The 136,338-nt window shown below is 41.0% G+C and overlaps 1 protein-coding gene across 1 annotated transcript; it reads left to right on the top strand.

The window, feature by feature from the left end:
- The first annotated feature begins 15,424 nt into the window (after positions 1-15,424).
- LOC111152691 (cholinergic receptor nicotinic alpha 7 subunit) lies at positions 15,425-126,177 on the top strand. Its single transcript, XM_022511263.1, is given in 12 exon segments — positions 15,425-15,490; positions 15,493-15,538; positions 15,541-15,561; positions 15,739-15,878; positions 58,265-58,309; positions 77,605-77,714; positions 110,492-110,571; positions 115,421-115,588; positions 116,847-117,041; positions 118,045-118,131; positions 120,793-120,902; positions 124,970-126,177. Coding segments are annotated over 12 exon segments (1,593 nt in total). The 3' UTR covers positions 125,495-126,177.
- The last annotated feature ends 10,161 nt before the right edge of the window (positions 126,178-136,338 follow it).

Below are 136,338 nucleotides of genomic sequence, written 5' to 3'. Positions count from 1 at the left end.
TATATATATATCTCCAAACTCTTTTTCTCTATCAATAGTTTTATCCTAGTATTTTTTTCCTGTTTGGGAGCCCATCCAGAATACCAAATTGCATTTAGTTACTATGTTTCCTTAGCCTCTTCTGGTGTGTGGCAGTTTCTCAGACTTTCCATGTTTGTACATATAAAAATGATATAAAATATGTATGTGTGTGTATATGTATATGGGGAGATATATATATAGATAGATATATGGATATATATATAGATATATGGATATATATCCATATATGTATCTATATATATATCTCCAAACTCTTTTTCTCTATCAATAGTTTTATCCTAGTATTCTTTTCCTGTTTGGGAGCCCATCCAGAATACCAAATTGCATTTAGTTACTATGTTTCCTTAGCCTCTTCTGGTGTGTGGCAGTTTCTCAGACTTTCCATGTTTTTGATGAGTGAAAGTTTTTAGAATGTTGCCCAGTTACTATTTCTTGTGTGTTGGATGTTGCATTTGCAAAATTGTTACTTAAAATATTTTGAGGCTTACAATAATAACTCCCACCACAGAAGATTCACATTTACCTCAGCCAAGTAACTGGGAGTTCAATTTGGGCTCACTTCAGAGTAATTCCCACACTGATACGGTTCAAAGCTGAGCTGTATCCCCTGAATGGTCTTGTCTACTTCTGATTCACACTTATGTATATGATATAGTCAATGCAGGTATTAAGACCAGGTAAAAGAGTTTTACTGGCTCTATTTTCCTTTTTGGCCCTCCATCAGTTCTTGTCTTTCTAGCCTCCAGGAGGCTGTCAGTTCATCCTCTTTTAGCTTCCTCTTCTGCAAGTGGCAAATGGCACCTCAGAAAAAGTTTCTCCAAATGCACCTTGGAAAAAGTTTCTCCAAAAACCTAACTGTGTCTTTGCCTTTCTCAAGACCCTTGTCTTTTTTTTTTTTTTAAGATTTTATTTATTTGACAGAGATCACAAGTAGGCAGAGAAGCAGGCAGAGCGAGAGAGAGGAGGAAGCAGGCTCCCTGCTGAGCAGAGAGCCCAATGTGGGGCTTGGTCCCAGGACCCTAGGATCATGACCTGAGCTGAAGGCAGAGGCTTTAACCCACTGAGCCACCCAGGGAACCCAAGACCCTTGTCTTTAGTGGAGACTATCTGTTCACTGTCTTGTTAGCCCACTGATATTTTCAAATAGATTAAAAAAAAAACAACTTAAGAAATAACACGGAGGACATGGGGAGATAGAGAGGAGAAGGGAGTTGAGGGAAATTGGAGGGGGAGATGAACCATGAGAGACTGGACTCTGAAAACCAATCTGAGGGTTTTGAAGGGGTAGGGGGTAGGAGGTTGGGTGAGCCTGGTGGTGGGTATTATGGAGGGCATGTATTGCATGGAGCACTGGGTGTGGTGCATAAACAATGAATTCTGTTACACTGAAAAGAAATTTTTAAAAAATTTGAAAAAAAAGAAAACCCCATAAACTGAATTTCTTAATGATATCATAAATGTTCTCATCAACGAAGATGCAGAAACCCACACCAAGTTTATGTAATGAAGTCTTCATTGCTGGGGGGAAAAAAAAACAACTTTATTGAGGGATAATTTACATACAGTAAGATGCTATGTAGTTTGATTAGCTATAACAAATGTATATACTTGTGTAGCAACCATCATAATCAAGGTATGAAACATTTTCATCATAATAAAAACTTCCCACATGTTCTACACTCAACAATCTTCATCTCTGGCCCCAAGTAATACTAATCTGTTTCCTCACTATAGATTGCTTTAATCTTTTCTTGAGTTTCATAAAATGGAATCATATGGTGTACATACTTTACTGTCTGGCTTCTTTCTTTAAGCATAATGCCAAACAGAATTTTAAAGTATATTTTGACTAATATTCTCATTGTTCTCAATGAGTCTTTCAGAATTATCAATTCTGCCATTACAGAAATTGGAAATTTCTTGTTAATTTACTCTTGGAATATGAACTTTAGGATTGGCTGGTAAATCTTCACAAAATAATATTTCAGGAGTTTGAATGATGACATTAAATTTACAGTCCAATTTGGAGACCACTGACATCTTTTAGTAGGGTGAATTTCCCTAGCTATAAATCCATCATCTTTCCACTTATTAAACTAAGTTGAAACTAAACAATGTCTTAAAATATTCTCAAAATAAAAGTTAGGCAAGCTTGATTGATTGAGTTCTAGGTAGTAGGTTGCTGGTATTATGAATAAACTACTGTAAAGAATTTTTTTACAAGGTTGTTGAGCTGTATAGAGACACTTAAAGTAATATCAAATAGAAAATACAGTAGCGAGTAGCTTTATACTGTTCCTGATTTTAAGGATACCTTAAATGTAACCAGAGAGGGAAACAAAACATAAAAGACTCTTAATCTCAGGAAAGAAACTGAGAGCTGTTGGAGTGGAGGGGGGTGGGATGGATGGGGTGACTGGGTGATGGACATTGGGGAGGGTATGTGCTATGGTGAGCACTGTGAATTGGCAACACTGATGAATCACAGACTGGTACCCCTGAAACAAATAAGACATTATATGTTAACTTAAAAAGTTCTAAAAAAGAATACCTTCAATGTTTGAAGATTAAACAAAAAATTAAATTTTAAAGATATATGATATCATTAGAAGCAGTAAAAGTGTTTGATGAAATTAGATACAAATTCATAGTACAGCTTTAAAAACAAAAACACAACAAAAATTAGGAGTGAAAGAGAATGGCTTTATTCTACTCAAGTGAATATTGGAAAACAACCTACAACAATATTTTTTTTTAAAGATTTTATTTATTTACTTGACAGATAGAGATCACAAGTAGGCAGAGAGGCAGGCAGAGAGAGAGAGGAGAAAGCAGGCTCCCCGCGGAGCAGAGAGCCCGATGTGGGGCTCGATCCCAGGACCCTGGGATCATGACCTGAGCCAAAGGCAGAGGCTTTAACCCACTGAGCCACCCAGGTGCCCCCTTACAACAATATTTGATGGTAAAAACTAAACCCTTTCCTTCTAAGATTGGGAAGAAGGCAAGAATGTCCTCTCTCATCACTCCTATTCATTATCATCTTGGAAGACAAGAAAAAGAAATAAATTGTATATATATTGGAATGGGTAAAATAAAAGTACCTTTATTCTCAGACAATATGATTGTTTATGTGAAAAACACCAAAGAATCTACCCTCTTACCACCCCCCCTCCCTGGCCTGGGGAGCAGGGGGAACAATAACAAAACCTTGTGGAACTAATTTAATGAGTACAGCAAGCACACAGGATATAAAGTCAATATACCAAAGTAAACTGCTTTTCTGTATACCAAGAAATTGGAATTTGAAATTCAAAGAGTGGTACCATTTACAATAGCACTAAAAAAATGAGGTGCTTTGGAATACATCTTACAAAATATGTACAAGATATATTATGCAGAAAACTGCAATATATAAATGAGAGAAATCAAAAAAGGTATAAATAAATTTAAAAAATTCCATGTTCATGAATTAGAAGAATTACTATTTTTAAAATATCAGTTCTTTCCAATTTGATCTATAGATTCAACAAAATTCAAATTAAAAATCTATAGGGGGCAACTATAAAACTATGAAACTTTAGAAAAAAAATCCACATGACCTTGGGTTTGTTGAGAAGTCTTTACAGACAACTAAAAGCATAATACATGAGAGAAAAAGATGATAACTTGCATTTGTTAAGATTAAAAACTGTCCTGCAAAAATATTAAGAGAATTGAGAAGACAATTCATCAATAAGGAGAAAAACATTTACTAATCACATACCTGATAAAGGACATCTATTTAAAATATACAAAGACTACTTAAAGACTGAACAATAAGAAAACAAATGACAAGAATTTAAAAATGGGAAAAAGACCAAAACAGACAGCTCATCAAAGAACATATATAGATGGCAAATAATTATGTGAAAAGAGGCTCATCATCATTTGTCATTAGAGAAAGACAAAACAATGAGTTACCACTATACACCTATTAGAATGGCAAAATTACAAAAGGAAAAAAACAAAACAAAACCCAAAACAAAACAAACTCAAAAAAACCATAATACAAATTTCTGGCAAGAATACAATGCAACCAAGACTTTTCTAATTTTTGATGGGAATGCAAAGTGGTATGGCAACTGGGAAGATAATTTGGGAATTTACTTTAAAAAACTAAATGTTATGAATTGAATTGTCCTCCCCACTACCCCTCAATATCTTGAAATCCTAAATCCCAGTATTTCAGAATATGATGTTTAGAAATAGAGACACTACAGATATAATAAGCATACTGGAGTAGGGTAAGCCCCTAATCTAATATGACCAATATCTTTATAAAAAGGAGATTTGGAGACATTCACAGCACACAGAAAGCACCATGCAGAGATGAAGGAAAAGATCAGGTCATGCTTCTACATGCCAAGGAATGCCAAAGATAGCCAGAAAACCACCAGAAGATAGGAGAGAATTGTGCGGTATACTCCACTTTACAGCTCTCAGAAGAAACCAACCCATGCAATACCTTAATAATCAGACTTGTAGACACCGTAATTGTGACACAGTAAACGTTTGTTGTCTAAGCCCCTCAGTTTGTAGTTCTTTCTTAAGACAGCCTTAGGAAACTTATACGCTAAACATAGTCTGATTGTAAGATGCTCAATCACATTTCTAAGTATTTATCTAATGATCTGAAACCTTATGTCCATACATACATGAAAATCTGGACTTGAATGATAATTATAGCTTTATTTGTAATTGCCCCAAATTGAAAGCATCCAAGATGTCCTTCAGTAGGTGAATGGGTAAACAAATTATGTTACAGTCATATAATTGAATATTGTTCAACAATAAAAGGAAATAAGCTACCAAACTATGTAAAAACATGGATGAATCTTAAATGTATATTGCCAGATGAGAGAAACCAGTCTTAAAAGGCTACTTATGGTATGATTCCATTTATATGACGTTGTGGAAAAGGCAAAACTATAAGGATGATCAATGGATCCATCTTTGCTAGGGATTCAGGAAGAGCTAAAATATTAATAAGTGAGTCATGGGGGAGTAGCTTATAGTATAGAGAAATTAGAACTTTATGCAAAATGAATGAGCCTCAATAGATGCAAATTAAAAAAAATCATTTAGGGGATCATCAACATCACCAGGGGATCTGATGGTGGAATGTTGACTATGACAAAAATGTCTAATGGTATTAAGAATATTTGAAATATCCTCAGTGAAGAGGTTGGGGGGAAAGTACTGAGTTAAGTAACTTTGGAAATGAGTGAAGAGTTCACAATGAAAGGCAAAAAGGACAATGTAAGCACTGCACTCCCATGGATAACGCACAAATCTGAAACCTTTATACACATGTACTGGCATTCAACCAGCAGGTAAGTAGATGGCAATGGCAGGAGCCATTTCTCACTGTTGGAGTTGGAGGTTACCCACAGACAATGGGGAGGAGGCTAGATTGATCTATGTGGTATTAGCTTAGAGCTGCAGATGTTAGGGTAAACTTATGTGTGGCTTGCAACAGCTATAGATAGGCATGCGTGTGTACATGGGTTAGATAACTATAAATCTCCTTCCTCCGACAGCTTCAGGAGATCTAGAAGCAACCTCACCCAGTAGCAACAAGCATACCCCGTGCTCAGATCTTCATTTCTAATACCATTTTCAATCAAAAGGATCTAGGGATCCTTGGAGAAATGGCTGATTCTAGGACTGGGGCCAGAAATATTATGAGTCTAGAGTCTCTTGTAGTGCTAGAAAAGATGGGAGTACTCAGAAAAAAACCCACAAGGGAGTGTATGAAAAAGACACAGGAATCAAATGAAAGAACTCTGAATGATCAAAGCTGAAGTGGTTTGAGCAAAAAAAATGAAGTCATGCTGGATTATACCCAAGGTATAAAGTAAATATCATTGAGTACACTGATATAAATAAATGATTGAATAAATAAATACATGAGAGAGGAGAGATAACTCTCTCATGCAGAAGGATTTCAAGTAATTTATGTAAATACTTTAAGGAGTATTTAAAATTTATGAGAATACTTTAAGGAGGTTGATCATAACTCCCCACTTCTTACACGTGGGCTGTGAATACTGATATCCTTCCAAACAGCACAGTATAGGCAAGGAGGCAAAAAAGAGTAACTTCACAGTAGAAAAATCTGCATTGTATCAACCCAGGTGATCAAGGTCAACATCAAAAGTGATACGTCGGGCGCCTGGGTGGCTCAGTGGGTTAAGCCTTTGCTTTCGGCTCAGGTCATGGTCTCAGGGTCCTGGGATCGAGTCCTGCATCGGGCTCTCTGCTCAGCAGGGAGCTTGCTTCCCTCTCTCTCTCTCTGACTGCCTCTCTGTCTACTTGTGATCTCTCTGTCAAATAAATAAATAAATAAATAAATAAATAAATAATCTTAAAAAAAAAGTGATGTCATTCTGATAGTGTGTATCCTTGATATGATCTGATGAGAATGGCACTCTTTCTTTGTAGACTTCCTCTCCACACCCACCTTGGTCTAATCACAATAAAATATCAGCAAACCCTAATTGAGGGACATTCTGCAAAATATTTGACCAATACGCCTCAAAACTATCAAGCTCAGCAAAAACCACACATTATTGGAAAATTATCATGGCCAAAAGGATCCCAAGGAGATATGATATCTAAATGTGATATGATGTCTCACATGAGAACCCAGAAGAGAAAGACAGTAGGTAAAAACTAAGAAAATTTGAATCTTTAAATTATGGTCCATAGTAATAATGTGTCAATATTCTTTTATTAGTTGGAAAAACATACCATACTAATGTTACGTGTTAACAGTAGGTCATACTCTCCTTGAGTGTGAGAAAGAAGAAAAGCTTTTCTAAACTTTTCTAAATATGAAAGTTTATTCAAACACAAAAACAAAGACATGATATTTGCTGTAAGCTTTTAGAAGATGCACTTAATTAGATTAAGATAATTTCCTTCAGTCCTAGGTTGGTGATATTTTAATCCTGAATATGTGTTAAATTTTATTCAATATATGCTGACGTGATGATATTTTTTGTTGGCCTGTAAATGTGCTAATGATTAAAGGAATATCTCATTTTATTGTATGTACTTTGCTGATATTCCTTTTTTCGGCCATAGAGGGGGTATACATTGAAGGTTTGTAGCAATGCTACATTATGCAAGTCTATTAGCACTATTTTTCCTACAGCATTTCTTCACTTTATGCTTCTGTGTCACATTTTGGTAATTCTCACAGTATTTTAAACTTTTTATTGTTATTATATTTGAATTGCTACAATCTCATGATAAAACTTTAATCGACGAGGAGTTGTTGTTTATGGATGAGCAAAGAAAGCGGGTTTCTTGAGATGGAATGTACTCCTAGTGAAGATGCTGTGAAGATTATCTAAATAACAACAAAGGATTTAGAATATCACATAAAGTTAATTAATAAAGTAGCAGCAGGGTTTGAGAGGATTGACTCCAAATTTGAAAGTTCTACTGGGGGTAAAAATGCTATCAAACAGCACTGCATGCTACAGAGAAATTGTTCATGAAAGGAAGAGTCAATCAATGTGGCAAACTCAATTGTGATTTTAAGAAATTGCCACAGCCACCACGACTTCAACAACCATCACCCTGATGAGTCAGCAGCCACGAACATCAAGGCAAAACCCTCCACCAGCTAAAGCCTACAACTTGTGGAAAGGTCAGAGGATGGTCAGCAATTTTTAGCAACAGTTTTTTAAAATTAAGGTGTTCATTGATTTTTTTTCAACAATGTTACTGCATGCTTAATATACTACAGTACAGCGTAAACATAACTTTTACAAACACTGAGAAACCAAAAGATTAATTTGGCTTGTTTTACTATATTTGCTTAATCGGGGGGTGCCTGTTTCTCAGTCCATTGAGAAACCAACTTTTCGTTGGGACTCAGGGCATGATCTCAGGGTCTTCAGGTGAGGCTCCATGCTCAGCAGGGAATCTACGTCCCCTCTCCCATGCTCCTTCCCCCCATTTAGGGGCACACATTCTCTCTCTCAAATAAATAAGTAAATAAATAAATCTTTATAACATTTGCTTTTATTTTAAAACATCTTATTTATTTATTTGACAGAGAGAGAGAGAGAGAACACAAGCAGGAGAAACAGCAGGCAGAAGGACAGAGAGAAGCAGGCTCCCTCCTGAGCTAGAAGCCCGATGGAGGGTACAGAGCCTCCCAGCACCCTGAGATTATGACCCAAGCTGAAGGCAGACACGTAACAGACTAAGCCATCCAAGCTTAGCCCATTAGCCATCCCTATTACATTTGCTTTATTGGAATATTCATCTTACTGGAATCTACTGCAGCGCCCAGTCCCGCTCCCGGCCGCGTGGAGCAGCTCGGGGTTGGCCAGCGGCTGGAGCCCGGGGAGGAGAGCCCCGCGCACGTCCCTACCGCATCTCTGTCCCAGGGTCTCAGCAGCTACAGAACTCTCTCTCCTGTCCTTCCTTCTCCTGCCTCCTCTGCTTCTGAAATAAGAACCATTTGTGTGACACCAATACGAAAGACATGCATTATGTGGTTGTAGTCAAACCCGATGCTTTCAAATCGTCGGATCTGGTGGTCTGGAATCAATTCCAAAATATATTTTAGGCACACCCATATGAGGTCGTAAAGGTGTGGCTCTAAACTGATAGGACTGATGACCTTGCAGGAAGAGGAGGAAACATCACACCCGTTTCACTCTGTCTCCCTGTTGTATGCCAAGAGGGAAGGCTGTGTGATAACACAGGGAAGAGGTGGCCACTGCAAACCAGGTCTAGCCAGAAACCCACCCTAACAACTCCTTGACCATGGACTTCCAACCTCTAGAATGACGAGAAAATACATTTCTGTCGGTTATGCCACCGAGACTGGCACATTTTGTTATGGTAGCTGACTAATATGCTCCTTTTGATAATTATGAATTGTTAGGCTTTTTTGGATTTGGTATGCTAGTTGTAATGTGTTTTTTGCAACTAATTCTGTAAGTTGTACTGCCCTGTATTTCTTTCTTCTCATAGTACTTAACTAGCCTTAGTAGTTAGGTCTGTTTTTTATTAGACAAGAAAAAAAACTAAACATTATTAACATAGTCATTTAACTTAGAAGTTAAAATATAAATAAACTAGCATAGGAGCGTGGAGGCAGGAAGGAATTTAAAAAGATATGAAATTAATGAAAAAATAATCAAACACCTAATAGGGTTGACCAACAAAATTAAAAAGTTGTTATTTGAAAAATGAAAAAACTAATAAAATAGAATAAGAAAAAATAGAATATACAAAAATGATATTGAGAATGAAAAGGAGGAACCTCATGTAAATATTTCATTTGTTTAAGAAGAATGTTTTTTCACCAATTTTTTTGAAGATTTTATTTATTTATTAGAGAAAGAGGGAGAGAAGGAACACAAGCAGAGGGAGAGGCAGGCTTCCTGCTGAGCTGGAAGTCAGAAGCTGGGCTTGATCCTGGGACCTTGGGATCATGACCTGAGCCGAAGGCAGATGCTTAACAACTGAGCCACCCAGGCATCCCAAGTTTTCACTTACTGTTGGTTGCAAATGCTGTTTTAAGTGTCCACTAGATCAAATTTCTTTTTTTTTTTTTTTAAAGATTTTATTTATTTGAGAGACAGAGATCACAAGTAGGCAGAGAGGCAGGCAGAGAGAGAGGAGGAAGCAGGCCCCCCGCTGGGCAGAGAGCTTGATGCAGGGCTCCATCCCAGGACCCTGAGATCATGACCTGAGCTGAAGGCAGAGGCTTTAACCCACTGAGCCACCCAGGTGCCCCCAGATCAAATTGTAAATTTTTTAATCTCCATTATACTCTGTAATTTTGGCTAAATGGGTTTATTTTTGAAGCAGATTTTGCTGTTACTTGAATTTGCTATCTTGCAAGGACCAGAAATGTCCTCTTCAATTATACCTTTTCCCTTCCAAATTATTCTTATTATTTAGCAATCATTGATTATTTACATTTGCATGTAGGTTGCTACTCTTTGTCTTCCTTAAAAATCTGTGCTGTATTTTTCCTCTTTAGTAGTTTTACCAGTTTCATTATCTAGTGATGAATCTTTTTTTTTTTTTTTTAGATTTTATTTGTTTATTTGATGAGAGAGAGAGAGAGAGAAGGAACAAAAGCAAGGGAAATGGAGAGGGAGAAGCAGGCCTCCTGCTGGGCAGGGAGCCCAGTGCAGGCTGGATCCCAGGATCCTGGGATCATGACCTGTGCCCAAGGCAACGCTTAAGGACTGAGCCACGCAGGCACCCCTAGGGATGAATCTTTTATTTAGCATGATCCTTGCTTCTTGTACTTCTGCAATTTGAGATCTACATTTTTTTCAGTGGGAAAATTCTTAGTCATTTTCTCTTTAAATAATTTCTCACCTATTCTTATCAATATTTTCTAGGACTCCTATTAGGTGACCTCTTATTCTATCCTTCTCATCCCTTAACCGTTCTTATCTGGGTGATTTCTTGGGTACTTTTTTTCAGCTCTTGCTCCCAGAGTACCAATGCTCTCTTCATCATTAGCCAGTCTCCTCTTTAACATAGATTTTCAATTTTAATAGTTATGGGTTTTTTTTTCTAGGTGTTCATATTTTATTTTCTGTTTATTTCTATTCCTTTGTGCTTTGTTCTCTCCCTATACCAATAATTCTTAATTTATTCCTTGTATATTATGTTCCTAACACTGCTTACCTTTTTCTCTTCTCAGGCCCAGGTAAGAAGACTGTTTTCTAGTTTCCCTTGCCTGAGGTTGTGATCAGTGACTCCAGCCAAAGGAATGTAGACAGAAATACTACAAGCAACTTCTAGACCTGGCCCTGGTACACTCCTACTTGTTTGCAAGCTGTGTAAATGTTGAGGCTCCAGCAGAAACTTCAGTTAGCACACTCCTCTGGTCCTCAAAACACAGTCAATCCAGTTGCTGAAAGGATCTTGTATCTCTGAAAGATCTGAGGAGCTTAGACACCTAGGAAAGTCACTGGAACTTTTTGATTATGATATGAGGGAGCAATTAACTTTATAGTGTTATGCTAATAGGATTTGTGGTTTATTACTGTAGCTGATATTACTCACCAGGATCAAAAACTTTGGCATTTTAAACATACTTATTTTATAGGTTTCTTTTCCCCCAGATCATCCTATTATTTCAATTTGCGGAGTACTATTTTTTTTTTTTTCTATTCTTTCTGCCTGTGTATTTTCCCTTACTATTGACTATTGCCTCATAGGGCATGTAGTTTATTTCTCTGTAGATTTTATACATTTTTTTAGTTTGAGTTCATTTTCATGAAAGTCATAATTTTTTTGAGACCCATGTATGTGAAGTTATAGAAGTTTTACTCCAGAGGAATTCTTGAATTCTAAGCCATGTATTAAACATTTGGACACATATTTAAGCACTGCGTATTTTTGGGTTTTAGTTACCTTTTCCCTCCTATCCAGAGTCAGAGCAGAAAACATGCTTCCTCCCATTATCCTTGGTCATGGTTGGGGTTCCTACTAATCTCTTTTACATGGAAGGGGAGATTTTTCCAGACTCCAGATTTATGTGGATATCTTCATTTTAATCCCCCACCTCTCACAGACTCAAGGCCAGCTTGCTTCACTGGGGTATGTTAAAATTTCAGACTCTCATCTTTGGAGCTCATGTCCAGATGTGCCCTGCCCCTGGACTATCACAACAGCACCAGCTTGTGAGTAACTACTCTGGATTTATTTCCGGTCCCTGCTTTTCTAAGCTCAAGTATGTATTAATCTACTCTTAAGTTTTATTTCCCATTCATGTTGGGAATAGGAGTGAGATGGGGACCTGTGGCTCTGTCAGCTCAACTTCCAGAATGTCCTACTACTTTCTTTATTTTACAAATGAAAAAACATAGTCCCATACAGGGAGGGAGCGTAGCCAAACTCACAGACCTACTTAATGGCATAGCACATACTGGAATTTATTTTTCCAAACTCAGGTCAGCTCTAAACTGTAAACTGAGTGAGTGGATTGTGCTAGCAGTTCCTCCAGACACCTAGCAGACAGAGCACAGGGCATAAAGAAAACTTATTGACTGGCTTTCCCACTGGAAAATAGTTTATTTCTAGGTTTCTGATATTATGGGCACAAGGGATGTAAGGAAGTAGTTAAGCTTTTAGGAAAGTGATCCCAGTGATCAAACTCAAGGCACATGAATTCCCTTGGCCCCTCTAGAATGGAAGGCAGGGCTTTTAGACACTTTGAGGAAATGTGTTTGAGAGCCAGTGCTGCATTCACAGGACCAGTGGAGATGGGGTGCCAGTGAGAATCTTCCCGTTGATACCTCTTATGACCCTTCTATTCTGTTGTTTTATTTTCCTTCTCTTATTCCTTTTTGCCAGTGGCTGTAAACCTTCATTTTATTTTATTTATTTTTTCAGTATTCCAAAATTCATTGTTTATGCACCACACCCAGTGCTCCATGCAATAGGTGCCCTCCTTAATACCCACCACCAGGCTTACTCACCACACCCCACCCCCTCCAAAACCCTCCTTTTTTTTCTGAGTCCACAGTCTCTCATGGTTCCTCTCCCCTTCCGATTTCCCCCAACTCACTTTAGTTCATTTCTTCACTGGTGCCAGGTCTATGGGTATCCAGAGGGCCGCAAATTTCATAACTGATTGAAGCTAAGAGCACACTTGCTTGCTTACCAGGAAGCTCTGTCCTGGTGTTCCCATCTTCTGGCTGAATACCTCCTCTGTGGCAAGCCCAGGTTCCTTGTCATTTCCACCAACACTTCTCCAGAAAGAATGAATCTTTTCTTCCGCGAGGACCCTATTGCAGTTAATCAAAGCCTCACTGATTATTTGTTTATACATATGTCAGTTAACAGGTGTGAATTTGCTATCAGACACTTCTTGCAAGGCTGTCACATTTCTTTCTTTTTCCAAATCAAATAACTGGCTTGGTCGCCCATTCCTGCTGCTGGATATATTCTAGGGTAGTTACGTTTTGGTGAGCCTTTCTCTGGTTTTTAATGTCATCCAAGAATCCCGTGTCTTATGCAGCTCAGAAATGTGGGCATTGCCTAGGCTGGTCCACAGTGCCTGAGCTCTGGATTTGGTTCAAAAGCTCTGGGGCTTGTGATGATGAACATTTTTTCATGTGTCTGATAGCCATTTGTATGTCTTCATTGGAGAAGTGTCTGTTCATATCTTCTGCCCATTTTTTGATATGATTGTCTGTTTTGTGTATGTTGAGTTTGAGAAGTTCTTTATAGATCCTGGATATCAACCTTTTGTCTGTACTGTCATTTGCAAATATCTCCTCCCATTCCATGGATTGCCTCTTTGTTTTGTTGACTGTTTCCTTTGCTGTGCAGAAGCTTTTGATTTTGATGAAGTCCCAAAAGTTTATTTTTGCTTTTGTTTCCTTTGCCTTTGGAGACATACCTTGAAAGAAGTATTCAAATTAAAACCACATTGAGATATCACCTTACACCAGTTAGAATGGCCAAAATTAGCAAGACAGGAAACAACGTGTGTTGGAGGGGATGTGGAGAAAGGGGAACCCTCTTACACTGTTGGTGGGAATGCAAGTTGGTGCAGCCTCTTTGGAGAACATTGTGGAGATTCCTCAAGAAATTAAAAATAGAGCTTCCCTATGACCCTGCCATTGCACTACTGGGTATTTACCCCAAAGATACAGATGTAGTGAAAAGAAGGGCCATCCGTACCCCAATGTTTATAGCAGCAATGGCCACGGTCGCCAAACTGTGGAAAGAACCAAGGTGCCCTTCAACAGACGAATGGATAAGGAAGATGTGGTCCATATACACTATGGAGTATTATGCCTCCATCAGAAAGGATGAATACCCAATTTTTGTAGCAACATGGACTGGACGGGACTGGAAGAGATTATGCTGAGTGAAATAAGTCAAGCAGAGAGAGTCAATTATCATATGGTTTCACTTATTTGTGGAGCATAACAAATAGCATGGAGGACAAGGGGAGATGGAGGGGAGAAGGGAGTTGAGGGAAATTGGAAGGGGAGGTGAACCATGAGAGACTATGGACTCTGAAAAACAACCTGAGGGTTTTGAAGGGGCAGGGGGTGGGAGGTTGGGGGAACCAGGTGGTGGGTATTGTAGAGGGCACGGATTGCATGGAGCACTGGGTGTGGTGCAAAAACAATGAATATTGTTATGCTGAAAAAAAAAAGGGCAAAAAAAAAGGGCAAAAAAAAAAAAAAAAAAAAAGCTCTGGGGCTTGAACCAAGGCAAGGGGCAACGCCCCCTACCTGAGCGCAGGGAACCTGCTGCACTCAGTTCTCTGCGACCTGCCTGCTGAGAGCAAATGGGGCAGGGCTCTCTGCCTCTGTAGAAACCCCTCTTCAATACCTTCACTCCCTTGCTCATCCAAAACCATACCGCCTCTTTAACATCGAGGACTCGGCTTAGTCCTTGGCGTTTTGTGTCCCCCCCACCCAGCCTCCCCTTGCCAATTAACTATCTCCCAGGTTTAAAAAAAAAAAAAAAGTCTAGATTACACCACCAAGTTTTGGCTAGCTTTCCAGAAAGGGGTTGGGGGAGGAACTTCAATCTTTTAAATCTCCTTTGAAAGAGAATGAGACATAAAGAAGATGCCCACTGGGAATCCCATCACACACTTTTGCAGCTTTTCTCCTCCCCTTTAGAATGTCTCCCAGGCAGAGATTTCCCCTCTCCTTTCAGCACTTCCAGAACCTAAATGAGAATCTGGCTGGTGATGCCCAGCAAATGGTTCCTGACAGAATACCAGGGCCGGGTTAGGAGGGGACTTCCTTCCAGGTCTGTTTTGTCAGGTTGGAGAGACTTCCCAACCTGTGGAAGCCAGGTTCCCAGTCGCTGACACCTAACCACTGGCGTAAGGGAGGGAGGACCCTGGAGGACTGCACCCCAGAATTGTCCCGCTCTCTCCCAAGGACCCCGTGTAGCTTCTGTCTGAGCGCAGGAGGGAGCGGAGTAGGGACCAAGGACAGAAGGAGAGACAGCGCTGACCCTGGATAGCCCCCGGCTTGGCTGGAGGCGTGATGCGGAGGCGACAGAGGCTGAGCGGGGTGCCCACACTGTAACCAGCGCCGGGATGCACTTCCCACTTGCACCCGCGGGCTGCAGTTCCCCGGGCAGCCACCGAACCTCCCAGGCCCCCGCGGACTGGCTGGGGTGGGGGCGGGGGCGGGGCTCATCACGTGGAGAAGCGCGCGGAGGCGGGCGGGGCGGGGGCGCGCGCTCGGCTCTTTAAAGGCGCGCGAGCGGAGCCGGGAGAGGCGGCTCCGCGGCCGCAGGCGCAGGCCCGGGCGGACAAGCGAGACGCGGGGCGCGCCGGCCCGTGGCAGCTCCGAGTCGCAACATGCGCCGGTCGGTCTGGCTGGCGCTGGCCGCGTCGCTCTTGCACGGTAAAGCCGCCAGGGCTCCCAGCCCTCTACTTCTCCTCCGCGGGATCCCGGGCGCATTCCGGCGGCTCCGAGCGCCCCGCGCCGGGGCCAGGTTTGGGGTCTCGCGCGAGGAGGGACGGTGGGTGGCGCTACCGGGGGTGCCCGGGAAGGGCGAGCCCGGTTCGTTTGGGCTGCTTGCTTTAGGCGGCGGGGGTCACAGTCAGGGGGCGTGGGGCGCACCCCCGCTGGCCTTCCCTGAACAGCGCGCCGGGCTCTCCTTTCCCTTAAGTGTCCCTGCAAGGCGAGTTCCAGAGGAAGCTCTACAAGGAGCTGGTCAAGAACTACAACCCTTTGGAGAGGCCCGTGGCCAACGACTCGCAGCCACTCACCGTCTACTTCTCCCTGAGTCTCCTGCAGATCATGGACGTGGTGAGTCCGGCCCGGCCGCAAGGCTGTCCTCTCCCCGCCGTGGGTTCTGAGGGGTCGCGGAAGCATCAGGCGGCCAGGAGGTGTAGTTTGTTTGGGACACGCCAGCTGGCTCAAGGCCAGGAGGGCCAGAAATCTGCCCCTGACCTGAGCCTGCCCGCTGCTCGTGCCTCAGTTTCCCCTCCCACCGAAGGAACCCGGTATAGCATGTTCCACTGCTCCGGCCACCTGTGCGTGGGTACTCCAGCCCTACCCTTCCCTCAGCCTGAAACTCAGGATGAACGTATCCCCATCCTGAGCCAGAATCAGCAAGAATAGGGTCCAAATGGTCACATTGCCGTATCCGTTATGGTGTAAGTGTTAGCATGCTGTCCGTGTCAATTTGGCAATCTTTAGACTTTACTGCTGCCTGTAGTTGTAGCCTCTTTGGGTAGGGGCTTGGCCTTGGGCTTTGCAGCTGGTTAATCTGTCCAGCCAGATGGCCAGCTGTGAGCATTTACATGCCCCCTTTGCCCCAATTCCAATAATGGGCTTTTTTTTTTTTTCCCCCCCCTTCCTGGTGATAGTAGTGCTGGCAGTCCCGCTCTGATGGTGAGCAAGGCTCCGCACTCGAGATACAGTTGTCGGTCAGGCAGCTGCTCCCAGCCCCATGGGGTTCTTTCTTTGTGGACTTATTAGTGCTCACTTTAGTTGACAAATCTAAATAATGTGTGTAAGTTTTTTTTTTTGCCTTTTCTTTTGCTCAAAGACAGTTTTGAATGTTCAGAGTTCATAACATATCCTTCATACAATACAAAATATTTTACAAAAGTGTTTGATTCATTATAAATGGGTTTCTGTGTCTAATTTGTACAAAGTATTAGACTCTGTTCTGGGGTACAGGGACGATGGTGTTCAGGGGGAGAGAAGACTGTGGTGGGAAAGAGGTGTTCAGATAGCCTCAGTTACACATAGAAAGTGCTACGATCCACCAGAGGGGTGCAGATAAGTGGTGTAAGAAGACAGGTGATATTTCATATTCATACAAATAAAGAGGACCCACGTTACCACACTGATGCACGTTACATCACTTAACGTAGCTAGAATTGCCGTGATGAATGGCTTCGTGTTCCATAATATACCTGTGTTAAATGTGCACTTCCTCCAACAGACAGAACTATCCTTAAAATATTCAGTGATTATGTGACGACATAGATGACTTATCAGGAGGGATGTAGACAAGTGCCGTCTGGAGGTTACCAAAGAACAAAAATCACTGTTTACGGAGCTTGGATTTCAGGAGAGGGGAAAGGATGTAGATTTGGAGTTAGGGGAAGAGAGGCTGAAAAAGAAGCTCTAGGATTGAATGAAGCCAGGTCAGAGAAATGCCAGTGTGGAGGCTTTGGGAGCTCCACAAGGCTCTGCCTGTTTGGGGGGAGGGAGTAGTTTATTTAAGAGCAGCTTCTCTGTTACTTCAAGAGGTACTTGGGGGCCTCTGTGGGTTCTGGCTCTCACAGTTTCTGAATGGTTGCTCTTTGGTAAGTTTTGTAAGTGTCCTGAATCTGTATTTTCCTGTTAGTGAAAGAGACAGGATAACATTTCATTGGTCACTGTGATGAGCTAAAGATGTGAAGGCAACTTTGAGAGATCGCAAAGCTAGCACACGACTATGGTCTTTTTCATCAAAACACACCAAACCAAACAACACTCTCCACCCCACCCTCTGCACCTGGCAGAGGACCTGTCAGCTAAGCTAACACACTTCACAAGTGGTGCATGGTAGGCTGAGAAGGTGAAAGGTGCCCTCCCCCACCCCACTTGCTCAGGATTGGCTCCAGCTAGCCAGATGGCCTCACCATGGCTATGTGCCACAGCTGCTTCTCTGGAGTGGTCCTCGTGCTGGCTGGATGGCATGTGAGGGTACAAGGCTTGCTTAGCCAAGGAGCAGGAACAGTGAGCACGCAGAGCAGTCCTCCTAAGGCTGTGGCAGTCTCTTTGGGAGAGAAAATCACTCCCTGTGCAGCTGCAAGCTTCTTTCTGGGTGCTTTTATCTCTTTAGGAGATCCTTAAGGAATCAACTTAAATGAAGGATTCGAAGGTCTTATGAGAAATTTAAATGTCAGCTAGGGTTACATGATGTGACAAAGAAATAATAAAACACAAGCTTGTGTCAAGTTAGGAAATTTTAAAAACTATCAAAAAACTGAGGACTGGGACGCCTAGGTGGCTCAGTGGGTTAAGCTTCTGCCTTCGGCTCGGGTCATGATCTCAGAGTCCTGGGATCCAGCCCCGCATCAGGCTCTCTGCTCAGCGGGGAGCCTGCTTCCTCCTCTCTCTCTGCCTGCCTCTCTGCCTACTTGTGATCTCCGTCTGTCAAATAAATAAAACAAAAACAAAAACAAAAAAACCAACCAACCAAACAAAAAGAACTTGAGGACTGAGTATCATCATCATTCCAGTGTTGGAGAAACCTGAAGATAGCCATGAGCAGCCTGAGGTCATGGGAAGGTGGGAGGAAAAAAGCCTTGGTCTCTCCCTGGCCATCCAGCTATGAACCCATTGAGTTTCCCCAGGCAGGCAGTGCTGCAAGCTCATGGTGTGGCCTTGAACAAATTACTTTACCTCTCTAAGCCCTGTTTCTTCATGTGTAAAATAGGATAGTAATACCCACTTCAAGGGTTTCAAGAGGATTAAGTAAGAAAAAATGGTTGACATTCACTGGTAATTCACTGAAGGTTTGCTTGATCTTAATTACGTAGCTACTCAACTCAGAGGTTGGGAAGTTGATGCCTAGAAAGGTATGGTCACTTGCCCAAAGTTGCTCATTGGTTAGCGGCAGGGTTGCAAGGAAAACCCACATCTGACTTTAAAGTGCTTTGCCCCTTACCTCCTTTGGAGTGGGTAACTTTCTTTTACAGAGGAGTTACCTTAATTTATTTGCATGGGCTGAACTGAAGCTGATTGAGTGCAACTACTCTGAGATCCTAGGTGGAAAGGAAGTCTCTATATCAGAAATAATGAAATATGCAAACATTTGTAATCCATTCGGACTTGGCTCTGCCTGGTTTTGAAGCAGAGCCAGGGCGCTCCAGCTGGAATCTTAACACCCTGGGCAGAGATACAGTGGCTCTCATAAGGGATTCATGTGATAGTCTTGACCAGCGTGAGATTCTCTTTATAAATTTTGTAATAGGGGTCATTTACTTACTCTGACTGGGCTGTTCTAGACATCATTACCCCACCCTCCAAGTGTTCTTATTGTTCCCCTTTTTGCCAGCAGAGATTTCCTGGCTCGAGTGACAGGGAAATGGCATATGATGTTGCATATTTTATTTTCATGAAAGATCATTTCTATTTCACCAATTTATTCCACACATATTTACTGAGCTTGTTTTGTGAACTTTGCTAGTTCTGGGGATTCATAAATGAATAAAGAATGGTTTCTACTTTTAAAACTCACAGTCAGGCTAAGGAGACTGACGTGTGGATCCAAGATTACCACATGTGTAATTTAACATACATGCCTGTACAAAGTGCTACAAATACACATAGAAAACATTTATTTCCAGCGAGGGTGGCTGGAAATAAATAATAAATAAATAAATAAAGCGGAGGTAGTCAGATTTCTAAAATTGAGTAGGAATTTGCCAGTTGGAGAAAGTAGGAATGACTCTCCAGGTGATGAGGGCAGGATGAGAAGAGTTTGCTGGAGGACAGGACAACTTCAGCAAGGTAGGTTCTAAGAAACACTGGCTCTCAGTTATTCGTGGCTACAGGTTTTACCGCAAGACTTCTTAGAATATTGAGTGTTCTTGTGTTTATTGAGAATTTCTAAAAGAGGGGTATAGTATTGACCAAAGTAATTTTTCTTTACAGACTTTTCTGGTAAGAATTAGTTTCTAGAAATGCACTTTACAAAATGCAGGATAGGATTATTTTTTGGGAGGATATGTGCATTGAGTTCAGAGACAGGAGGGGAACAGAGCGTGAGGTGTCTTGAGTGTTTCTGCAGAGTTGTGGTTTTGCCCTGGCCTGGGTATCTCTGAGAGCATGAGGAGGCAGTGTGCCAGGGGATTTGTGAGGCTGAAAGATCAGCTTGCCATAGCAAATTTTCCTAGAAATGGGAACAATCCAAACCGTGATACTGGTATTAAATCCAGCAAGTATACATTATAGGTTAGAATGAAAAAAAAAAAAAAGATGCATACATTTTAAGGAGAAAGCATATATTTTCAAAGGGATTGTTTTACCTGCTGTGGTCTGTTCTAGCTATCTAACAGGACGCTTGGTGAACTGTTAGGTGGAGAGTGGGAAGGTGTGGTGTATTTTTAAGCAGTGGGGGGATGTAACTAGATCTGTGTTTATTTAGATAGAGGATGCTGAGGGCAGTATGTGTGTGGGATAGATTGGAGAGGAGGAGAAGTGTAGACAAGGGATGAAGAGGTCGAAACTTCCCACATGGTGGGAAAGTGAGAAGTGGACAGAATCCAGAGACACTTTGGATATCCAACCTATGATATGTAACTGTTTATATAAACTTCATGTAGCTACATAGATGAATTTGTTATGTAAAAGTGTCTAACTTATTCCTAAATGCATACTCTGACTCATGGCATTTATTAATTTAGTTTGTGGGCTTGTAACTGGGCTGGGAATGAGATGATACACAAGAAATCATTTTGAAGTGATACAAATGCAGGGTTCTAAACTGCCAGCAGTTTCCATAATATTTCTCCTTTATTCCTGCCATGTAGTCATTCACCTGTACGCATACATCTTAAGGCCATTCTAGATGTTGATTTGCATACAATAAATGTGCACAGTTATGAAACCATGTCCAGAAGGCAAGGCATTTAAAATGAGTAATGTGAATCAACACATAATTATATGCAATGTAAAACACATAATTATGGACGAATGATTTTTTTGGTATTATATGGATTCTACTTTTAGATTCATCCTTTTAGAAGCTTTAATCACAAGACAATAGAGCTAAGTGGTCCCGCATTTGGGGTTTGCTACAAATGACGGCAGGTATGTTTGTGGAGCCCAGTGTTATAAGGGCTTGTGTGTTATCTGACATCCCCATGGCAATGCTTTGCTTTTGTCAGACCTATGATTTTGCATCTACTGGCCACTGTTTAAAATGCTACAACTCTCACTTAATAGTATCCAATATTAGCTGTAAAAATTGTTCATGTTGAACACCTTCTGTGCAGAAAGCCCAAGGTACAGGTAAGTATCCTAATGATGTTTTTATACGTGGTATTTCTTAAAACTATAAATGTAATATATATATATATATATATTTGTGTGTGTGTGTGCAAGAAATGAAATTTTTAAAAAATAGGAGAAATCATCACCCAAATCACCATCACTCAAGATATTCTGGTGTATTTCATGCTCTCTTTTCTCTGTGTTTATAGACTATATACAGAAGTATTTAAAAATTAAAATTGTATAACCCCATTACCACACTTTAAACAATATTAGCAGGCATTAATTTTAAAGTGATACAAATATGCCAAGTAGTAAACAAATACAGATTTTAAATTAAAATTGAATTATTTTTCCACTATCATGTATTTCTCACCATCAGTGCATGTTCAGTCTCTGTCCCTCTTTTTATTTTAGAAATCATTTAAAAAGCATGTATTGAAATGATTCACGATGTTACTTTTAAGTTACATGAAATGATTCACGATGTTGTTTCTAAGCCTGGTTACCTTTTCATTTTGTGCCAGTGCATGTAGAAAATTGCAGAGATAATTTGAAGGTCTTAAGGATACTATCTTCTTCCAATTTTTGTTTGTTTCTGACCAACAATATCCAGGTCATGACATCAGCAAGCACAGATTGCTTCAATCCAGTTAGTCGTTGAGAAGATGGGGAGCTGGTCTTCCATTCCTGTAAAGGCTGATCCTCTTTTGATTTTTGATTATACATACTATGATGTAAATATAGAGAATTTACTAGAGTCTTCCCTGAGCTCCTGTTTTTTCCCCCTAGCTCTCACATTCATCAAGATCTGCTTAATTTTTTGGCCCCTTAGACATTGTTTTAGGAATCATCAAGGGGTTGTTGAAAAGTGGTCCCAAAACCTGTTATCTTCTCAGGTCTTTCCTCCCCTCCTGGATCTTGGCTCCGCAATTCTTCATTGCCCTGTTAAGTTCTCTGGTGTTTTTATACACATGATTGCTGCATTTTCTATCCTCTTTAATTGTTCTCACTGGAGGGTTTGTGAGAACCACTTAGTTCATCATTGCTGGGAGCAGAACTGAAATTCTAAATTAAAACTTGTTTACAATGCACCTTTGTAATTGATCCAGATTTACTATGCTAGAAATTTTATCCCTCTCAAACCTCTTTATGGCTTTGGGACATAAACAAATATACAAAATGCTTTAGCTTTATAGACTGAGGATTAAGGGTGCTTTTACTGAAGGTATCTTTCTTGTAAATGTTGCTTTTCTGGTCTACCACTGAAGGTATTCCCCAAAGGGTTCAGTTTTCTCAGAGCCCCTGATTCATCCCTGACATGCTGTTAAAGGAAGAGAAATAGTCTTGTTATGGAGGGATGCCAACGAAAATCTCTGTCCTTTTATTGATTTATTAGGATTAGGTAGTGTTTTACTCCTCAGAGGAGAAGAGAGTCATTTAGAACCTTCTAATAGCAGTTCCCATGGTATTTATTTTAGTGATTTACTTATTGACAGTCAACATCAGCTATAAAACATTTTAGCAAAAAACAAAAAATACAACCCCCCAACCAAACTATTGTAAAAGTGTGTCTATGTAGATATTTATGTGTCTATAAATACACACACACACACACACACACACACACACACGTCTTATCTCTCCTTGTTGGATATTTTCTTGTTGAATATTTATTTTGATATCTCAAAATAAGATATCACATAATATGCTTAAGTTTCCATGGAGAAAAGCTGGAAGTTACAGCAAAAGCTGAGGAATCACAGCCCTCAGAATGCCAAAATAATTGGCTGAAACTAACAAGATTAAATAAGGAATTGTATAAAATCCTGTACTATGGGTTAAAAGCCACTGAGGGAGAATGGGTTGTGGGAAGGTCTTCGATGTGGGCCTGACTCCAGTCTCCAACTCAGGTAGTAGATAAAGGAGCTGACCTCTGTGACAGGTGGAAGCTGACAGGGAGGGAATTGTAACTGTCATGGTTAACAAATGCCACCTGTAAGATGATTCTCAAAGTGGGGAATTTACTCTTGGATCACTGTCTGTAAAGATTTTTGTCTTGGGCAAAAAGAGGTAGTGTCTTTATTGGAGGGAAAAGGCATATTACTAAAGCAAGAAAAATCTGTTTGGGGCGCCTGGGTGTCTCAGTGGGTTGCAGCTTCTGCCTTCAGCTCTGGTCATGATCCCGGGGTCCTGGGATTGAGCCCCGCATCGGGCTCTCTGCTTGGTGGGAGCCTGCCTTCTCCTCTCTCTCTGCCTGCCTCTCTGCCTACTTGTGCTGTCTGTCCAATTAATAAATTAAAAAAATTTTTAAAAATCTGTTTAATTTCCACTGGAAAACCATTAGCATGATGTTGAGCACCAGGGTTTAATTTTGCCCTTCTCTGGGGATGTATACAGGTGGGATAACACAAGCACACAGTGTGTACTCTTTTGGGTCTGGTTACTTTTGCTTACTTTTATTTTTGAGGGTGACATTCAAGTTGTTGCCTATCGTTGTAGTGTATTCATCTTTATTGTATGAATGTAACATTTATTATTCTATTGATGGGTAATTAGGTGCCAGCTTTTGTCTATTATGAAGACCTCTGTCATAAATATTCTTATTTTACATGTCTTTTGAGGCACGTGTGAATGCATTTCTGTCTGTCACATATGTATATATATATGGGTGTGTGCTCTAAGTCATAAGGTGGCAATACCTTTAAGTTTTCTAAGTGAAGCCAAATGAAATGATTTCAGAATGATTCTAAACCAATTAACATTCTCACCAGGAGTATATGAAAACTCATTATTGTTCTACATACTCACCAACCCTTGGTATTTTCAGTGCTTTTAATTCACCATTCTGGTGGGTAGGGAGTGATACTTCTTTATGATTTCAATTAGCAGATCCACTGATTACCAGAGGAGTCAAGGGCTATTTCATTTCTTAATTTTCAAGTTGATTCTTTTCTTTCTTTCTTTTCTTTTTTTAAAAGATTTTATTTATTTATTTGTCAGAGAGAGAGAGGGAGAGAGAGAGAGAGAGAGAGAGAGAACAGGCAGGCAGAGGCAGAGAGAGAAGCAGTCTCCCTGCCGAGAAAGGAGCCTGATGTGGGACTCGATTCCAGGACACCGGGATCATGACCTGAGCCAAAAGCAGCTGTTTAACCGACTGAGCCACCCAGGCATCCCTATTTTCTTTCTTTTTTTTTTTTTTAGTTTTGTTTTATTTTTTCAGTTTCTGAGATTCATTGCTTATGCACCACACCCAGTGCTCCATGCAATACTTGCCCTCCTTAATACCCACCACCAGGCTCACCCAACTCCCCATCCCCCTCCCCTCCAAAACCCCTCAGTTTGTTTCTCAGAGTCCACAGTCTCTCATGGCTCGTCTCCCTCTCCGATTTCCCCCAACTCACTTCTCCTCTCCATCTCCCCATGTCCTCTGTGTTATTCCTTATGCTCCACAAGTAAGTGAAATCATATGATAACTGATTCTCTCTGCTTGACTTATTTCACTCAGCATAGTCTCTTCCAGTCCCATCCATGTTGATACAAAAGTTGGGGTATTCATCCTTTTTGATGGAGGCATAATACTCCATTGTATATATGGACCACATCATCTTTATCCATTTGTCTGCTGAAGGGCATCTTGGCTCTTTCCACAGTTTGGCAGATTTTTTTTTAAGATTTTATTTATTCATTTGACAGAGATCACAAGTAGGCAGAAAGGCAGGCAGAGAGAGAGGGGGAAGCAGGCTCCCTGCTAAGCAGAGAGCGCGATGCAGGACTTGATCCCTGAGACCATGACCCGAGCCAAAGGCAGAGGCTTAACCTACTGAGCCACCCAGGTGCCCCAGGCAATTACTTTCTTTTGAGAAGTGTCTGTTCATGTCTCTTGCCTATTTTTTCTTGGCTTATTTGTTTAGTTTTTCCTTAATGATTTATATGAATTTTTCTATATCATGGACATGAGCCCTTAGGCACTTGCAAAAAATGTTTTTGCAAATATTCTCTCAGATTCTTTGGCTTGTCTTTTTGCTTTTTTGAGCTTTGCTTTTTCTGTCTTTTGTAAATCTTTAATTGAAGTATAATATGCTTCTAGAAAGATGGTGTCTTTCGATGCACAGCAATTCTTCATTTTAATGTGACCCACCTCATAAAACCTTTTTTTCTATGTTTAATGCTTACTGTGTCTTATTTAAAAACTCCTTCCCTTTCTCAACCTCATGAAGATATTTTCCTTTAGAGGCTTTCTGTTGTTGTTTTACCTTTCATATTTTATGTACCATCCACCTCAAGTTGATTTTTAGTTTAGTATAATTTAAAGGTGATCACTTTTAAGTGGCTTTATGGAAATCTTGACTGATGATTAATGTAAAGGGGTGTTAGTGTAATTGCTATGTGATCGTTGAACTATATCACACTTGGACATTTTATTGTGTTGGCCTACTGTGTTGGCCCCCGGATAGATATTTCAGTTATTTAATGTGTGTATACTATGCAGAAAATGTATAGGCTATGACATTTTTTAATACTTAAGAATGTCAGTGTGACACACAACATTTACAGAGCCAACAATAAGGATTTATGAGAAGCCCTAGTCATATCCCATTTTTCACATTGCCATCCATTCCCCTGAGACCTTCAGCAGTTTCTGTTTCTGACTATGATTCCTGATTCAATACTCATTTATTATTCCTTGATTGATCAGCTTTATCCGTTTGCTATTGACTTCTTGTTATGATGAGATATGAACTTGATTCACTCAGAGCTCTCCCTATCTGCTCTCATACTACTGTTGTCACTTCCACTGATCACTTTTATACCTCCAAAAAACAGTCTTAAGACTGTCATTTCTGTTAACCATAATTTGGTTTCCTAGTGTGTAAGCACTAGAGTGCTGTCCCAACTTTTTTGTTGTTGTTTTTTTAAACCACCTCTATCTTCATGTTGGTAGCATTTACATTCTCTTCTTTAGCCACATGTAATTTATCTGTAATTTGATTCTATTGTATCTTGATATTTTTTTTAAAGCTGCCTTCACAATTTTGTGACAATGTAAACTATACTCTCTGCAAAGCCATTTTTTCTGAGCCTATAATTCTTTCTGTTTGAATGTTTCTGTTGTCATCTATCCTGGTGTCAAGTTTAGATGTTCTCCTTTTTTATACTCTTCACAAATCTTATCATTCTTTTCTTTTTCCAAGTCTTTAGTTATGCTGTTTATTCCCTCTGTTCATGATAGAGTTGACTTCCTTTCTCAGAGGAAATTAGTTGAGGGTTATCATTCATTTCTTTATTTTTTAAATTCATTTGTTTCAAACTGAATAATATTATTTCTCCTAAGATAATTTTTCCTTTTTCTTTGAATTTGCTCATTTATTTGTTTTTCTGTTTATTTTTATGATTTGTTTGGCAAGCTTTCCTAAAATGTCTTCTGATTCTTAGATTTCTCTTCGTATTTTAAAATTAAGGGAGAGAAACATTGGTGAAAGTGTTGTATTCGAGGGTAGAATTTAGTGTCAGCAGTGGTTTTAGGGCTTGGGTAAGGACTGTTACCTTTCTTTGAAGACACTAAATGCCAAAGCGCTGGATGCTTTGTCTCAGTGTCGTCTCCTGTCACCTTAGCTTCTTCTGTATAGAAGCGATCAGTGCTACCCACTACAAATACAATGTCAGCTACAGGTGTAATTTTAGGTTTTCTAGTGGCCATACTTAAAAAATAAAAAGATATAGGTATAATTCATTTTAATAAGATATTTTATTTAACAAAATATACCTAGTTATTAAAATTTCAACACATAGCCAATGTAGAAACATTGTTACTGAGATAGTTTACATTTTGGAGGGAGGGGAGAGCTAAGGCTTTAGAAATCCAGAGTGTGCGTTACACTCATAGCCCATCTCAGCACTGGTCACATATCAAGGACTCTGTAACCATATTTTGCTGGTAGCTACCGTATTAGACGACACAGTTCTAATCAATCTTTTTTTTTTTTTTTGCGTTTTGACTCCGTAGAGTAAGGAGAAACCCTGGCTGTGATGGTTATCCTCAGAAGGGAGTTGACACTCTATTCCTACGCTCTCTGTCACTTCACCCGTGTTAGCTCCCCTTCGTCCTCCCTGTGTCCTTCATTTTACTTCTGAACTCAATGAGGTTTCAGGTTCCATGGGGCATACCTGCTCCTCTCACCTGGCAGCCCCCTCATCAGTATTTAGCACAGGGCTTCCTTCACTCTACATTTGCAGATACTAAGCCTCCCTGTATGTGCTCTCTCTGTATGTAATGTATTGAAATATCTTGCCTTTTTGTGATCCCATTCCCATTCTCTTTGTTTTGAGGCGTTTATACGATTTCACTCCTTTATTTTAATTCTAGTGGTCATAGAGGGAAAGGGGAAATAAATAGGTATCTTTAAGTTGACCTCTTCAATTAGAAACATACATGGTGTATGATCATGTCCTTCAGGTGGCCTTTTGTGACCTATTGAATATACGCTTAAAAGGTACTGTCTAAAAAATACAATTAAAAGTTATAATTCCCTGCTCCTTGGCAAGAGCTTTGACTTTAAAAGAATGAGATAATAAGCATTTTCTCACACTTCCTACATATACAATTTATTTAAATGTAAATAAATGTTTTCTTTTAAAATAGTCACTGTAGAAAATGATGCATTTACTCTAAAAACACTACTAACTTATTGAACACTTTTGGACTCCTATTAGGTTTAAAGCACTATTATTTGAAAATTTTCAGCAGGGATATTTTTTATTTTCAGGATGAGGTTATTATGGATGACTGGTAATACCTCAAAGTAGGGTCTTGCGATGAAGGTCGGTGCTCTTAAATGAGATGGGGCTGGATTTTCTGTTTTTATCTTTCTTTTGGATACTTATAATCTGATACTGAAGAAAAATCAAAATAAAGTTCCCCAAAGTGTCCTAAGCAACATAAAACCTTCCTATACTATTTTCAAAGAGAGCCTGTAATGAGGTAATCAACTTTTTAGTATGTAAGCTTGAAAAAGCTTTAGTTTATATTCATAGCTTATATATTAAATGAAGTGTTTTATGGGTTTTAAAAATTAATTGGCCGAGGCTTCTTTTTTTTTTTAAAGTTTTTATTTAAACTCCAGTTAGTTAACATACAGTGTAATATTACTTTCAGAGGTGTACTATATGCTGTATCAACACTTCCATACAACACCCCTTGCTTATCATAAGTGCCCTCTTTAATCCCTACTTCACGCATCCCCCACCCACCTCCCCTCTTGTAACCATCAGTCTGTTGTCTGTAGATAAGAGTCTGTTTCTTAGTTTGCCTCTCCTTTTCCCTTTGCTCATATGTTTTGTTTTTCAAATTCCACGTATGAGTGAAATCATATGGTATATGTCTTTTTCTGACTTATTTTACTTAGCATAATACTCTCTAGCTTCATCCATGTCATTGCAAATGGCAACATTTTATTCTTTTTTATGGCTCAGTATTATTTCATTGTGTGTATATATACACACACATATATAATACAATATGTACATATGAAGTATATATGTGTGTATATATATATATATATATATGCCACTTTTCTTTATTCATTCATCATTTGATGGACACTGGCTGTTTCCATGATATGGTTATTATAGATAATGCTGCTGTAATCATTGGGATGTATTTATCCCTTTGGATTAGTACGTTTGTATTCCTTAGGTAAACACCTAGTAGTGCAATTGCTGGATCATAGGGTATTTCTAGTTTTAACTTTTTGTGGAACCTCTCTTTTTTCCAGAGTGGCTGAACCAGCTTGCATTCCCACCAACAGTGTAAGAATGTTCCCCTTTCTCCACATCCTCGCCAACTTCTGTTGGTTCTTGTATTTGTGAGTTTAGCCATTCGGACAGGTCTAAGTTTGTATCTCGTTGTAGTCTTTGATTTGCATTTCTCTAATGATGAATGATATTGATGATCTTTTCATGTGTCTGTTAGCCATCTGTATGTCTTCTTTGGCAAAATGTCTGTTCATGTCTTCTGCTTATTTCTTAACTGGATTATTTGTTTATTGGGTGTTGAGTGCAATAAGTACTTTATAGATTTTGGATACTAACTGTTTATCAGATATGTCATTTGCAGATATCTTCTCCCATTCCATAGGTTGCCTTTCAGTTTTGTTGATTGTTTCCTTTGCTGTGTAGAGACTTTTTCTTTTGATGAGGTCCTAATAGCAAAAATAATAATTTTTGCTTTTGTTTCCCTTGTCTCAGGAGACATATCTACCTAAGAAGTTGCTATGCCTAATGTCCAAGAGGTTACTGCCTGTGTTCTCCTCTGGGATTTTGATGGTTTCTTGTCTCACATTAAGGTCTCTCATCCATATTTAATCCATTTTTGTGTATGGTGTAAGAAAGTGGTCCAGGTTCATTCATTTGCATGTAGCTGTCCAGTTTTCCCAGCACCATTTGTTGAAGAGACTTTTTTCCATTTGCTGTTCTTTCCTGCTTTTTCTTTTTTTTAAAGATTTATTTATTTATTTGAGAGAGAGAGGAAGAGAGAGCTAAAGGGAGGGGAAGAGGGAAAGGAGGTAGAAACTCTAAGCAGACTCTGCACTGAGCATGGAATATAGCATAGGGCTCGATCTCATGACCATGAGATCACTACCTGAGCCAAAACCATGAGTCAGAGATTTCACTGACCACATCACCTATATGTCCCTATTCTTTCCTGCTTTGTTGAAGATTAATTGACTATGTAATTGTAGGTTCATTTCTGGTTTTCTGTTCTGTTCCATTGATATATGTGTCTATTTTTATGCATTGGCCAAAGCTTCTAAAAATACTTAAAAAAACACACTTAAAAACTTCTTTACAAGGTTTGCTCTTTAAAACCAAAAGTGCTACTTTTAGATTTTTCATTAATATTATAGCTATTCTCAGCAAATTGTTACTGAATCGTTTAGGCCAATATTTTATATTTGCCTAAAATATCTATAGATTGAGGATCAATAAAATTCCAATGGATGAAAACAAAATAATAATAGGAATGTTGATTAAAATTGGGCAGATCACATAAAATCTTGATATTCGCAAACATTCATACATTTCTGGTTAATTTTCTCAGGTACATCCCTGAGACAGCTGGAAGTCAGGAGATGCTCTCTCTCTCTCTCTCTCTCTCTATATATATATATATATATATATATACACACATATATACATACATATAAATAAATAAATATATATATATGTATATATGTATATATACATATATATATATATATATATATAGTTTTTTTAAGTTAGGCGAAGAGTAGGCAGTGTAGGTAATTAAAGCAGGAGACGTTCTCTAAATATGGCTTTGAGGCTTTCCTGTTCTTTATGTTAGTAGTTGTGTATCTTATTGCTCTGGAGTGAGCAAACTGCATCAGAGGCTTTTTCCCCAAAGTCATTAGGCCAGGGAGTGGTGACTTAGGGTCCCGGGAATGAGAGAGACATTTAATGCAGCTCTCTGTAAGCTGGAGTTGAGCTGGAAGATGGTCCACAGCCACAGGGAATTTCTCCTTAGTTTATTTCCCTCAGCAGGAGTCAGGCCAGTTGGATCCCTCATCTTATTCCTGTGTATGGAGCAATTAATGGAATGGTCATGGCCCGAACAATCCTTTGTCAGTAACCTTCGGGTGTGTATTAAAACAGCAGTGTACAGATGGCACCTTCATTGTCTTTGACAGGGAAAATTATGGGCAGTGGATTAAATTAAAAGCTGAAAGGGAATATTCATGACAGGAAATTTGTTTCCTTTCCAGTGGTGGTTTGCATCAGCAGGGAGCAGCTGGTCACTGATGTCTCATCACAAACCATCTTTCCACTGGCTTCCTGCATTTTTCCAAATATCACTTTAAAGGCACACCAAATTAGAGAGAAATTCTTACAAAGTGCTTGAGACTTGATCTCAAAGGAAATGAATAGCAAGATGGGATACATGTTGTAGTTTTGGGTAGATTGGAAAGATTGCACTGATTTCAGAAATTGGCTTTTTGAAGGAAAATGAGTCTCCTTCTGATGTTATCTCTGTATCTGTCAGGAAATCTGGAAAGGACTGTGGGTGTGACCTGAGGTGGGTGGAATTCAGTGCCTGGCTCCCCTACTAATAGGTAGCTTTGATGGTTTAACTCTGGGTGTATATCTCAATGTCTGAATTTGAGAAGAACCTTAAAATGTCATCATCTGTATGTATATAACTTTAAGGTTTTCAAACACTGTCATACACCTTATTTTTGTTTCTTCAGTGGTCACGTGAACAATGTATTCTCTTCTCGTGTAGGCAGAGAAGCTTTGGGACTTGAACCCAGGTTCGTTTGGAGATTTTTTTTTAAAATATACAGTATTCAAGATATTTAAATAGGTGACCAATGAGATTTTATTACCATTTTGAATTATTTTGGGGGTATTTGATATGTCTATTTCATTACAGCTATTGTTTCTGTTGCTCAAATTGTCAGGTTGACGCCTTTGTCTTTTTGGTGCAGTTTCTGTGACCATGGGTATTTTCTGTTTCTAGCACAAAATAAAATGAAATGTTCTAGACTTATCGTATATCTCCCTCTCCAGACCTGAATCCCCGTTTATCAAGAAACTTGTCAGTGGGGAATTGTGTTTGGAAATCACTGATTGACAGACAGGAGGTAGTAGAATGATTTCTGACTGGAGTCTACTCCCTATCTCAGAAAGAGATAACTGAACCAATGGGAAGTAAGAATAATAAAAAATGATTTTTTTAAAAAGCTTCTAGAGTTCAAGGAAGACAGGAGAGCCGATGAAAGAGTCACACTGAATACTTCAATTTCAACACACCAAGTATGAGAAAAGAAAATCTTTAATTCATTCAGAATAGATGAAAATAATTTGCCAGAGGATGAGTGCCAGAATGACATCTGTCACCTTGGATTTGAGAAGACAGTGGACTATAGCGTCAAAGCTCAGATGACACACTGATTATTATCTCCCAGCTCTCTGCAGAGATAAGTAGAAAAGTTTTTAAGTATCAAGGATTCAATGTTTACCACCCACAAACTATCTGAAAGGATTGGTAAGAAGTGCATTCCAGTTATGCAAACACAAAAGCAAAAAACCCGAACCCTAACCAAATCCTTATAAGTGGGGTATAAGGAATGCAAGTAGTCAGAGACCAGAAAAAATTCCCATTAAGCCTCAAGTGTCAGGCAAGAACGATCCCTGAGATGTTCATAGCAATCTGTCACCCAGAGCTCTCCTGTTCTCCCCCACCCCCATATAGATAGATAGATAGATAGATATAGATATAGATATCCATATATATATAGATAGATATAGATATAGATATAGATATAGATATATGAAATAACCTGGGTGGCTCAGTTGGTTAGGCAACTGCCTTCGGCTCAGGTCATGATCCTGGAGTTCCAGGATCCAGTCCCACATGGGACTCCCTTCTTGGCAGGGAGTCTGCTTCTCCAGCTGACCTCTCTCCTCTCATGCTCTCTCTCTCTCATTCTCTCTCTGTCTCAAATAAATAAAATCTTTAAAAAATTTTTAAATAACCTCCTTAAGAAAATTATAAAATTTTCAAACCTTGAAGGGGAAAAATGAAGCAAAGAAATTTGAGTATTCCAGTAATATCCAGAAATGCTTTTAACAAACACAGCAAAATGCTGTAGGGAAAACAGCGACACATTTTGATGAAAGAAACAAGGCCAGTCTTACCCATAATCCCATAATCATTACCGTGAAATGGGTAGATAACCCTATTTAAAAATGGGAACCCCAGATTCATTTTTAAAAGTTTCACCTATATGCTACTTTCAAATTAATTTAAAATTAATCGACTTGTGCTACTTTAAAATTAAAAATACTCAGGTAAAAAGAAACAGATCTAAATAAATATTAGATGGGGAAAAAGCTACACCAGGGGGTTGTTAACAGTAGACTCACTATTGTATCTTCCTCTCTTGCAGGCTCACTGGGATGATTAATTTAATATGTCCGCTAGACCGGACTAAGGGATGCTCAGATAGCTGGTAGAACATTATTTCTCAGGGTGTCTGTGAGGGTGCTTCCGGAAGAGAGTAGCATTTGAATTTATAGATTGAGTAAAGAAGATCACTTCCACCGATGCTGTGGGCATCAGCCAATCACTGAGGGTCCTAATGGAACAAAACAGCAGAGGAAGTGTGAAATTCATTTTCTCTATCTGAACTGAGACCTCCATCGTCTGCCCATGGACATCCGTGCTCCTGGCTTTCTAACTTTACAGTTCTGAAAAGATTTACACCATTGGCTCCCCAGTTCTTGGACTTTTGGACTCAGACTGAATTACGCTGCCAGATTTCCTCGTTCTCTGGCTTGCAGATGGCAGATCATGGGACTTTTTGGCCTTTGTAATTGTGGGAACCAATTCCTGTAATACATTTTCCCTCCCTCCCTCCCTCTCTTTCTTTCTTCCTTTCTTCTTTTCCTTCCTTCTTCTTTCTTTTTAGGGGAACCCTGGCTAATGCATTCATCAAGGAAAACCAGGTGCAACTGGCATGGGTGGGAGGGTGGCTTCACTACGGTGTGAAGGCATTGATGCAGATATCAAAGTCCAGTGGGAGGACAAAGCATGCATGTCAAGGGGTGATGGCAGAGCTGCATATCCTGAGGAGCCCTGTGGGCCTCAAGGGGTCTGGATGCTCACTCTGGATTGCAAGTTCAGAGGGATAACAGCAGTAGCCGATGCCGGTGCCTGGCTCTCCATTTAGTCCTTGCTGTCCCCCTGTCCGATGTACTGCTATTCACCTTATTTTGTTGATTGAATGCCAGAGTTGGTGTGAGTTCAGGGGAGTTGTAAAAGTGGGATCACGAGGCACTGATAACTGCATATGACTTACAGACTTTTGGGAGCTCCTCAGGTGGCTGCATCAGGAGTCATGCTGTGTGGACTGCACTTACTGCATCCTCCACCCAGCCCAGACCAGAAGCTGGGTTGAGGCCAGAGAGAAGGGAGGAGACTCATCCAGGCACTTGCCCTGCTTGCAAAGACAGCCTGAGATGGCTCAAAGCCTAGTTCAAATGACATTTCTGTAGCGATTTCCTGGTCCCCTCTAGTCAGAATCAATCTTTTTCTGTTTGGTGATATCAAGACACTTTGCTTACTTATAAGTTGCTGCTGGGAAGACTCAGAGAGATACACAAGGTTTGAGATCATAAGAAGAGAGTTTAAAACTGAACTCACACCTTCTATAATTGTGTGAGTTCAGGAATGCTGCCACACCTCTTGGATCCTGTCCCTTAAAATAATAATACGTCCTGTGATAATGTCACAGTACTGTTGTAGGTGGTGATACTTTTTTAAAAAAAATTGTATTTTTGTTAATATAATTCTTGCACATAAATTAAACACTGAAATAGATCTGTATGGCTTATTTATATACCTGCCTCCATTTGCATTACCCAGAAGCAACCGCTTTCAATTCTTAGCTGTTTCTTTGAGATGTACATCTAGATCTCTAAATAAGATCCTTGTTATAACCACTACTTTCTGGTTTACAGTTATGTTCAATATTTAAGGACTTCCCAATACTGAAGATGAGGATTTATTCCTGCATTCACTCCCTACTGCCAAACAAGTAATATGCTTCCCCTTTTCTTCCCATTTTCTCTCAATGGCATTATATCACTGTTTTGGTTAAGTTAATGTATATTATGTATATCAAAGTAATTGTGATATTATTCACATTTGAACCATGCAGTAGCCTATGATTATATTCATTTGCTAACACACACACACACACATATATATATATATATATATATTTTTTTTTTTTTAATTTTCCTCAGGGCTAATGCTATTATCTTTTTTCAGTTGTTGATTTTTTCATGTAAAAAATCAGTTTCATCCCCTACTTTTTTAGTAGAAGTCTAAATTATTCTTCCTATGTTCAGACACATGTAGTTTTGGATGTTTCTGGTTCTTAGAGACCTATCTTTTGAAGCATTTTGTCTTCTTCTTTTTTTTTTCTTTTGAAGCATTTTGTCTTCTTATTTGAAACTAAATTGGTTGTTCCTTGGGTCTGCTGCACAGCTGTCAAACTGGTATTTTCTTTTACCATTGGGTTCTGTCAACAAATCTCTGATAGCAACTCCCTACAATTCAATTCAATTCTCACCCCAGCTACCCAGAGTTAGTATCAGATCTGACAAGATAAAAGGCACAGAGCCTGGGGCGCCTGGGTGGCTCAGTGGGTTAAGCCGCTGCCTTCGGCTCAGGTCATGATCTCAGAGTCCTGGGATCGAGCCCCACATGGGGCTCTCTGCTCAGCAGGGAGCCTGCTTCCTCCTCTCTCTGCCTGCCTCTCTGCCTGCTTGTGATCTCTCTGTCAAATAAATAAATAAAATCTTTAAAAAAAAAAAAAAAAAAAAGGCACAGAGCCCAGCAAGACTGCTCTTCCTTTAGATGCCAGCCCAAGTGGGGTTTCCAGGCTATCAGAACTTCCTCCCTGTTGACAGCAAATTTAGGGCTTTCCAAAACCTCCAGGTTTACTCATTCACTAGAACAATACACACAACTCAGGAAAATGTTATGTTATTATAGAAGATACAAATGAATAACCAAATAAAGTGGTATATAGGGCAAGGTCTAGGAGGGTTCGAAGCACAGAAACCAGATCATGCTACCCTCTCGTACACCAACCAGGAAGCTCTCCCATGCTTTGTTGTCCAGAATTTTTTAATGAAATTCCATTTTGTAGACATGCTTGATTAAATGATTTGCCACCTTATTGAACTTAATTTCCAGCACCTCCTCCCCCTCCTTGAAGGTTGAACTGAAAGTTCCAGCCCTTTAATTTCATCTAGATTTTTCTCTGATGACCAGCCCCCATCCTAAAGCTTTTCAGGGAATCCCCTACTTTTGCCTTAAGTACTTCATTGACATAATGAAGTCATTCCTATCATTCAGGAAATTGAAAACTATTTTGAAGTTCTGTGTAATTTCAGGACCATGGAACAGAGAGTGTGTATATGTGGGTTTTGTTTTTTCTATACTATACTACAACTATCAAGTAGAGAAGTCCTGTTGCTGTTCTCTAGTTATATCCTTTTCAGGGACCCATGACATCTTTATAGTTTTCTGTTCTCATTCTGGGGGACGGTGTCCATTAGTAGCTGTCTGGGAAAGGGAGCATAGAAGAACATGTTTTCAAGGTCTTATGTGACTTTATTTATTTATTTATTTTTGTACTTGATAGATAGTTTGGCTGGGAATAAACTAAATTTTTCCTCAGGATTTTGTTGTTTCCTTGTCTTCTATATTCCAGTGTTCCAATTTCCAAGAGCTCTGTTTTGCACTCTGTTCCTTGTTGGTAGTATGTGCCTCCTATTGAAACGTGTTCTTTTTACATTGATGCCATAGCTCCTCTTCCATGTCTAAAGTTATTTTTTTTTTAAGTTTTGTAAGTTTTCATCTCCCCGTATTGTCTGTTTCTTCAGAGGATTTTCTTTGCTTATTTTGTTTTCTGTTTTTTCATGTTAAAGTCTTTCCCATAATGAGAAGCGATCCTTGATAAGAACTGTGTGTGTTTATGTGTTTGTGTCCAGATATATGAGTGATTATGACAGAGTGGGCTTCACTGTAGCATGATCTGGCTGGGAAGATATTTTGGGGATTCTAGTATTTTTAGATCTTTTCTTGGGGATGATCAGTTTGCCTAGAGAATGTAGTGCTATTATGTATGTATTGTCTAGAGAATGTATGCTATTATGCAGATTGGGCAGTATGAGCCTGACCAAGTTTTGAGAGCCAAAAAGGGACTGTGGTTAGAGAGGTCAAGTACTCTTAACCCCATGTCTCTTTTCAGTATGTTGCCTGTGTTATGGCTATGGTTATGGTTATGGTACCTGTGTCTCTGTGTTCAGAGAGTTCTAGTGTTCTGGCAGGCAGGGAGGAGCAATTGCCAGATGTGCATGTGAGTATATTGGGGCATAAATGACTCTTATACTTTGTTCCTGTCCTCCTGTTTTAACACCATCTATACTTTTGTAGTCACAGTGAGCTGCTCATTTTGATTTGTAAGCTGTTCTGGGTTCTGTGTCAGCTTCTTCTTTGTTGACTTAGTTTTGCACTTTGTAGACTCTGACAAGTCAATTTCTTGTTCATTTCTGTTTCAGATTACTAAGTTATTTATGTTATCTCCTTTCCTATTCGCCTTTTATTGTAAATGTGGATTTATGCCTTGACACATTTAACTCTTTTTTTTTAATTTGGGAGGAAAAGGATGTATGCTTATGTCCAGATGGCATCTTAATAGGAATTTTCTGAATGGTGGTACTGACCCAGTACTATGTGCCAGAACCCTATGAAGAACTTTGCCAAATTCAAGTGCCTGAAGGATATAACTGAGAATGTAAAATAAGGAACCCCTAAAGATTCTTACCTCCATAAAAACAAAGAAGGCAAGTGGAACACTTTTTTCCAAAAACAACTTTTTTTTTGAAAACTTTGGAAATTAATCCAAGGCTTATAGATGGCTGGGGGAACATTTATTCAAGAAAATCAACTGAATCTTGGTAATAACAATAAACTTTGTAACTTGCTCTATTTCTATTCCCCTATCTCCAGCCACCCTGTAGCCTTGAAACCTTTAGTCTGCAATCATACCGAAAGATACCAGCCTACCAGCACTGAAGGGAACAGAACAGCATTAAGGTTCCTTTATAGTCTCAGTTCCGGAGGATGGTCATTGTTTGTTTCATCTGGTGATTCTTTAGAAAACCCTACTTACAAATTTATCTTTAGCAGACCTAATCCAGAGCTTTCCCAGTCTGTAAAGCCTTTTCCCTGGCAGGATTTTTTGAAAAAAAAAAAAAAAAAAAAGTTTTCCCTGTGACTCCCATTTCTCTTTTTTTCTTTAGTGTCATCTTAATTGCTTTGTTTTTGTATTTTTTCTTTGTATCTGTTGACTCCTTTCACTTGTTTCTCCCCTCTGCCTCCAACTTCCACCTGTTCTCTGTATCCACAAGCTTGTTTTTTGTTGTTGTTTTAGATTCCACATATAAGAGAGATCATATGGAATTTATTTTTCTGTGTCTGACTTATTTCACTTTGCATAATACCCTCTAGGTCCATCCATGTTCACACAAATCATAAGATTTCATTTTTTATGGCTCAATAATACACCATTGTGTATATGTATAAGCAACTTTTTCATCCATTGATGGACACTATGTTGCTTCCATATCTTGGCTATTGTAGACAACGCTGCCATGATCATGGAAATGCAGATACCTTTTCGAGTTAGTGTTAGTGTTTTTGTTTTTGTTTTTGAATAAATACTCAGATGTTGAGTTGCTAGATCATATGGTAATTCTGTTTTTAATTTTTTGAGGAATCTCCATACTGGTTTCCACAATGACTGCAATAAATTATGCTCCCAACCAACAGTGCATAAGTTTTCCTTTTTTCACATTCTTGCTAACACTTCTTATTTCTTTTTATTTTCTTTAAAAAAAATTTTTTTTTTAGTAAGTCTTCTAACAGGTGTGAGGTGATATCTCATTATAACTTTGATTTACATTTCCCTGATGATTGATCATGTTGAGTGTATTTTAACATACCTGTTGTCCATCTATATATCTTCTTTTGAAAAAAATCTATTTAGATCTTCTGCCCATTATTTAAATTGGATTATTTGTTGTTTTTGTTACTGAATTATATGTTTTCCAGGTTGGAAATTTTAGAAGTAATTGCTTAAGCTTGGAGCTGCCTGAGTCAATGGATGTGGGAAATACACCAAACTAACCAAAGACTGAAAAGAAAGCTGGGGAATTAGATGCCCCTATGGCCCTTGAAAATATCCAAAAAGCACATCTGGATCCATGGACTAGGATCCAGAATCTAGAAATCTACAAATTATCAGTCAATTGCTTTTTGACAAAGGTGCCAAGATAAGTAAGATTTTTTTTTTTAAATAAACAATTCTGGGACAATTGGATATATCTATGTTATAAAATAGAATTGGACCTCTACCTCCTACCATATACCAAATTTAGCTCACAATGTATCAAAGAACTAAATTTAACTGCTAAAACTATATAAATCTTAAAACAATGTGGTATTACGACCTTGGATTAGGCAGTGTTTTCTTAGGACATCTAAAGTACAAGTACTGAAACAAAAAATAAATTGGATTTGTTAAAATTAAAAACTTGGTGCATGAAAGGATAGTATAAGAAAGTGAAAAGATAAGCCCAAGGTTCTGAGGATTTTCTTCTATGTTTTCTTTAAAAGTTTACAGTTTTACATTTTTCATTTAAATCTATGACTCTCTTTGAGTTCCTTTTGTATAAGATATGAAATTTAGATTGATTTTTTAAAAATGATATTTAACTGATGCAGCCCTGTTTGTTAAGAAGATTATCCTTTATTTATTGAATTTTTGCACTTTTGTCAAAATCAGTTGACCACACTTCTGTGAGTCTATTAGTGGGTTCTTTATTTTATTCCATTGATCTGTATGCTAAGCCCTCTACTGAAACCACATGGTCTTGATTACCGAATCTGTTTAATAAGAACTGTAATGTAGGGGGTGCCTGGGTGGCTCAGTGGGTTAAGCCTCTGCCTTCGGCTCGGGTCATGATCCCAGGGTCCTGGGATTGAGCCCCGCATCAGGCTCTCTGCTCAGCGGGGAGCCTGCTTCCTCCTCTCTCTCTGCCTCTCTGCCTACTTGTGATCTCTGCCTGTCAAATAAATAAAATCTTAAAAAAAAAAAAAAAGAACTGTAATGTAGTAGGATTATTTCTCATACATTTTTCAAAATTGTTTTATTCTTTTTTTTTTAATCTTTCCATATGCATTTTAAAATCTTGTGAAATCTACAAATATCTTATAGGGATTTTGTTACAAATTAAAATAATTTCAAATAAATATATGTATCAAATTGGAGAGTATTATTGAGTCTTCTGATTCATGAATATGTTATGGCTATGCATTTATTTAAATCTTTGATTTTTTTATCATCTATATTTTTAGTTTTCAGTGTATAAGTCCAGTAGATAGTATGTAAAATTTCCTCTCTCCCTCCTTCCTTCCTCCTTTCCCTTCCTTTCCTTTATGCCTTCTTTTCTTTTTGTAAGCAATTATAAATAGTAATGTATTTTTAATTTAGTTCATGTTTTGTTCATTTCTAGTATGTAGAAATAGAACTGTGTTTGGTATATTCGTTTTGTATTCTACCACATTGCTAAACTCTTATTACTGGAGCTTTTTCTGTAGATTTCTTGAAATTTTCTATGCAGACAGTTATGTTTTCTGCAAATAGTGACAGTTTATTTTACCCTTCCCCATATATATGCCTTTCATTTTTTTTCTTGAACTTATTGCAATGCTAGGATTTCCAGCACTATATTGAATAGGAATAGATTTCTTGTAGATGTTCCTTAAGAAGTTGAAGGCATTTCCCTCTATTCCCATTATTTATTTTAGAGTTTACTTTTTATTCTATCAATATACAATTGATAATGATTGTGTGAAATTTTTCTTGTTTTGCTTATTAATATTCTGGTGTTTTTATATTGTTTGGTTTTTAAATGTTAAACCAGGCTTAAGTCCGTGGAATAAACTCTATGGGTTTTTTTTGTTTGTTTTTGTCTTTTTTTTTTTTTTTAACACTTGGAAGTCTTATGCCATGTCCTTCTGGCCACTATGATTTCTGATGAATAATACACTATCATTCGAATTGCCTTTGCTCTATAGGTAAGGTATTGTTTTTCTCTAGCTGTTTTTATTATTTATTTATTTATTTATTTATTTTAAAGATTTTATTCACTTATTTGACAGGCAGAGAGGCAGGCAGAGAGAAGGGGTGAAGCAGGCTCCCTGCTGAGCAGAGAGCCTGATGCGGGGCTCCATCCCAGGACCCCTGGGGTCATGACCTGAGCAGAAGGCAGAAGCTTTAACCCACTGAGCCACCCAGGTGCCCCTCTTTAGCTATTTTTAAAGGTTTCTCATTGTCCTTAGTTTTTACTATGATGTGTGTTGGTGTGGATTTCTTTAGATTGTCTTGTTTGGGATTTGCTCACTTTTTGAAATTATAGATTTGTATGTTTTCTCACATTTGGAAAGTGTCAGCCATTATATCTTCATGTGCTTTTTCAGTTCCACATTCTTTTTGACTCAAGACTCCAATAATACAATTGTGAGATCTTTGTTGTAGTCCCGTAGGTTGCTGAGGCTCTGTTCATTTTTTTCTTTTAATTTTTCTCTGTTTTTCAAATTGTGTAATTTCCATTGTTCTATCTGTCTGTTCACCCATTCCTCAATCTTTCTGCTCTTGAGCCTATCCACTTAGTTTTTCTTTAGGTTATTTTATTTTTCACCTCTGAAGTTCTCAGGATTTTTCTTTACATCTTGTGTTTCTTTGCTGAGACTGTCTTTTCATTTATTACTGTTTTGCTCATAATTCTTTGAGTTTATGATGTTTGCTTTAAAATCTTTATCAGACAATTCTAACATCTTTGAATTGTTCATCTTATTGTTGGCATCTGTTGATTGTTTCTTTTAAAAATATTTTATTTATTTGAGAAAGACCATGAGAGAAGAACATGAAAGGGGGGAGGGTCAGAGGGAGTAGCAGACTCCCCACTGAGCAGGAAGCCAGATGTGGGCGGGCTTAATCCCAGATTTAACTGACTGAGGCACCCAGGCACCCCATGTTGATTATCTTTTATTTTACTTTTTTAAAATATTTTATTTATTTATTTGACAGACAGAGACAACAAGTAGGCAGAAAGGCAGGCAGAGAGAGAGGGGGAGGCAGGATCCCTGCTGAGCAGAGAGCCTGATGCGGTACTCGATCCCAGGACCCCGGGATCATGACCTGAGCCTAAAGCAGAGGCGTTAACCCACTAAGCCACCCAGGCACCCCTGATTGTCTTTTAAAATTCACTTTGAGATCTTCTTGCTTCTTTGTATGGTGACTGATTTTCAGTAAGAACCCAGACATTTTGGTTATTATGTTATGAGACTCGGGGTTGTATTTAAACTTTCTATCTATGTATCTTTCTCTGACACCACTCTAGCAGAGGAAGAGGGGGCATTGCCTAATTGCTAGGTGAGGGTGGACGTTGAGATTTCCTACTTGGCTTCTGTTGTTTGACATGAAGGAAGGGGAGAGGGATGGGCCCCTTTTTACTGCTAGGCAGATACAGATTTTTATTCCCCCCTCCATTACTGCCTAGTGGAAATGAAAGTCATGGCTTCCAAATTGTCCTTCTGGGACATAAGAATCAAAAATAAAACCCAGGGAATTCACTGAAGTGTTATTCCTTGGTACTAAGGTCTATAGGCAGTCTGCCTTCTCGTGCACACTTTTTAAAGTCTTTTCCTGTTTGCCTTATATATAACATCTAGAGTTTTTAGTTGCTTTCAGTTGTATTTAGTGGTAAGAATGGGAAAAATCATATCTACTCCATCTTCCTGGAACTTAATCATTTATATGGCTCTTGCAATGACCATTTAAAAATTCTACAGTAAGCCAAAATATGTAGTATCAAAAATGAGATAAGAACTATAACTCCCATAGTTGTGTGCATGTTAAGGTCAGTATCACATCCTCTATATATTTTATTTAGAGAGGTCAAATAACTCTTAGTAAAGCAGGTGGGTTGTGAGAGAAGATTTCAGAGAGCAGTTCAGTATTGAAAGGATCAGATTATATTCATGAGTAAGCAGGGGATGAAAAATAGGAGAATCACAGAATAGAATTTAAACAATGGATAATACTATAAGTATAATTTTATGGGATGTTTTTCTCCCAAAACACATTCTAATGTGTTTCTCAGATGATTATATTTTTTTAAGAAACATTTTAGTAATTACATGGCATTTCCCTTTATGGATATGCTACAATTTATTATTGGGCAGTTAATTTGCTTATAATATTGTGAGCACTGTAAGTAATATAATCAGTACCTTTGGACTTCCTTGTTAGTTCTGATTCCTGACTATTTCTTTAAGGCCATTTCTTAGATGTGGAATTAGCCCCCAAATTTAATAGTATTTTTTAAAATTCTGTTACATAAAGGCAAATTTAAAGGTTGCTTTGAAGAAAGTATGTAGCACTTTACACATTGACTCACAGTATCATCATCAGTTTTGCTATACCATCATCAGTTCTGAGTCTTATCATTTTAAAATACTTACTTAACAGGTGACTTGGTTTATTTTAAGCACATACACCTTTGCATTAATACAGATTTAAGAAAATGGCCCACAGTTGCAGAAGCCAATCATTCTTTCAGTTTCTCAGGATCATTTCCTACTATCTATCCATGAACCCATACCCAAAGGAGGACAAGTTCAGGATGTAGAAATGTAGCAATACTTCAAAGTTTTGTTCATTATTTATAAATTTGATGTTAGAATTAATCCAATAAAATGAGAGAAGTCAAACATATTCAGTGCAATCTGTCACCTTTTTTCCCATTTGTGTGTTTTGAGATGTCTCATTTTCCCCCCTTCCAAATCAGCAGTACATATTCACAATCTTTGTGCTATTATTATTCCTTTCCTTTTCTCTTGTGAGTTAATTGGACAAGATTTTCTTTCTTATTAGTGTGTTTATTCAGTTTTTAAGAGCCAGAAGAGAAGGTGTGTTCTGATCCTCTTAACTGTTATTCTCCTGTGCCACTGATGGAGCTGGCCACTGTCAGAGACTGTGAGGACACATGAGGACAGAGAAGTGCATTTAAACTTCTGCCAAACAAGTTAGATGGCATCTTGGGAAGGTCCTACAGGGGGCAAAAGGAGACGTGAGTGCTTCAGGATGTGGTTGGTCAGGGGAGGTTACAAAGTATCTTTAGGAGCGAAGAAGGTGGTAACAACTCACTGTGGAAGTTGGTGAAAGTTCTTAGGAAATGTCAAGGGGACACTTCCTTCCCTGGGAATCCCTCCTTATTTCATAACCTAATCCTTTATAACAATCTGTTTATGGAATCCAATTTAAGGCAAGTGCATCCCCCTTGTTAAACTGAAGAGAAATTGACTGTTCTAGATTATAATGAATATAAAAATAGGTGCAGGTTAATTTTGATCTACTGGTGAAGGCGTGATTATAGATCGAGAGGGGTTAGGAGAGGGGAAGTTGTGGAAGAGAGATTCAGCTCCAGTTGTTGTAGATTTCAACTCAGGCATCTCCTACACTGAGCATTTTCTTAATAGTGAATTCAGGGTTTATAATGAAAAAAAATTTCCCTGAAATATTAAGTGGCTGACATGTAACAAAAGGTCAGTTATTAAGGAAGGGCATACTTTGGAACTTTATGCAAACTATTTAATCACTGGAATCACAAGAAAGTTCCAGAGTCATCTGTTCCTGATTTTGTGATAGGAACATTTTTCTTGGTAATTGGTATAGTGTGCTTTATGGCATGAATCACTTCATTGTACTTTCCAGAAGAAGAAATGAGGTCTGTGAATAGTCTGCATTTGGTTTATTTAGCTCCTCATTGTTCCATGTAGAATAGGGCATCTGAATATGCTCTGTATTAAATGGGAAATGGACTTCTATCCTGGGGAAAGGAAAGGTGTAGACTTTTCCTTTCTTAGTGTTAGAACTCTGTGATGATTAGTTAAAATGAAGTGCTAAGTTATTTCTGGGTATTGGTCATTTATTCACTTTCTACAAGTCTGTAAGAAAAGGATTAGAGCCTAAAGATCCGTAGAGGACTCATTATTTATAGCTTGTATAGAAGAACAAAAAGGATCCTATAATTCCATTTGGGAACCACAAATTTAGTCAGGTTCTTTGGGACTTCTCAAAATCCTTGTGATAACAGCATGAAGTGGGGTCTGTGAGGGTGCATCCTAATGTTTTTCTTTGTTGATATACATCATTTAGGTTGTACACTTTAGCCCTGGGGTTTCCAAGATGACCCCAGCCTGGTTTCTTTAAAGGGTAGAACCTTGAATGCAGACTTCTCTGCTACTATGTTGCTAGTCAGTGTTGGCACTGGGGGTTGCTTAGGTAGCAGCATGTATGAGAACATCAAAAACTCAGAACAAGCATGTTGGGCCATGTTGGGCCACCTTTAGGACAGCATGGGACCTGTGGAACTTCTGTGGAGGATGCAGTGTTGCCATATAATGTTCCTGGTTCTCCCTCAGGTATCTGTATGGCAGAGAGCAGGTCCTTAATAAAAGTGCATCACCAGGGGTGCGCATTTGGTCCCATAGTTATGTTGAAGAGGAAGACACTTTGAGTCAGCTGCTGTGGGCAGGAAATTTAGACTACTTCAGAGGTGCTCTCTCCCCATGCATATGTTGGGGACCCACTGCATAGACTGTACGCATGCCCAGTCTTAGCTACCGCATGACCTCTGACTCCTCTGAAGGGGCCCGGGGTAATATCGGCTTATCTTTTTACAGAAGTCCCCACCATCTGGCCTCTCCCTTACTAGATCTTTGGTCGCTTTAAATGCCATCTTTTCTTTTTCTATTGAAATATTTTGTTGAAATATTCAAAAGAGGGAAATATTCTCATTTTGCTTCTTATCCGCTTCTTGATTAAGATGTGCTGGGTAACATGCTGTTTGGAAATGGTGACAAGGACTCTCAAGTTCTTTTCCTGAATTGTAGTTGTTAGTGTCCTGGAACCACCACAATGAAATTCCTTTTTTTTCTAGTTCCTAAGTTTAGCAACATACTCTTATAGGTTATTCCCATCAGCCTTCTCCATTTGAATGAGTTTAGGAATATCTGAAAACTTAGAAATTTCTCTGCCTTTCAGATAGCATGTAAAAATTTCAACGTTGATTCTGGAAGAAACCCCCATGTAGGCTCTTTGCGTTTTCGAACACTGGAACAAATGAGGTTGAGATGGGTCATTAGAAGTCTCTGCTACTTCTCATGCCTTCTTTAACTTGTGAAAGAAGGAGTAAAAAATACATTTTGTACCGTAGTCCATCAATTCTAAGATTATTTTTCACATTTTAACATTTTTGTAACATACATGTGTCTTACAGCTGAATGGCATCTGAGATTGGATGTCAGAGTCTTGTTCTGATGCTTGCTTCGTCCCTTCAGATTATTTTTTCTTGTCTTTTACCTGCCTGGTGGATTTTCTGTCATAAGTCAGAAATGACCTGTAATAGGAGTTGAGGCAAATACAACTTAGTATGAAAATTTATGTTAGTTTGGCTATTGGTTAGACGTTACTGTTTGCTGTAGCTTTGGGGGCCAGAGGCTTCACATTCCTATAGTGTCCTTATTTTTGTCTCCTTGCTTGACCTTGGGCTTCCCTTGGCACTCTTGCTCAGGGAGTCCGCAGACTGTTTCAGCCATACCCTGGTGTCCTACACCCATACTGGTATCCTACTGGAGCGTTGTAGTGGTGAAGTGTGGGGGAGAGGAAGCATTCTATAATCTTACGATAAAATCTCAGTATTTTGGTGGGCCTGTGCTCCTGGGTGTTTCCTGGTGATATAGCTCTTCCCGTCCCCAATCTGGTGAGACAGAAAGATGACAGGGTATTGGTGTGGGCAAGGTGCACTCTCCCCAGCAGGAATAAATCTGACAAAGTTAGAGTAGGACTTTTTGGAGAGTAGGACTTTGCTAAGGAGAAGGCTCTGAGTGACCTGTTTCCCTAGAGTTGCTCCCTCCATCCCTGTATCAGAATGAAAAAGTGATCTTTTTTTGTATATTTTCCATGAGAACTTGAGGGGGTTGGTGCTGGAGATAAAAATGCATAGAAGTATAGGGGTGTCCATAGGATTGTGGGCTGTGTCATGTGGACGAATGTGGTCTGGGGGTTTGGTTCAGTCAAAGCTTTGTCCTCAGTCCCACCGAGGCACTGCTCAAGCTCTCTGTGACTATAACTGGCCACCACTGTTCTACACACAGGCCTCTGGCAGCATCAATTCATGCACTCACGATGTTCTTTTTAGTTTTCTCTTGGGTTTTTGTTTCGAGGGATTTCTCGTACCTTTTTTATGAGCTTAGGTTTTCATTTAAAAATTTGTTTGATTTCTTCCACCATTTCTAGGTGTTTTGTGGTACGATGGTGTTCAGGATATGGAGTCTAGTCTTTTGCCAGAACCAGAAGTATGTCTCCTGTGCACTTTTTTCATGGGTCTGCTCTCCGTTTCAGTTCTCTTTCTGTCTTCTTATGTCACCTCCATCTCCGACCTCTTCCTTAATGGACTTAATCTCTTTGTGTTTTTCCTTTGCACAAACTGTGATTATCTCATGCCTCGCTTTCATGCCAGTAACTCAATTTTTAACTGGGCCTGTTTTGTCCCTTTCTGGGTCTAATTTATTAGCTATGTAATCATGTTGTTTTGGTTCTCAGTTTATTTATTTAACTCTGCAGTTTCCCTTTCATTTCATTTGGTTATTTTATAATCTTGTCTTTGAAATCATATTTAATTTGATCCAAGATTTTATTAAGTTATATAGTATTAAAGAACTCATGGGAAACATGCCCGTCTTGTTTGTTTTTTTTTCCAGACTATATTTAACATTTTAGTTGTGCCTATCTGCTTGCCTTCCTTTCTTCCTTGTATTTGCTATTTTTAAAAATGTATCCATCCATTCGTTCATTCATTTATTGCCATATTTTATTTATGCAGCTGTCATTTCATCTTGCCCAGGCCTTATTCTCATAATGTGTCTACTCTTAATTTTTAATTTTCTGGGTTGTAATGGTAGTGAACTATTTTTTTTTTTCCATCATTCTTTCCTTACTTGTGGTCCTGTTTATTTTTCCTTAATTTATTAAACCAATTAATCTATATTACTTGTAGAAATACAAGAAATGCCAAATAACAACGAAGAGAGAAAACATTACTTCTCTTATATCTTGCTTCTACCTTCCCTTCATTCCCTCCTTTTTGGCCTTTTGAACCCACCTTTGCATCAGTTACACATGGGGTGTTCTGTTGGGATCCCTGTATCTCTAACTGATGTCTATAGAAGACCTCGGTTGTAATGAGACACACCACAGTCAGTTCCTACCAGAGTTCATTGGAAAAGCCTGGTGCTGATGCTGCACACATCTCTGTAATTTCTCAGGCATTTGTGGGGGATCTGGTGGTACATGTGATTCTTTTCTCTTAGCCCATTCAAAGATAATGTTTTATGTGCACTGCGTGTGTAGTAGTGAAAGCAATGCTTGGACACTGATTCAGTTAGGATGATGGTTAAGTGTAAAGGGAAATTTATTGTGTCTGTTCAAGCAGAGTTGAGATAAAGTTGATTCCTGGGTCACCCAGGGCCACTGAAGCACTTCTCCCTCTCTGCACTCCATAATCTCCCCCATTCCTGCCACCATGTCCTCCACTTCTCAGCTCTGTAAACTCAAGAAACAGTGTCTGCTCGGTTAGGATCACTCTCATGATCACCTTCCCCAGCTTTGTTCCTCCAAATTTGGGTCTTTGGGGGGAGATAGGGAGGCCCATCCTCTTGCAGAAGTGGAAAGAAAGCCTTTCAGTCTCAGTTAAAAGTGCACTCTTGAAATCACTCCCTCTCCTTGGGGAACCTGGGCAGTGCTAGGGATGGGGTCCACCCAGCAGGAACCATATAACATCAGGGCAGGTTACTTCCCCAGGGAATCCCTCTCATACCTGCACACACAGGTAGCAGAAGTGGCTTGGCAATGAGCCCCAGCCCCTTCGATATTGCACTGGGCAGTGGGTTGTTGTTGTTGTTGTTAAGATTGTATGTATTATTTGACAGAGATCACAAGTAGGCAGAGAGGCAGGCAGAGAGAGAGGAGGAAGCAGGCTCCCTGCTGAGCAGAGAGCCCAATTTGGGGCTCGATCCCAGGACCCTGAGATCATGACCTGAGCTGAAGGCAGAGGCTTTAACCCACTGAGCCACCCAGGCGCCCTGGGCGGTGGGTTTTATAGGGGAAAGAAAATCAGTTCGCGTTGGCTGAATCAAGGACCTAGGCTCAGGAGACAGACTTGCCGTTAGTTCACCTGGCATGCAAACTTTCCAAGGAGACAGCTTGATGGGCCAGTTTTGTACCCTTGGTTATGATCATCTTAACTGGCCTTAAGTCAGTAAGGAATTACACACTGACCTGTTGGAATAATACTCTGGTCTGATTTCACAGATTTCTTCCAGGCTTTCTCTGCGTTGTTCCTGAAAACAGTGTTCTAATGCTATGCAAGATTAACTTTGGTAGTTAAAAATGGGATAAAAGGATTCAAAAATCACTTTGGGGAATTTGAGAGGCAGTTTTCCAAGGACCATAATTTGCATTGATGGAGTTCTTTGGGGCATAAAAGGATTCAAAAATCACTTTGGGGAATTTGAGAGGCAGTTTTCCAAGGACCATAATTTGCATTGATGGAGTTCTTTGGGGCGCTGTCTACAGTATCAGGCTCTTCAGAGTGCCGTGTTTTAAAGGGCCACAGCATAACACATTTCCTTTATTTATAAGTACTTAACAATACTGTTAGAAATAAGTATATATCTCTAAACAGTTCAGTGATGAGTAAAGAGTTCCAGAACCTAAGTAAGAAAATGGTGAGGTTCCAAGGCCAAGCCCGCTGAGAAGCCGGGTGCTGGTGGAAGGACATAAACATCCAGCACTTGAAACTGTGTGGCACACATTTTTTTTTTTTTTTTAATTCACATTTGCACATTCATATATCACAATACCCTTAACCCGTTAGGAAAATTAAATGTTGACATCAAGACATTTACCTTCTAGGCCCAGATTTCTGTGAGAAAACAAATGTAATTATGTGCCACCTGCAAAGGTAGGCATTTGGAAATAGGAGATTTTGCCCCCATGGGACAACCTTCTAAGTCATCCCAGTACCTTTCTGTTGGAGGAACTTGTTTCTGATCACTGAAAGGTAGAAAACTTGGGACACCTGGATGGGTCAGTTAAGCATCTACCTTTGGCTCAGGTCATGATCCCAGGGTCCAGGAATCAAGCCCACCTTCAGGCTCCTTGCGCAGTGGGGAGCCTGCTTCTCCCTCTCCCTCTGCCCTTCCTCCTCACATATGTTCTCTTTTTCTTAAATAAGCAACCTTTTTTTTTTTTTTTTAAGAAAGAAAGCCAGAAAACTTTACTGTGTTTTAGGGACTTCTTGTGTGCTACTCGTTTAATCCTTGCAGTTTGCTGGAGAGATGGCAATCAGTTTCCTATTTTTATGTACAGGAAACCGAGTCTCAGAAAAGTTCAGTGACTGCCCTGAGTCTACATAGCTTGTAAGTAACACAGCCAGGTCTGCCTGTGATGTCTGGACTTTTCAGTTGTACTCCCATGTCACAGACCATGAGCAACCCCAAAAGGAGAACAGAGATGCAGTAGAGCTCTGCACCATGAGAGGGCTGGGTTTTAGGTATGAGATACAGAAATTCTTAATGAATGCAGGCCCTTTATCAGTGGCTCTCAAACTTTAAAGCTCCAGGACCCACTTTACTCTCATAAAAGTTATGGGAATTCCCCCAATTTTTCTTATGTGAGTTATATTTATCAATATTTACTGTATTAGAAATGGAAATTAAGAAAATAGTTTAAGTTCATTCATTAATTTAAAATTATAATAAACCCATGCCATGTTAATGTGACCAGTATTTTTCTAAAAAAGTAAATACATTTATCCAAGCAAAACAATTTTAGTGAGAAGGGTGGCACTATTTTATATTTTGCCAATCTCCTTAATGCCAAGCTTAATAGAAGACAGCTGGATTCTCTTATCAGCTTCTGTTTTCAGTCTGTTGGTGATGTCATATGCCATAGGCTCACTGCCAAGCTCTGCTCAGTGCTCATGAGGAAATGAGGGGGAAACAGCCTAATAACTTCTAAGATTATGAAAAGTTTTTCACTGATCCTCTAAAGCATCTCAGAACCTCAGAGGTTTCCAGATGATATTTCGAGAACTCCTGTACGTAACAAATACCAAAGGGAACCACTTTTCATTAACTTCACCAAGGTGCTCACTGTTCTGACATTGGGAACAGAGCCTCATGGTAGCTCAAACACAGGTGTTGGGATAAAGAGGTAAGGGGGTGGATCTCAGCTCACACTGAGCTGCGGGACATGGGGCCAGGAGCTTCTTTTGTTTCACAGTTGATATTTTTATGCACCCCTTCCCTTTTTTTTTTTTTTTTAAAGATTTTATTTATTTCTTTGACACAGAGACAGATCACAAGTAGGCAGAGAGGCAGGCAGAGAGAGAGGGAGAAGCAGGCTCCCCGCTGAGCAGAGAGCCCGACGTGGGGCTCGATCCCAGGACCCCGAGATCACGACCCGAGCTGAAGGCAGAGGCCTAAACCACTGAGCCACGAAGGATAGAGGCTCACCTGAACATATTTGAGCAGAACGGAGACATATATTAGGTTAAATTTGGGAGCCTTCCCATAATCCCCATTATTAAAGGAGAATAATAATAGTACTGACTTAGCTGGGTTGTTGTCACAGACTGAATGAGTTAAAAAAAAAAAAGCTGTGTGCGTGCCTGTGTGCACGCATGACATTTGGAAGAATGCAAATGTCTACTGAAGATTTAACTACGGTATTTTCAGATGTCATTTACTGATATTCTCTGTGGTGAAAATCATGTGCTTGTTCATCTTTTGCTCATTTTTCTGTTGGATTGTCTGCCTTATTCTTATTGATTTATAAGAGTTTATTTCTTATTTTGGATATGAGGGGTATGTGTCTGTGTGTGCGTGTCAGATCTACTATCTTGCTGACTTAGGGAAAATCGCAGACTCTCAGTTTATTATTCTGTAAAACTAGGACAAAAATATGGTTGGTGTAAAATTAAATTAGATAAAAGAAGTAATCCTTGGTATAAACTAGAGACTACACAAATAGGAATTTATGTTATCCAGCAATTTTTCTCTGCAAACAAGAATTTAGACACAGTGAGATATATTGTTATCTTTTTCTCAGCTTCTATACAAAAGCAAAGAAAAAGTTGGGAGCTTTGCAAAATAATGTTGAATAATGTTGCTGTACAACTTCCAGAAGAATAATTGCTATATGAAATACAAGATAGCACATTACACATTATCAGAACTGGTGTGCCCAAAGCAGATACATGCTTATTCTGGGAGATTGTTTCAAAAAGCATGGCTGCTTAAATCAAAGTGCACTTTTTTAAAAAAAGATTTTATTTATTTATTTGACAGAGTGAGAGAGATCACAAGTAGGCACAGAGGCAGGCAGGGCGGGAGGGAAACAGGCTCCCCACTGAGCAGAGAGCCTGATGTGGGGCTCGATCCTAGGACCCTGGGATCACCACCCAAGCTGAAGGGAGAGGCTTAACCCACTGAGCCACCCAGGCGCCCCAATCAAAGTGTACTTTTATTTATTTATTTATTTATTTATTTATTTTTAAAGATTTTATTTATTTATTTGACAGACAGAGATCACAAGGAAGCAGAGAGGCAGGCAGAGAGAGAGAGGAGGAAGCAGGCTCCCCGCTGAGCAGAGAGTCTGACGTGGGGCTTGATCTCAGAATCCCGGGATCATGACCTGAGCCGAAGGCAGAGGCTTTAATCCACTGAGCCACCCAATGCCCCCAAAGTGTACTTTTTTTTTTTTAAAGATTTTATTATTTATTTATTTGACAGAGAGAGATCACAAGTAGACAGAGAGGCAGGCAGAGAGAGAGGGAGGGAAGCAGGCTCCCTGCTGAGCAGAGAGCCTGATGCGGGACTTGATCCCAGGACCCTGAGATCATGACCTGAGCCAAAGGCAGCAGCTTAACCCACTGAGCCACTCAGGCGCCCCCCAAAGTGTACTTTTAAAAGAAAACAACACTCCCTTTATGAGTGACATACAGAAACTTTATTATATATTTATTTATTATTTATTTCTATGATAACATTTAACACAAGGTCTACCCTTTTAATAGATTTTTAAGTATATAATATAGTATTGTCAAGTATAGGCTCCGTGCCTCACCAGAAATCTCTAGGAGTTGTTTATCTTTCAGAGCTGAACCTTGGTTCCTCTGGCCTAAAACCTCCCATTCCCCTGGCAGCCACCATTCCATTCTGTGCTTCTTTGTGCTCAACTCTTTGTCGATTCCTCATATAGGTGGATTCATATGGTATTTGCTTTTCTGTGTCTGGCTTATTTCACTTAGGATAGTGCCCTCCTTGTTCATCCATGCTCTCACAATTAGCAGAATTTCTTTATTTTACACTGTTGGTAGGAATGTAAGTTGGTGCAGCCACTTTGGAGAACGTGTGGAGATTCCTTAAAAAATTAAAAATAGAGCTTCCCTATGACCCTACAATTGCACTACTGGGTATTTACCCCAAAGATACAGATGTAGTGAAAAGAAGGGCCATCTGTACCCTAATGTTGATAGCAGCAATGTCCACAATCGCCAAACTGTGGAAAGAGTCTAGATGCCCTTTAACGGACGAATGGATAAAGAAGATACAGTCCATATACACTATGGAGTATTATGCCTCCATCAGAAAGGATGAATACCCAACTTTTTTATCAACATGGACGGGACTGGAGGAGATTATGCTGAGTAAAATAAGTCAAGCAGAGAAAGTCAATTATCATATGGTTTCACTTACTTCTGGAGCATAAGGAATAACATGGAGGACATTAGGAGAACGCAAGGAAAAGTAGATTAGGGGACATTGGAGGGGGAGATGAACCATGAGAGACTGTGGGCTCTGAGAAACAAACTGAGGGTTTTGAAGGGGTGGGGAGTGAGGGGTTAGGTGAGCCTGGTGGTAGGTATTAAGGAGGGCAAGTATCGCATGGAGCACTGGGTGTGATGCATGAAGAATGAATCTTGGAACACTGAAAAAATAAAATTAAACTTAAAAAAAGAAATAAAAAAGAATTTCCATATTTTTTAAGGCTGAATAATATTCTGAGGTGCTAGGAATAAAACAAAAAACAAAAAAACAAGGAGGCATTAGACTAGTTGGCTCTGGGGTTGCTTTGCCACAAGGGCCTCCTGTGATTCCATGGCAGGAGAGCTGTGTGGTGAGGGCAGCTGCACAGGGACAGCCACTGGCACTGAGTCACATGTCACAGTTTGCAGGATGCTCTCCTTGCCTCTTCCACTCTAGAAGGTGGTCAGGGCATCTGTTATCTCCTTATTTCCTCGGACAGAAAATTGGAACCCACAGAAACTGAGTGCCTGTAATTGGAGGGCTCAGATTGGAGCCTGGAGGGTCTTCTGCTGTATGGGGTCTACCCCTCCACGCTGTCCTGCAGGGCTGGATCAGAACAGGGATGACCAGGCAGCCGCCTGAGGGTCTGGAATCACTGAAACCCATGTTCAGATTCTGCGCTGCTTGCTGGTTATTTATTCAGAGACCTTGGGGCTAGGGTTTGGGACTTGGGTTTGGAGATATCATTCCCCCTCCCTGCAGGAATCCCAGTGTTTGACCAGTGTGCCACCCAGCTCATGAGGAAAGAGATTATTGAAAGCAGCTTCATCAGCTAATTCAGGATTTAAACAAGCTCAAGGGAGTGCAGAAGGCTGATGGCTTTTCTGTCAGTGGACGATGTTTACTTGAGAGGGAAGGAAGCTTCCCTCCCGGGTTGAATAAGGACAGCTTTTGGACAATGAGAGTGGAGCCCCTGAAAACCCTGCCAGGAACATCCAAATGCCCGAGGCCAGAGAGGCATCTGGGAACCACAGCTCCATCTGCCAACTTTCTAAACCATAGCCTCGGTCTCCGTGCCCAGTTCTCCACATCACCTCAGCATGGACAGCAATGCAAACCCTGAGGCATGATAGTTGAATTCAGGCTAAAGTTCTGCCTTGGGCCCTCTTGCAGAAGGCTCAGGAAGTAGGGCACTGTGGGTATCCTGGGGGTGGCAAGAAGGAAGGGCTAGAGGCTGGCGTGGGCACCAGGGTGTGTAGGAGATCTGGCCACTGTAGACTGCGCAGGCCCTGGGTCACCTAAGCTGCACACTTGGAGGGCCACTGAGAGGTGTCAGTGTCCTTTGCAGGCAGGTGGCTATCCTCTGTGTTTATAACTCCAGGAGCGGGTTGCCAGGTGCTTTCTGAAGTAGGCTGAATTCTTGCAGGCTATAATCTCTCATGTCTCTCCTCAGTGCTCCTCATTCTCCTTTGCAAAGCCGAGGTCCTGAGCTGAGTTGCTGGCTCTGTGCTGGAGCTGCTGTTGAGTCAGGAAGCAGCCTCAGTCCGGGCAGGAGAAAGGAGGAGGGTAGGGAGAGGGCAGGTCCTGGGAGGTGAGGCGGAGTGAGGTCTTGAAGGGCAAATGATACAGGTGATGTCATAAGGGAGCCATGTCTTTTGGTCTTCCAGTATCATAGGGTGTCAAAAGGAAGACTCATCCTTGGGACCCCATCCCTGTCATTCTCTCTGAAGGTACCCTGTTCCTTTTCTGTCACCTTTTGTAATTACATCATTCTTGAGTTGTCTAATCCCATTCCTGACTCACATTCTACATTCTACGAGCTCAAGAATGATGTTCAGTTCCTACTGTATCTGCCCGGATGGCAATGAGACAGGAAGTGCTCTGCAAACATTTGTTGAATGAGTGAATGAATGAATAAATGAATGAACACTTGGCTGGACTGTGGCTTGTAGAAAAGGCTGTGTACTACACTAGGAACCTTAGACTTCATTCTTTCAGCAGTGCAGCTGGATAAGGGCAGAGAGCCCCATCTGGAGCTGAGTAGAAGTCAGTGTGTGGTGGGGTACTGTCTTCATCAGCTTGGGCTCCTATAACAAAAATATCACAGACTGGGTGGCTTAAACAACACACAATTATTTCTTACAGGTGAGGATGCTGGGAAATCCAAGATCAGTGCACTGGTCGATCTGGTGTCTGTGTGAACCTGCTTTGTGGTTCATAGATAGCTGTTTTCTCCCCTGTGCCCTCACAGGGCCAAAGGGGTGAGGGGGCTTTCTGGGGTCTCTATTATAAGGCACTAATCCCATTCACAGAGGCTCTGCTGTCATGACCTAATCTTCCAAAAGTCCCACCTCCAGATGTCATCACGGTGGGGGTTAAGTTTGAACATGGGAATTTCCGGGGGACACAAACATTCAATGTGTGATGGAGAGGGAGCACTACACCCGGGGGTGGGAAAGAGGTAGGACATCTTGTCGCTGTGCAGACTGAGAAAGCTGAGAGACACAGCCAGCGGGTGGCCCTGGGATGGAAGCAGGAGAAAGAGACCCACTCTGGGAATGCACACAGCAGCCTCCTTGCTGATCTGTGGGCTGGTCCCTGGAGTCTCTGTGGAGGGCTCCCCTACCTGGCATCGTTGTGCTCTCCGGCGGTAGCTGGCTGCTGCTCAGTGTTGATTACAGTTTGAAATGCCGGCACTTCAGTCCCATGCTGCTACACACCACAGAAACTCCGTTTCACTCTAATGAGGTTTCAGTTAGAATGTTGGAAAGAAGAAAGCCTTTTAATTAGATTGGTAGTAATTGAGCTCCCAAACCACAGAAGCTTTTTTCTCAGAAGCTGAAGACACAGATGCAATTAAAAGAAGGAAAGCCACCCAAATGGAACACTGGCTAATTTTAAGTCCATTAAAAACAACAACTCCTTAATAAGTTGATGCAATGGATATATGTCCTAAAAGAGTTCACTGATGCTTTCAAATAATATCGGAGATTGACCCGGAACAAGAGTTTTCTTGCGGTGCAAATACACAGCTCTATCGGGGACCATTTGCTCAGTACAGAATACTGAGAGGCGTCAGCTATGTAACTTATTCCACAAAAAGACACTGCCATGTTTTATTTTGAAAAATAGGGTGTATTTTTGCTTTAACCGAACTGACAGCATTTTCTGGACACAGCTGCAACCCGGGACTTTACTAGGATGTTGTTACCTGTCCCTTCCCAAGCAGCTCTGTTCTTTCTTTGGGATTCACATACCTCCTTGCCTGCCAAGTTCACCTCTCAAAGTTGCTCCGGGTGTGAGCTACTGAGCCAGGGGCATTGGTGCATCAAAGAATCTTTGCCAAATTCTTACATATTCAACACACTTTTATTTTAATGGGAAACAGCATTTATTTCTCATTTGCATCCCAGCCCTCTGACCACACCTCAGCAGATGCCATGTTCTTTCTTCTATTGGGTCTGTTTTTGTGTAGGCCATCAGTTAATGGGGCCAGGTGAATCCTGGTGGAGGAACTCACAGTCTTAGCTTCTAGGCACATCTACTTGGGGGGCATTGCTTAATACTTTCTCCTAAAGAGAGTGGCAGTTGCCAATTTACAGAGTCGTTTAGGTGGGAATTGGGTGCTAAGTTCTGCATAACACCATTGCAGTAGAACTATTGCAGGAAACTTGCTCATTAGCCTGTACACATTGGTATTTGCTGGGCCATGTTGGGCTTGGCCAGCTCTGATAAGATGATGCTTGCATCCCGGCTGGAAAGGTTGATATTGCCTAGAATCTTCTTTAGACGTCCTGTGCTGGGGCAAAGCCATGGTTGGTACACTATCCCAAGCTCTGCTTAGAGCACAGACTTGGCACCCTGCTGGATCCCATCCTTAGGTGGTTTGGAAATGTGGGAAAAAGGGGCTTTGAGTCAGAGATCCAAGTTTGATTAGCTCCTTCCGAGAGTCATCTTACCTTTCTGAAACTTGGTTTGCTCATTAGGACAGAATTTACCTTGTAGGTGTGTGTCAGGGGCCAGGCATCCTTCTTGGTAACTAGAAGATGAGAGAAAAGGTAGGCAGATCCACAGGGACCAGGCAGAAATGTGACCCACGCAGCACCATTGGCATACAGTGTGTCTGCTGCCTTAGGGTCATACTCCCTTTCCTGGGGGAGGGAAGCACGAGATATTGATATTTGTTTAAAACTGTATACATTCTGGTAATAAACTTGACTTTAAGGAATTGGAATTTGTACCCAATTTTATTTTCTTAAGCATATTAATTAATATAAAGGTTACAAAGGAGAATAAGCTAAATCATTAGCACATGTTATCTCTGGATAACGGGGCTGTGGGGTTTTAATTTTCTTCTTTATACTTCTTCATATTTTGTAAGTGCTCTATAATGTACATAATTTCAGGATAAAGAGAAAAGCTTAACTCTGGGGAAATGCTGCTTGTGTGTATTTGGAAGCGCTCAATGCCTCCTAATTTCCACACACTCCAGCAGTCTCAGCAATCCGATTCCTGCATGAATAACAGTATCATTCCCTCTTTTGTAAACCATATAAACCATATTTATATGGGTCTTTCTTTTTCTTTGAAGGATGAGAAGAACCAAGTTTTAACCACCAACATTTGGCTGCAGATGGTAAGTCGAGACAATGGCAGTCCTCCCCTGCCAGTCTTCCTGCTCATGCTTCCCAGTAGCCAGTGCTTGAAATTCAGGGGAAGCAGAGGACCCCTGAGAAAAGCCAGGGCAGTCCTTCCTCACTGCACACATGCCAGTGTATGTGAACTAGAATGCCCACTCTGGCGTTTTTCATTGCATCCTGCAGGATCAAGTGCATGCTCGTGTTTCTCTATAGGGTGATTTGAGGGACATTTTAAAACCACTTCATGCAGAACAAATAATAAGATTAAGCTCTGCGTTGTCTGTAAGGTGTCTGTAACCTGTACTAACTGGACTCCAGGGCTCAGGGGCACCTGCCTCCCCCACCTCGCCGTGCCCCCTGGATGCACATATTGGAATCCTAAGGAGTTGCCTAAGCCAGAGGCCTCCACACTTAAGTGCTTCAGTGGCCCCTGCAAATGTTTGGAAATGCTATATTCCATTCATAGATTTTTAACTTGACATCTAAAATTCTCACCTAAATTTAAAGAATTGCAAATGATGTCTCTTCCGTCAAATTGTAAATATTGACATTTGGAAGTAAAACTGTTAGTCTCTATTTTTAAGTGGAATCTAAATGCCATAATAATTTGATATCCATATCATTCACTTAAGAAATATATAAACAGGGTCTTCTTTAACTGCCAGCTATTTCACACAGTCCCTGTCTTCTGTGCACTGGCATTGCAATTCTAATTTTCACACAGAATTTTATCTTAACATAATATAATTTTGTGTTTGCAGGTCTTTTATTAATCACTCTGTCTTGGTTCTCTTAAATACAAATATTTACATAAAAAACTATTCTTTTAGACAATATGTTAATTTTTTTTCTTCTAGATTGATTTAGGTTTACAATGATTATTGGTACTTAATTCATCAAGGTAACATTCATCTCTCTACCAAAGATGGGTTTTTGTTTTAAATTAATTCATGTATTCATGGATGACTATTTTTTATTATCAGAAATGAGACACTGATGCAGATTTCACCATCAGTTCTATGACTTTTTAAAATAGATGTAATAATATGTCACTCATAATGAGAGACATTTTCTTACAGCAATGTTAATCAATTCCTTGAACTTCTTCCAGATGACATGCCAAAGATAATATAGTTTTATCAGGATGTATCAGCTGACAACTTGATTAGTTTCTCTTTCAGTTTTGTTGAAAGCAAGGAATTAAAGGAATTAAAACCCACCAAAGATCATTTGAAAGTTTTTGTCACCCAAGTTTTAATGCATAGATACTGACATTTTGAATTGACTTGTTCCTTATTGGGCCACTGTCCCAAGATAGGAGCTGAGGTAAGGGAAATAGGCCTTTCTTTGTAAGGAGAAATGAGAGAAGTAAACGTGGGGAAAGGGGTACTCCCAGGTGGTTCTTGGGCAGGTGAGTTTTAGTGGGAATGCGTGTGGAAGTCGAGGGAGAGAAAATGGATTCATGCAAAGCCATCTGCCTTGTATCCCACAAATAAGCTTCGCTCTATGTGAGATCCCTCAAAGAACCTTTTAGAGATTGCGCTGCAGGATTTAAAGCAACATTCTTTAGTGAGCACATCCTACTTCAAAGCCTGTGCACACCTGCTCCAGCTTCCCTCCTTTTATCACGGGCACAGGGTCAATGCTCCCCTTAGAGAAGGGCTCTCCCTCCTGAGAAGGGGTTCCCTCTCTTAGTACCTGCTGAGAACCTTGCTTTCATGGTCCTCCCTGTTGCCTCTAACATCATAATAGTGTCTGCAGGTCATTCTCAGCAAACAGGCAGAGCTCAGTTTGTCCCCATTGACCCCTCCAGTGACTCTGGTTTCCTCCTCACCTTTACAGGAATGTTCCTCCAAGTGGTGTCTCCCTGGGCCCAGGCTGTCCCCAGCATCTTCCCATGTGTTCTCAGTTAAACTCACCCTGTCCTGGCTTGGGGTGAACAAACCACTAACCCCAGTTTGCTGAATGTTGTACTATGAATAACAATTTTCCCCAGTTTTTTTGATGAAAATTTTCAAAAATTTCAAGCTCAGTCAAGTCACAGTGAGTCTATGTCCTCACCTCTTAGACTCTATAATTAGCACTTCGTAATTCTTGCTTTCTCCCATATTTGGCCATCTATCCATCTTCCTATAGATGTAGCTTCTTTTTAAATTCTGTTTAAAGTAGAAGAGCAGACAGTGGTCACCTTCACCCATGTGTTTCATGCAGCTCTTTGACTAAGGTGTCTTTCAAGGCAAAATTTTAGGTACAGTACAATGCCTAGATCCTAAGTGTACTGGTCAGTGAATTGCCAGGCATGCTTTCAGCTCTTCAGTCCCACCCTCCTCAGGAAACAGAACTTTGCCATCATCCAGGGTGATATCTTGTGTCCCTTACCTGTCAATACCTGCCCTGTCCCCCTACTCCGCACCAGGGGTAGAATACCATTGTTTTGTCTTTTCCAGGGATTGATTTTTTTCTCCCCTCTTATCTCAATAGGTCTCTCAGGGCATTTGGTAGAGTTGATTGGTCCCTCTTCCTTAAATCTTTCTTCATTTAGTGTTTGGATACCTCTCCTTAGGTTTTTCTCCTAATTCACTCAGACTCCAAAGTTCCCTCTGTTGTCTCTTCATGTCTGTCCAGCCATTCCTTGTCTCAGGAGTTGGAGGATCCAGTATCCTGGCTTAAGGCACCATTCAGGTGCTAACAGCACCAACCCAACTTCCTCCCTGGTGTCCCCATGTGCGCACCCAGCAGGCTCTTAACCCTAGTATATTCCAGACCATCCCTTCTTTTCCTTTCACACTTGCCACCTCCATAGTGAAGAGAAGCAAAAATCTTTCTCTGCCCATTAAGGTCCTTCCAGTTGGCCTAACATTGAATTTACATGAGACAGAATAACAGGAGAAAACACAGTTTTGTTATGTGCACATGGAGGCCCAATAATGGCATTGAGACCTACAGAAATGACCAAGACAGATACTTTTAAGCTTCTTAGACAAAAAGACAATAAATTTGTGAGGAATTGACAGGAAAAGACCCTTGTCTTTGGGAGTTTTAATTAGTAAGGAATTCTGAAGGAAATTTGGACTGTGCTGAGAAATTAGCAAAAAGTAAGAAAGATTGTTTCTACAGCCTTCTTGGCTCTTTTCCTATCTCTGGTGATAAGGATGTCTCTTTAGCTCCTGGTCCAGGGATGGTACCTTTCATGGGAGAAATTTATTTCCTGCTTTCAGGGGGACAGAGGAGGGTCTGAGTATCCTTCTTGCACAGGCCTTTTTAGGTAACTTTTATTTAAAATAATCAGTATGATGGGCATTAAGGGGGGCATGTGATGTGATGAGCACTGGGTGTTATATGCAACTAATGAATCATTGAACACTACATCAAAAACTAATGATGTACTATATGTTGGATAATTGAATGTAAATTAATAAAATAAAATAATCAGTATGACAAAGTGGAACATTTTGGGCAGCCTGCCCTTGGCCCCTACAGTAGCTGTCTCCATTTGGGATAAATGGTGGCTCCATTGTCTTCATTTACTCAGAGCAGAAGCCTCAGAGTCACCCTTAACTCTTGTTTTTCACACCCACATCTGATCTGGCAGTTCGACCTTCAAAACAGATCCAATTCTTACCACCGCAAGTCAACCCCATTGCTTCTACCCTGGTCTAATCCATCATCCTCTCTCACCCATGTTATTGTGGAGACTCCTAGCCCAACTTTGTGTGTCAGTCCCTACCTCCCCTCAATATACCAGTGAGTATGATCCCAATAAGAGAAGATGAAGGTTCAGCCACAAGCCTCATTGACCCAGATCCTTCCAGAGGCTCCTGTCTCACCAGTGACAAGCTGAGGTCCTTGAGGTATTCTCTGACTCTGTCGGCCTGGCCCTTGCTTCTGCCACATCCCCCCCAGCCCTCTTTTTTTTTGCTGTGCTCCCTGCCCCGCTTGATGCCCTGCACATGTTACCCAAGCACACACCCACTTCAGGGCCTTTTACTTGCTCCCTCTGTCTGGAAGGCTCCTTCCCCAAGAACTACTTCTTTTCTCCCTCGCTTCTTACTAGTCTCTTCCTGAAAATCACCTTTCCAGTGAAGTCTTCCCTGAGTCCCTGTCTACTGTCTCAAACCCTCCCCTGCTACCCTAGCTCACTCCATTCTCCTTACCTGGTGCCTTTGTTTGGGCTGCTGTAAGAAAATACCATAAACTGGGTGGCTATACACAACAGATATTTATTTCTCACAGTTCTGAATGCTGGAAGTCTGAGATCATGGTGCCATCAGCCATGGTTGGGTTCTATTAGGGCCCTCTTTTGAGTTGCGTTTGTGTTGTGTTCTCACATGGTTGAGAGAGAGTGAGCTAGCCATTGGCCTCTTTGTATAAGGGCACTAATCTCATTTGGGAGGGCTTCCTCCATATGATCTAACTACCTGCTAAAGCCCCTTCTCTGACATCCTCACATTGGAATTAGGGCTCAGCATAGCAATTTGAGGGAAGCATGAGTTCCATAAGGCCATTTCATTTTGTTTCTAAAGCCCTTGTCCCATCCTTTGTTTATTTGTTCTCTGGCTCTGAGTCTCCCTCCCACAACTGGAATGTACAAGGGGAGGGCTGGACTCAGTTGGGTTTATTCACTACTCTACCCCCAGCGGGCACGGAATAATTTTTGTGGAAAGAATGAAACAAAAAACAACCTAGGAACCTAGGAAGGGCTAAGATACCATGATACAAAATAGAGCCAACTCCAGATAACATCTGAACACTGTAGTATAAGGTTGAAGCTCTGGAAATTCTGGGAGATAATGCAAATGCTTCCTTTTTAGCATAAAACCAGAATTGCCCGTGTCCTCTATGGTACAGTCCTGCTGTTGCCATTTTTCTTATATAGAGAGAAACACCTAATATGTTCACTGCATGTGAGGTCACAGACAGGTCTGTCTTCTTGATGCCTACATTCCTTATCCCACAGTAAGCAAATGATCTTCAATGACATATGTGACTTGGCAAATGTTTTTTTCAAAGTTGTTGTTTTCGAGGAAAATATTATTTTGCCAGATTATTACTTATTACATTGAGTTCAGGGACTCCATAAATAAACATGCTTGCTTTGGAGGATGTCGCTGGAGACTTCTAAATTTCTCTCAAGCACAGCCTGTTTCTAATTAATTCTCGGACTTGCAGAATTGTCTGCAACTTCATTTGTTCTAAAACTCACCTTATCTCACTTATCTATTTAACAAATCTTTTTGAGCACCTGTTATGAGGAAGGCATTGAACTGGGTCATGTGAGGGAGACCCAGAAGTAGATGAGACCCAGCTTTTTCTCTTAAGCCATTTATAATCAGGCTGTGCAATTTACATTCTACCAAAAAGGTTAAAATATTGTGACCAAATGAGTCCCTAGAGATATGGCAAGAGGCAGGCTGGTGGTGGGGACAGTGGAGTTCACAGGTGGGGAAAATCTCTGCTTTACAGAAATGGACTGTTTTGTTTTCTTTTTAACATCTTAATTTTATTATTATTATTTTTTTCAGTGTTCCAAGATTCATTGTTTATCACCACAACCAGTGTTCCATGCAATATATGCCCTCCTTAATACCTGAGGCCAGGCTCACCCATCCCCCCACCCCATCCCTTCCCAAACCCTCAGTTTGTTTCTCAGATTCCACAGTCTCTCATGCTTTTTCTTCCCCTCTGATTTACTCCAATTCAGTTTTCCTTTCCTTCTCCTAATGTCTAATGTGAAGATCAGAGAGCAGAAGACCAGGGCAGAAATATGGACAGGAGGGGAGAGAAAAATCAAGGAAATTGGCTTCAGCAAATTTTCTTTCCCAGAGCTTCCTGTTGCTGAATTGCTGTTCTGAAAACCTGAATCTGCATAATCTTTTCCCCCAGGGTATTTGAACTCTGAGGTCAATATTCTGCAAATGAGAGATTTTCTATACAGTCTGAATAGAAGGATGGAAAAGTAAAATAATTAATTAGATTTTCTTTTGAGTTACAGTTTGTTACTGTATTTTCCTTTTTTTCACTCACCCTTGATTTGGCAGGAATTTCCAGTTATTTAGATAACCTGAAGGAAGAGAAAGTTGCTGTTCTGTTTACCTCTTCTTATTCCTAGGAGGAAGCGCTTGGGTATTTTTTCTATAGAGTAGTTTCATCATTTTGGGAAGCCTGTCAGATATAATCTGATTTAATCTATGAGAAGAAATAGAAGAACCATTTCGGTTTCTGAAGAGAAACCAAAGACTTGCCTGTGCTTTTCAAAAGAGTCTGGCCTCTGATCTCGGAATTTTGACCATTCTTCTGGCTCTACATTCCCCATCCTTTTTATGTTCTCTATTTTGTACTTCCCGATTCTAATTATGGAATGAATAGTATTCACATTGTAGAATGTTACATTGTAAACCATGTTTATTTCTAAAACGTTTACCTTTTTAATTTGTTTTCTCTACCACTTCATCTCTGATATGTAGAAATGCTACACATTACGTTCACACACAAGCCAGCCAGTGCCTTGCTTAGGGCCCTCATAACAACCCACAGTTAATGGTGATTTCAATCGTGATGTCATACTGAGAGAAAAAAGTGTCAGGGGTGTAAGGTTTTATAGGCGAGATAAACACAACACCAGGCAAAGTGGGAGCAAGGCAAGATTTACTAAAGGCACTCTCCAGTGAAGTTTCAGGGCTCAGGAGCCAGGGAGCCAGGAAAGTCACACCGGGAGGAGGTGGGCACCCTCGGGCGGGTGAGGTTCCTCAACTCTGGAAAGGGGAGTGGGGGGAAGTCCCACTGGGAGGGAGTTGGCGGGGGGTCTTTTATCTGTTTCCTGCATAGGTATCGGGTTACCTATGGAGCCTTGACCTGGGCATACATCCTTTTGGCAGGAGAGTCAAGGGTGAAGGAAAGGGGGGGAGGAGGCTGGAAGAGGGCAGGACCTGGCGGTCATTTCTACTGTTCCTCCTGCACTCCCGGAGCCCGCCGATCCAACAAGGGGCAGGAGCAAGGAGGAAGGAGGAGGCCCACTTTCTTCATCTGAGATCAAAACAGTTGACTGGAAGAATTTTCAAAACACACATGTATGGAGTTTTCTGACACCAAGTACATGCTCTTTCACACCTATAATCAGTTCTCTGATTCTCCGGACACAGACCGGGTGTTCAGCCTTTCAGTTCTATTCTGATCCTCTCTACCTGGAGTTCACGTCAGATCCTACAAGTCAAGGTATCAGTCCCACAAGACTACCCCCAAAACATGCCAGCCACAACATGGGTGTCCAGGCTACCCATACTTCTGTCCAGCTGAGTTCAAATTCAGAACAGCTCATGGAACTCAAGAAAACACTTATATTTACTGATTTATAATAAAGAATACTGGTCAGGAACAAGTGAATGGAAGAGAGGCATAGGGCAAGGTATGGGGGAGACACAGAGCTTTTCTGCCCTCTGTGGGCTACTGTCCTGGCACATGTTCACCAACCCAGAAGCTCTGAATTTTGTTCAAGGGTTTTTATAATCCATTTCTTCATTCTCTCTCCCTCTGCCTGGATATTAAGTTTGGGTGGGGCTGAAAAATTCCCACCCGGGAGTCAAAGCTTGGTCTCTCTGATGACCAGCTTCATCCTGGCTACCTGAGGTGATCTAGGGGGTCCACCTTAAGTCACCTCACCTCCTTAGAAGAATCTTAGCTGGGCTCAGATATATGAATAACAAGAGACATTCCTATCCTCAGGGAATGACCAAGGTTTTAGAAACCCTGTGCCAAGAACCTGGGACATAGACCAAATACGTTTCTTATTATACCAGACGTACTTTCTCTTCTCTCTCTCTCTCCTGCTATAAATATTTTCATGCACGTGCATGCACACACTTAAAAAGTTTCCTATGGGCTCAAGGCAAACACTAATGAGGCCAGTTCTCAGACGCATGGAAGAATTGGGGTTCCTATGGTGTGTTTCACATCCAGGGCCCCTTCCTCCCTTGTATGTCCCCGTAACAATCCTACATAATCATACCTTGAAGATGTAATGAGAAAGGGATCCCTCAGAAATGGAAGAGAAGGAAAAACAGAGATTCTTCCAGATGCTCTGGGAGTAATTATCTGACACTAACTCCAGGTAAGGAGGATCTGAATTGAACTGAATGGCTGGACACCTGGTTCCTATCCAGAGAATCAAGAACTGGTTGTTGGTGTGAAAGACTTGGCTTTGGAAAACTCCATACATATGTGTTTTGTTGTTGTTGTTGTTTTTAAGATTTTATTTATTTATTTGACAGAGATCACAAGTAGGCAGAGAGGCAGGCAGAGAGAGAGGAAGGGAAGCAGGCTCCCTGCCGAGCAGAGAGCCTGCTGCAGGGCCTGATCCCAAGGCCCTGGGATCATGACCTGACCTGAAGGCAGAGGCTTTAACCCATGGAGCCACCTAGGTGCCCCACATATATGTTTTGAAAATTCTTTGAGTCATCTGTTTTGATCCCAGATGAAGAACGTGGCCATCGTTTCTAGGTTGACACTTATTATCAGGTACCCAACATGCCAGGCACTGTTTGTAGGAAGACTTTGTGCAGGACCTCTGCCCTCCAGGGACCTACTTTCTGAGTGGGGAGTGAGTGCTTTGAGAGGATAAAAAGCCTCTTTCTGGAACATGATTGCTTACAAGCCCTTTTACATATTCGGTCTTCAGAAATGTTCATGGAAACCTTTGGGGTCCTGGGCGCTCCGATCCTGCTCCCAGGGCACACAGAGCCAAGGTTCCTGCTATAGCCTCCTGTGCCCAGTTGATGGTGCCTCTAAAGGACTTCTAAAAGGAGTCTTTTTTTTTTTTTTGGTAAGCCATCATTATTTGTCACATTCCTGCTAGGGCCATGTGACTGACCTGCTACTGTACACATTTCATCCTCACAGCACCATCCTGCCCTGTGAGGCAGGGCACCTGTGAGGAAGCCACAGCTCAAAGAGGGAGGTTTACCTTGTGAGAAAACAAATTGCAGCCAAGTAAGGTTGAAGATCTAGTTGGCTTAATTCAATGATCAATTCGTGAGTTGGGCGGCACCCTACCCAGCAAGTAGAGAGGAATGAACTCCCAGGAGTTGCACAAAATGGAAAGTTTTTAAAGGATGGAGGGCAGGGCAAGAAAGTTACAAGCAAGAGAAAAGAAAGAATTATTTCAGACAAGGTCACTTTCCCTTAGAGGGAAGGGTAGGGGGTCTTACCAAGCAGATTATTACCTCATCTTCCACTGGAGGATAGAGAGGGGCTTTGGACAGTTGACCTCACTGATGCTAATCAGAAAATTCAAGACTGGCCCTTTAAGGCTTAAATCTCTGGGGTTGATTGAAACCGCAGTTAAGTATTAAGCCCCAGTTTGGTGACTTGGCCAAGTAATTTGGGGCCTGTGTTTTTTGTTTAACAACTTGCTTGAGCTCACACAGCTGGCTCTGCCACAGGCTTGGTGAAAACCTGGGTCTGCTTGATTTCCACCTCTCCCTGCAGCCCACCTTTCCTGTCCTGAGGTGGGGGACACCCAGCTTGGCTTTCAAGTGAGCAGATGCGAGGCACCTTCTGGGATGATGAGGAGCCCACCTCCTTGTGGTGGGAAGTCTGCTAGTGCAGAGACATTTGCTTAGAAGAACTGGCCATGGTAGAGACTACGGATCACTCTTTTTTTTTTTTTTTTTTTTAATTAACATATAATGTATTATTTGACCCAGGGGTACAGGTCTGTGGATCATCAACTTACACATTTCACAGGAGTCACCATAGCACATACCCTCCCCAATGTCCACAATGCAGCCACCCTATCCCTACCCTCCTACCCGCCAGTGACCCTCAGTTTGTTTCATGAGATTAAGAGTCTCTTATGATTTGTCTCCCTCCCGATCCCATCTTGTTTCATTTTTTCCTTCCTTAACCCCCAAACCACCCACCTTGCCTCTCAAATTCCTCATATCAGAGAGATCATATGATACTTGTCTTTCTTTGATTGACTTATTTCGCTCAGCACAATACCCTGTAGTTCCATCCATGTTGTTGCAAATGGCAAGATTTTGTTTCTTTTGATGGCTGCATAGTATTCCATTATATATATGTATATACCACATCTTCTTTATCCATTCATCAGTTCATGGACATCTAGGTTCTTTCCATAGTTTGGCTATTGTGGACATTGCTTCTATAAACATTCGGGGACACGTGTCCCTTCAGATCACTACATTTGTATCTTTGGGGTAAATACCCAGTAGTGCGATTGCTGGGTCATAGGGTAGCTCTATTTTCAAATTTTTGAGGAAACTCCATACTGTTTTCCAGAGTGGCTGCACCAGCTTGCGTTCCCACCAACAGTGTAGGAGGGTTCCCCTTTCTCCACATCCTCTCCAACACACGTTGTTTCCTGACTTGTTAATTTTAGCCATTCTGACTGGTGTGAGTTGGTATGTCACTGTGGTTTTGATTTGTATTTCCCTGATGCTGAGTGATGTGGAGCATGTTTTCATGTGTCTGTTGTCCATCTGGAAATATTCTTTGCAGAATTATCTGTTTATGTCTTCTGCCCACTTCTTGATTGGATTATTTGTTCTTTGGGTGTTGAGTTTGATAAGTTCTTTCTAGATTTTAGATACTAGCCCTGTATCTGATATGTCATTTGCAAATATCTTCTCCTGTTCTGTCAATTGTCTTTTGGTTTTGTTTCCTGTTTCCTTTGCTATGCAAAAGCTTTTGATCTTGATGAAGTTCTTGCCTTTGGCAGTGTTTCTTGGAAGAAATTGCTATGGCTGAGGTAAAGAGGTTGCTGCCTGTGTTCTCCTCAAGGATTTTGATGGATTCCTGTCTCGCATTAAAGTCTTTCATCAACTTTGAGTGTATTTTTGTGTGTGGTATACAGAAATGGTCCAGTTTCATTTTCTGCATGTGGCTGTCCAGTTTTCCCAACACTGTTTGTTGAAGAGACTGTCTTTTTTCCATTGGACATTCTTTCCTGCTTTGTCAAAGATTAGTTGACCATACAGTTGAGGGTCTATTTCTGGACTCTCTATTCTGTTCCATTGATCTATGTGTCTGTTTTTGTGCCTATACCATACTGTCTTGATAATGACAGTTTTGTAATAGAGCTTGAAGTCGGGGATTCTGATGTCACCAACTTTGGCTTTCTTTTTCAATATTCCTCTGGCTATTCGAGGTCTTTTCTGGTTCCATATAACTTTTAGGATTATTTGTTCCATTTCTTTGGAAAAAATGGGTGGGATTTTAATAGGAATTGCATTAAGTGTTTAGATTGCTTTAGGTAGCATAGGCATTTTCACAATATATATTCTTCCAATCCATGAGCATGGAACATTTTTCCATTTCTTTGTGTGTTCCTCAATTTCTATCATGAATAATTTATAGTTTTCTGCGTACAGATTCATTGACCCTTTGGTTAGGTTTATTCCTAGGTATCTTATGGTTTTGGGTGCAGTTGTAAATGGGATTGTCTCCTTAATTTCTCTTTCTTCTATCTTGCCGTTGGTGTATAGAAATGCAACTGATTTCTGTGCATTGATTTTATATCCTGATATGTTGCTGAATTCTTGTATGAAGTTTAGCAGTTTTGGAGTGGATTCTTTTGGGTTTTCCACATAAAGTATCTTATCATCTACAGAGAGTGAGAGTTTGACAACTTCTTTGCTGATCTGGATGCCTTTAATTTCTTTTTGTTTTCTGATTGCTGAGGCTAGGACTTCTAGTACTATGTGGAAGAGCAGTGGTGATAGTGGACATCCCTGTTGTGTTCCTGACCTCAGGAGAAAAGCTGTCAGGTTTTCCCCATTGAGAATGATATTCACTATGGGTTTTTCATAGGTGGCTTTGATGGTATTGAGGTATATAGCCTCTATCCCTACACTTTGAAGAGTTTTGATGAAGAAAGGATGCTGTACTTTGTCAAATGCTGTTTAAGCATCCATTGAGAGTATCATGTGGTTCTTGTTCTTTCTTTTATTAATGTATTGTATCACATTGATTTGAGGATGTTGAACTAACCTTGCAGCCCAGGAATAAATCCCACCTGGTCGTAGTGAATAATCCTCTTAGGTACTGTTGCATCCTATTGGCTAGTATTTTGGTGAGAATTTTTGCATCTGTGTTCATCAAGGATATTGGTCTGTAATTCTGCTTTTTGATAGGGTCTTTGTCTGGTTTGGGGATCAAGGTAATGCTGGCCTCATAAAATGCATTTGGAAGTTTTCCTTCCATTTCTAGGTTTTGGAATAATTTTGGAAGAATAGCTATTATTTTTTCTTTAAATGTTTGGTAGAATTCTCCTGGGAAGCTGTCTGGCCCTCGGCCCTTGTTTGTTCGGAGGTTTTTTTTTTTTTTAATTTTATTTATTTATTTGAGAGAGACAGAGAGAGAGCATGAGAAGGGGGAGGGTCAGAGGGAGAAGCAGACTCCCTGCCAAGCAGGGAGCCTGATGTGGGACTCGATCCCAGGACTCCCAAGATCATGACCTGAGCCAAGGCAGCCACCCAACCAGCTGAGCCACATAGGTGCCCCTGTTGGGAGATTTTTGATGATTGCTTCAATCTCCTTACTGGTTATGAGTCTGTTCAGGTTTTCTATTTTCCTGGTTCAGTTTTAGTAGTTTATATGTCTCTAGGAATGCATCCATTTCAGATTGTCAAATTTGCTGGCATATGGTTGCTCATAATATGTTCTTATAATTGTATTTCTTTGGTGTTGGTTGTGATCTCTTCTCTTTCATTTATAATTTTATTGATTTGGGTCCTTTCTCTTTTCTTTTTGATATTCTGGCCAGGAGTTTATCAATCTTAATAATTCAATGAACCAGCTCCTAGTTTCATTGATTTGTTCTACTGTTCTTTTGGTTTCTATTTCATTGATTTCTGCTCTGATATTCATTATTTTTCTCCTGCTGTATTTAGGCCTTCTTTGCTGTTCTTTCTCCAGCAACTTTAGGTGTAGGGTTGGGTTGTGTACTTGAGACCTTTCTTGTTTCTTGAGAAAGGCTTGTATTGCTGTATGCTTTCCTCTCAGGACCGCCTTTGCTGTGTTCCAAAGATTTTGAACATTTATGTTTTTTTTTTCCACTTGTTTCCATGAATATTTTTCAGTTCTTCTTTAATTTCCTGGTTGACTCATTCATTCTATAGTAGGATGATCTTTAGCCTCCATGTATTTGAGTTCTTTCCAACTTTCCTCTTGTGATTGAGTTCTAGTTTCAGATCATTGTGGTCTGAAAATATGCAGGGAATGATCCCAGTCTTTTGGTATTGGTTGAGACCTGATTTGTGACCCAGGATGTGATCTGTTCTGGAGAATGTTCCATGTGCACTAGAGAAGGTGTATTCTGTTGCTTTGGGATGGAATGCTCTGAATACTTCTGTGATCCATCTGGTCCAGTGTGTCATTTAAAGCCTTTATTTCCTTGTTGATCTTTTGCTTAGATCATCTGTCCATTTCAGTAAGGGGCCTGTTAATGTCTCCTACTATTAATGTATTGTTGTCGTGTTTGTTTGATTTTGTTATTAATTGGTTTATATAATTGCTTCCATGTTAGGGGCATGGATATTTAAAATTTTTAGATCTTGTTGCTGGACAGACTCTTTAAGTATGATATAGTGTCCTTCCTCATCTCTTATTATAATCTTTGGCTTAAAGTCTAATTTATCTGATAAAAGGATTGCCATTCCAGCTTCATTTTAATGTCTGTTAACACGGTGAATTGTTTTCCACCCCATCGTTTTAAATCTGGAAGTGTTTTTGGGTCTAAAATGAGTTTCTTATAAACAGCATATCTATGGGTCTTGGTTTTTTTTTATCCATTTGATACTCTGTGTCTTTTGAATGGGGCATTTAGCCCATTTACATTCAGGGTAACTATTGAAAGATATGAATTTAGTGTCATTGTATTGCCTGTAAGGTGACTCTTACTGTATATTGTCTCTGTTCCTTTCTGGTCTGTTACTTTTTAGGTCTTCTTTGCTTAGAAGACCCCTTTCAATATTTCCTGTAGGGCTGGTTTAGTGTTTGCAAATTCTTTTAATTTGTGTTTATCCTGGAAACTTTTTATCTCTCCTTCTATTTTCAGTGACAACCTAGCTGGATATAGTATTCTTGGCTGCATATTATTCTCATTTAGTGCTCTGTATATATCATGCCAGTCCTTTCTGGCCTTCCAGGTCTCTGTGGATAGGTCTGCTGCCAGCCTAATATTTCTAAGATTGTATGTTACAGACCTCTTGTCCCAATCTGCTTTCAGGATTTTCTCTTTGTCACTGAGACTTGTAAGTTTTACTATTAGATGATGGAGTGTGGATTTTGAGGGGGGTTCTCTGTGCCTCCTGGATTTTGATGCTTGTTCCTATTGCCATATTAGGGAAATTCTCTGCTATAATTTGCTCCAATACACCCTCCTTCTGCTGCTCTCTCTCTCTCTCTTTCTCTTTCTCTTCTTCTGAGATCCCAGTTATTCCAATATTATTTTGTCTTATGGTATTGTAAAGTTTTATAGGCAAGATAAACATGAGACCAGGCAAGGTAGGCACAAGGCAAGATTTATTAAAGGCACTCTCCAGCGAAGTTTCAGGGCTCAAGAGAAGGGGAGCCAAAAAAGTCACGTGGGGAGGAGGCGGGCACCCTCGGGCGAGGTTCCGCGACTCTGGAAAGCAGAGTCGGGGAAGTCACGCTGGGAGGGAGGCAGCGGGGGTCTTTTATCGGGCCAAGGCAAGGCATGGGCTCACATCTGTATATGGTAGGGTATTTGGTGATCGGAGGGTATGGGGGGGACATCCTGATACCTCTGTTTCCTGCATAGGTATCAGGTTACCTATGGAGATGTGACCTGGGCATACATCCTTTTGGCGGGAGGGTCAAGGGTTGAGGAAGGTGGGAAGGGGGCTGGAAGATGACGGCCCCGGCGGTCATTTCTATTATTCCTCCTGCATTCCTGGGCCGTCGCCCCAATAGGTATCACTTATCTTTTGAAGTCTCCCCTTATGGTCCAGTAGTTGTTTGTCTCTCTTTTGCCTAGCTTCTTTATTCTCCAGCATTTGGTTTTCTATAACACTAATTCTATCTTCTGCCTCATATATCTGAGCAGTAAGAGCCTCCATTTTTTATTATACTTCATTAATAGCTTTTTTGATATCAACTTTGTTAGACTTTAGTTCTTTTATCTCTCCAGAAAGGACTCTTATTTCTCCAGAAAGGGTTTCTCTAATATCTTCCATGCTTTTTTAGAGCCCAGCTAGCACCTTGATAATCATCATTCTGAACTCTAGTTCTGACATATTGCTAATGTCCATATTGATTAGATCCCTAGCTGTTGTTACCGCCTCTAGTTCTTCTTCTTCTAATTCTTTTTTTTTTTTTGTGGTGAATTTTTCTGCCTTGTCATTTTATCCAGATAAGAATAGAAGAATGAGAGAATGAAATACTAAGAACGGTGGCAAAGACCCCAGAAAAATAAGATGCTAACCAAATCGAAGAGACACAAAACCAGGGGGAGAAGAAAGGGGGCAAAATGAAAAAATAAAAAATAAATAAAATTATATATATATTAGACTGGTGAATAGAACAGAGCCACCCACTTAATTTTGGGTGTATTTTGGTCTCTTAGAAGAAACTACCTCCCAAAATTTTAAAGAAAGAAAAATTTAAATATATATGAAAATAAGGGTAAACACGATGAAGGGATGGAATATGACTATACAGACAAAAATTTAAAAAAAGATTCTAAAAAAGGAATTAATAAGTTATTTGGAAAAAGAAAAAAGGAGGAGAAAATGTGATCAGATTGGAGACTAGAACAAATCTGTGCACTAGATTTAGGGTATATTTTGATCTATTAGAGAATATATCCAGATTTTTAAGAAAAAAAATCTATACGTATACAAAAAATAAGGTTAAATACAATGAAGGGATAAAATATGACTATACCAATGAAAACTTAAAAAGTTTTTTAAAAAAAGGTATTAATAAGATAAAATAGTTAAAAATGTTAAAATAGGAAAGAAGAAAAGTTAAAAAAATAGTACAAGAAAAAAATAAAATTTAAAAAATTTATCTTTGAACGACAAAAGGATCACGGGGGAAAGCCATGAATTCTATGTATTGCTTTCCCCTAGCTCTGGAGTTCCATAGTTCTCACTGATGGGCAAGCTTGGTCTTGGCTGGATGTTCTTGCTGATCCGGGGGAGGGGCCTCTTGCAGTGATTCTCAGATGTCTTTGCCTGAGGCGGAATTGCACTGCCCTTGATATTGCCAGGGGCCAGGCTAAGTAATCTGCTCGGGTTCACTCTAGGTAGGTTTTGTTCCCTGAACGCTTTCCATACAGCTTTGGAGGATGAGAATGAATATGGCAGCCTCCCAATCTCCTCTCCAGAGGAGCAAAGAGCTCAGGGCCCCACTCCTCAGTGTGCTCTCAGAGAAAAGCAGTTAATCCCTCCTGTCTCCCTGGTCTCCGGCCATCCAGCACTGTGCTCATCCAGACTGTGACGTGCATTTCTATATCCAGTTTGGAGTCTCCAAATCCAGCAGATTCCTGCAGCATGCTCCCGTGTCGCTTCTCCCAGAGGAGGAAGGAGGGGGGTCTCTGGATCTGCCACTTGTGGGGTCCCCACTCGAAGAACAGTGGCCCAACTCTGCCTCAGACCACAGTTTAAGGTAATCCTGAGCTGAGAGCCCACTGCTCAGCTCCATCTCTGCAGCCGGCTTCATCACTCTGATACCTAGGAACTCTGCCACTCTCAGGCACCCCTGGTCTTTCTGTGACCCCATGGGTCCTGAGACCACACTGTCCCTCCAAGGGCTCCACCTTCCGCTTAGCCTCTGGAATGACATCCCTCAGTGGAGCAGACTTCTAAAAGTTCCAATTTTGTGCTCCGCTGCTCTCTCACTTCCTGGGAGCCGGCCCCTTTCCCCGTGGTCTATGTTTCTGTCGCTTTGGATTCACTTCTCCACATGTCCTACTTTCCAGATAGTGGTCGATTTTCTGTTCCAAGAATTGCTGCTCTTCTTCTCTTCTATCTCCTGTTGAGTTTGTAGGTGTTCAGAATAGTCTGATAACTAGGTAGCTGAACTCCTGGGACCTGATGATATTTCAGTCTGCTACTCCTCCACCCTCTTGCTTTCTTCTATATCCTGATCACTCTTCTTGAAGTCAAACAATGCAGCCCTGAGTCTTGACCCAGTGATTGACAGAAAGGATGTTGCTTCTCTGTGCTCCAGTCTCCTCTTGTAAATAGGAATAGTTGTCATGCTAGCATTCCTGGATCATGGCCAGCGAGGTGTACACATGACTTGAAACAAACAAGATGGTCAGGGTATATGCCTACAGGACACATGCAGCTAAGATCATGAGTCAGGTAGGGGGAGATTGCTGGGGAGGTAGCCAAGAGCTCTCACATGGTGCCATCAGAAGAGGCTGAGCTTTGACCAACCAAGCACTCCCACTCCCTGCCTTACCTCCCTGTTCTGCCCCTCATTTCAGCAGGCTGAGGAGATGGGTATTTTCTTCCCATGCCCACCTTCATTCTGGGAGCCCTGTGACCCTCATTAGCATGGTTCTGATAGTGAGAGTGACAGGCTAAGCGATAATGAGTCACCAACCCAGAGAAGCATCCCAGGGTAAGATGAGATCCTAGTAAGGAAATCACAGGTGTTGGGTATGAATGGGCTCATCACCAGGACAAAGGAGGAAAAAGAATGGCGCCCTGGGCCAGTGGCTACAGAGATGGAGCAGTCTGGAGAAAACACAGTTTGGTTGATGCCCAGGGATTCCTACAAACCAGCTTCACCAAGACTGGCCCTCTGGGGGTCACCAACCACCCACATCAATTAGAAATATCAGTGGGGTGGCTTTCTATCCTAAATGCCCCCCAGGTGATTCTCCAGCACATTATACATTGAAAAATCTTCATTCTCAGAGGCTCATGGCTGTAAAGTGACATTACTCTCCCAGCTATTCCCTCTCATCTGACTTCAGATGGTCCCAGAAGTGGGACTGCCTTTCCAGATACTTACCTGTCTTCTCCAGAGGATGGAGGGATCTCTGGAACATGCTCTGTGATCCACTACCACTTGGCTGCAATTCCCAAATCTCAACAGCTTTGAAAATTAAAGGACTTTTGTCTCCCTTGATGTTGTTTTTGTAACTCTGCATCAGACTCATGGAGTTTAAAAATCAAACTGAAATAGATATGCAGTGAAGGCATTTATTTTTCTGACTTAGTATCAGTATGCATGTTTTGCTACAGAAATAATGATATGTTTGATTATGGGAGTTGCCTTGGTCCCAGCTGGAAGTGTTGTATCAGATACCTTTCTAAGTCTGAGAAGGTCTGAGCTCCAGAGTACAGGTGGTCCCAGTCCCAGGGAGACTGGATACAGGATGGGGCCTTTGCTCGGGTCTGCTCTGATTATGGCACATTTATAGGAGCTGCTGAGTCCAAATGGGCTAGCTCAGCAACCCTGGCTTGGTGGTGCTCTTTGTATAGCAGCTGCCTGTGGGATCCTTACTTACCAGTCTTTATAGAGCTAGTGGACTCCAGGTAGGGCTGGGGTATGTGGTACTGGACAAGGGACCTCAGACATGGGCCTTCCTCTGGCAGAGGTCACTCAAGAACCAATTTAAGGCCTGGCCCCAAGGAGATGCACCTGTGCTGGCGTGTTCAGGACTATTTCTTGAGTCCTCATCTGCACACTTGTCCTGATTTAGTGTTTGACCACCAAGGCCGAGTGTTTGCATTTTTCGGTTGTGACATCGGGAGCACTATTCCTGCATGAGAATACCGACTCCAGTTCAAAAACAGCCCCCCATTAGAAGGTTCTGAGAGGTTCCCCAGCAGCTGCACAAAATTGTTTCATGGAAATAAATATTCTCCTTTTTTCCAGCTTAGTTCGTATTCCAGTTGAAATAAGTGAATTTATTTTTCCCAAGTGTCCTTTCAGTGGAGAACTTTGAAAGCAGAACAGTCACTCATTTGGCTAGAAAAACTCCATCTGCTGTGGGAGGGAAAGGCTTGGGGGCATGCAGTGGACCAGAATTAACTTTACTGCTACCGTCTGAATGTAATCATGGTGACAGCAGAATCTTAAATGTGATTTTTTTGTGCTGATATTCATGGTCATTTTGGAAGAGATTATTTAATTCCCAGTTTCCTTATATTTTGTAGATAACAATTCAATTATGTAAATAAGGATCTGGATGTCGTTTTGGCTCTGAATGTATCTAATAATCTTGTAGAAGAAATATAAGTAGGCAGGGAAGCAAAGTGCTGCTAATGTCATTGTATCCGTGTGTCAGTCTTGGACAGATCACTATTTACAATGGAATATGTCAGAATATCCGGGTGTGAAGACTGTCCGTTTCCCAGATGGCCTGATTTGGAAGCCAGACATTCTTCTCTATAACAGGTAAGCACGCTGGACAAAAGGAAAAATGATTTTATTCTTGCATACATGTAATAACCAAGCATGTTTACATATTTTATAGAAACACCGGATACATTATCTGTATTGAGATCATTGCTGCCCATGATGCTTTGTGAATGCCCAGGCCTTTGAGAAGCCTTCTGTCCCACTCTCCCATGTTCTCTGCTGTGGCATGCAGGCTTGTATTACTTACTACTCTCCCTATGATGACCATGTCTCTAGGACTGTGCATGATAGATACATACATACTTTTGTACATATTGGCACTGAGGCATTTTTGCATGTGGAAGTACCTTTGCACCTGAATGGCAGCATTATGGTCACAGCATAAGTTGCTGGCCAATGGCGTGCATGACTGGAATCTACTATTTGGACCCAGGTCCTCATTGGGTGCATTCCCCAACGTGCATTGGGAGAGTCCTACTGTGTGTAGCTGGGTGCATGAGATTGTCATCTCTAGCTGTGCTTGGAAGCTTGTGATACAGGTCGAGTGACAGAAGGCACATAACAGTCATATTCTAATAGTCCTCCTGCTCCTGAGGTCAGGAAATGAGGGATTCATTAGTAATCCAGGACATTCTGATTTGTAGACCAGATGCCCAAAAGGCAAGTATTCAGGCAGAGTAAATTTCTAGAAGCACAAAATTTTGGGCTAAACTACATAATCAAAATAGGGATCCAGAACATCTCTTTCCAGTAAGGGGTAGAATATGATAATGAACTTAATGTAAAAGAAAGATGTTTCCTAGTGGTAACTGCTGCCTTTGGTCCTACCTGGAAAAGAAGGAAGCCCCATGCCTTCCTGACTTAGGAAACCGTGTGACCATTGGCCCTTGCCTTTGATTTCCACGGAGTGATTCTGGGACCAGCTGACATGTTTGTCCTATATTGACTGCTTCTAGGAGGCTGGATGATTCTTATCTTACATCAGCTATTAATTTAATTTGTGAAGATTACATTTCATTTGAATTATTGGGCCTGTTTCTAGAAGAATATTATCCCTTCCTGATTTGCTGCCAGTCTTCAGCTCCTTAAATTAGTTCCAATACCTGAGTTTTGCAACATGTCTAAAGTCAGAGTACGTGGTCCCCTATGGAGTAGGTGAAGCACATGAAATCCTATGGCTCATCTTTTGGGTCATCAGTGTTCCAGGACTGCCATAAGAAAATATCACGGACTGAGTGACCAGAACAACAAGAATTTGTTTTCTCACAGAAATGTATTTTCCTTTTTTTTTTTTTTTTTTTTAAGATTTATTTAACAGAGAGAGAGATTACAAGCAGGCAGAGAGGCAGGCAGAGAGAGAGGGGGAAGCAGACTCTCCGCTGAGGAGAGAGCCCGACATGGGGCTTGATCCCAGGACCCTGAGACCATGACTGAGCTGAAGGCAGAGGCCTTAACCCACTGAGCTACCCAGGTGCCCCCCAGAAATGTATTTTCTTTTGGAGCCTGGAAGCCCAAGATTATGGTGTCAGCAGGTTTCCTTCTTCTGAGGCTCCTCTCCTGTAACTTGTAGATGTCCATCTTCTCCTTCTGTCTTCATATGGTCCTCCCTCTGTGCATGTCTGTGCTCTGTGATCTCTTGTGAGGACAACTATCATACTGGATTAGGGCCCACTCTAATGACCTCATTTTAACTTAGCTTCCTCTTTAAAGACTGTCCAAATACAGTCATGTACTGAGGTACTTCAGCATAGGACCTAGGACTTCAGTGTGTGAATTTGAAGGAAACACAATTCAGCCCCTAACAGGGGCACTGCAGTTGACTCCTTAAGGACAACGAGTCAGGACTGGAGAAGTCTGGGTTGGAATCTTAGCTGTAATGTTTACTGTGTGTACAACTGTGAAGTCTCAGACTCCTCCTTTGCAGCACAGGGGAGATGCCAGCTTCACAGAATTTGGAAAGGATCACTCTGTGGATGTACCTAGCATGCCCGGTGTGGTACTTGGCAAAGACTGAATGGCAGTGCATTTACAGAGATGGTAATGAGGATTTCCGCTTAGAGTAAGAGGGTATGGCAATGAAGAAGGAAATGTCTGTAAAGGTTTTGCATTGTGCCTAACTTAGTTCTTTTTCATTTGAAGTTAAGAATAAATATTACAATGTGGTAGAATCTTTTCTTTTTATAAAGATTTTTATTTATTTATTTGACAGAGAGATTGCAAGTAGGCAGAGAGGCAGACAGAGAGAGAGGAGGAAGCAGGCTCGCCACTGAGCAAGGAGCCCGATTTGGGACTTGATCCCAGGGCCCTGAGATTGTGACCTGAGCTGAAGGCAGAGGCTTAACCCATTGAGCCACCCAGGTGCCCCGGTAGAATCTTAATAAGGCCATAGAGATGGTTCTTATGGTTTATATGGAGGGCCTCAAACCCTAATAAATAAAATGTTTGATGATTCTAATGTGCTGGATAATGAAGAGTTACCAAGAATTCTATATAAACTGAATTTCAAGGAGCAAAGGAATAGTCTCCACCTGCCGTCACCAGGGAGCAGGCCCTGAGAAATAATGCTGCCCCCCATGTCTGACTCAACCAATGGCCCCAGAAACCCTTTCCTCTCAGTTTCCCCTTGAGCTCTAAATAACTTTTTTTTTTTTTTTTTTTTTCCTTCTTTCCCCCCCTCCCTGCTGGCCACATTCATTATTTCCTCTCATAGAATCTGTGGAGGCTGCCTCCTCTTCAGCTTCAGTTTTTCTGAGAAATGGGAGGCAGAGCATCCTTTCTGAAGTAATTGTTAAATATATGGCTTGCATGTCCACACAAACATGTTGTAGCATAAGCAGGTTACAGAATATATTTTAAGCCTGTCATAGACACAGTGTCATTTATCCCTTGCTGTTTGACAGACTACCCTGAACTTGGTGTCTTAAAAAATTGTGTGCATGTTACTTCTCACCAGGCTGTAGACTGACTGGACCCATGTGGTTGCCTGTCTCTGCATGTGAGATGTTGGCAGGAAGTAGGGGGCTGGGGCTCAGACAGGCTGGAATGTGGAGGGCCGCAGCCCCATGGCGGGCAGGGATGGCAGCTGCATTTGGGAGTTCAGCTGGGGCTGTCACCTCTGCCACCTCAGTTTCCTTTAAAAGTCTTTTCCACTTGGTATGGGCATCCCCCAGTGGGATGCTCAAAGAGGAAGGAAGTGAGGGCCACGAGGCTCTGTAGGGACTGATCATAAGAACCCCAGAATAGCCCCTTCACTACACCCTGTTGGGCAGAGTAGTCAGGGGCTCAGCTTGGATCAGGGGAGCAGAAGTCAACCTCACCTCTCCAGGGCACACAGGGAGGGAAGGAAAGGAAGACAAAGGTATGCTGTGCTCTGTGGAAGGGAAGTGGTGAAGCATGAATTCGATGGTTGTGGGGGGAGGGGATGAAGGACCAAAACAGACATGTGTAATGAAGGAGGACTCAGTTAAGTGCACCCTGGAGGGATCTGTAGAAGGGAGAAGAGTGCACAGGGAGGCAGGCAGAGAGAGCTTCCAAACATCCTCTCATCCCCTGACTCCATTCACTGGCTTACCTCTGCTGTCTGGACAGAAGTCACAAGGCCTGGCCAGCAGAGGGGAGTGGCCCAGCCCATCCCCTCCAGCTGCCTCTTAACAAGTGCTGCTCCCTAGCTAGAAGTTTGTCTTCTAGCTCCTTGGTGTGTCTGGACTCTCCCACTACAGGACATCTCTGTGAGCTCCCCTTTTGACATGGTCACCCTTCTGTCCTCCCGCGGGCCTCAGCTTGATGCCCTATCCCACTGAGTCCCTGGTGTGTCTCTCTGTCATGCTCTGTCACAGAAAGAGGTCCTGCCGCCCATAGCACATGGGGTCTGCCATCTTTCAGAGGTCTAGAGGGTGGTTAATAAATATTTGTGCACAGGCAGGATGGAAGGAGGAAGGGAGGATGCAGGAATTAAGAGGAGGGAGGGAAGATGATGGATCCATGTGATGTGGGTGCTGTTAAGAACAGCAGGGAAAGAAGAAAAAGAAATCGTATGGGCAAGCTGGAAAATACGAACCTGTGACGGAGCCAAAAAATTGACACAGGAAGTAGCAAAAACAGGCTTGAATTTAATAGGATCCTGACCTTCTGATATTCTGTTATTAGGGATTTTGAGAGATGTTGAGCTTAATACTTTCTGCCAGCTTCCAGGCACTCCAAATGGTATGTTCCCTCAGTAGGCTGGTGAGATGGTTCATTAACATGTTGTGTTTGCAGGGGGAGCTCTTCCTTAAGGAGGGGGGCACACCATCATTTCTGTGTAAGCCATGGTTTTGAAAGGAGCATTGATTCAGGTTAGGGGAAGCATTGCAAACATGTCCATCACATTTCTTGCTCTATTCTGGTTTGAGAATGGAGTCCAAGTGTGAGCCACGAATGGTTTTTGGGATAGAATACATTTTCTATGCTTTGAAGAGGCTGGGTCACTGCAAAACAGCCATCTCTGCATCATTTCTGGGACGGGATGCTTTATTTCCCTGATGGATGGAGAACGAGTTACAGTGTGGCCAGCCAGCTGGCCGGCTTGCTCCGAGGAGAGGATGGGTGCTGATAAAAGCATCCCTGCCGGATGCTGATCCCAGTAGTTTCTCGGTTGCTTTATTCTGCTTTACTTTAAGCCTGCAGTTCAAGGATTTTTCTGAACACAGCCTTGCTCAAAGTGAGTAGCAATTGTGGATAGCTTTAACTGATTTTCACATTTGGATGGAATGAAAGGCGTCCCTTATCAGCAGTCGGCTCATAGAAGAAAGCCTGAACCGCCGGAACACCTTGGCTTGCCCTGCACTGTGCAACCACAGGCAACTGCCTCAGCCTCTCTGGGCTTCTCCATTCCTGAGCTGCTCAATCAGTTATAATAGTGGAATCTTTGTTGATGAATGTATTTGAAGGTGTTTTTGTTGGCTCTGTATTTTTAGGACAGCATGATGTGTCAACCATCCCTTTCTTACCGCCTGTGCAAAACTGCATTTGCACGTCTGCAGGCTCATGTCTGGCTCTGAGACTACAGTCCCCTGGCTATAACCTTCTTTCTGTCACGTATTCCCATAACCCTGTACCTGATGGCAGAGCCTAGGGAAAGAGTGATGTGTGCAGAACAAGCCTGGATGCAGTGTATTCCAGCCTATGAGGGCCAGTAATTGTGTGCTAATCAGTGAGTCACCCATGAAATAGAGTTTATTTCCTTTCCAAGTGTCTTTTGTTCCCCCCAGAAGTCAATCTATGACAAGTATTTCAGCACATGGTTTATTTGGGAGAAGCAAGACAGGGAAGGAAGGAAGCCAATGTAAGATGAATTAAAAAGCAAGCTACTGCTCTGGGCAGTGGGGCCCATTCTCGCTGGAAACCTCTGGGGTATTTATCTGCCAGCTGCCCTCTGCCTGTCATAGGTTGACCGCTGCTTCCAGGAATGTCACCTCCCTGACACCACCTCTGCTTGCCTGCCCCGTGCAGAGACCAAGTGTGAGTTGGTCCTCAAGCCTCAAGCCGGACTGCTGATGCCTCCAATAGGCAGATGTCAGGGCCTTGGGCCTGGGAAGGACAGCTGTCAGCCTGGTCAGCTGCAGTGCAGATGAGTTGCACACTCAACGTTTCAGTCGTTGTCTCCTTGGCCTGATTGAAGTTCCAGTCCAGTTCCCCTCCTGTTGGGGAAGACAGCAGTGATGCAAGTAGGAGGGAGAACACCATAAGGACTAGGCGGGTTTCTCAGCCAAAGCAGAGAGGAGACAGGCAGGTAGCAGAGGTAACAGAGAAGAGCCAGGACCTATATCCTTGCGAGTGACCATAGCCCCTCTGTGGCCTTCATGTGTTATCATGGTTTCACATGAGCCTACATATGCAAAGGGATCTTAGAGAGCGAATCTCTTATTCAGTGTTGTCACTGTTAATGCCTCATGGAAAAGGTTAATGAGTTGGTGCTCAACAGCCCATGTGCAGTCGTGGCTGGTTGTGGGGGGTGGGGCTGGGGGCAGGAGGCCATCACCGAAAGGACATCAGTAGCGGCTCTTGGATGCAGCAGGACTCTCCAGTTGAACAAAGGTAATTTTGCAACTTTAGACCTCCCAGGGAAGGAGGTTTTAAGGATGTGCTGTTACAGCATTATCTGCTTTATCAAACATTCAGACCTACTCTGGAGGGAGGCTGTTCCTAAGAAGGTATAGCAGGAAGAGATCGGAGCAGTCACCTGTTTTCAAGAAGTGAGTGGAACCAGCCGATCTGTGTGTGCATTTCCAAAACTGTCCTCTGAACTGTCTGCCCACCTCCCCTTTCTTACCCCTGTGCCTTTGATGTTTGTTTTTAATTTGTTCGTTCACTGAACCAATATTTAGTGAAGGCTTATGTGCTGTTATCACACACTGTCTAGGATCTGAGGACACAGCAGCAGTCAAGCCAGACAGAAATCCCTGCTCTCTAGAGAAATGGAGAGAGAGAGAAGAGGGGAGCACACACACCAGATTATAGGGGCTCCAAGAACAAGAAAGCAGGGAGAGCAGATAGGGAGTGGTAGAGCCATGGGTAGGATGTGAGGTCAACAGAAGGTCCGGAGGAGGTGGGGTAACAAGTCATGTGGTATCAGGGAGATGAACGTTCTTGATCGAAAGAATAAGGCCTATCAGGAAAGGTTATGAAAAGCCTTGCAATGTGAAAGCAAAACGGACAAGAGAAGGATAACCAGGTGGCCTACGGCATGCTGTGTGTGGTCACACGCACCTTCTAGGTTGGCAGAAACTATCTCAAACTCTGTCATGGTCTTTGAAATACTTTCCAACTCTGTACATTCTAGGAAACTGAGAGTAATGCATTTAAATGACTGCAGTGCATAGAGAAGCAAATGGATTTTGTCTGCTGGGCTGATTTCTCCGTTAACAGATCTGATCCCCACTCTTGATTGCCTTTGTATGTGTCTACTTTCTGGATGCTCCTTAGAATTGGTATTTGATACCTTGCTTCTTCCCTAATTAATTAATGACTTAAGTAAAAAATTTGACACATGTTCACTTTGTATTTTGTGCAAGTGTCATGCTTTTATCTTTGAGAGAATTTACCTGTTTTGATCACCCTCAGATAGGAACATGTCATCTGCGTCTGTCTGGGAACATGAGGGAGAGTGTAACTGGAGTGCATGGGTGGAGAAGGTCAGAGACATGATGGGATGTGGTCCAAGTGTTGGAGGGCTTGGCTTTTATCATGAGTGAGATGGGAGAGGCTCTCATCCTTTTTGTAGAATTTAATTTCTTTCTTTCTCTGAGTCGTTGTCAAAATACTTATTCATATTCTCCTTCTGACTCCTCCTTCTGCTACCAGATGATTCCCATCCCATGGTTATTTTGTCCAAAAGTTACCTGTTCTCTGCTTGTACACTGCTCCCAGCCGATGGTAGGGGATGTGTTTTGCTTCTGTTTCCTCTAGCTTTTTGGTCATGCTGAGTGGGCGAGGGCACATGAACACATGCCGTCATTCAGCCACTGTTAGCCCAGATACTTGTCTGCTTCAAGCTGACTCAGAGGCCAGCCTGTCTGCACTGGACATCACAGACTGTCCCTGCTGGACCTTTAGCACCTCTGCCTGGTCCTACTCTTTCTGCAAAGGGCTAGATGACTTCAAAGTCAGTCTTTAGCATCCACATTTCTCAGGACAGGAAACTGGCACCCAGAGAGCTTTAGTCACTTGCCCAGAGTGACCCAGCAGTGTGTACCCAACGCCAGGGTCTGATGTACCTCAGGCTGGCCTGCCTCTGGTCAGGCCAGAGATCCTTTATTTTTCTACAAGTTAGACAAAACAAAATAATTCCTCTCTCCCTCCCTCTGAGTTGACTCTACTTTAAGACCTTCAACTGGGCCTCTCTTTTGTCTTTCATTCTGGAAAGGTGAGTCTGTCTTTTCCCACTTTCAGAGCATCTAACATCCAACTTTTCTTTCACTAAATCCCTTGCCAGCCAGAGTGGGATGACAAAATGCAAACCACTGTGCAAGGGTTTGAGCAGAATTTCAAACAGAGGGCCAGGTGCTGCAGCGGGAAGGGTTTGCTAGGGAGGGCTTTGCATCCAGATGGCCCAGGCAAACGGTCTTTCTGCCTTTGGCACAGGGCCAGTCCACTGAGCGCCCACCCCCTCCCTGCACCCTGAGGGCCTGTGAGACTGAGTCCAAGAGCATGGCTTTTTGAGATGAGCTTATTGATCTTGGTGACATTGGACACAGAGCCAACATGGTTGTAAGGGTCTGTGTAATAAATATGTGAGACAGGGATTCGATTCAGTCATCATCATGAGCTGCCTGAGGGAGGGGCGGGGCAGGTAGCACAGTGGTGGTGGGCAAGATCAGCCCTTGCCTGCCCTCCTCAGACTGCTCTGGGGGTCCCTGCAAATTTCCACTGCCCTCTGCCCAGGGCTGTGCTCAAGGCTGCCTGCATGGAGCCACACATAGGGGTTTGTGAGTCACAGGAAGAGATGTATGGGAGAGAAACTGGTCTTCCCCAGCAAGCCCTCACAACCTCCTCTACGGAGTGTGAGGCCCTAGCTGATTGTGCCCCATGGAGTGTATCAGAGCATGTGGAAACCTGGAGGAACCGAGACTTTACTTGTCTGATGTGACTGATGCTATCAGTTCAGCTCTGGAGGATTTTCTGAGGACCTACTATGTGTGAGATTCTGTGCTTCTAAAAGGACACACATTCAGTGACCTGAATGCACTTGTAATCAGGAAAAAAATCATTTTACCCTAGGTGGTCTCATCTGATTTGATCTCATCAAATTACTATCCCCAGTTCAGCTGTTTCTGAGATTAAACAGCCTGTTCACACAGAACCCCAGCCTTGACTCCAAACCCTTTTGCTTTTTGCAATGATTGACACCTTCTTCCTGGGTATGACAAAGGCTCAACGGATCATCTTTCAGAGGAGACATGATGTATCAGGGATCTGGCATCTTAGAAGGATCTGGAAGACCTAAAGCCTCATCCAGAGGCAGGAGGGGAGTACTTGTCTGTGGGAGGGTGGCTGTACCAGATCTGTCTACCTGGGAGCCTGGGACAGGCCTGAGTTCAGTTTTCTGTCCTGGCACAGCTATTAATAATGCCTCATTTCACTTCTAAGAGTAACTCAGTTTAGAAAATAATTTAAGTGGTTGCCTCACTTTGGGACAGTGTCTATCTGCTTAGAGAGAACAGTTAGATTAAGACATGGGAGCCAAGATATATGGCATTTCCATGAGAAAATATGAATTAGGCCATGGCGTGCAGAGGGCTCTTGATGTGGTGGGAGTCAAACTTGGAAGGAAGCAAATGTTGCAGGCATTTGCTTTTAATGCAAAGGAGGGGATGAAGATAAGATAGTAAGGTCAGGATGAACTACAATGAGGAATTCAGATCAGTCTGGCCAGGCTTCTCCTCTGGGACTGTCCCTGCCTTGGCCACTGTGGACCATGGAGGAACTTGCTGTTTCTAAGCAACATGGCCCATAGAAAATCAGGTTTAACACTCTCCTTCCTCCTCACTGGCCAGTGATCTCTGTCAGGGAGGCCATGTTCTGTCCACATGTTTTATCCCCAAAAGTTAGTATGGCAAATAGCACTAGAGAGCATCAAATTACTGTGAGTAGTTGCACTACTGGGGCCATTAGGTGGGTCCATTAGGGAATGGCTGGAGCCCACAATTTGGGTAATGGCACTGGGAACTCACACTGTCTGAATTGACTGATTGCTCTCCCCAACACCAAACACATACATATATACATACATACCTACCTATAAACATACATGAATTTTGGTTGTTTGGGGTGGGGGTGTTGGGTATGGGTCCTAAAATATACATGGGTGTAGCCTGAAAAACAAATTAACCTAGAGATTGTCATTCTCTTTTCTACAGTACTTTCCATACCTATCTCTCATGAAGGATTATTCAATTTAAATTATTCAAGTTGTCTTTTAGCATGATGTATGGTCTTTTATTTAAAATAAATTTTCATTCTTAGTAAATCACATCTATTTCGTTATTATTATTTCTTTAAATGTGTCCTCTAAGACTTTGGGATTCCATGCCAGCAGATTACATGTGCATTCTATTGTAGTTTCTTTTAATACTTTAAAAAGTTTGTACTAAACTAAACTGACTGCTAAAGTAAACCAAGAGAAGATTTTTTTATATTGTGGGTTTTTTTTTTTCCCCTGAAATTTTCCTGTATGGTATGAGGTAAGAGTCTAACATTATTTCACTCTAAAGAATAGGAAATGATTAACATAATTTGGTTGAGCATTCCATCTTTTCCACAGTGTATTGAAATGCGATGGTTGTATTTGTCTCTTCATGTACCAATAGCATACTGAATACTAAGTAGGGTAAACAGAAAGAGACTTATATCTTGAATATCACTTGAAATTTACAAATGTTGAGGATGAAAGGAAAACCTCTCAAAGCTCTCAAAGTGAAAGATCTTTATAACAGGAAAAAAAAATTGCCTAAGTTAATAGAGCCTTACTTTCTAGTATTAGAGGTAAAATTCTTTTCAGAATAAAATATTTTAATGAACTGGACTACCCAGGCAAAAATTAAGGTAGTTTAGAATTTGTGGAGACTTGAGTGATTTACTTAAGGATAGACTGAACAAAATGGGATGAAACCAAAAGAGAGGCAAAAAAGACTGTTGTACAGTCAGCAGTGGTTACCAAAGAAAACACTAGAAGTTATAGCTAAGTTTAAATATTTGATAATATTTTTAAATAAATTAATATGCTGTTTGAGTCAGTATGAGATTGAGGCATCGAGGAGTGACGTGGAAGTTTGCTCTACTCTGGTTTGTGTATAAGATAGATAGATACCCTAGTTAAGTGTACAGGATGGACAAAAAGTATGATTAAATTGATTGGTTATAAATTTTGGTAGATATTAGAGGGACAGACATGGTATAATAACTTCCAAACCACGAGACACAAAACAAAGAAATCCTGACTGATTTCTTTGTTTTGTGTCTCGTGATTTGGAAGTTATTATATGCAGAAATGGAAAAATAAGAAACAACATAAGAAAATATGGTAAAATGACAAGAGAAAAGCAGAAATAAGTTAAAGTAGTCACTATCATAAAAACGCAAATAGGTTTACATCCCATAACAATTCCTAAAATAAAATAGACTCTCTGATTGGTTTAGAAAAACAAACAAAACTCCAACTGTAGGCTGTATACAGAGGACGAATTTTCATCAAAATGATGCAGCAGAATGAGTAGAAAAGAATTGAAAAAGTTATGTCTGGAAAGTGCCAGAAAAAGACACCTGACTTAGCAGTGTTCTTATTCAATAAATAAAAATCAAAAATAGAACACAAAAGGCATGAAAAGGAGCAAAATGAATCTTTTTATGTTGACTAAAGGCAAAGGTACTGAGTAAACAAAGTGATTATGAGCAGTTATGTAGCAAACAATGTAGATTCAAGACATTTGCAGCTAATACTAATGAAGTACATAGGAGAAGTAGACAAAATCATAATCTCAGGGAAAAAAAATTTGGTTAATAGGATGAAATAAAATAGTTGATAAGACCGAATCAAGAAATACAGAGATTCATACTCAACAAACAAAAAATACTTTTAAACACTTGAAATATTTGCCAAAAATTATTTTTTAAAAAAATTTTATTTATTTATTTGAAAGAGAGAGCAAGAGAGGGACACAAGCAGGGGAAGTAGGAGAGGGAGAAGCAGGCTTCCCACCAGCAGGGAGCTCGATGTGGGGCTCGATCCCAAGACCCTGGGATCATTACCTGAGCTGAAGGCAGATGCTTAATGACGAAGCCACCCAAGCGCCCCCCGAAATTATTTTTGAACTATACGTAATATCTAGTGTATTCTAAGAAAGTAGATCTCATATAGCTCATATTCTCTGATCAATGTTTTAAAAGATGAATAACAACAGAGGGATTATGATAGGGTATTCTATGTGCATATGTATTTATAATCTGCACTTTTTTTTTTAAAGACTCTCAAATTAATCTTGGTTTATAGAACCTTTCAAGAAATATCTTTTAAGGAATGAATGACAATAAGAGTGAACATAACAAGACCAGGGAGATATTGTCAAAGCACAAATTAAAAAAGAAGGAAGTTTGAAATTTAGTTAGTAAGTTTGTACCTCAAAAATTTAGAAAATATTGGGGCACCTGGGTGGCTCAGTGGGTTAAGCCTCTGCCTTCTGCTCAGGTCATAATCTAGGTCCTGGGATTGAGCCCTGCATCAGGCTCTCTGCTCAGCAGGGAGCCTGCTTCTCCCTCTCTCTCTTCCTGCCTCTCTGCCTACTTGTGATCTTTCTGTCAAAGAAATAAATAAAATCTTTAAAAAAATTAGAAAATCCATACCAGAGTAAACCTGAAGAAAGCAGAAGGAATGAATTAGTGAAGGCATAAACAGAAATTATTTTTAAAAGATACAAAACAAATACACATTTAGAGAAAAGAACTAAAGTTTAGTTCTTTGAAAACATAAACCCCAAATGAATATATATATACATGTATATACATGTATATATATATATAAATACCTGGTTGAAATGGGTGATTTTCTAGGGGAATACAAATTACTAAATATACATAAAGAGAAGAAAATCAGGATAGATTTAAAAATACATTAAAAAATGGAAAAAGTAGGCCAAGATTTATATTTTAAAAGATACATTTTTACATTGGACTTTTGCATCTTCAAGAATAGATAAATCTACGTTATATAAATTATTCTAGAACATGCATAAAAGATGGAAAATATATAACACTGATATAAATTAACATGGTAAAGATATCTCAATAGAAGAGAACTATCAACAAATCTTGCATGTGAATATGGATGCTGGTATTCTAAATGAAATGCTGGCAGATAAAATCCAGCAGTGCATTAGGTGAAAAAAACCAAATGAATTTTATCCCAGGTATGTATGCAAAGATGGATTAACTTGGTAGGCTTGCTAATGGAATTCACTGCGTGTCCATGTTGAACAAGGAAACAAAGGCAAAATCTCGAATGACAGAAAACTTTTTAAATTCAGCTACAATCCTTGATCAAAACACATTATAAACTAAGATTAGAAGAAAACTTTTATAACTGGATAAATATTTTCCACAAGAAAACTCCTGCAGACATAAAGCTAACTGTTGAAAAGTTAGACGAATTCCATCCAAGTTGGAGAAGATGCCAGATATTCCTGCTGTCAGCGGTCTGCTGGGAGGCCCTAGCCAGAGCAAATTAAAAATAAGAAATCTAAATATTACAGAGGAAGACATAACACTGTCATTGCTCCTAGTTGATTATTTACCTAAAAATAGAATTAGCTGACAAACTTTGAGCTAATAAGAGAGTAGAGCAAGGAAGGCAAGATAACAACTGAGTTACACATCAGTGGATAGCAACATGGAATAAAGGGTCTTGGATAACCCTGAGATACAGAGGAATAAATCTGGTACAAAGGCACCATACTGTTGTTAGGAAAATTATAAAAATTCACCAAAGCACCTCAAGGGGAGTGAAACAGCCAGAAGTGGCATATGTGTTCTTCCTAACCCTCTTCCCCATGTGGCCACCCAGACATTGGAAGCAGCATGCAGCAGGAGGACTGCTAGGGAAGGTTCCTAGATCTGGCTCTACAACTTTATCTGCAGTCTCTCTGTACCAGGACAAAGGGTCCACAAGGAGACAGATTAGCTTTGAAAATTTTCAGATTGCTCAGTGGTTCTGTCAGCGGCTCTCTGAATCCTTGTGGGCCGTAAGGGTCTTTTACATTCTGCTGCGCATTTTGACTCTTCTGTTTTGACTTTCTGGCTTCTGCTCTGCCATAAGAAGCTCCTTGAGTACTTGTTAACAATGGAGACTTCCCTTCTACCTCCCCCAGGGCCTGACCCAGCAGGTGTGAAGAAGTACAGCTCAGAACTCTGCTACATAGGTCCCCAGACCAAGCTTTGAAAGACTCTGCCTGCTTAGCACTAACACCTGCTTGCATTCCTTTAATTGGATGGAAGCTAGCAGGAATTTAGTGCCTGGAAGTCCTGAATTTCAGCCCATACGCTAACCTCAGTTATATTCTTGTCTCCCTTTTGCTGTCCAGAGAAATACCAACTGAATAGTGAATTATGCTCATGCCATTGGAGGCTCTGGTAAAAGAACCAATGAGAACTTGATTCTAACCATCCGAGTGTTTCTCTTTGGTACTTACCTAGTGAGTGCTTCTCATTTTTCCCAGGGATGCATTAATGCTAGACAGTTTTAGTGAATCATTACAGGATTCCTCACCTATTTTGTAATCAACAAATGTGTTATTATAACATAGTCTTTTGATGTTCTTGGTATGCAGAACATTGTATGAATTCCGTTTTCTGGTCTTCCGGATGGTGCCTCCAAAAGACTTCCTAAAGATTGGTGGCAGTAGCATCTGGGTTTGAAGGTTTCAGTACCTTCTCACCTTCCAGTAGATGTTGTTACTTTTTATGTTGTCACTGTTGACCCTTATTTATTATGAAAGCTAACTTCAGATTGAGAGCCAGGTAAAGAAGGACCTCTTCATATTTAAAGACTACCATCAATGGCCATGAAAAAGTAAAAATGCTTAATTTCTGTCCCTCCTTCCCTAAATAGCTAAATTTCACTTTATTATGTCTTTCTTTAGTCCATCTGCTTAATATGATTTTATGGGATTATAGTGACTGTATTTTTCAGTTATCATAGACATTTTCTGTTTCCATGGACTTTTCCTAATCATCATTTAAATGGTGACATAGTAGCCCATTGAGAAGATGTATTTTATTGAACATTGTTGGATATTTTGTAAGTTTCTAACTTTTTCAAAGATTTTATCTATTCATTTGACAGAGAGAGGCAGCAAGAGAGGGAATACAAGCAGGGGGAGTGGGAGAGGGAGAAGCAGGCTTTCTGCTGAGCAGTGAGCCAGATGTGGGGCTTCATCCCAGGTCCCTGGGATCATGACCTGAGCTGAAGGCAGATGCATAATGACTGAGCCACCCAGGCACCCCAAGTTTCTAATTAAAAAAAAAATTCTACCTTCATTTTGAAATAATTATAGGTTCACAAGAAATTTTTTAAAAAGTATACATGGAGGTCTATCTTTCTATCCTGGATAGGACTAAATGGTATGAATGTACCACAGTTTGTTTAACCATTTATCCATTGAGGAACATTTGGGATGTTTAAAGTCTTTAGCTGTTACAAGTGCATCTCCTGTGAACATTTGTGTACAGGTTTTATGTGAACATAAGTTTTCATTTATCTGGTATGAATTAAATAAGAATGCCATTGTTGGCTTACATAATAAGTGGATATTTGGTTTTACAAGAAATTGCCATAATCTTTTTCAGAGTATCGGTATTGTTTACAGTCCCCTAACCCCCAGAAGTGTATGAGTGACTGAGTTACTCTGTGTCCTTGCCAAGATTTGATGTTATTACTAGTTTTTATTCTGATAAGCATGTAGTGATATCTCATTGTGGTTTTCCTTTGCATTTCCATAATGGCTAATGAGGCTGAACATCTCTGCATGTATTCACTTGTCATCTGTATATTCTCTTAATCAAATTTCTTTTCATGCATTTTTCCCTTTCTATTTGGATTGTTGCTTTTTATTATTCATTTAATTTTTACTGTTGAGTTTTGAGAGTCCTTCGTATGTTGTAAATAGGAGTCATTTGTTGGACATGCCATGTGAAAAAAGCTTTTGCCATTCTGTGGATTGTCTTTCCACGTTCTTAACAGTCTTTCACAGAGCATTTTTTAAAAAACTTACTGGAATCTAGTTCATCAAATTTTACTTTAATGGGTTGTTTTTGGTATCAAGTCTAAGGACTCTTAGCTTAGACCCAAGTCCCCAAGATTTTCTCCCAAGCCTTATAGTTTTAAGATTTTCATTTAAATCTATAATTCATTTTGAGTTAATTATTGAATAATAGGTGAAGCTTAGGTAGAGGTTCATCTTATTGCTTATGGATTTCCAATTGCTCCAGCTCCATTTGTTGCAAAGGCTTTATTCCTCCTTTGTGTGTCACACTTTTGTCAAAATCAGCGGGGTGTACTATAGTCCCTTCTAATTCATGGGGGATATTCCAAGTTCCCCAGTGGAGATCTGAATGCCTGAAACCACAGGTAGTACTGAACCCTGAATATGTTTTTTTTCCCCTATAGATATATACCTATGATAAAGTTCAATTTATCAATTAGGCACAGTAAGACATTAACAATAATAATAATAATAAAATAGAACAATTATAACAATATATTGTAATAACAGTTATGTGAATGTGGTCTCTCTCTCTATCAAAATACCCTGTTGTACTGTACTTACCCTTCTTCTTGTGATGATGGGAGACAATAAAATGCCTCACTGATAAGATGAAATGAGGTGAATGATGTAGGCATTGTAACATCGACTTAAGCTACTATTGACCTTCTTACAGTGCATCAGAAGGAAGATGATTTGCCTCTGGACTCCGGGTAACTGAAATCACAGAAAGTTAAATCTTGGGTAAGGGCTGGGGGAACTACTGTATTCATGTGGGTGTATACTTGGGTTCTCTGTTCTGTTAGTTTCTTTGTCTGTCTCTCCACCGATACTGTACTGTCTTCCTTGATTAAGCTTTACAGTAAGACTTAAACATTGAGTATTTTCTGCCACTTCACTCCTCTTTCTTCAAAATTGTTTAAGCTGTTTTAATTCCTTTGCCTGTCTGTATCAATTGGAGAATGACCTTGTCTATGTCTACAAAATAACTTACTGGAATTTTGATAGGAATTTTGTTAAACCTACAGATCATTTTGGGGAGAATTCACATCCTATGTTGAGTCATCCAATCCGTGATTATGATATGTGTCTCTTATTTAAATCCTCTGTGATTTCTTTCACCTGCATTTTGTAATATTCAGCATAAAAGTCCCATGAATGTCTTGTTAGGTTTATATTCGAGTTTCATTTATTTTAGTGATTCTAAATGGTATTGTGATTTCAGTTTCCATATGTTTATTGCTAGTTTTTAGACACATAATTTTTTTTTGTTTTTTTGTTTGTTTAAAGGTGATGTTGTATCCTCTTGTATTCTAAGAGCTGTTTTTTGTTTTTGTTTTTGTTTTTTTTAAGAGACTTCTCGGGATTTTTTTCCTACGTAATCATGTAGATGATTTCTACTGTCATGTCAACCCAAATAGGGACAATTTTCTTTCTTTCTGATCTTTATGCCTTTTATTTCCTTTATTTTCGAAGTGAGGACTTCCAGTGTTATGTTGAAGGAGAGTGATGAAAACAGGTGTCTTTGCTTTGTTCCTGATCTTAGGGGGGAAACATTCAGTCCTTTTACCATGCAGTATAATGCTAGCTTAGTTTGTCTTTAGATGTTCTTTATCAGGCTGAGGAAGTTTGTTACTATTTTAGTTTTCTGAAAGTTTTTAATATGGATAAGTGTTGACTGTTATCACTATTTTCCTACCAATTGGTATAATCATGCTGTTTAGGCTCTTAATATGCTTGATTCCACTGATCAGTTTTGAAATACTGAGCCAGTTTTGCACCCATGGACTAAACCCCTTTTGGTCATATGTGCAATTACTTAAATATGCAGCTGAATTATATTTGCTAATATTTTATTAAGGGCTTTTTTAATGTCTATTTATGAGGGAATGTAGTTTGTAGCTATATTTTTTCCTTTTTCTCTTCTTTTCCTTTTTTTGGGGTAGTGAGGTGGGGTGGTACTATCTTTGTGGTTTTAGTTTCAGAATATTAACCTTTTAAAATGAGTTGATAGACATTCTCTCATCCTCTGCTTCCTGGGAGGGAGTTACAGAGTTAGTATTCATTATTCTTTGATTGTTTGATGAAATTCTCAAGTAAAACCGTCAGGATCTAGAGAATTCATTTAAGAATTTTTAAAATTATTAATTTAATTTGTAAAATAGCTTTAGGGCTGTTCAGTTTCTTCTTGGCTAAATTTTAGTAGTAAATTTTTAGTAGTTTGTGATTTCCAAGGAATTGGTATATTTCATCTAAATGGTCAAATTTATGTGTGAAAAGTTGTTTATAGTATTCCCTTATCAACTTATCATCCTTTCATTGTTATAGAACTTGCAGTGTTATACTCAGATTCCTTCCTGATACTGATTTGTCAATTTTATTGATCCTTTCAAAGAGGTAGATTTTGCTTCATTGATTTTCCCTATTTTTTTCTCTTTTCACTTTCATTGATTTTTGTTCCTATCTTTATTATTCCATTCCCTCTACTTAGTATGAGTTTATTTTTCTCTTCTTTTTCTAGTTAGTTGAGAGGTAATCACAGATTATAGACTTGAGACTTTTTTCTAATGTAAGCAATTTGCTACTATAAATTTCCCTGTCAACTTCTTACCTACATCTTACAGATTTTGATATGTGTTTTTTTAATTTTCATTCAGTTCAGTGTATGTTTTGAATTCCCTCTAGACCTCTTCTTCGGCACATAGCCTACTTAGAAATACGGTGTTTGATTCCAAGTGTTTTGAGACACTTCCTGTTGTTTCTAATTTGATTCTGTTGAAGGCACATATTATGTTCTATATAGTTTCAATTCTGATAAATGCTGTCAAGCTTTGTCCTATGGCTCAGGATATGGTCTTAGTATACCTTCCGTAGAGTATTGAAAAGAATGTGTTGGGGCAGCTAGGTGGCTGGGATGGTTAAGCATCTTACTTTGACTCGGGTCATGATCTCCGGGTCCTGGGATCGATCCCCACATCAGGTTCCCTGCTCATCTGGGAGTCTCCTTTTCCCTCTGCCACTCCCTCTGCTCATGTTCTCTCTATCTTTCTCTCTCTCTCAAATGAATAAATAAAATCTTAAAAAAAAATGAATGAAGAGAATGTGTTTTTACTGTTGTTGGGAGAAGGGTTTTCTCTCCATTAAGTCCTTTTGGTTGAGGGTGTGTTAAGTTCTGTTGTATCCTTGCTGATTTTTATGTCTATTTGTCCTGTCTTCCATTGTTGAGGGAGGAGTGTTGAAGTCTCCAGCTATAACTGTGTGTTTGTCTCTTCCTTTTTTTCACTTCTATCTGGTTTTGGTTCACATATTCTGCAATTTGTGGGAAAGATTATGTATGATTACGTAAGATTACGTATGATTACGGTGTCTTTTGGTGGATTGAACCCTCATCAATGTGTATATTTATGTCTGTCCTTTGTAATTTTCTTTCCTCTAGTGTCTACTCTATCTCATAATAACATAGTAATTCTTGCTTTTTTGGATATTATTTTCTTGATATATACAATTTGGTTGGAAATCTAGAGTCCTCACTTAGCCGTTGCTGGTGGGGTTGGTAATGGTATATTATTTTCTTCTTTGGTGTTTAGCTGATTCCCAGATATTGTCTAAAATTTTTCCGTCTCTCTGCTACCCTTCTGGTCACTGGGCTAGATAGAGCAGGCTTTTCTCAGGGCTTTTTTTTTTTTTTTCTTTTGATCTATGCCTATTGGTGCTTCTCAACTACCCAGTTTGGAATTTGGGGAGACAAATGGAGCATGGAGGGACCTCATGTCATTCCTTCTGCCTTCTTCTCTGCACTTTTCTCCTTATGTTTATTTATATATTATATTCAGAGTTTTTAGTTATAATTAATAGAGAGAATGATGGATTAGCCAACTTGAGCTGCCATAACAAAGTACTATATGTTGGATGTCGTGTTTGTTTTTGTTTTGTTTTGTTTTCTTTTTTGTACCAAAGTAGATATTTTTAGAGAGCTAAATCCTCAAGCCATGAAAGTTTATTTCTTATTTATTTATATACTGTGCTCCTCCCAAGAAGCATTCAAAGTGATTTTAATGGATACATAAAAATGGAGACTTTTACTTCTCACAGTTCTGGAAGTCCAAGATCAAGGAATGAGCCAATGTGTTTCCTGCTGATAGCTTTCTTCCTGGCTTGTAGATTGCTGCCTTCTCATGTCCTCATGGCATATATAAAAAGTATGAGGGAAGGGAAATGAAAGAGGGAAGTCTCCTTCCTCTTATAAGGCTGCCAGTCCTGTAGGACTAGGGCCTCATCCTTATGACTTCATTTAACTACTTACCTCCTTTAAGCCTTTAAGCTCTATCTTCAAATACAGTCACTCTGGGGTTTAGGGATTCAATGTGTGGATTTTGGGGTGGGAGGACCCAAATCAGTCCATAGTAAAAAGATAATGTTCTGTCTTTCTATAACTGAAAGTCTGAGCTCTATATTCTATCAAAATAGTAATAAACATATGTGACTATAATTGTTTTAACTTTAGGTAACTTTCCAGACAAAATATGGAAATTTTAAGGCTCCTAAATGCTCTTACTATATTTTGTGAAATTTCTTTCCAAGCTTGTTATACCAATGTGGTTTACTCATAAAGAAAATAAGACCCTTCATTCCCAACAACTTTTTTTATTTTACTTCTTTGGCTTAAACTTTGCATAATTTGTTAAAAAAAAAAAAAAAAAGGAAAAAATAAAAGAAAATAAGGCCCCCAGTATTATATTCCACATACTCTAAACCAAGTTTGATTTTTATAATTAATTATTAATCTGTTTCAGTTTTTTGGTGGAAATACTTAATTATGGGCAAGAAATCTTAAGATTGAGTTTATTGGTTTTTTTTTTTTTTATATAATGTCATACATAGCAAGTGGTATTTTTTGAAAGCATATGCTTAGTTTATATAGACATCATATTCATTCAGATTAATGCTGATGGAGTTCTTTACTATCTTCAGTCTGAAAAGGAAAGTCCCCTTAAAAAATTAATGTGGTCACTTTTTAGCCAGTTACCTCAGCATGGACCTCGGGCCACCATTTACATAGGCATTTCCTAAGCTGACAGAGATTGCTGCAGCACAGGTGGGCAAAGTGTGATTTTGTTACATTTACCATTGTGTTTTCCAGTCACGCTGCCCCCCCCCCACACACAAACTTGTGAATTTCTGCTTATGATTTACAGTCTTTTAACACATAATCATACCAGTGGCAGAATACTTTGTCCACTGGCACGGGCGATTAGCTTTTCCTCTTTTTCTCTTTGTTCCACATCTGGAGCCAGAAGGGACGTCGTAGGTTGCATAGTTTAGGAATGAAAAACTACTTTTTGTTTCATTGAGGTCTTCATATCGATTATATGGGCTAACCTAAAACACCGCTAGAAGGAATGCCCAGGCTTTCTTTTCTGCCCAGGTAGCAGACTTAGGAAAATGGAGATCAGCTCTCTCTTTCCCGCATGGAGCCCTGGAAAAGCTCAATGAACTATTCTGTGTCACAAAACTAAGGCAGGAGTGATAGTGGTGCTTCTGCTCTCTTGCCTCATACAAGGTGGATTGGAACTGAAAAAGCTGGCTGGCTGTGGAAATGCTGCCCTCCGTGAGAAACTGGGCTGAAAAGCATTTGCTTCTCAGCACAGGAGGATGAAAAAGAAGCTTGCCTGTTTTAGGCTGTGCTAGGGGGTGCTGCCTCCTGGGGCTAAAAGGCTGAAGGTTCATTCTGGTCTTTCCCAGCAAAACGCTTTAACATGCCCTGTTCAAGCTCTGTGGGTGGGAAATCTGCACTTGAGCCAAGAGTTTTGTGCAGGCTAACAAATAGTACAAGGCACAAATAGATAAATGTCTGGAGTGGGAGGCATGAGGAGAAAGCCACAGGACTCTTTTTTCCCCACTGTCCCCTCACATTCCCAGCCTCCTCTCCCACCAGCACTGTTGCTGCATTGATGCCTCCTGAGCTCTAGTTCTTACAGAAAATGGTACAAAGACTCTACCAGAAATAAAGCAGTAGGGAAGGTAAGATGTGCACATGCACGCACACACACAGACACACACACGCCCCCTGCTGAAGATGAGTTGAAAATTAATATTATAAAATTTATAAAGAAACAGCTCACTTGGAGCAAAGAGTAAACATGGCAAACAACAGATTTAGATCTAAATCTTAGGTCATAGAAACTAACAAATAATTTTAAGGTAATTAAACATGATTAAGAATTGAAAACACAAGAAAAGAGCAGCACACCCTCTAAAAAGCACCATTTATTTATTTATTTTAAAGATTTTATTTATTCATTTGTCAGAGAGAGAGAGTGAGAGAGCGTAAGCACGAGCAGGGGGAGCAGCAGACAGAGGGAGAAGCAGGCTCCCCCCTGAGCAAGGAACCTGTTGCAGGACTTAATCCCAAGACCTTGGGATCATGACCTAAGCCAAAGGCAGACGCTTAACCGACTGAGCCACCCAGGCATTCCTAGAAAGCACCTTTTAAAAGTCAAGTAAAACTAATAGATTGAGAAATTTAGCCATCAAAATGAAAAACTCGGTGGAGACATTGATTATCAAATGAGGCACAGTTGAAGAAAAAGCTATTTCCCAGATGAATCACAGTGAGCTAAATAGATGAAAATATGAAAGAATAGTGAACAGTTGCAAAAATTTCTAATACTTCTATGATGCTTTTCTGTGCCAGGTCCTGGTGCCGAAGTTTCATATAGACTAACAACCTTATGAGGAAGGTACTATTATTATTCCTATTTTCCAATAGGGAAAAATAGGACTAATTGATCATAGTCATAATAAAGTACAGTGTGTCTGAGGTTACGTGGAAAACAGATATGGAAGCATGAATCCACCCAGGAGACACCATGTACTTAATCCTGCAAGACCTGGAGTATGGGTTCCTCTCATATGTAGGATTAGTATTCCCACACATGTTTGCTAGTACAATAGAAGGAAATAATAGAAAGAATGTGGGATAAGTGTTCAAAGATTATTTACATAAGAAAGATAAAATTGTGACTTGTAAACAGATATAAAAAGTGAGGGGCACCTGGGTGGCTCAGTGGGTTAAAGCCTCTGCTTTCGGCTCAGGTCATGATCCCAGGGTCCTGGGATCGAGCCCCGCATCGGACTCTCTGCTCAGCAGGGAGCCTGCTTCCTCCTCTCTGCCTGCCTCTCTGCCTACTTCTGATTTCTGTCTGTCAAATAAATAAATAAATAATCTTAAAAAAAAAGATATAAAAAGTGAACACATGTTAAAGAATTTATTTTACTCATAAAACACAAGGAAACCAGGCAGATGTTAGAGCCAGTTCAAAGGAGAAGTCAAATCAGGACAAATTTATATGGACTGGGAATGTTGAGATAAATTAGAGGTGGACACAAAACTTGTTTTCCTACAGGGCACAGAAAGTCAAGTCACTGTCAGTTAAATCAGTACCAGACAACATATAATGTATACATCTATCAGTTGCTTACGGCTTACAAAGAACTGCAAAATAGCTCGAACACCGTACAGGCTAACTCAGAACTGTGTTAGAGAGGATGAGATTTTACACTGAAATACATCTTTTTTTTTTTTTTTTAACAGAAGCCATATTCCGAAAGAATAGCTGAAAATTTAATAATATTGATGAAAAACATAAATCCTCAGCTTCAGGACATACAACAAGCCTAAGGAAAGGTGGATAGTAAGAAATGAGCCCCTAGGCATACTGTGCTAAAGGCTGCAGAACACCCGAAGCTGAGGAGATCCTGGGAACAAGGGAAGACAGAAAGGGCAGCTTCTTAATGAAGAGCTGAGAATTAGACTGCCTGCGAACCTTTTAGAAGCCACAGTAGAAGCTAGGGGGAAAAAAAGAGAAAGTATTTTCTAAATACTGAAAGAAAATAATTATCAACTTAGAATTCTTTTCCCGGCCAAACCATTTTTTAGGGGCAAATTAGACATCCTTACATCTTCAGGAAAACAAAGACAAAAAGAGTTTCCCATGAAGGGGAAATGACCAGAAATACTACTATTAAAGAAACTGTCAGAATGAACATTTAGGAACAAGTTTTGAGAAGGAATGGTAAGCAAAGCAGTTGGTTAGAAATTCAGGTAAATACAAGGGCATCCCGGTAGCTCAATTGGTATGAAAAATAAATATCTGGAGAACTAAATATCATATATGAATAAAAACTTTGGTGTAAGTGTGTGTGTGTCTTTGTGTGCCTGAGTGTGTGTGTCTGCGTGTGTAGGGAGAATACATGGCCTTAAATAATTACTTTAGAAAAGATTTAAAAAGGAAAATGTGTGATTTAATCACCAATCACAAGAAGTTAGGAAAAATACTAAGTAGAAAGAAGGAATAACAAAGAGTAGAAATACCTTAAATAAGAAACATAGAAATCAAGAAGGAATAAGCTGATTATATTCATTTTATTTCTTTAAAGATTTTATATATTTGACAGAGAGAGATAGAGGGGGCACAAGTTGTGGGGGAAGGGCAAAGGAAGAGGGAGACTCCCTGCTGAGTAGGACACCTGATGTGAAGCTCAATCCCAGGACCTTGGTATCCTGACCGGAGCCAAAGGCAAGCACTTAACTGACTGAACCACCTAGGTGTCCCAATAAGCTGGTTTTTAAAAGAACTAATAAGATGAATATACCTCAGAATAATTACCAAGAAAATAAAGAAGATACAAACAAATGTTAATTAGCAGTTAAAAGGGTTTATAACTATGGACAGGTATTTTATTTTATTTTATTTTATTTTTCAGACAGGCATTTTAAAACAAGTGGGGCTATTATGGATAATTTTATGCCAATAAATTTGGAAATTTAGCCAGAATTATTTTTTTCTGGAAAAACAGAAGCTGATTCTAGACAAAAACAGAGAAAAAAAAATAGATAAGATTGAATCAACATGTATTTCTTAAAAATAGACTTTACTTTTTAGAGCAGTTTTAGGTTCATGGCATAATTGAGTGGAAGAGAGAGATTTTTCCCTATATCCCCTGTGCCCACTCATGCACAACAACCCCCCCCCCCCGCATCAGAGCGGGACATTTGATGTAATTGATGAACCTACATTGACACATCATTATCACCTAAGCCCATGATTTACATTATAGTTCATTCTTGATGTATATTCTCTGGGTTTGGAGAAATGTGTAATAGCACATATCTGCCACTGTTACATCATATAGAGTAGTTTGACAGCCCTAGAAATGTTCTGCTCCATCTATATATCCCTCCCTCACCTCTATCCCTGGCAAACATTGACCTTTTTACTGTCTCCATAGTTTTGCCTTTTCTGGAATGTCATATAGTTGGAATCATACATAAACAGCCTTTTTACATTGGCTTCTTTCACCTTGTAATAAGCATTTATGATTCCTCCATGTCTTTTCATGGCTTGTTAGTTCATTTCTTCTTACTACTGAATAATTTTCCATTGTCTGGATGTATCTGAGTTGATTTATCCAGTCACCCACTGAAGTTCATCTTGGTGGCTTCCAAATTTTAGGAATTATGGATAAAGCTGCTATAAATATCCATGTGCAAATTTTTGTGTACCTAAGTTTTTGACTCCTTTGGGTAAATACCAAGGAGTGTGATTGTTGGATTGTATGATAAGAGTATGTTTGGCTTTGTAAAAAATTGCCCAGCTGTCTTCCAAAGTTTGTATCATTTTGTATTCCCACCAGTAATGAATCAGAGTTCTTACTGCTCCATATCCTTGTCAGCATTTGGTGTTGTCAGTGTTTTCGATTTTGGCTAGGCTGGTTGGCCAAAATCCATTTTAATTTGCATTTCCGTAATGACTTATGATGTGGAAAATCTTTTCTTATTCTTATTTGGTATTTGTATGTCTTTGCTGAATTGTCATTCAGGTTTTTGGCTCATTTTTAAATCAGGTTGTTTTTGGACGCCTGGGTGGCTCACTGGGTTAAGCCTTCGGCTCAGGTCATAATCTCAGGGTCCTGGGACTGTGTCCTGCATTGGGCTCTCTGCTCAGCAGGGAGCCTGCTTCCCCCTCTCTCTCTGCCTGCCTCTCTGCCTACTTGTGATCTCTCTTTCTCTCTCTGTCAAATAAATAAATAAAATCTTTAAAAAAAGGTTGTTTTTATCCTTATTGTTGAATTTCAAGAGTTATTTGTATATTTTAGACTAACAGTCTTTATCAGTTGTGTCTTCTTCAAATATTTTGTCCCCATCTGAAGCTTGCCTTTTCATTCTTTTGATTGACACGTTTTGAAAAAGAAAGCAGAAAATGTGGGTTTTATTTTTTATTTATTTTTTTAAAAGATTTTATTTATTTATTTGACAGAGATCACAAGTAGGCAGAGCGGCAGGCAGAGAGAGAAGAGGAAGCAGGCTCCCCGCTGAGCAGAGAGCCTGATGTGGGGCTCGATCCCAGGACCCTGGGATCATGACCTGAGCCGAAGGCAGAGGCTTTAACCCACTGAGCCACCCAGGCGCCCCAAAATGTGGGTTTTATAGGCAAGTTCCACCTAACATACAATGTCACTTATGAACACACATCAATAAATTTTAACCAAAATATTAGCTTACTAAATCTAGCAATAATTAAAAATAAATCCAATCAAATTTAGTTTTCTATTAGAAATACAAGTTTTGTTTAACTTTAGAAAAATCCATTTATATAATTTATCCTCATATCTTGGTAAGTGGAGAAAAATCAACTGACAGTGTGTGATACCCATTTGTGAAATAGAATAAAACTTGATTTCAGTTGATGTAAGATCTTTACCAAAAGCCCATTTAATGCTGAAACATTAGAAGTTTCTGTATGTGGGAATGAAATAAGGATACCCATTGTCATCATATATCTTAATAATGGTATGAATCTAAGTAGTAATAAAAGCAAAGTACTAAAATATCAGGGATTGGAAAGGAATAAACTAAATTAACCATTATTCGTAGACTGTTATTTTTTTACATTAAAAAGAACTCTTTAGAGACTACACAGACAAAATATGTTGGATACAAAACAAGTGTGAAAATATTGAATGTATTTCTTTGCCCTTGTAACAATTAGAAAATGTAAGTTAACCAGTTTTATTTCCAATATCTGCAAATGGCAAGAATTACTAATAAACAAACACGAAAAAGACTAAAATAAAGGATGGATTATATCATATTTAATTCTGGGAAAACTCAGTATCACAGAGATGTCCAGTTTTCCCAAACTATTCTCTAAATTTAATGTGATTCCAACTGAAGTCTCAGCAAGGTCTTTGTGGGACTGGACAAGTGGATCCTAAAATTTACAATGATGAAGGAAGTGTCAAGGATAGATAATACAATGTTTTAACAAAAGAACATAGTTGGGGGACTTATTCTGCTAAATACCAACATTTTCATTATTTTGTAGATTAAGATGATATTATATGAGGGGTTCAGGGTGGCTCAGTCAGTTGGGCATCCGGTCCTTGATTCTGGCTCAGGTCTTGATCTCAGGGTCTTTAGATCAAGCCTGGAGTCAGGCTCTGTGCTGAGCATGGAGCCTGCTTGGGATTCTTTTTCCTTCTCTCTCTGCCCTTCCCCTCACCATTTCTCTTCCTCTCTTTAAAAACAAAGATAATATTGTACGAGGTCGGGGATAGTCATACAGTTCAAAGAACAAAGTAGGGAGCTCAGAAACTTGATACATACTGTGCTAACATTATCCTATTCATAACATTATTATAATCCATCCAATGTTACGTTCAATTGTTATAATAACATCCATGTTATATGCCACCTAACATGTAAATTGGTGGATAAAGAAAGGATCTTGAATGCATTCCTCTGGAAGCCTCCTGCTGGGATCTCTGATGGGTAGAAATGACCATAAATTTTTAGTTCTGCTCAAGACTTTGTTCATGGACTATGACTGGCCACAGTACTGGTTGTAGACCCTTAACATCTTAGATAAAAAGGCAGAACTAAATCAAGGTATCCAGAAACAGGACTCATTACTTTTGAAACAAAAATCATCTATTTTAAACAGACTGTTTTCCCCTCTGACATCTAGGTATGCCTTACTTAAGAGGTGTTTTATCGTGTAATTGACAACATTTTTTTTTTTTTGGCAAGAGATTTAATATAAATGATACCTTAAATCCATTGTATTTTGAGATAGATTGGCTCTCTCTGTCTTCCTCCTTTACTTTTTTTCATTCCAATATTTTAATTTTATTATTTTTTATTGAGATATAATTGACATGTAATATGCAAGTTTACTGTGTGTGATGTGTTGATTTGATCCGTGTGTATATTGCAATAAGATTACTGCTGTAGCATTAGCTAACACCTCTAGCACATCACATAATCATTATTTCATTTTGCGGTAAGAACATTTGAGATCATTTTTCTTCTCTTCTGCTTTTCCGTTTCTCTTTGAAGGACGATGTGAGCTCAGAGAGGACAGGATGGACTCACATGAGTTATTCATCAAGGTCCTCATGAGCTCACACACCTAGTGGGCTCTTTGGTACAGCAGGGTGACCCTGGATTATTTTTTCCCTAATCCTTCTGCATTACTAATATTCAGAGTCTTTAGTTTAGTTTTGTTGGGGGTTGGTCTTTCTGGGCTTCCTTGATGACTGGCCCCCCTGTTCTCTCTCAGGGCACTGACAGCTGGACTCCAGGGACAGATGATGCTGTGAGTGTCACGGTCACTTTCTTTTCCCTGGCTTAAGGCTTAAGGCTGAGCTCCTGCAGACTGTAGGGGTCTGTACTGTAGGGCAAGCTAAGCAGGAGGCTACAGTGAGCTGGCTTCAGAGGCTCTGCTTCCCAGGTCAGGAGCCAGTACTAGAGCGCCAGGGGGATGGAGAACAGGAAGACATCTAATCCCAGACCCCCAAGTTCATCTCTGCCTGTGCCTTCATTGACTTCTGAAAGTACAGCTTTCAGTGAACTCACTGAGCATTGAACCCTGGACCCTGCAGGCATGGCTACCCATGGTTTGCCCTCAAGCCCTGATGCTAGCCTTCCTGCTAAGGCAAGTGCTATGGTAAGGTATTGGGGCAAACCTCACTCACCCCAGCATCCAGGCAAATCACACCTTCACAGGGCTTCCCTCTGTATAGTTTACTTACAGGTATATGATCAGACCATGCATTCTGCTGGGGATGTACCAACCTTCCTTTCTACCTGCTGGAGTTATGCCCACCTTTCAAGCCTGTCCAGTTGCCCTTTCTTCCTGACTACCCCATGAAGGACATTAGGGTCTGAATAATTGGGCTAAATATCCATCCTCTCTATGATCACTTTTCAGTGACAAAGCCCCTTTGCCCTTTGTTGCCCTATTGGTGTAGGAGGGTGTACCCAGAGTTCTCCTCACACCAATGGAGGGCTTTTCTGTCCTCCTCTGGCTGGACAAGGATGCAGGCAGCTGGAAAGAGGAGCTGTCGATGGGAATGAAGCGACCATGTGCCTGAGTCGTCAAGAACTCTGAGGGTTCATCATGTCTTAAGGACATAAACAGTATATATATTCAAACTGTTTAATACAGAAAGTTTCACATGCATACCAGAGCAGAGGGAGGAGTGAGCCAAGGCCTGTGGACCCACCCCTACTCCCATGGTTATCAGTGTCTGCTGGCTACAAAGCTGTATGATCTCACACCTCATGCTCCCTCTCCCCTGGCACCCATTACACATCACTGCATGACCTAGTGCTGGGCCACGGGACACGTTTCACTGACACTGTCACGCCCCTGTGTCATGGCAGTGGCTTGGGGCCACTCATGTTTTACAGAGCTCTGTTCAGCCTCAGTTTTTAGCAAGAGAGCCCTTTTGCAAACAAATCTCATCTCCAGTTCTAATGGCCAAAACAGATAAAGTGGTATTAGCATACAGTTATTACAGCAGTTTACTTTTACATCATTGGTGTAGAAAATAGCAAAGAACTCTAAGACTATCAAAACGAATATTAAGATTTGACCATTGATAACGATAACAGTGTTACAGTTCTGTTTATCTCAATATTCTGTTTTGGTTGAACTGTGTTTAGAAATCAGTGAGTCACACAGGTAAACTGTTGCTAATGGAAACCAATTTTTATCTTGTTTTTACACATTTGTCTTGTGATCTCAAGAGTCTCTTCAATTAAATTGATCCAAATGTGTGGAGGAAGAGCTAGGAGGAATTCTTTTTTTTTTTTTTCCTCTAGAATTAAGTCACTGATCTAACAGATGCTCACAGCCTTTGTTATAAATATAAAAATCAGACAAGAAGAAACCCAAGCTTAAAATAAGCAGAACTATGCATCCTGTGTCATGCGTCCCTATCTCCCCAACTGCGGACTCCCCTCCACCCCACCCCACCCCCCGCCCCCAACCACCATCCTGGTTTCTGTTGGTGCCTCCTGAGCCCAAAAAAAAAAAAAAAAAAAAAGTTGTTGCAGTGGTGGGAACGGGCTGTGCAGTGGGGTCCAGGTTCTGTGCTAGAACTGTAGGCTCAAATGTGGATTTTTAAAAAGAGCAGTGCAAAACTGAAATCTTACCGGGTAACTAATTTGCAAGAGGTTCAAATCCATGCACAGGCATGGCAAGAGAAGTTTTAGCTTAACTTTCAGCCAGAAGGGAGTTAAATGGGCAAATGGGCCACAGGTAGTAATCCATCTGTTGTCTAGTCTGAAGAGGTAGAATTTTCTAAAAGTCCTTTGAGTGTCTTTGGAATTTTATTAGTATTATCAAGTACAAGGAAAAGAGAGTATCAGAATCTACATGTCTACATGTACAGAAACTCCAGAGCACACCCAGAAAATCTCAGGGTTCCAGAGAACCCGGTTTGAAGATCATGGTTTGAGCTAGAGCGATTTTGTGATGGTCCACATGTTCAGCTTTTCTGTGCCCAGTCACTGTTTATCATTTGTTTCATGGAAACAGTTGGGTACAGACCACAGTCAAGCAGAGAATATTTGCACCTTGAGCCGGCCTCCTCCTCTCTCTCCCTGGGCGCGCTTGCCAGTAAGGATGTAGGAGTGTTCTTCATCCCAAAACTAGGAGCTTAGTCTCTCTCCCCGCTTCTTCCTCTGCACCTCATCACATATTTGTTTCATATTCAAACCCTGGCTTTTTTTTTTTTTTAAGATTTTATTTATTTGACAGGGAGAGAGATCACGAGCAGGCAGAGAGGGGCGGGGGGCGCAGGCTCCCTGCTGAGCAGAGAGCCCCACGTGGGGCTTGATCCCAGGACCCTGAGACCATGACCTGAGCCGAAGGCAGAGGCTTTAAACCACTGAGCCACCCAGGTGCCCCCTAACCCTGGCTTTTTTGTATAGCTCCCCCCGCCCTGAAGTTTCTGGTTGATATTTTACTGTAATTTTAAAAAATGTGTTCTTGATAAAATGCATGGTGTTTTCCAGCTTATTTCTCTTCTCCCTTGCTCTGAATCTATTTCACTCTCCTGAGACCCCTCATCTCTTGCTGTAATTTGGACAGGCCTCCCAATCCCTCCTCTTCTAGGCCTGCTGCACAGCTCAATATGGAAATACATTTACTTGATCCCTAGGTTTAGTCCAAAAGTTTATTCCTTCCTTTTTCAGTATTCACCCTTATTTTCCTAGAGCTCATCCTCAAATCCATGACCAAGAAAATACACGTGGGATACAAGCCCTCTGAGCCCTTTAACGTTTGTGAAAGTGCCTCCCTTTGCCTTCATGCTTGACTGGTTTCTTTCAGCTCCAGCATTTCTCTGTGTGATTTCTTGAGTAATTGTCTCCCGCCTTTTTGTCTCTCCAGCATCTGTCAAGTGAGTTCCGCAGGTCTTGGGCTCTGGAGGGTTTCCTCGTCTCTGTCCTACATTTCATCTCTGATTGTTCTCAGCCAAACCTCCCAACCATTTATAAAAATTTATTTTATAAATCATATTTTAACTTTCATATTTCTCTTTGTTTTACTAAATGCAATGTCCTCTTGAATTTCTGAGAGGATATTACTTTTTTAAGGAGCAATTTTTTATTCCTTTTATCGATGGCATCTTCTTGGAGGGAAAGAGCCTTTGCTGTGGTTTCTGTGGACTGGAACTGGCGAGGCAGGGTGAGCAGGGTTAGGCTTGGCTGGTGTGAAGGATGTCAGTGGGTTCTGGGTCATAGGGGCTATCGCTAGTTGCTTGGTACCTTGCCCTCAGGTAATTAGGACAGAGGGAGAGAGGGCGGAGTGTGAGACCTGGAGGAGGGGGCTGGGGTATGGGCTCTGGATTAGATGGTTTGCATTTGACAGATGCACTGGTGAGCATGTTGTCTCCTGTCTCTAGGAACTGGCTACCTTGGCAGTGGAGGGGGGACAATTCCTTCAGGGTCAGGAAAGCATCAGAATACAGAAGATACAAGACGTGAATAATAAAGGCTGATGGCTTTAACTGTTCTTTTTTCCTGTTTCATGTCTTTGTTCAAGTTGGTAACTTCTGGCTGCAGGAGGTTCTGAACATGGGCAGGGAGGACCCTGGGGTGTACCTGTCTGAAACCTGTTCCTATCTCTGCTCTCTTCACCTGCCCTCCTTCCTGTCATCGCTAATCATGGGGCCCAGGATGCCTCTGGGCTCTGCTGGTGCCTGCAGTTCAGTCCCTCAAGATGTATTGGTTAAACACCTGCTAAGCATTGGGTGCATTCAGGAGGCGGGAACTGGAGCTTTGGAGGTAGTGGGTCAGAATCCCTGCCCACATGGGGCTGTCCATAGCAGAATGCTTTACCCGCTCTTTATTTCCTAAAGATAGATAGGACCGTCTCATCTGCTGATGTCCTGTGAAATTGTCTTCAGGTTTAACTTCTGCTAAAAACTTTGTTTTATGTGCATATGAAAATCAGAGTGTATATGAAATGGGTGGCATGGATGGACATTGGCCACTACCAGCCTGTGCTCTGAGAAGATCTCCCAGGCCAGCTGCAAATGGTGTTGGCATGATCCCAGTACAAAGGGTAGCACTTCTTAAGCTTTTCTAGCTGCAGTCAGGACAGAACTAAGGGCCCCGGGAAATCCACCACCTGGCAGTGCTGACTCATGAAATCCTTCTCGTGTTTCTAGTGCTGATGAGCGATTCGATGCCACATTCCACACCAACGTGTTAGTTAATTCTTCTGGGCATTGCCAGTACCTCCCTCCAGGTAAGACCCACTTCCTTTGTCCTTCTATAGTTAGACAATTTAAGCGAGTTCAGGGTGCCAGTCCCAGTGGTCCTCACATGAGTGTGCGGCATCCTTTGCCTCATTCACACCCAACCCCTCCTGTGTTTGCAGATATTTCTTGAACATGACAATGCCATCTTCCTCTTTTTTGTCTTGGGGTCATGGCTCAAACTGTCTTTGCCGAAATGTGTCATATGTCCTTATTGTGTGCCAGGTGTTCTTTAAAGTTAATCCACAGTTAAAGCAAGTCTCCCTCATCAGGTCACTTCCAGGTCTCCTTACAGTCTGCAAGGCAAGCACCCCGGCCTTTCCCTCCACCATTTCAGCTGGCTGTTTCCCTTCCCACCAGACAGCGTATCTCGGCAGGGGCTGTTCTCCAGGTGCTGGGGGCGAGATGATGGACTTGCAGGCTTTTTGAGCATGTGCATTAAAAAACTTGCATGTTAGATAGAAGAGCAAGTGGTTTCAAAGTGGGGCTCATTAGTGTCTTGTTCCTGACTGAGCTTCTCTCCCTCGCAGCCACTTGCTGGTTAACTGCTTCCTGGGATTGATTTTTTTTCCCCACCAACCCATCATTTCTCTCCATTCATTGAGCCCTCGGCTGCTCACTGAATAATACAGAGCATGGGGAACCTGGGTTTTAATGCTTTGAGGCAGATATTAACAGAGTTTTAAAAATCTTTTGGATGATTTTTTTTTACATGTTCTTTTCCAGGATTATCTCCCACACTGCAACTGTTCAACTTCCTGTTCCAGGCAATCTGCAGCCAACTCCTACCCCAACACCAACATAAACACACACACACACACCGTATCCTCATTCCTACCATCCCCATATATTACACACCATACACACACACACACACACACACACACACCATACCGTATGCACACACCTACCACTCCCACACACACCACACACATACATTATACATCACACGCACACACCCCCACATATACACCCCACATCCATATCTCCCCCACACACATATCCACACACATTCACACACCAACCACAGCCCCCCACACAACACATCACACATACACCTCACACATCACACATAACACGTCACACATCATACCTCACATGTACAACTACATACATATCTCCTCCACTCACATATCCACACACCAGCCACATCCCCCACATACCTACACTACACACCACACACAAACACCACACCCCACATATATACCCACACTCATACCTCCCCCCCACAAATCCACACACATTCACACACCAACCATATCTCCCACATACATATACTACACACTCACACCTTATCCACACACTATCTACTATCCCCCCCCACACTACACATGCATTACACACCACACATCCCACATATATGCCCCACATACCTACTTCCTGCACACACATATCCACACACCAACCACAAGCCCTGCATACACACTACACACCATACATACCACACACTCACATACACACACAGCCTTTCTGCTGCAGTAAACCCCATTCTCACACCTTCATTCACAGCACACAGCAAAGCTGGCCTTGTCTTCTTAGTTGTTGCTTACACATTCTTCCTCCTTAGCAGATGATAGGCAAGCATCCTGTGGGCAGATTCTGTGTTTACATACCTTAGAACCACCACTAATCAACCAGGCACCTGGCCCACTTGTTCATAAATGAATGTGTGAGTGATTAAACCCATCAAAGGCAGATACCTCCCAATAATGTTTGTAGAGACTGAAAAACCACAGATTTTCAGGTTTTCTACCTGAAAGCATGTGCTTCCTTGCTGCTTCCCCTGTTCCTTCACCCCTCCCCCAGCCCAAGCATACTTTCTGCCTAACCGCAGGTCCCTGGGGGACTGAGGCTATGGGATGAGTCTTCCATCACACACCCATACATTTTTTTTCCCCAGCCTGGGAGTTGCAGTTTCTATTATGAGAGCTATTTTAGAAAACGATCTCCGGTAGTCATCAGTATACAAGAATATGGTGCTGCACATTGTTTTGAGGGCTGAGGCTATTTTCAGCTACAAGAAGCAGCATTCCTGAGCCCTAGGCCACCTGTGTGCAGCAAAGTCCTCTGGGGCTCCGTGCCTGTGTCCCAGCCTTCATGGCCCCAGGAGCCTGGGAAGGACAGGGCATGTTGTGCTGTGAGTGTGGGAGACTCCCCTACTTTGGCAGGAGCAGAATGGAGCACTCTGACCTGGGGCAGCAAGCCTGTGCCCTGGGGTCATGTGGGACTGGTCTGGGATGCTGTTCTGTTCATGCAACCAAGTACAGGCAAGAAAAAAAAAAGTGTTTTGGATGCACGATTTGAAATAAAGATTTGGTTATGAAATTGTCTTTCTATTTCATGTTTTTATTTTTAACAGGTTTATTATATAATTTACATATCATACAGTCATCCATTCTAAGTACACGATTCAGTGATTTTTAATAAATTCACAGAGTTGTACAACCAATACCAAAATCTAGTGTTATTTTTTATCACCCCAAAAAGATCCCTTTTACCATCCTGCAGTTGATCCCCACCTTACTGCCAGTCCTAGACCACCACTGATCTGCTTTCTATCTCTAGGGATACTCTCTCTCTGGCCATTTCATGGAAATGGAATAATTCAGTTATGGAGTTACATTTCCCACAGTGTGGGTTTTGGGGGTCTCGCCCATTAATGGGAGGGCAGCATCTGTGGATTCCTATAAACAGCGGACATGGCCCTTAAAGGAACTTGTGAGGATGGGACATTGTTTATCCTTTCCCAGCTTGGTTGTGGAGTGAAGGTTTGTGCTTGCAAGGCTGCTGAGTCCCTTCTTCCATTCATTTTTTCTTTTTTTAAATTTACTAGCAGAAATGTATGGAGCACTGACCCTGTCCCCAGGAATAGAGGGCACCGTTAGCTCTTTGTGCCTTCCACAGCCTTCAAGCCTTTTTCTGGGCAGGGAGGAGCACATGGGCATAAATTGCTGAAGGGGGCTTATTTGGTTTCATCTTCATAACCTGCCGAAAATTCACTTCCAACTTGTCTTAGGCTGAAGTCACTCTTTTCAGTGGGAACTTTTACTTGTGCCCAAGCACTGTCTTCAATTTAAACCTATCAGTCTTTGTTCTTAATCTAAGATCTTAACTAGTTAAAATTATCTTCCACATACATTTCTAGATAACCAAGTATTTTTCTCAATTTTTTAAAAGATTGTATTTATTTATTTGAGAGAGAGGGAGCATGACCAGGGAGAGGGACAAAGGGAGAGGGAAAAACGACTCCCCACAGAACAGGAAGCCCAAAATGGAGCTCGATCCCAGGACTCTGGGATCATGACCTGAGCAGATGCTTAACCAACTGAGCTACCCAGGAGCCCCCAGTGTGTTGTTTTGTTTTTTTTTTTCCCCTCAATTTTTAACCTCAGGACATGCCCACCCTGCTTCTCCGTCCCACACACGTCCCTTTTATATTCTGCTTCTAAACCCTTCATCATTTTTATCAACTTTTCTGTGATTATTTTTACATTCTTTACTTTTCTCCTATTAGAGTTTGAAGGTACATAGACATGGTAGGAGCAAGTTTACAGAACTTCTAATTCTTTGCAAAGAAATCCTTAAATAGAGTCTTCAACAGAGCATGACAGCGTTGTCTGTGAATTTTAAGACTGTGAAGCTTCAGCTGAGCTTCCTTTCTAGAGATTTTTTTCCAAAAAAGACCAAGCTTGTTCTGGACAGGTCTAGCTGTGGTTTGGAGGCCTCTCTGGTCACACCTAGTCTAGAGGCCCAGGAGCCTACGTCTCCACTTCTTGAAGGGAACACAGGTAGGCCAGAACAACGTATACATGAGGCATCGATCATAAAGATGAACATCAAAAATAATGTATTATTTAACTCACCAGCCCTTTCCACGAAGAAGAGGCAGCACATATTATGAACAGCATATGAGGTTAGAGACCCAAAGAATAGCTCTGTGTTTATTTATTTATTTACTTATAATTATTTCATTTTCTTCCATCTTTACTGAAGTACGGTTGACGAATGAGAATGTAATGAGGTGTGTGACACGATGACTGAACATACACGTGCGTTGTAAAATGATGCCACAAAGTTAACACATCCATCACCTTACAGGGCTGGGTTTTGTTTTGTTTTGTTTTTTTCATGAGAATGTTTAAGATCTGCTCTCTTAGCACATTTCAAGTACACAATGTTACCCACCAGAGTCCCCTTGCTGTACCGCGGATCCTTCAAATGTACTTCTTGACCAGCCCCTGTCCATTTCCCCATCTCCCTCAGCCCCTGGGAACTCACTGTTTCTGTGAGATCAGTTTTTTGTTCTTGTTTTTGTTTTTTGTTTTTTTTTTTCTTCAAAATCCACATGTAAGTGAGATCATAGAGTATTGTCTTTGGCTTACTTCAATTAGCAAAATGCCCTTCGTGTTCATCCATGTTACTGCGAATGGCAGGATCTGCATCTATTCTAAGCTGAATAGTATTTCACTGTGTGTGTGTATGCGTTTGCATGTGTGTATGGTTTGATAATCTTTTTCTTTTTTTATTCATTCATCGATGAATACTAGCTTGTTTCCATTCCTCAGCTGTTGCTAATAATGTCGCAGTGAACATGGTGAATATGAGGGTGCAGTTCTCTCTCCCGGAGGGCGATTTTGTTTCCTTTGGATATATACCCAGATGTGGGGTCACTGGTTCATATAATAGTTCTATTTTTAATATTTTTAGGAATCACCATACTGTTTTCATAATGACTATACCAGTTCACATTCCCACCAGCAGTGTGAGACTGCTGGGTATTTAAAACCGGGCTTGGTCCCCTTCCATTTCGGTTTTCTGACTGTTTTGTTGCCCACATAGGCATATTCAAGAGCTCCTGCTACATTGACGTGCGCTGGTTCCCCTTTGATGTGCAGCAGTGCAAACTGAAGTTTGGGTCCTGGTCCTATGGAGGGTGGTCCTTGGATCTACAGATGCAAGAGGCAGATATCAGCGGCTATATCCCAAATGGAGAATGGGACCTTGTGGGTAAGCCCAGCAAAGACATGAGACTAGCAGCCTTGTAGAAAGCCACTTTTTAAAATATATATATTTATAAAACAGTACCCATTTATTAGCTCCTAGGGTTTTTTTTTCAATTTTTTTTAATTTAAATTTTTAAATTTTTATTAACATATAACATATTATTAGCCCCAGGGGTACAGGTCTGTGAATTGCCAGGTTTACACACTTCACAGCACTCACCATAGCACATACCTTCCCCAGTGTCCATAACCCAACCACCCTCTCCCTACCTCCCCCCCCCTGAAAGCTACTTTTTATTCCTGGGCTGGCTTTAAAAGTCTGGGATTTTCCACTCTGCTTTTCAGTGTAAGCATTTATTGAACCCTGCGGCAATCTCTTAATTTACTGAGAGCTATACAATAAGAAACAAAAAACAATTAGAAAATTCAGAGCTTTCCATGAGAAACGTGCAGCCATTTAAAGAAGTCAGCGTTAGTTTAGGTATGACTATATTATTAGAATCTGCTCCATTCCTAAAATCAGGTTGGATAGCAAATTGCAGTTCACAAAAACCTATATTTGATGATTTTTAATAGAAAAAAATAGTAATTACATTTATAATGGTGTAAAGCTCATAATGTATTATTTATAATCATGGTGTCTTAGTCCATTCAGGCTGCTAAAACAAAATACCATCGATTAGGTGGCTTATAAACAGCAGGAATTTGTTTATCACAGTTCTGGAGGCTGGGAAATCCAAGATCAAGTCCAAGATCAAGGCATATCCAGTGTCTGCTGAGGGCCTGCTTCCTGGTTCATAGATGGCTGTCTTCTGGCTATGTTCTTACACATCTGAAGAGATTAGGGAGTTCTCTGGGCCTCTTCTATAAGGGCAATAATCCCATTCATGAGAGCTCTGCTCTCATGACTTAGGCGTGCCCCTCCCAAAGGCCCCATCTCCAAATGTCATCACTGTGGGGGTTAACATTTCAACATAGGAATATTGAGGGGGACACAAACATTTACTCTGTACCTCATCTAGTTCAATCCATTAAAAACAATTCTCCTGGTTTGCTCCAATATCACTAAGATACTCCTGAACAACTCAAATACACCAGAAAGAGTTTATTCAAACACTGATTACCCAGTTTTATTATTTTTTTTTAAATTTTTTTTTAAGCACCTAACAAACTCCATGGTCATTTGTGTGTTATGCCTATTAAAATAAACAAGCAGGGTAATTTTCTTCAGACATCGTTCCTTTCCCCTTTTGTTCATGGAGGAATCCCAGGCAAGCGGAGCGAGAAGTTCTATGAGTGCTGCAAAGAGCCCTACCCAGACGTTACCTTCACAGTGACCATTCGCCGCAGGACCCTCTACTATGGCCTCAACCTACTCATCCCCTGTGTACTCATCTCCGCACTGGCCCTCCTCGTCTTCCTGCTTCCTGCAGATTCAGGGGAGAAAATTTCCCTGGGTAAGTGTCCTGATCTTGGGTGGGAGTCTGAGACAGGATGGGAGGCCCTTGCCTTGAGGTCAGCTCTCTAGGGATCCCGGTGGACGATGCAGGACATGTCATGGCTATGGGGGCAGAGATGTGGGGTCACACACTGACCTCCCAGCCCAGGGCATCTCCCCAACACCACAGCCTCCTGATTTAGCTTCATGCTAGATGCCCAGTGCCCTCCTGAGAATCTGTAGGGTCCTCCACAGAAGATGGGACTGCATAAGAAGAGACTACTGGGTTCTGTCCTGAGGGGCTTTACTTTCTCCTCTTCTGCTACCGCATCCTGTTTGTTGGGGAGCAACTGGCTAGCATTTGTTATGGAGAAGCAACACTTTAGTTAGTTCACGATCAGTTTGCATCTCTATATTGCTGTACACAGGGTAATTCCTTCTGATCATCCAATAGAAAGATAAGAAAACTAAGACTTAGAATGGTGAAATGAATTTCTCAACATCTTAAAGAGTTATTAAAGGTCATATGTAGTACATGTAGAAATCACCCTCAAACCCTTATCTTCTGACTGCAAGGCTCAGGCACATTAAAGTGACTTATCCATAGTTACACAGGTAGTAAATAGCAAAGTCAAGACCAAAAGTGAGGTCTTAAGATTGCGTGGCTTTTTTGTTTTGTTTTGTTTTGTTTTATTTTTGTTTTCCTACTATATGTAACTACCTCTCAATTCTAATGTAATTAAGAAAATGAGAGATACTTATGTTGAGTTCAGTAATTCATTTTGTATCCTTGTTCTAAAGTTCTGGCTCCTAAACTTAGCTCGATCTGATAATTGATGTGAACAGCCCCCAGAAAAATGGCCATACCCTTACAGACAGAGAAAGAACCCTGCATTCACTTTTAGGACATCACTGGCCCCTCCCCCACACCTCCCTCCTTTGAATCTCAGATTAGGCACAGTTAATGGACTTGAGGCGTTATCGTCTCTTCTGTCTCAGGCACTGCTGTGTTTATGTTTCAGGGATAACAGTTTTACTCTCTCTTACTGTCTTCATGTTGCTGGTAGCTGAGATCATGCCTGCGACATCTGACTCGGTGCCCTTGATAGGTAAGTAAATGTTAGGTCTCTTTTGAAGACGTGGGCTTAGTGAGGGTCCTGGAGAGCCACATGGTCCCAGGAGGAGTGACTTTCTATAACTGTTTGAGTGACCTATAGACTCTGCTTACCTGGGTACATGTAAGGCAGTGTGGGGAGTTGAGCTTCATGGTTTGGCTTGAAGGTACAGAAATGTACCCTCCCATTGTTCTCCCCCTCACACTTATGCAGCCAGAGATTTTACCATTAGAGATTTGTTACTTTATCTTTGAGTCATTGTTCTTCCACAAATCCTTTGTCAAAATTGGAGGAGCTCACGTTTTAACTCTGAGATACCTCAGTGTCTCTGGATAAAGTTAAAGCTTGTGAGGAAATGTAAACAGGATAAATATGTTTTGGACAAGACAGATATAAAGCATGACCTTCAGCCCAGGACAGGATGACAGAAACAGGAGATAGCATTGCCCGTGGCTATGTACCTCCCTGGATTGGAATAAGTAGGAACATGCAGAGGGGTGCTCAGCGGTCCAGTGGTCAGGATCTGCTACTTTTGCCACTATAGCCAGGGCTCTGTTCCTGGTCAGGGAACAAAACCTCCAAGCCAGTTTTGAGAATGGGAAGCAAACAGCCTCATAGGGGATATTAGGTTTAATATGAGCATCACTCCTCCAGTTGGGTGATGGAGTTCAGAAAGACAAATGGAGTCTATGATTATTCCTGTTGCCCCAGGCCACCTGAGGGCCACCCTGTGTTGTTAACAAGGGAGGGTAGGTCTAAGGGAGCCTATTTCTCTTACACAGATAGTCCCAGGCTTCACAAACTACAAAGGCAAGTCTCTCCTTTGTTCCCCTAATGTGTGATAATTTTGACCAGAGAGAGACAGTATTGCTATGAAAAGCCTTTGTGGGTGTTCCTAGTTCTCTCACTACCATCCGGAGGTCAAGAAACCATGCTTCAGCCCACTCTTCCTACCTTCCAACACAATGCTTTCACTAGAGACTTCAAACAGAAAGCAGGCTCTGTGGGGTAGTGGGCATCCCTGCCTTGACCGATGAACCGATGAGCAAAAGGCATGGTTGGTGCATAGCCCATGTCTAGAAAGATGGGATTTCAGCTGCGGGGATCCTTTGACCCCACATGTCTCCTCAGGTCATTGTCTTGGTTGGCTAGGTTTGCTACAGTAAAATTCCACAGACCGGGTGTCAACACACAGAAATGTATTTGCTTATAAATCTGGAGGTTGGAAGTCAAGACCAAGGTGCCAGCAGGTTTAATCTCTAAGTGAGGCCTCTCTGCTTGACTTGTGGATGACCACCCTCTTGCTGTGCCCTCACATGGTCTTTCCTATCTGGGTGCTTTCCTGGTACCCCTTTGTGTGTGCAAAGTTCCCCTCTTATAAGTACACTAGTCAGATAGGATCAGGCCCCACTCTAAGGACCCCATTTTAACTTAATCCCCTTTTTAAAGGCCCTGTCTTCAAATACAGTCATATTCTGAGATACCAGGGGCTAGAGCTTCAACATATAAACTCAGCCCACAGAAGTCACAGTTTTGTTCTACCTTCTTCTTTTTCTTGGAGATCCCTGGTCTAACTTGAAACACCTGGTGCTAACTTGAAGTCTCAGATATCCTTCTCTCACAGCTTCTCACATGTACCTCTTCATTTCCACAGTGGGGCAGTGAGTTCCTTCCTGCCCAGAGAAAAGGAGGCATTCTTCACTGAGTGTGTGGCCATGCACTTAGCCTCTGCACCAGGATGTCCTCTGCTTCGAGCTCAACCCCCTTGAGCTGAAAGCCACACCAAAGGTTTAGTAATGAGAGTTGCCAATCAAGGAATGTCTTCTCTTCGCCAGGCTTTCTTCTAGATCCTCAGCTCATATAATTGCTAATTCCTGCACCAGCCCCACAAAAGAAGGCATTGCCATCCCTGTCATATTGCTGAAGAATCTGAGGCCCAGACAGGCTCAGTAGCCTGTCTAAGCTCATAGATGTCTGAACTCATGGATGGAGGCAGTGGGTTAGTGGAGAGCTGTTTAGGATGTGCCATGCTTCTCATGTGGACCAAGTAGGAGAAATGCATCCTTGCCCACTGAAGCTGAAGCTGGCATTTTCAGCCAGGGAAGTCACTGTCTTTCACGTCTTCTTCAGACACCTGGCACCTCTTCCTATCTCTCATTAATTGGGACCAGGCTCATTTCCCACACTAATTCTAGGTACCCCGCCAGTGATGCTCAGGTTTGCTCTTATTACGTCCCTGCCTCCAGCATGTCCCTGGCCTACAGTTATCACGATGGGGACCAGAATTTCACTACCCTGGTATTCTCAGTTCCCATCACAGTCCACAGCCTTTCTCCTAGGAACAACCTTATCAGTGTCCTGTGAGGCACTGTTAACCCTCACTGGAGGAGGAGGCTGGCGGAGCTCACAAAAGTGCGGTCAGCCAAGCCAAGCAGCTGGCACGGATGGGAAAGCTGGTCCCCGTGCTCCAGGCTGGCCTCTGCCTGCCAGGTGTGTGGGCAGGGGTTCTGCAGGCCTGTAGACAGTCCTGCCCTGCTCCGAGCTCTGCCATATGGTCCCAGGCAGTCAGAGACCGCCATCTGGTTCTGCCTGCCATGCCATGATGCCTGTGCCGTGGAGGGCCCGGGACTCACCCTGCATCTCTTGTCTTTGCAGCCCAGTACTTTGCCAGCACCATGATCATCGTGGGCCTCTCTGTGGTCGTGACGGTGATCGTGCTGCAGTACCACCACCACGACCCTGACGGTGGCAAGATGCCCAAGTGGGTGCGTCCCTTCTGCTCTTCACCACAGGGAGTCAGGGGCCCTCAGCGCGGGTGACTCCACAGATGAATTATCTGTTTTAAAAACCCCACAGACAGCTAGCAGCCCTCAACACAGAGCCATGTATCCCATAGGACCTCACCGGTCCGCACTATTGTATTACCTCTGGACTATTACGGTGAGCATGCTCTTAGGGGCCCATGGCACTGTTCTTGCAATCTGACATTCCAGAACGGGGCCCACACACTGGCCGCTCTCTACGTTTGGCTACCAGTGTGTTTCTTAAAATGTTTCGCACGTACGCTGTGGCGAACAGGACAGTGGTTGGAAGCAGCAGAGGAGATAAGCACCCAGCTGTGTGGTTGGATCTTCCAAACAGAATGAAGACCAGCAGGGTGAGAGAGAGTGAGCCCTGTATTAACACATGTAGTCAGTGCCTGGAGGATGCCACCGCACCACAGGCCTATCTAATAAAGGTTAGTGGTCACCAGTGGGGAGGGGGGCTAGGATAAAAGCAAAAGGGAAAAAGATAAATGATTGAATATAACAGCCTGTTATGTCAGCCCTGGGTCATGCCATACCTTCCCTGCTCCTGCTCAGCACTGGGCACTGGGATGTAGGCAGATGCTTACCAAGCTGTGCCCTTGGGAGTCTGGGATCTGAAGCTCAACGCCCGTCCTCACCTGACATTCAGGAAACCTTGATTAGGGCCAAGTATGGCCTGGGCTTTCCTCACCTCAGCACAGTGTGACGACACCCAGGGCCAGGGGCGGAATTGATCCTTACTTGGGCCCTGCAGACCTTCCAGTGTTCTTGTCCAGAGAGCATGGCCTAGGCACAGCAGGTGCTAAAGGAGCCCTCTCATGTCAGAACAAGGCTGTTTTCTTTGGAGATCTGTAACCTTGCATCCAAGTTCGGAAGGGACTCTAAGAACCCCCCCCCCACACACATGCTAAATGCAGGTGCAAGACGTAAGGGGCATTTTGTGAACCTCTGGGAAGAAAGCATTCCCAGGCCTTCTAAAACTATTGATTGTGCAATAATTTACAGTTACCCAAAGTGAACTTAGGAAAGACCAATTTAAAATTTTTCTTTTTTCTTTTTTTTACTTTACCGAATTACTCTCTCCTCTTAGGTTCTTTTCCACAGCAATTTCATACACTTAATAACAACTTGCTCTCATAGCTCATTGCATCAGCACTGGAATGAGCCCCCAGAAATGGTGCTGTCTCCCACACATGTCACATCACTGCAGTCCGTGGGCTTGTTTTGAGAAGGTCCCCCCATTAAAAAACGGGACACATTTGCACACATTCACTACATTTTCATCTGACTTTTACAACCCTGACACACTTTCTGGCTACCCTCCTTCCATTTGAAAAAGGTAATACATTCACATGTTTCAAAAGTCAAAGTGAAAGTAAAATCATACGGAAGGAAATCCTGCTCTCATTCCCACCCCTCACTGTGCTTCCACCACCAATACTGATAGCCATTTTAAGCAATTTCCCCATTATCCTTCAAGTGTTTATTTATGCCAATGTAAAACTAAAAACGCATATTATTATTCCTTATGTTTAAGACACAAAACCATTTTTAAAGACCTGATAGTACTTTACTGCCCAGGAAAAAAAAAAATCCTAATTAAGAGTCTATGCTAATTATTCACCTCTCAGCACGGGAGGGTGTTAAAACCAATGGCTGCAAATGAAATATGAAGCTTGGATCTCTCACTTTCAATTTATATAGGCTCCTGCATTTTTCTTTCTTTCTGGGTGTATTTGAAAAATAAATAGCCTTCAAGGAACTTTTATTATGACGTGTTGCTATGAAGAAGATATTGCCGGTGCCGTGGCATTATGTGACATTTACACAGCCAGACACAAAACCATAACCCAACAGAAGAGGTCATGAGCACAGTTTGATAAGTGTCAAGAGGATAATTGCATCTTTGGAGATGCTTTAGCTTTGAAAGCTAATGAATGATTTAGGCCATGGAACTCAGAACAGACTTGGTAGTGTGGACCACATTAGCTTGAGATGTGCTCCAGGGTAGGCACAGACTCCCCTGCCCCCCGCCACACACACACACACACACACACACACACACACACACACTCCATCTGTATAGCTGTCTCTGGGCTTGGACGCACTTGCTGCCCAATGCATTCCCTTGAAGTGGGGGTTGGGCTAAAATCACAGGAGTGTTGAAAAAGATTTCATAGACCCTCTCACAGATGAGCCGTGAAAGCCTAAATGCATAGATGACTTGCTTACTGTGTGACCTTAAGCCAATTTATTAGCCTCTTTGGAGCCTCAGTTTCTTTATCTGTAAAATGGGTGGAGAAATTATACTCACTTCACAGAGGCCCTGAGAGGACCAACTGAACTGGCATGTCTTATCAGCCTCCTGTGGAGGGCCGGACTGACCTGCAGATTCATGGGGGGCCATATGTCCCTGCTCCTTACTGGTCATGGAAAACCCTCCAGGGTATGCAGACAGGCTTTTCCAGGCTCTGGAGATTTGTCCATAAGGTGTGGGCGGGATATGCAGAGTGCCTCTGCCCTGAGCAAAGGGTTCTCTTTACAGCTGGAGTGAACCTGCACGTATGCCTTGTTGTTCTTTTCATTGCCTGTCTCCAGACAGGTCTACTGCAGTTATCTCTGAGAAGAGGCCATTAAAGTGCTACAGGCATTAACTTCCCAACTTACTGCCTGTACTTACAGACGGGAAACATACCTGTTATGTTGCTGATTGTGGTGACACAATCCTAAACCAAAATTAAAATCGGGATCTGGATAACTTCAGGGAAAGGGCCCACTCTTCCCACACTTGTCTCAGTAAGTTTCCAAGAAATTTTTTAACCTGAATTGAGGCTTTGCATGGCTCCTTCTTTTCATTAGAGGGAAAAACCAGAAATCTCAGTGATTTCTCTCCAGCACCTTCTATGCATGTAGGCAGTATATGTTGATAAAACACGTTAAACCGGAGGTCAGCCAACTGTGGCTCCAGTGGTCAAATCTGGCCCACCAGCTGCTTTTGCAAATAAAATGTTATTAGGAAAAAGCCATGTTTATTTTTTTACATGCTTTCTATGACTATTTCTATACTTTATTAATAGCTGAGTACTTACAACAGAGACCTTATGGAGGTTATTATGTGGCCCCTTAAAGTCTGCCAACCCCTGCTTTCGACTTTTCCAAGTACTTTCCTGCACATCATCTGACTGTCTTCATTGCAGCCTAATGAATTAGGTTAGAGGTCCCTAAACTTTCCTGGTTCACAGCTCTTTTAGTGTCTCAGGGATTTTTTTCACAGGCCCTAGGGCAAAAACAAAAACAAACAAAAAAAACCCCACCTAATGGCTCTCTTTATTAAGGTGGTCAAAATAACGTAATAAGTATTTATGTCCTGACCCCCAGGCACCTGTTGGCATGGCACACCCCTTCAAATCTTAGGAGCACAGTGCCCCCATTTTTTGTTCCATGTTGACTTTCTTGGCACTTGCTTTTCATCAGGACAAAAACCTGCTTTGCAATGATATGCCATCCTTACAAGGGACCCCGTGTTCCAGTAGGAACTATTTCAAGCTAGGGGTTCATGCAGCATCTGATAGGCGTCACGGGGTTGCCCTTGAAAATTTTTAAATCTCCAGCGGTGTGCCCCTGCAAGTCTGCCCTGGCACTGGGGTGCCCCACAGGCAGCTGGGTATGATGGTCGCTGGTGACAGATGGGGGAAGATTGGAGAGGGAAGGTGACTTATTTTGTTCACACAACTCAGGCAGGGCTCTTTTTCCAAGACAGCTCTCTCCTCCCGTATGCCTGTCTGCCCCAAGACTGCAGTGTGTCTGCCACTGAGAATTCCGCTCATTCCCAGGGTGACTTTCTGGATTGGTTTATTCTAGGCTCACATTTGACCCAACCATTGCAACATGTTGGCACTGCTTGCCTGTGTAAACTCAGGGAAGAAGTGGGAGCCTGGCTCCCCCAGGAACCCCTTCCCCCCACAAGTAGGGCTGCGATCAGGACCTGCTGATGCTCGCTTCTAACTTCCCTGTTGTCTCCCCAGACCAGAGTTATCCTTCTGAACTGGTGCGCATGGTTCCTGCGCATGAAGAGGCCGGGGGAGGACAAGGTGAGGCCGGCTTGCCAGCACAAGCCGCGTCAGCGTCGCTGCAGCCTGGCCAGCGTGGAGATGAGTGCGGTGGCTGGACCGCCCACCACCAACGGCAACCTGCTCTACATCGGCTTCCGCGGTCTGGATGGGGTGCATTGTGCCCCCACCCCCGACTCGGGCGTCGTGTGTGGTCGCATGGCCTGCTCCCCCACGCACGACGAGCACCTCCTGCATGGTGGGCAGTCCTCCGAGGGGGACCCGGAGCTGGCTAAGATCCTGGAGGAGGTCCGCTACATCGCCAACCGCTTCCGCTGCCAGGACGAGAGCGAGGCCATCTGCAGTGAGTGGAAATTCGCGGCGTGCGTGGTGGACCGCCTGTGTCTCATGGCCTTCTCTGTCTTCACCATCATCTGCACCATCGGCATCCTGATGTCAGCCCCAAACTTCGTCGAGGCTGTGTCGAAAGACTTCGCTTAACCCTGTCTTGGTCCCCAACATGTGGGAAACGCACCGACAGGCGATGCCTTTGGCTTGGGGAGAATTCGGGGTGCTACACTAGACGTGAGGATGCTGATGTACCCGGAGCGCTCGCTGCCAGTCATATCCGTTATAGTTTCCTTGTTACTTTGAATAATAGAATCTCAGCACGTTTTGTTGAACCCTCTCAGATGGGCTACTTCATATTCTTGGAACATCCTTAGGGTCACCAGGACCACTGAAAGCTGTTTTTGCCCATTCCCCAATGCCTGGTGAGCCCTTCAGAGAGGTCAGGGTGGCTCGAGACCGCCAGGGGAGGCCTGTACAGTTGGTTTTGCATGCCTGCATGTCACTTGCCAGAAGGCCTATGTGAAAATTCAGCATAAGCTTTTGCCTGTTTACAAACCTCGATGGAAAGTAACAATAATAGTAATAAACCACCCTCACTAGATCCATTCAGATAATTGGTAAAAGGACACAAAACTAAAAGTAAAAACCTAACTGCTCGTTTTTCTGTGATTCAGATTTTATTTTTATCTGCCATAGATGGTAGAGAGAGACAATTTTACACTGCTCTTGCATTTTATTAGAGAGAGAGAGAGGCATAGTTGGTCTTTTAAATTATGCTTTTACCAGTCTGATTTTCTGCCAAGCTACCCTGTGGTGGGAATCAGGAGGGACATAGATGTATGTTGATTCTGAACTAGGACCACACCTGGCCCAGGCAGGGGGATGTCTGTAGATACCAGGAGACTCCCAAACTTCCTGTGCTGCCCTCAGACACTGGGGAGCTGAGTTTGCTCTATTCTGAAAAACCCAAAGGGCAAATAGAATTCTGTTAAAAATTGTAAGCCCAATGTAATAGCTAAAGTTAAATTAAGCCAGCTGTGTGTGTGTGTGTGTGTGTGTGTGTGTATGTTTAATAATGCATTAGATGTTTCTCGTGTACTTGAGTTGATTAGTCTTAGAAACTTGTGGGTCTGTACAAATGCACAATATAAAGTGAAAGTATGCTATGCCTTTCCTTATGTGTCAAGGCCAAGGAGCAGGATCTGGGACCTCTTCTGGTTCCTTGTATGGCAGGAACTGGGAAGGGGATGATGTGGGCAGCAGCTTTCCCGGACCAGTAACTCCAGTCTTTGGCTTTTAGGGATCTGCTTTCCCACAGCTCAACAGCTCCAACATTAGCCCAGAAAGGTAGCTTGAAAAGGTAGATTCACTGGAGATAAGCATTTTGAAAGCAAAGGAATCTTTCATTTTAAACCTGTGTGGTGACAGAATTCTCCAGTTACATTATCTAGCTGACAGTGGTCACTTTGACTCTTCCCAGTTTCCTTATTTTTAATGCAATCAGAAGGAGACACAGCAAAATCTCTCCTGCTCTGTTGTTTCATCTAGGAACAGATCAGAGCTCAAAACCGCAGAAGGCTTTGAGCTCCTGGAGATCTTTAATTTGCTTCTAACCCCTGAGATGGGTGTATTATGAGGGAAGATTATGTTTTCAGAGAGAAAGAAATTGCATACCTTTCTCCGGCCATTTATTTCACTCATTTCTGGGTAATGCACATGGATTTGTTTGCACTGAGGAGAATGGAGGCTCAGGCATGCTCCGAGTGTGGGTGTGCGTGAGTGCTGAGTGTGCAGCTGCAGAGGGGATAAGCAGGTTGATAAGTAAGGGCATTCTAGCCAACGTCACGCCGTTTGGAGCAGGGCTGTCCTCAGAGTTCAGCCGTTCTACATGGGATGGATGAACAACGCACAATCTTTTCTTTCTTTTTTTGTTTTTTCCCCTATTGTAGACACAAGTAGAAATGTTTTGATATATAAGAGAATGCTTCATTTCTTATTGCTACCTGAAAACTTCTGTAACACTTTTGCTTGGAAAAAAAAAAACTAACTTTGATTTTGTATTTTATACAGAAAAACATTAAAAAAGCAAACAAAAGTAGTTTATATGTTAACCCCTCGACCAGTACTCTGCCATTTTAGAAAGTGATAATAAGGAAAAGATTCACATGTAGTAAGAAAAGCATAAATAGTTACAGGGACCACCGGTGAATGAGCTTCTGAGGACTGGGGGGCATTTCCGGAAAGGAAGAAAAAGAAAGGGAGGGAGGCCGGGAGGGGGTGTAAGGCGGCTCAGAGAGACTCCTTTGCTATCCCCTCCTGCTATGCACAGCACTCTGCACTTTGCTTTCTGTGATTAGTGTTTTATCCTTTCATAGCAACATAAAAAGATCTACCTCATTCTTCTTAATAGCTGCTTAGCATTCCATTGTCTCGATGGACTTTTTTTAAATTTTTTTTTGGTTAGTCTATTAGTGAACATGTAATTTCCAGGGTTTTTTTAATTTTTATATACAAATCTGTAATGAACATCCTTGATTTATATCTTAGCATGCATTTGTGACCATATCTTGGTATAAATGGGAATGGTGTAAGTGGGAAATGGAATTGCTGGATTCAAGGCTCTGTGCATTTACCATTCGGTAGATATTGATAGATTACCCTCCAAATAACAATCAATGGATATACCTACCAAGAATATAATGAAAAGGCTAGTTTCTCAACTTTCTCAGTGCTGGGTATTATCAAACTTAATATATATATATTTTCCAATCTGGTGAAAAATTATATTGCAATGTTATTCTGATTTAGTTCATTTTATTATGACTAAAGTTGAGTATCTTTCAGATATGTTTTAGAAATTTCAATTTTTGTAATTTATGTCCTTTACATAATTTGGGGTTATTTGGCTCTTTCTTAATTAATTTGCCTGTGTACTTTGGAACTTTCTTGTCTTATATCTTGAAAATATTCTTATATGTTTAGAAAATATTTTTATTTGTTTATTTTTGTCTTTTGATGTTATTTATTGATTTATTTCTTAGCATATAGAAAGTTTAAAGTTTTATGTTGTCAATTTATCCATATTTGCCTGGGTAGATCCTGGGATTTGTTTCTAGTTTTAAAAGGTCTTCCCCGTTCTGAGATTATAAATAAATTTACTCATATTTTCTTCTAAATTTTTATGGTTTCATTTGTTTACCTTTACATCTTCTAACTCCCTGGAATTCATTTACTGCAGGAAATGAAGGTAAAAATGCATTTTTTTTTCTCTCCAAATGGTTGGTCAGTTGTGCCAACAAAATATATAATAGTGTATCCCTGTAATACAGTTAGTCTTTTCCCCATTTTGTTCAGAATGGCTCCTTGTTTGTAAACTAAATTCCTGTCAAGTGTTTTGGGGCTATTTCTACTTATTGGTTTGTCTCTCTGTGAATGCTTTTCATTTCTGAAGCTTTATTCATGTTAATATTAAATATTCACAAATCGATATTTTCAAGTTAACCATCCCCTTACCATTTCTTGCCTTTCCCATCCTCTCTCTCTCTCTCTTACTCTCTTTCCTCCATTTCCCTTTCTCATACACACATTTTTTTTATTTAAATTCAATTAGCCAACATATAGCACATCATTAGTTTCAGATGTAGAGTTCAGTGATTCACCAGTTTCATAGAATACCCAGTGCTCATCACATCACATGCCCTTCTTAATGCCCAGCACCCAGTTACCTCACCCCTACCTCCCTCCCTTCCAGCAGCCCTCAGTTTGTTTCTTATAGTTAAGAGTGTCTCATGGTTTGTCTCCCTCATTGAGGTCACAATGAATTTATGTGAGTCTTCCTATTCAAGAGTGCTGCAGTCTAGGCTTGTGTTCAAATCTAATTTTATGCCACTTGGTAGATTATTATGGTTTTGTTCAGATAGGTGCTATGAATTTCTTGTCTAGTTCTAGATAGTTTATTGTTTGGCTACCATTTTCAATGGAATATTTCTTCCATTTTATTTGATAACTGGATGTATAAGAATATAGTTGATTTTGTATATTAATGCCATAACTGCTTTAACTATGTTTTCTTATTGTTTCTAAGATTTTCTTTTGCCTTCTTCTTTCCAATAATTTCCCTTATTTCTTTCCCTTAGGCAATTGCGCTTGAGAACAGTGTCAAATAATAGTGATTCAGGTGGCATACCTATCTTGTTCCTGACATTAATGGGATGGTTCAGTGTCTCACTATTCATCTTGTATGAAGACATGTATTTTCCTTGTCATAATAAAAAAGTATCCGTGTGTTCTCAAACTATTCAGGCTTTCTGGGGGGAATATATAGATGTTAGATTATTGTCACAGCCTCACAGTATCTATGGAGATGATCAGAAAGCTTTCCCCTTTGCTCTAATAGTATGTTGTATTATATTAATAGATTCCTTAAGACCAAACCACTGTTAGAGTCCTGAGATGATCCCTACATGTGATTTTTCCCTATTAGTACTGATAATTGAGATTAATCATTCTGTCGCTTGCTTTTGTGCATTAAGCAAAAATCTCTATATTCTGCAACTGGTTACTTGGTTTGAGAATCATCTTCTTTTTTTTTTTTTTTTTAAAGATTTTATTTATTTATTTGACAGAGAGAGATCACAAGTAGAGAGGCAGGCAGAGAGAGAGGGGGAAGCAGGCTCCCTGCTGAGCAGAGAGAACCCGATGCGGGGCTTGATCCCAGGACCCTGAGATCATGACCTGAGCTGAAGGCAGAGGCTTTAACCCACTGAGCCACCCAGGAGCCCCGAGAATCATCTTCTTAAGTGTAAAAGAACTCACCTGGGGGTTGTCTGGGCATCCACTGGTGTGTGTCTGAATTCCTCCCATTTGGGAAGTTTAGGTCCTCAAGCACTTCTGGAGTCAACTTTAGTTACAGATGTTTAAGAAAATTAATGACAGTCCCTTTTTTCAACATATTTGCATAGTTTTTACAATAGAGGCACTTAGGATTTCTTAATTTCCTCTGTGTTGGTGGCTTATTCTCAGGTTTTCATTTTTAATTGTGTTCATTTCTCCTTTCTTCTGTTTTTATTGATATAGCTCACCAAGGATTTTGTTTTTGTGTTTTCAGACCCCAAACCCTTAGATATTTTCATCAGTTTGGAGAACTCGGTGCAGCCCTTGTTGGCATTGTGCTGACCTGACCTGTACTGGGACAGCTTGTATACTGTGCAAGGGGAGCCACAGCTGTGAGGAGCCACCTTCCCACTGGCCTCCGGGGCCACAGCAGGAGTATCACTAGGCAAAGGGAGATCGAGGGTCAAACCAGGCCAGGCATCACAGATGTGGCACATGTGAATAACCATTCTACTGAAGAGACAACCATAGTTTGCTGGAGAATAGATGGACTTAAAGCTTTAACCAGAAGCCATCTTGAGGCACAGGCCTCTGGAAGAGCCCTTTTTCACACAATTTAATGTTCTCTCATTAATGCATTCTTTCTGACCCAAACCCTCCCCAATCCACACAGGACTAACCTCACTGCTCATGGCTCCTTAACTAAAATCCATTTACTCCATTTGCATATGGGTTTGATTTTTCTAATATCAGATATTATGATAATATGGGGAGGGGGTCCTGATATTTTATACCTGGGGGAGGGAAGGGGAGGAAGGTACTATCCACAGTTTCAGCCTTTTTGAACTCTTGTGGTCAATTGTCACCGTATCTTCAGCACACCCCATTTAGGAGTGTGTGATATTCCACAGTTCAGCCCAGTTCTTCAACCTTTCCTGTCTGACTCCAATGTCTCATTTAAAATTGTACATTCTCTAAAATTTTTTTCTCTCCAAAAACCTTATTAACAGTCCCTCTTCTGCTGTATTGGATTTTTATGAATTTACCTTCTAACAAATACTGCCCATCAACAAATTCTATGGAAATGTTTTATAATTCTTAAAGTTCTACTTTTATTTTTAATATTTCAGCTCTTTTCCTCTACTCTTATTTTTATTTTTTTACATTTAAGATTCGTTTTTGAGCAGTTTTAGGTACAGAATAACGAGAGAGTACAGAGAGTTCCCATATACCCCCCCCCGCCACACACACATGCACAGCCTCCCCCACTACCAACACCCCCCACCCAGGGTGGCACAATTGTTACAACTGATAAATATACATTGTCAATGTATATTATATACAATATAACCACCCAAAGCCCATTGTTTAAGGTTCATTCTTGATGTTACACATTCTATGGGTTTGGACAAAGACATGTATACACCATTATAGTAACACACTTGAACAGATTCACTGCCCTAAAACTGTGCTCTGCCTGTTTATCCCCTTACCTCCACCAACCTCTGGCCACCACCGATCTTTGTCTTCAAATTCTGCTTTTGTTTTTCCAAAATGCCACATAGTTGGAATCATACTGTATATAGCCTTTTCAGACTGACTGCTTAGTAATATGCATTTAGAGTTTCTCCCTGTCTCTTCATGGCTTGATAGCTAATTTCTTTTTACAGGTGAATATTATTCCATGGTCTGGATGTATCATAGTTTATTTATCTGTTCACTTACCAAAGAACATCTTGGTTGCTGCCAAATTTTGGCAATTATGAAGAAAGATACTATAAACATCCAAGTGCAGATTTCTGTTTGAAAATAATGTTTCCACTTCTTTGAGTAAATACCAAGGAGTGCGATTGCCGGATCATATGGTGAGAATATGTTTAGTTTTGCAAGAAACGCTCTTCCAAAGTGGAATGCATTTTGCCTTCCCACCAGCAGTGAATGGGAGTTTCTGTTGCTTCCCTTTCTTTCCAGAGTTTGGTGTTTTCAGCCTTCAGATTTTGGCCATCTAATAGGTGTGTAGTGGTACCTTTTTGTTGTTTGCATTTTCCTTTCCCTGGTGACGTATGATGGGGAGCATCTTTCAATATACTTATTTGCTGTATGTCTATCTTGTTTGATGAAGTATTTGTTAAGGACTTTGGCCTATTTTTTATTTTTATTTATTTTTTAATTATTATTATTTTTAAAGATTTTATTTATTTATTTGTCAGAGAGAGTGAGCACAGGCAGACAGAGTGGCAGGCAGAGGCAGGGGGAGAAGCAGGCTCCCTGCTGAGCAGGGAGCCCGATGTGGGACTCGATCCCAGGACGCTGGGATCATGACCTGAGCCGAAGGCAGCCGCTTAACCAACTGAGCCACCCAGGCGTCCCGGCCTATTTTTTAAATTGAGTTGTTTTTTTCCCTTGTTGTTGAGTTTTAAGAGTTCTTTGTATATACTGGATAGCAGACCTTTATCCAATGTGTTTTTCAATTTTTTTCTCCCAATCTATGCTTTGTCTTTTCATTCTCTTAACATTGTCTTTCACAGAACAAAGTATTGCATTTAAATGAAGTCTAGTCTACCAATTATTTCTTTCAAGGATCATGCCTTTACTATTGTATTGAAAAGCTCATTTGCATATCTAAGGTCATCTAGGTTTTCTGCTACATTGTCTTCTAGGAGTTTTATAATTCTATGTTTTACATTTAAGCCTGTGATCCATTTTGAGTTAATTTTTTAGACAGTGTAAAATCTTCCTTCCTTCCTTCCTTCCTTCCTTCCTTCTTCCTTCCTTCCTTCCTTCCTTTTTCTTTCTTTCTTTCTTTCTTTCTTTCTTTCTTTCTTTCTTTCTTTCTTTCTTTCTTTCTTTCTTTCTTCCTCTCTTCCTTCCTTCCTTCTTCCCTCCCTCCCTCTCTCCCTCCCTCCTTTCTTCTTTCCTTCCTCTTTTCTTTTCCTTTCTTTTCTTTCACTTTTTCTTTTCTTTCGTTTCTTCTCTTTCTGTGGATATCCAGTTGTTCCAGTACCATTTATTGAAAAAGCTGTTTGCTCCATTGTATTGCATATGGATGTTCAGTTTTTCAGGCATCATATGCTTAAAAAACTGTCTTTTTCCAGGGTGCCTGGGTGGCTCAGTCAGTTAAGTATCTGATTCTTGATTTCAGCTCAGGTCATGATCTCAAGTTTGTGAGCTAGAGCCCTGCGTTGGGATCTTGCTGGGTATGGAGCTGGCTTAAGATTATCTTTCTCGGGGTGCCTGGGTGGCTCAGTGGGTTAAAGCCTCTGCCTTTGGCTCAGGTCATGATCCCAGGGTCCTGGGATCAAGCCCCACATCGGGCTCTCTGCTCAGCAGGGAGCCTGCTTCCTCCTCTCTCTCTGTGATCTTTGTCTGTCAAATAAATAAATTTTAAAAATCTTAAAAAAAAAAGAGTATATTTCTCCCTCTCCCTCTGCCCCTCCCCCCTCAAAAAGCCAAAACCAAACAAACAAACAAAAAAAACACAAAAAACCAAATTTATCCTTTCTCACAGAATTGCCTTTGCTCCTCTGTCAAAAATCAGTTGACTGTATTTATATGTGTCTATTACTGGGCTCTCCCTTCTGTTCCACTGGGTTTCTTCTGAGTTCTTTATTCTGTTCTATTTGTCTATCATTTTATTAATGCCACACTATCTTGATTACAGTAGCTTTATAGTAAGTCTTGAAGTTAATTTTTTTAGAAAACTATTATAAATATATAATTGTGCTAAAATATAAACAACATAAAATTTATGATTTTAACAATTTTTTTTAAAGATTTTATTTATTTATTTGACAGGGAGAGAGAGAGACAGACACAGAAAGAACACTAGCAGGGGGAGCAGCAGAAGGAGAGGGAGAGGAAGAAGCAGGCTACCCACTAAGCAGGGAGCCCCACACAAGGACTCAATCTAAACTCTGGGATCATGACCTGAGCCAAAGACAGATGTTTAACTGACCGAGCCACGCAGATGCCCCCAGTTTTAGCCATTTTTAAGTGTATAGGTCAGTGGCATTAAGGGCATTCACATTGTGGTGCAACCATCACCCCACCCCTCTCCAGAATTCTTTTCTTCTTGCAAAATTGAAACTCTACACCCAACTTTGTACTAACACCCCATTTCCCATCTCCCCAGACCCTGGCAATCACCATTCTATTGTCTGTCTCTATGAATTTGATTATTCTAAGTAACTTACGTAAGTGCAACCACATGGTATTTGTCATTCTGTGACTGGCTTACTTCATTTATCATAATGTCCTCCAGGTTCATCCGAGTTGTAGCTTCTTTTCTATTTTTATTGTTTATTTTGTTGGTGTTCTAATTCATTCAGTAGATAGCTAGTTCATCTATTTTCATTAATTCTGACTTACTCGTATAAGTACTTTAAGGTCTGAATATTCTTCTCACCAAAGCTTTAACAGCAATTCATATTTTGAGATGTAGTTTTTTTTTTTAACCTTCATTTTCTAGATATTCTTTAAGTTCTGTTTTGACATCTTCTTTGAAATGAACTTTTTTGAGCATTTAAAAAATTTCCACATTTTTAAAAATTAAAATTTATTATTGTATTACATTGTTCTTTGAGCACCATGTATTCTGTACTATTTTTATTATTTATAATTTATTAAGCTATATTTTGAGGGGCTTTACTCTGTTTTGTTTTTTTTTAAATATAATCAGTCTGTTAGAATGGGTCCTTCCCAGAGTATGATCTTGGAGTTCTACCTTTTCATACTGAACTGTCAGAGTCTAGCAAGAGGGGTCACACTCTATTAGCTGTATTTCTTTCATTTTTCTTCCTTTTACCATACGATATCTAACAATACATCATATTTTGCTTCCATTCTAAATGTTTACCTTGAATACACACTTGTCTGCTTTCAAAATCAGGGGCCCAGATTTCTTTCCCTGAGCTTATGCTTCATATATCCTCCCTCATGATTTTATTTTTAAGCGTTTTTGAGTCACCTTGTTGTAGGTTCATCTTGAAATTCATTTAAACTTTAAATGTAACTGATATGTTTGTCCTGATATTATTTTTCCTCAAATGATTTCTGTATTAATATAAATTTTTTGCATCCTGTGTTTTGGGTTTTCTTTACCCTCTTTTGGGTATAAGGGTTTTCTTTTTGTTAAAATGGAAGATTTATTATTTGTATCTGTTTAAAGTGGCTACCTATATACTTTTACATAATATAATCAAACCTATATTTCTTTTTTTTAATAAAACCTATATTTAATGATTTATCAATCTGAGCCTGTTTCCAGTGTTCTCACATGTTCTGAAATGGTGGGTTTTGGATTCTCAATTTGTTTCTCAAGCGCTACAATTTGCCTTTCATTTGATTCATCGATCTTTTCTTTTAGCTCTTGTTTTATTGAAATCAATTTCTCATCAACTTCCTATAACCCATTTTGGAGCATTTCCTTCTGTTCATTGGGTTCTTTGTCCTTGCTGAGTGGAATTTTTGCCTTTCTTCCAGATGGGCCACACTTTCCTTTCTGTTCTCCAGGAACCTATTTGCATGAATGCCTTGCCGTTTATTTTTGTCTTGCTTCTGCTTAATTTGAGTAGCTCTGTGTGGACCTTCCATTTCCTCTGATTGAGAAGATCTCTGACCCCCTTTCCCAAATCTCTAATTATTCTCCCATTCAAGCTTGAGGTGAAAGCCCACTCCTCTCTCTTTTGCTCTTTTGCCCTGAGATTCTGGGAGGAAGGATGGAAGATCTAGGGTTTATGTTTACCTTTTTGCTGTACTTGTTGGCCTGCTAAATGCCACTGACAAGTGAGGTACCACTTTCAGAGACTTCCATTTATTTCTCTAACTCAGCATGAAGTCCTGGAGCCTCCCACCAGCTGATTATTTTAGCCTGATCTCTGCAGCGGCATGGCCCAGCCCTTACCCTTAAATCCATTCATTCAGGACAGAGAGAAGAAAAAATACTGGTTGACAGAGCTGCTGTTCCCACCAATGGGTGCGATGTGGAAACACTACCTTTTGATCTGATTGTGCCTCTGAGGTTAAAAATCACATTCCCCCCTTTTTCCCGTCCATCTCAGAAAGGCAATGTGAAGACCCCTGGTAGGTTTCTGGCTTCTGCAGAGATCCTCAAGGGGTCCGTAGGGCATTCCGCACTCACGGGGTTTCTAGAAATGTTCCCC

Source organism: Enhydra lutris, unplaced genomic scaffold (genome assembly GCF_002288905.1).
Source record: "Enhydra lutris kenyoni isolate GAN:26980312 unplaced genomic scaffold, ASM228890v2 scaffoldscaffold29, whole genome shotgun sequence".
In the NCBI taxonomy this organism is placed as follows: Eukaryota; Metazoa; Chordata; class Mammalia; order Carnivora; family Mustelidae; genus Enhydra; species Enhydra lutris.
The sequence above is the reverse complement of the archived record's forward strand: the minus strand, read 5'-3'. Positions and strand labels throughout refer to the sequence as shown.